A 144,179-nucleotide genomic window follows, 5' to 3' on the forward strand; every position below is an offset into this window, starting at 1 on the left:
TTTCTTCCCTGTAAATTAGGATGTAAGGATATGTATTCATGTTTACCCCATTTTTCTTTTAAATGGCTTGTTATCTTTAATAATCTTTTGCAATTTTATAGTTTTTCGAAAATAATCTATAAAAAAATTAATCCTAAATAAATCAACTGTGAAATTACATTACATGTCTTTTAATGTAATCTTAAGGTTTTGACTGTATTTTAGAAAGACATAAAAATGAGTAAAAAATTACAGAACATTTTTGTAAAATTACAGGTCATTTTACTGTGTTGATTTATTTTTTGTGTTTTTCATACAAATTAAATTGCTGTTCATCTTGAAGCAGCTGTCTTATATATATTATATATTAAAATCTAGCTTTTTCTATATAGTTTAGGTCTCTAATCTGGAAATCAATATAATTCAAGATTTCCAATCGATGCGTCAAGAGGTTAGAAAGATTATATATCGAATGGCCAAAATTGATATTTTCCAGTAGAAGGTGCTTCTTCAAACAAGTGTGTGTTTCATATTCCCCTCAGGTTTTATTGTGCTATCGTGGCTCTTCTGAAATAATGCAGAATGATTACATTAGAAATAGATTATAAAACGTGGTGTGATTTCATTTAAATATGGATTGAGCGCCAATGACCGATGAAGAGGTGCAGAATGTAGGAAATGTATATTGTGTTACCATGAATCTTGGCCTCTGTGAAGTGCGCAATTGCATGATCAGACAAATTGATAACAAGACCTCATGACCGCCTGATCGCATTTACATAGAACTTTATCGCTCCTGCTGTTTCTTGGTTAGTTCTTTACATTCAAATATTTCTTTTAGATTTGTATTTATTTATTTAATTCAGAAAAGAGGACTTGTCTTGAGGCATCTTACTATCATTGAAAATTTAACTGATTTAAAGTGCAACATTTCCAGGCTCCAAGGTCAAAGCCATGTTTTCCCCTCATTTTATTTCCTTTTGCCCTTCTATCCAATCGATTGTTTCTGCAGAGCTCAAACGACTACATGCATCCCAGGGTCCTCCAGCAACACGAGCGAAAGAAAAGCTCGGAAAAACACTCTCCTACTTTTTCTCATATCTGAATGCTAGCACCATGACCTCAGAGTCAGAGCAAGCGGGTGTATTGGCACAAGTACAGGACTGCTAAGCCCTTGTGCAAAACTGCCTCGGCTGGCATTATGCACTGACCCCCTTCTTGTGCGTTTGCCAACCGCCGAAAGAGATGCATATAAATGTCTTGCTCTCTGTTTATTAAAGCCTGATTACAAGATCGACTGTGGTCTAACCGACTCTTTCATGTTCTGACAATACAGTATGTTTTCTAAACACACGAGGCCACGCAACAGGTCAAATGACTGCCGAGTCTCTGCAACCTCATAAGTATAACAAGGCATGCAGCAGTCAACATGCATAATGCAAGGGAAGACAACAAACGCAGGGTTAAACAGGAAGTTAAATGTGAGTGGCCATTAAGCAATGCTTCAGCAACCCTTCCCTTTGATAACTCGTGCTAGAACAGCCCCTTATCCACATACTTGGCCTTGACCCTTAAAAGCCATTTGGGAGGAAGAAACGGAAACAATTACGCATGCCATCATGGCATGATATTGCATATGTTATGCCTTATACCATGGTCAGTCTAAATACTCAATTCTGATTGGCTGGAATGTGTGCATTAAAACTGTTCAATGCATTTACATTTACGTTCCAGCCCAGATTTAAAAGAGGACTAACAGGAAAAGTTCCGACATGCCAGATGGATAGTTTGCGACATCCATTCATAATGTCATTACTTGGGGAGTAACAGATAACTTGTGACGGTAATGTGATCAGGATAAAGAAATCTAGTAAATGTCATTTGTTACAATTACAGCCGAACGCACATGCCTTGCAAAGTATACATCCTTCGACTCATACGCGTACACATGCGACGCATGCGCATTACGACATATTGCAATACCTCTCCGTGCCTAGAGGTTTTCTTCCACTACCTTGAATCGATGCTCCCAGGACACATTGGCACCTGGAGGTTAAACTAATTACTGCAAGAAATGGCATGCGCGACCTGTGCGGACTTTGATACGCGAGGTAACAAAATTCCGGCGGTACGCTGTCCCTCGCGTGCGTGTAAAAAGGGAAATATACTTCAGCCTTTAGATGAGACGACGCCGCCCACGAAAAAACTATTTCAATTTAAGGACATTTAGCATCTCTTTTAATTTCCACTAAGAAAATGCAAACAATCAAAGGTTGCAACTACATGACATTTTCTTAAATACCTTATATTTTGTATCAAATTTTTATTTGTAATTCGTTTTTTATATTGACTGTATTTATACGTGACCTTGAAGGAATCCAAAAGTAGTCTGATTACTTTACTTTTATATTTGGGTGCCAGGATTCAGTTACGGAGCACTTTTTTATGAAGTCATTTGAACGGAATACATTTTTAAGTATACCCTCCCAAGTCTGGTTTTAACTTGCTGTCTGTTATATCCGATGTAGCTTATTACGTGGAAAGTTTTCCAAATATTGTAGTTGTGGAATAGCCTACTATTATAAGATGGACAATTGTGCACTGCACTCAATGTGATTTCATGTGCTTTAAGGTCTAGTTTCTGTTAAGGTTTCTGTTTCCACTTCAAATAGCAGATTGAAGCACAGGAAAAACACCTGCTGAGCAGCTAAAGAACTTTTGCTCTGCGACCCACAAAAGCGGCTGGGTCTTGCTCGGTGTCTCTCTTCTATACGTCAACTTGTGCTCCGCTACTGTCCTTGCTTCTTCAGCCCCACAGGGGGTCAGCTGTGTAAGGAACATAAAAGGCCAATTTAATTTAGCACGTCCACAGCTCCAAAGTATTTTAATTCAGACAGCTATGACTGAGGAGTTAATATTTCACTTGTCAGAAGGCAGGTCGAGGCCACTGAATCATTGTAATTCTCATTAAGAGGCTCTCCCCCAGCAGCACCCTAATTCAAAATAATGAAAGTAAAGACTGAGAGCAATTCTAATGCCAGTTGAGTCCTATCTTTTAATATTTCCCCCTTGATGGATTAGGGAACCAGGAAATTCATCCTGGATCATGGGACCAAATTCAATAAGGGATCATTCCAGGAGTATTGCATTTTATAATAATGTCATTTAAAGTGTCGTCTTCCATTCCGGTTGTCCCATATGTATGCTTATATAATGGTGCCAGAGGGATAAACTTTTACAGCAAAGAACCACACTATGTTCTCCCATTGTGCACTTTCAATCTCTCTCTATTGCTCTCTTTCATTCACTCATTCTCTCTTCCTGTGTCTTTTCTTTCTTTTGACCACATTTTAGTAACAATTTAAATCAAACGACACAGTTCATTAATTTATTATTTGTATTGAATGAACATTTAATCCTCGTTTACGCGCTAATGTTCAATCCATTACAGCAAGTGAGGTTAAATAAGAACTAAACTGTTAAATATCTCACCATAAAAATCAATATTTCTTGGGCCATGGCAGAAAACATGTACATAAGAGAAAACACAAAAGCCCTGGTGCATTGTTTGAGACCTGTTACCTTCCCATTGGCTTTGCTGTGCTGCTTTTAAACGTACGAAAAGTCAATCAAGTTCTGCTGATTATAATGTGGCATATTTACAAGGTAAACGTAAAGACGATCCATCAGGAATAAGTTGGAATGTAAAAGGCAAGTGTTACATACTGCAATGGCGACTGAACATCTTATTTGTCTAAAAAACATCATAAATGACAAATAAGAAAGGTTGACATCAAGCAGGGTGGTATCTCACGTATGACCTGTTAAAAGGATTTTCTGTACCCATTAAGATAGAACCCTGCCGAATCTCTTCTCCACATGGCAAAGGACTGCTCATCCCAGGACAGTGAGATTCTTCTTCTGCTATCTCCTCTTGTTTTATCGCTACTGTTCTCCGCCAGTGGAATCAACACACACATTCCTCTGTCACTTGGTGAGTGCACATGCCTTTTTGGTGCTGGGGTTTTATGCACTCAGGGGCTGAGCCCTTTTGACTCTAGTGTTTTATCTTAGTACTCGGGTCAGCAAATTTATGGAAAGAGCCTTTGCGTCAGCCCTTCAAACATTGACATTGTAAGAACACATTGTTCATTTTAAAGCACGGGTTTAAGGATTCAACTGACATCACAGATCGTTGGCCACAGTGCTAGATTGCTACTGTAAGTGTCTTAAAGGAATACTTCACCCAAAAATTATGTCATCTTTTACTCATCTGTGTAAATGTGATTGTTCTGATGAACACAGAGAAAGATATTGGGAAGAATGCTTATAGCCAGACAGATCTCATCCCAACTTCTTGGGCACTTTTGACTACCGTTGTATGTTCCTGCTATGGGAGTCAAAGGGGGAGGGGGGGGCAATCTGTCAATGCTGTTATAAGCATTCTTCCAAATATCATTCTCTGTGTTCATCAGAAAAAATACATTTTTACAGATTTGGAACAACTCGAAGGCGAGTAAATGATGACAGAATGTTTACTTTAAAGTAAACACAAATATCATACCTTTTAAAAGCATGTGATTTTATTTGTACGTGTTTTTTCATTCTATTTAATTACGAAGTACCCAATGACGTCACCCATCACATTTAATGGAGAAAAAGAAATGCAATTTAGGCAAACTTCCAAGATTCATTTTTCTGTTCAGTTCAAGATCAATCTCTGACACACAGCCCACCATCCATGTGCACATGGAGGCTACGGCTATTTAATTAAGCATCGCTGGATCGCTGGGCCAAATAAAATCACACTGTGGAAGCCGTGTTAAGTCCTGTTCTGTCAAATTCCTGCTTGCCCCTGACAGCCACCTCGACCATCATGTCAATTTTGTCCGTCCTCCTTAAAGACTGCGCCATCGTTTTAAACCGAGGGACATTAAATTCATCTGCATTATCCTCCACACTACATCTCAAAGCTGACATTGGTCCCAGCCATTATGCAGTTTTGACTGCTCGGGTCCTGTAATCTCATAACTCATGAGAGCGGGTCCATCAAATCCACTAGGTTCACTTAAACATTAATCAAGTCAGACCCTCACTTAACCAGATTTGTACAGTAATACTCCGCTAATACCGCAGAGTAGGTAACCTTCGCTTGACAAATCGAATCAAAATATACCATCTTAAAATCAGAGAATGAACGTGTGAGATCAATCTTGGCATTTTGATTTTGTTCCTCCAAAGCATCACTTCTACATTCTCATTCTCTGCTTGAAGTGAAATGGCACTTAAAAACACTCAAGTTTCTCAACTATTTTTAATTATAAGACGAGACGAACTTTTACAGGCACAAATATGTCAAAACACAGATATTTGAATGATAATCATGTGGCGATGGAAAGAGTGAGAGAATGAGAATTTAATTGTGCTGTGTGTTATTTTTGTGCGTTTGGAAAATCTGGAAATAATCTGCAGGTTTGGGGGAAATTCTTGACATTGGTTCTTAATTAGCACTTGTTGTATATAACGTTACAGATGTTTGTTCCTTCGCTTAGCACAACGGCACAACGAATCTGCTTTAAAACGCTGGTTTATGATTTTGGTCCGGTTAAAGAGTTACGTTTAGAAAAACAACATGTGGTTCTGTATAGAGAAAGTGCGTAAGTAGAGCTGCTTTATGAAGAACCAGACTTACCCAAGGTGTTTTGAGCCTCAGTCTTTGTGTGCACTGACATCTGTGTAATTCAAGACTCGTAGTATAAATTTCAATGACATGACATGAGGGCATGGTTATCATCAGAGTACATTGTTTTACACTTTTCCTTGTTCTTGATGAAAATATATTACGGCAAAGTAAACGATATTGTTAAGCTAGAACATCAAATTGTCAGCATAAACGCATGGTGTTTAGACATAAATATTCTTGTGTTTGTGACTTATTACATGCGTGTGTTTGCTTTGCAATGGTGACCCACACTGTTCTCATTTCAGGTCAAGTTGACGTCTCACGGTTCACAAAGACGTTACTGGTTTGTTTGCACGACCTAAACAGGGTGCTAAACAACAACGACTCGCTTTGTTTCACTTCATTTTATGTTGTTAAGGTTTTTCCCAACAGATAAATGAATGAACTGACATTGTCGCCATCCTTCGCTGGCCCAAACATTGCTTTAGTTTGATTTAGTCCAATTGTAGTTCTTCTCACCGAAAACGTTGTTCATAGACACTCGCTCTTCAAGGCCTGTTGACTGTTTATAGGATAAATGTGAGCAGTAGTCTGTTCTAATTGGTCTGTTTGAGCAAGTTTTCTGTCTCACTTTAACTCCGTTTCTTCGCTTTGAAGTCATTCTTTCATCTTCTTGCTCCCCTGATGTTGCTTGTCTTTTGTGTGATGGCAAGTGCACGTTTCTTTTTCGCAGCACTTAATACACAACAAAGGAAAACCTTTAGAGAGCTGCCTTATCTTTCTTTTCTCTTGCTCTCTTCACCTTCTTTCATGACTGCTTCGTGAGTTTGATTCGACGTTCATTGACATTTTCTCGAGCGCACGGCCTCTCTGTGTGTTTTTATGGGCTTGGAGACATGTTGAATATGCTATCTTCAATGGAGACAGCAATCTCACCGTGAATATCTACTCATGAGTACAGTACACTGGACGGACTCATTCTCTGCTCTGCTGGACTGTATGATCTGTTCACAAAAGACAATTTACCACTATTACATCTCCAGTTTTCATTATAATGTTTTGCAATAATGATCATCTTATTGTACTTGTCACGCACCTCACATGGCTAAGTAACTTTGCCAATGTGCCATGAAGCTTGCATAAGATACGAGCCTGACCCTGGATATGATTCATTATGGCATAAACCGCTCAATATTTACATGTGTTTTATTGACTCTCGGTGTCATTTCTAGGCCATAATGAATAATTGTTCAACCTCCCTCTCTGGTGAGTCACTCTTAAAGAGCATTGCGGAAATAGAGAGCGCTAGAGACAAAGGAAAGGGAGTCTGAGAACACAAGAAGGGGGAGCGTGGAGCCAACATTAAGAAAGACATAGAGGCTCCGGTGTGAGGCCTGTTGTCTGAAGAGAGTGTGGAAAGAAAGTCTGAGGAGGATGGTTCTCTCCATCATTAATCTGGAGAGTACTTCAGTGTCCCCATCCTCTTGTCTCCCAGCACTTACTAACTGTATTTCCACTGATATGGCTTAACACTGACAAAATGAAAACAGAGCACTTATATGTATAGGTTACAAATGTCGCAGAACATTCGTTTTGACATTATGGATCACGTTCTTATTTGAAAATGCATCAAATAAAATAATTATTTGATCTCTAGTTCAATGACATATTTGCAGGTTGACTCCAAAGTGAATGGAGCATCTCCTTCTGGTGCTTTAATGCGGGGAGGCATATACGTTTTAATACCCACCACCTTCTTTTGTCCTCTGCACAACAATCCACATTCACAAGTTTGTCTCCACTAAACAGCAGCATGAATCAATAATTCAATAACGCTGGCGTCCGAGGCACAACTCCAAAGCAGGATACTTAAGCCTTCTTTATTCCACTCATTGGTTAAAGCAGTATTAATTAATAGCCCGAGACATTACTGTGTATCAGGGAGTTCCTTTACCGAAGGGAATGTTCACAGTGAAATCTGTTATTTTTTATTTTAGAAGTCCAAAAGTTTCAATCTAGAAGACAACACTTTACCATACAATGTCCATATGTAAATATATGTCTAACAGCAGTAACGATGTTATATAATAATCATTCAAAAAATAATTTGTGTCAAATCGTTTATCGTTGTATTTATCTATCGCCACGACACTGCACGATGATTGTACTCTGGATAATTGTCTGCATTTATTTAACTAACTATAGGCGCACAAAGCTATTCATTAAAACTTCAAAGTAACTTTTAACATTTAAATAGCCGTATACTGTAAGAAATAGATCAAATGTCACGAAAGCTTTCATTTATGTATTTATTATATTCAATATAGCTATAACATACAAGTTAGCCTATATGTCATGACGTAGAAAATGAAGTGCTACAGTTTCCATGTTTACGTTTTGCTTTTGTTTACGAATTCCCTTGCACGGTAAAAAAATATTCTTGCGTCTATGAGATGTATGTTTAAAAATTTGCCAAATTAATATTAAACTGTTTCTGTTTAAAATTGAAATCAGACGCAATAATGGAAGCAAAAATATTTTCATGTCAAATCTATAGTCTGTTCATTATTCACATTACTGTAACTTCAGAGATCAAAGTAATAAACAAAATTCTAGAGGACCGAACTGCACATATAGAATATAGTGATTCTGATTTGAAAAGCTTTCGAAATGAAACACAAATACGGATGTTAAAGAAAAAACATTTTCATTTATTTTATAAATCGAAAACATTGTGTTAAGGTGAGCTCACGTTTCACAGTCATGATAAAATCATAGATTTTATAAAAAATGGCTTCCAATGGTTTCTCTCAGAGACCCATCCTCGCACGTTTATTCTATACTCCTTATAAAAACATAAACATTACACTTAATGATTCACATGGTTTTACACATCGAGATGAAGAAGGATAGGTAAGAGAATCCAGAGTGTTCCCACAAGGTCTTGATGAAGCACAAAATAAATATAAAACATTTGTTGGCATTACCACAGGCCTATTTTACAAGTGTCCGTAACATATACGGTAGGATTTATTGCCTGACTTTGATTTATACACCGAGCGTAAAGGCCTGGTTTCTTTAAAAGTGAATTGGGCACCTTTGGAAGGGGCTGTGTCGGACACTTTATAAATAATAACCGATCAGACCTCTTCACTCAGTGATCAGATCCTACTGACTCGTGTGTCATCATCCATGAGGACAGAAGCGCATGTGTGGAGCTTTCATGTTCATATAACAAAAGTGAGAACCCTCGATCGTAACATCAATGTAGCTAGTAGTTATGTAATAGTTCACAAATATCCACAGAGAAAATCTGTTGCAAATAAAACGAGGCCAGCCTCTTTATTTTCATTAAAGTATTAAAGTCGCTTTGTCACGCAAACAGTCGAACAATCGTCCCAGCTGCCTTATATCAGTATATTCAGATTCAGCACGTCTCTTGCTTTTCCATTCTGCAAAAGTTCAACTTTCTGTATTGCAGATCAGCATTTCATAGCTGCTCGCGTCCCTCTGCCGCGCAAAGGAATCCACGCAGAGGTTGCGCACTAAACAGTTCGTGTCATCTTAAATAGCTCGCCGTTTATTGCGTCCTTCACAAGAAACATACTGATGTTTTCCACCCAAAAGCCACCACCGCCGGAGATGCGATGCGCCGTGACGTCACAGGCCCAAAGCCGCCGCGTGTTTTTTTGCTTTCAGTCTCAGGTCCGCGATGCTCGAGTTCTTGTTGGTTTTCGCGGCGGCAGCTGCTGCCACCACCGAAGCTGCGGATGCTGATTCCGCCGCCAGCGTCGCCAGGGGCAACCCGAATGGCGGGGCTGGGAACATCATATACGGTGCGTGGGCCGCCAGGTGCGAGTGCAGGTGATGGTGCGCGTGGGCTACGGCGCTGTCCAGCTGCAGCTGCGCCTGCACCTGAAAGGAGAAGGGCGGCACGTTGCAATGACTATCCTATGGACGCACGAGTGGGGAGAAAGGGGAGAAACACGTTAACTTAAGAGAGACTAAGCAGAGCTGTTACTGGACACTGGATCAATTGCATTCATCATCATGACTGACACCTGTACTCTATAGGCTATGCTTTGGCGTTGAAAACTTTGCTCCCCATAATATGAAGACAAACTGGCAAAACGTACCAAATAGCATTTAGTTGGCGATGAGAAAATCTATGTGCTACGGTGACATTGATGAGTGAATTTGAAGATTTAACTATTTGCCTCCGCAGGGACACCTCGGCTTTGTCTTTTCAAAGTCACTTGCCTGTTGGAATGGCATGCGCAAAGCTCCCACGTTGACGTAAGGCGCGACCCGACACGCTTCGAACTGACTCGCTGCTCCGATGAGAACCCCTAAAAAGACAAGACATTGAGTTTTCGTTGAGTTCAGCTATATGCACGAATTTATTAAATGAATTACACTGCATGTCAAAAGAACACGTCATTTACTCCAGCAATGCAGAATCCATTTGCAACACACTCGGGATTCTCATTCTTTATGTTGTACCCTTCGAGATAGATCCAGTAATTTAGATTACTACAAAAATAATAAAATACGTGTATGTAACACGTTTTGGCATTGGGAAAAGTGTGAACGCACCTTTATGTAATTGATTTTCTTGCTTTCTGCACTTGGCCCGTCGGTTCTGAAACCAAACCTGAAAGAAGAAAAACTGATTGACAGCTGCTGTCGAGGGCACGTGTAAATCCTCCCCAAATAACAACAATCCCAGCAAAACTGTGTCTCCCTGAGGACTTGTGAAATATTCATGAAGCTTAAGCGCATATTTTAATGATCGCGCTTTAAGAACGAAAGAGCAATGAACCGACATAAGAGGGGCAACGCAACAAAAACACACGAGCTCGATCTAAAAATGCTTCTGAAATCGAGCCATGATATTTCTTCTCTATAGGGATTAGAGTATCTCAATCCCAAACGGACTCTGATAACACTTACATATATCATTACAGGCTTGCACATAATGAAATTGAGATATTAATTGCATGTGGAAGTTTGTGTCACTGATTGCTTTCCGTTTAATGACTGTCAAAACAAAAACGTTTGATATAAACGGTTATTATACGTGTTATTTATGTTATGGATATAACGTTAAAATGTAAAGAAATGATTCCAATACGACATGTATGTATTTAATTCATCCTAGCATTGATTTGATACATTTGCTTTCACAGGAAAACGAAGAAAAATAAATATACAATTTCTTTAACGGGAGGTATGACCGGGCAATATTGTCATTGAGCCGGCAGTGTGGCCTTGGAAAGAGCATCAGATCTTTATTTGAGTAAAAATGATAGATAATTTATGTAAATCCGCAGGCCTTGCTTGGGACAATGCGCTTTATAAAATCTCCAAAAGGGACGCTGCGTTAACTTTTTCAGGGGAGGTCTTTTGAGCCCATTTTAAAAGGACCGGTATATTCAAAAGAGCGAATTATAGATCCCCACCCAAGGAATGAATAGATAAAAAGACCGAAATAAGATATTGTTTTTTCCTGATCAATCACATCAGAGCCAATGTCTACGTTGAATGTCATTATTCGGCTCAGTTGCCCGTCTCTCGTTACACATAGATTGAGCCTTATTATGTTTCTGTGCAGATGGTCTTCCCCATGCTAAAAACACACTACAGATGTTGCCTGCAGGGCCAACACGTACGAATCAGAGAAGTTTTTCTTTTTATAATACTTCATCGGCTTTTTAAATTACTAAAGCCATCACTGTCCGTGTTTCAAAACCAACAAAGTGCGTATAACAATAGTATATATATATATATATATATTTAGAATATGCAATTGTTATATAATTAGCCTATTTATTTTATTTGAAGTGCATTTATATCACTATTATTTTTCCAGTGTTTATATTGTAAATATATCGATGTATTTAATCTCCTAAATACCTTATATATTTAATTAATCTCGTCGAGGTTCTGTTAAATAAACGAATGTTAATGTAGTCTAGTCATTATAATGATCAGTGCCTAAGCAATGCCACTTAAAGTATCTATTGCCCATTCAATATGGCTATTTTATATTCATCAATACACTTTCGTGCAACAAATACTGTACAGTAATACATTTAAATATGAAAATAACAAATATGTCATCCTACATTTTGATCTGAATATATTCTGTGGTGCTTTTAATAAATACAATAACATGTAAATAGCCTTATGTAGATGTGTTTTGGCTCAAATTTTCTTTCGTAGCAGAAACCGCAGAAATATGAAATACAGAATTACACCGCACACACGCAGAATGGGATTGTGACCCTGACCTGTACTCTGGCCTCGGACAGCCCAAGTCTTTGGCTTAGCTCCTCTCTCATAAAAGCATCCGGATAGTGCGTCTCGTCGAACAGTCTCTCCAGCTCGTTCAGCTGCTCCAGTGTAAAGTTAGTCCGACTCCGTCTCTGCTTGATTTTAGTCTGCGTCTCATCTTCCAGAGGCTTACAATCCTCTTTGCGCTCCTTCATCTCTGTATTTGCTGAAAACACAAGAAGAATGGAAATGAACAATATGTCTACTTTAAAAGCAGAGCTGTATGGTCACTGATGTCGGTCGGGGAGATGGAGGTCCCACACAGAGCTCTTTAATTATTTATGAATTATCCATATGCATGTTTTTTCTCTTTCCACAGGATGACGAGATTATTATCCTCGGCAAAAGAAAAGCTTTAATGCAAATAGTTTTCAACAACAATAATTACACTGCTCAAATTAAAATTCACTTTATTTAGGCTTTATTTAATAGGCAGCATTTGTTAAAATTTGTTTATAGTATAAAGATAGAAAAAATGACCATGTCACAAATATGATCATTACTATGTCTGTTATTTTGCTCGTTTTATATGTTATCTACATCAAACCACTGTCGCTTAATAATGCATCGGCCCGTGCTTGTTTTATTTTTCATGTTATTAAATTCTATGGTAAGCAGTACAGTTTAATAGATATTTACGAATCTTACCAGTTCGCACTTTTCTTCTCTCACGCGCATCAAACATCAAACTAAACAAACTAAGCCTATAATAATTCTTATAAACAATAACAAATAATATTGATTCTGCAGATAATGTGATCGTATCAATACTATAACAGCGATGACAAGTAATAAGTAGCCCGCTAGCTGTTCATTTATAATAATAATAATTTTATCGTGTATTGATTTTATCACCAAACTTTCTTTTGTTTAGGTTAAGTTTCCAAACATTATGGCAGTGAGTAGTGTATTATCAAATTGTCTAGCCTATATTTTTCTGTGTTGTAGGCTACCTATAGCCAAAATATGATATATATATATATAGATAGATAGATATATATTACGAAAGATACAGTAATACAGAATATATAGAACAGAGGGAGCGAAAACATACAAGGGGTAAATAGCTTAAATTCAGGTTAATTTATGACGAATGACCAAACTATGTAGAAAAGCCTGAAACACATTGAAGTAAGGCAACACTCACCCTCTATAAGTTTGGGACTCATCGCGTCCCTGCTTTTCTCTGACACTGTCAGGTCCGCTTCCCTGACCGGCGATTGTCGCCCGGTGCCCCGCGTCATACCGTTCACCTCCTCGCGAACCTGTTCCGCTGACAGGCTCTCCCTACTTCTCACCGAACCGGCCTCCAGCACCTCCCGGTACGTGATTACCTCCTTCTTTTCCTTCACCTTCTGATCAAATGATTTGGACACAAACGCGGTAAGTTCTTCCATCACTGCCCACAAGAAAGAGAAAAGCACACAATCTTCCTGTTAGATCCTTAGCAGTCTACCATAGGACATCAACTCTGCGTCTCTCTGCCGGCCTAAAACGCGAGATGTTGTGATCTCTCACAATCCCTCGAGTTGCAGAGCGTACAGACTTGCTGCCGATCCGTTATTGAAGTCGCACTATTTATACTTTCAAAGGTTCTGCTCGTACATCGCCTCCCCTCGCCACAAGTCTCTTCCTGTAGAGGCGGGGGAAACCTTATCTGCCCTTCAGATCCACGTTACCCTTTCACTGCTGCTATTGGCCATTAATCCAAGATTGACAAGAGGAGCAAATTAATGTCATTAAACGCGGACCGGTTCGAGTTTGGAAACAGCGGATGATGATGTTGGGGAGCTCTGCCGAGGTGGGGCTGAAAAGGATGAGGGCACACATGCACATGAGCTCTTCCTTCTCAAATCTTTGATCCGAGCTGGAAAAAAGACACCATGACAGAGACAGGAGAGAAATAAACGTGTGCTGTGATCATGCAAGCGACGTGGTCAACATCAATGACATTTGATCCACACTTCACATGTCAAGGGGAAATAAACATTTATTCCTCCCTGAAAATAACTACTCGATTGGCATTATCACATATCTCGAGAAATGCTTTTTATTGTGTCTTCATTTGGTAAGCACCGTCACGGATTATTCATTTATTTATGATCGACACACTACAATGAATGGTATTATAACAAATTTAAATGTAAATAGACCAGTTTAGAAATTGTTTATTAAATTCGATAGTTCTTAGTTGAAGCTTAAATGTGTGTGTTTTTAAAACGGCATTGCATCCTTAAACGATATGTTGGAAATAGGTGTTTATTAATAACAAAATAAACATGATACAAAAACAAGTGCGAAGAAGCCTGATAAAGAAAAAAACTGAAAAGGAATATGTTCACCATTTACCGAGTTTAAAGCCGTTTTAGAGGACAGCTGTCCCCAACATCTGTTCAATATTTTTGGACGTGTAAATTGTTTAAAATGTTAATTGTAGACACTTACTTTGGACCTAATGGTTAATTATCTGCGAACGCAAATAAATATCTTTCGGGCATAAAGAGCTAATTGAAAGTAAAATAGTCCAACTAGGACATGCAAATAAAAACTACATCGCTTTTATTGGAAATACTTTCAATTTGGCCTATAATAGCCCAACTACCACATAACGTATGCAATATCTTGCCTTATTTCCGTGCCCCGTTAATTCACGCATTTAAATATCCTACTCGAATAGCCTTTTTCGGATTTCCAATAAATAAAGTGTAATAAAAATATCAATCTTTAATAATAATAATAATATCAATAACAATAATAATAACCACCACGCCATCAATGTACTGTCGTTTAAATCCTTAATAATAAAATTGAATTTAGCCCTTAAAAGGTGAGAAAAACATATTCAATAAGCAGTCATAATATTAATTCCAGGGTAGCTGTAACCTTTCCAGATCATAGTCTGCATTTGCACATGCATTTGTCATATTTAATCATATAGTTTGCTTAAAGGTTAAAATAACTAATTGATCTTCAAGAAAAACAGTTTTCAGTCAAGATCGCATCTCTGTACAAAAGAAGAAAACGTCACTTCTCTTAAATCATTAAACCAGATGATTTTACACGATTCGTTGCGCACTGTCGGCAAAACCAAATCCATGAAACATGTTGATTTTAATTCATTCATATTCACGGTGATTCGGTCCAAATGATCGAAATTAAACGTGAAGAAATGTCTTTAAAGCCACCGTGGATTAAATTACTCAACAGCCTTCAGTTTTTCACCACAGCCACAGGTGAGCATACATATATTATTTGACTTAAAGAATAAAATGCGCATTTCACACTTATCTTGCGCGACGCAAACACCGATCTGGGTTTGATTATAAGGTCTGCAGCGCTCCCTCATCACGTGCTCCGGATCGACTAGTAGAGTCTGTTTGGCGACTTATGGCGGTGTTCTCGGATTTGTGACAAGATAGGAGCGTGTGGTAACTCGGTAAGACTGTGTAGTCTAATGTAGATGTGAATTTATACATATACATATACTCTAACATCGACTACATACATTAGAGATGAGAGATTGAGTTTATGCAGGCAAGCTGGTACAGAGATAGGGTGGGCGGCAGAGTTTTGTTATTGTGTTATTGTATTGTTAAAGGATGTAACTCCCACCGTCTCATCATTCTTTCAGTTCATTTCTGTGATGGACAAAATGAAGCACAATGACCAGAAATTGTAATGGAATATTTATTCATCCTGACAACTACACAAATCTATAAGAGACATAAACAATGAGTGCAGCTAAACTTCAATACTTTAATCACAAACGTGATTTCTCAGAGCATTCTTTTGTTTTCTACAGTTTTCTACTCCTTTCATCCATCCATCCAGAAGTGAGGATGGGTCGTCACTCTTCAGACAGTGATGACAACAGTCGGAGCAGGAGGAAGAGAAGGCACAGGCAGAGATCTTCCTCCTCCAGCAGCTCATCGGGCAGCAGAGTGACCAGCCGCAGCAAACACTCCAGAGAGGGAACCAGAGATACAAACAGGAGGTAGATTAAGACACCTAGTTGATAGTAGTATTTTTGTCTTTTTTATATTGTATTATTGCGTGGCACTCTGTGTTTTCTGTATTCAGGTGGGTGTAAACCTCAGCGACAACTGGTGTAAATTCTTATTGTTATGTCTTCTTTTTTTTGTTCAGGAGTGTCTTTCAGAAGCTATTAAAAGACATATATGTTTCTGAGGAAATGAAACCTAAACAATTTACACCCAAAATAATTTTCAGAGGTTTACACTCATGACTATATTAGGGATGTGCCGGTATTTACATTATATAACCGATATATTGGCCGATATACAATATCTTAATATTAATATAAAATTCCTTAAGACTGAATCAAAAGGCAAAAAGTGGACGACTGCTTTTATATGAAAATATCGACTGGCGTTAGTTAACCGTTAGTTCTCTTTTTCCCCTGAAAATCATGTACCAAGCCTACTTTACACTAGTTAACAAACTTTTCTGGAATACATTTTATTTAATAAAAAAATTATTGATGTTCTTCCAGAGCAACCCAGAAACATTTTCTTTATAGTCACATGTCTAACAGGTCTCTAAACAGACAACAGTTTGATACCGATATGGCCTATAATTTATCGTGCATCCCTACTTTAAATGAATGGTGTTGCCTTCATGAGCATCACTGAATGTTTCTATCTATTCTCTATGAGTCTCTTTATTGTCCTCAGCAGGGGCGCAAATGGGATTTTTTAACCGGGAGACCATGCTGTCGGCAAAAGATTTCAACTCTGTTATTTTGTGTAATTTGGGCTTAAACTAGTGCTCAAGTAGTTATTTTGCGTAATTTGGGCTGATGGTTGACACTTAAAAGCCACTGGAGGATTTTTATTTGAATTCATGGATAAACAACAATGAACAAAGGCCTACCTGATCAACACTAGCCATGCATGAACAAACGGTTATTTGTCTAATATGTCAATCACCCACCAAAACTTCATGCCTTCTGCAAAATATGTTTTATTAAACAGTAATCAGTAAATGAACATCAGTCAATTTATACAGTACATTGGGTAAAATGACAATTTATGCCAGGACACTAATTCAGCCTTGCAAGTCCAGATAAATAATTATTTCCTGACGATAAATTGTTTGATTTATCCAACCATTCTTTTTGTGTTCATTCGCTATTTGACTCATCTAATAGCATAGTGCTCTCCACATTTTGCTGTGTTTGCTAAGTGCAAAACACAAGCTATAAAAATAATTGACAAAACTAATCTGCCACATCTGGGAAAAGTCAACAGGCTTAGGACACTTACTTTTTTGGTTTTTGAAAAAACGAGGTGATTGAAAAAATGGACTACATAAAGGCAACGAAGAGACAAAAACAGTCCAGAAAAATCACCAGCTCAGTCATCGACGATTGGCATTTGATCACTATGGCTACCGCTTCTGCGGGGACAACAGATGCAGCCAACAGCTCCTCATAGGACCCCGGGGGTCAGGAGTCGTAGCAGCCTAGCAGAACAAGAGAACGTAAACGTCGGCGACCGACCCGATTCTGAAGCAGTGACGACAAAATAATGTACATAGCGTAAACCCTGATTAATCCTCAGATTTACAGACGTTTGTCGCCATTCATAGGTACAGTGAGGGGGACGGATCGGGACACTATGAATCTGAGTGTGTCATGTCCCCCCCGTCTCTAGTGCCATCTGCGAGCCTGGTCCTCCATGCAAACAGATGAATCCCAACATCATACAGTTACTGCTGGACATGAGTGAAATTTACAGAAATGCTGAAAAAGCAAAGATTCTGGAGGACATGGATGATTTTTCTGTAGATCAGTGGACAGTTTAATGACTCACGACAAACAAGAAACCCTTAAACAACGATGAAAAAACATAGAAACTGTCATTGATGGTGTTGATAACATCATACAGTATTAATAATCAGGGGATGTCAACTTTTGACCTGGGCTATTTTTAGTAATTTTGTTGTTTTCTTGGGTGTGAACTTTATGTTAACATTTCTTCGTGAAATAACTTGCTCGGGCCGGAATACATTAAAAATAAACATCAATTCCTCTTCTTTTTCCCTAAATTTCCGCCTTTTCCAGATTATACAAGGATGATGCACAGCGGGAGTAATATAAGGTTTGCCCTAAAGTGCTTTGACAGTTCTGCAAAGAGAATACTGATGCACAAGCTTTAGATTTATGCCACTGAATTAGGCAGCATCTAATGCAGAAATGCATAATAAATTGAATTAGGATTTTAAGATAAACATTTTATTTATTCATGGTGCAGGAATGGGCTTCCCATTTTGATTTGCCTTTTGAAAGTGTCTCTAACGGACGCTTCCATTTCCATGAATTCAGCCTGATTTTGGAGAAATTCTCGTGTCGTGGGGTGTTGTAGTATTTTCGTAAATGACGTGAGGCGTTGGTGCGCAAGATCGTTTTGTCCACTATAGTTTCTGGTTCAACAGGTTCTGTCACAGCTAATAGGAGTACAAATGCTCTTTTGTAAAGGGAGATTCTGTAATCTCTACATTATTTCTGATAACAAGCAAAAGAAAAAAGTAAACTATAGCTGCAATGATTGGCTCAAAATGAGGCAGAGCTGGTGCAATCTGATCTTGTTCACACACGTGTAGACCTACTGTGCCTTTAAGAGTTTAATCAAGCACTTTACAAACAACATATAAAAGTTACAAACATTAGTTAAAAATGACAATTAATAAGTTATATAAAACATTACTTCAACCAGTACCCACATATATTATGGAAAGAACTTTTATTCTGCAAATGATTAGTTGCGATTAATCGTTAGGCAGTTGAATACAAGCTTTTTATCCTTTCCAACTAACAATTAAGCCCAAATAGCCAACTGAATGAACCAGTCTTACTAAATGAGCAAAGCTCATTCACAACCTTTGAATGTTACACTTATCTCGTATGTACGGTTTAAACAAATCTGTTCAAATGAGTCTTTCGTTTGCGAGTCGTTCTGGTCATTATGTGCATTCACACTGGCGAACTAGCTGTGTACAGTATAATGCTAAAATACAGCTAATACACTTCCTAATATAACCCTTTAGGAGGAAATTCAGCTGTAGTAGTAATGCAAACACTTATGTGTTTAATGGACCCTTGTTCCTGATATTGCAGGCGCAGGCATCGCTCTAGCAGTAGCTCCTCCAAAGACGTGAGCCACAGGAGGCGGAGCCATAGCAGAGACAGGGGGCGGAGCAATAGGTCCCATAGATCTTGCAGTCGAAAAAGAAGGTAAGAACGAGCAAACTGACAACATGTTTTAATTAAAATGTAATTGTTCCTTAGCACTGGTTGTCTGAATACAAAAGGCCTAATCCACACACGTACACGGGTATTTTTATAAACATGAATATAAGTGTGAAAAAAGGTTCCGGTAGGATAAAACAATTCTCCAACCAGAGTTTCCAAAAATGTTCGGCTTCAGTGACCTGAAACTACGTTTGAGTGTGGACAAACGGCCAAAACCACATAGAAACAGCAGCCATTTTGAAAATACCTGTGTTCGTGTGGACATGGCCTTAATGTAATCTTGATTCTTGGAATTATCAAGTATTTTTACACCGTACATGGTTTATGTACAATCCATATACATTCCACACTAGTGTTGTAACAATACAAAAATGACTTTGTGAAACCATTACTGAATTTACACCATGGCAAAACTTAAACAACAGCATAAGTTCAAAATCAGACCATTTCCATGACGCCACTAAGCATAGTTATTACTACTGCTCATACTTAGTATAGTGTATGTTCTAAACCTTAAACATTTAGCCCTGACAAATAATTAGTCTCAAGATTTGTGCTCCAGTCATGAATGAAACGTCTTGCTAAGAAGCGTGCTATTACTTTTCTAAGTGATCGGTCTAATGATTTTCATCTGTTGGACAATAAATAAGACAAAAATCCTACATTGAAGAGAATCAGACAAGTCTAGGTTTCTAGAATATCATGGGACTCTGGAGGTGTTCTCGGCTTAATAAATGCCCATTCATGTCACATGTTCTTTTGCACACAAAATGTCCTTGTTTTATATGTAGACACTGCAAGCGCATTCACAGTCATAGAGAGCGAGACACTCTTTTTTCCAAAAGTAGCTGCAGCAGGATAAAAATATTGTCGTTTGGTTAAAAACATTGGATTAATCACACATTTTTAAATATACTTTTAAACAGAGAGCTGCAGAGATGACACATTTTTGTATGCAAATCCCAGAAGGGAGTTAGTATTTTAAGACTTCCGGATCCACTACCCCAAAGTCTGTGGCTAACAAAACCTCAACTTAATTTTATATGTGTAAAATTGTTGGGGATTCATTCACGGAGTAATCACTTACCTGGAAACAAGTTTGAGAAAGTTGTCGGAGGCTTGGTGGTGATGACTTTGATATCGAGCGACCGTATTGTAGTCTGTTTATATTTTATATATGAAAATATATATTTGAACAACATTTGCATGTTTATTTAAATGTTTTTTTTATTTATCCGTTTGAAGGTTTCATTGCAATTTAACTTTTTGTTAACTAATGGAAACAACACTGGTAGAGATACAGTGTACTGTATCAACACACAAACCCCCTGCGGTTCCTTCACGAACCCCAGTTTGGGAAACCCTGATCCATAGGGTCGCTTTTGTAGGACATTCTCAAATAACTAGAAAATATTAACTTTTTCTCTCACAAACATACAATTTAGCGTCAGAACAATTTTTTTGCCCCACTAGTCATTTGGATTCGACTGCAGTGACAGCCGAATGTGCTTCTTAAAGCAACACTATAGAAATTGTGCTCACGGTTCCCTGTGTGGTTGATAAGCACGATTGTCTGTTACCGGTGTAGTAACTAATGTCGCTGAAGAAGCTTCCCCGTGGGCATCGCATTACACGTGAATTTGAAACTACGAAGTGTTGCTTTAAATCAGTTTTGAGCCCCATGTAAGAAGATGCACGACAGCATTAAAATACGAATTTATTCATTTGTGTTTCAACTCAAGAAAGGTAGTCATATACATGTACGTCCAGGCTGGTATGAAGGAGAGTAAATTATGGTATTTTTAAAATTGATGAATGATTATTTTAAGGGTCTTAGATGGGCAAGCATCACTTACTCAGTCAGGACGAACTAAATATGTGGTATCTGTTCAATTATTTTCAAAGAAACTGTGACTCTAATTTGTCATTTATAAAACAAACACTTAACATGTTGGCCACATCATCGGCAACAGAATAATTTTCCTCTATAATTGGACTCAAATGATAATGAGTGCTCAGCTAATTAGCGTATGACAGGTCACCGTTTAAGACCTTCTGTTCACAGAGCCACTCAATCTCACAGCTGCTTGTCCTGTGCATATGCACACTTATGCTCATTACAGGGGTTATTTGTTGGGATTATTGATATTTTTGTATGTTTTAATTAAATACTGGCATATACACCCTTGGGTCAATCCACATTATATCTGTCCTCGATCCTGTTTGGTGCTTGGAAGAAAAATGTTAGGTTGGTGAATTAATTCAATTAAAATAAGAACTAGTAGAATTTTTGTACCTGTAAGACATGATGCTATAAACATCGTGAATCAGGAAGATGAACTTGAGGACTTTTCTTTTAAAGGGCTGTTTGATTACCATTGCAAATGTGTGTTAATGAGTGTGTTAAATGCTTCAGAAGTGTCGAGACGGTTTTTATAATATATGCATGCTAAAGACTCTATTTACTTGAGTTTCACAGTAGGAGATCACTCAAATATGGGTGGAAGTCATTCATTTAAATCGGCACTGAATCGACGCAGATAAACAAGGCTAATAGCATCTCTCCCACACTGTGTTATTAGTATTCTTGTGTTTTTCTTCGGCAAGTGTGTTGTGCATCCTTCCCCATAGTAATGCTATAATTCATTTCTGCTGGTTCATTGAGGTTTGGCTTAAAAATAAACTTTAGAGTCTGTTTGATTTCAGCTTTTCATTTTGTGTTGGTGTTGTGAAACTGCAGTGTTGTTTTCTGAATATATATATCAGAACCAGCATTCATTTCTTCAGTGTTCTGAGGCTCATCACCACAGAGGCCAGCACTCGCTTCCCACGTGTATCAATGATATACCTGTCGCCGGATCACTAATGTTCCTTCCTTGGACCACTAGATACTGACCGCTGCAAACTGGAAACACCCCACAAGAGCTGCAGTTTTGGAGATGCTCATAATTTGGGCCTTGTCAAACTCGCTCTAATCCTGACTCTTGACTATTTGTCATGCTTCTAACACATGAAGTTCTGGGTTTTTATAAGGTGCCTAATAACAGCCACATCCTAATGACAGCGACAAGTTAATACTATAAAGAGGATCCATGATGTTGTCGATTTAAAGAAAAAATCTCTTTCTTACCTTTTTATATTCTGAAGAACCTTTTTTCACCACAAAGAACCTTTTGAGAAACAGAAAGATGCTTCAGATGCTAAAGGTTCTTTATGGAACCAAAAGGTTCTTCTATGGCAGCCCTTCCCCAAGTCCGGACTCCGGGGAAGACCCCTTCCGGACCCGCCAAGGTCCAAACTAACACGCCTGCAGGCACGCCACGCGCACAAACCAGTGTAAGGGACCGATCAAGTGAAAAACGTTTATTGCTGTTAGACGCGCCTGTTTTGAATTGTTCTCAGTTGGCAGAGAGCGTTTTGCGCTTTGCTCATGCGCGCCGGGCGTCTGTAGTAGTGTTTACCAACCTCTTCAGATAAAGCGCGTAGATAAAATGTCGCCTTTCTCTTGGTCCATCTGTGCAGCGACCGGCAGAAAATAGAAGCACATTCAACTGACAGAACAAAATGGCGTTTCCAATACTCTCTCATGAAAATATGAAAATGGAAGTAGTTTGTATGTAAATATTTGCATAGTTCGTTGCCCAGATGGACATTTGTGCTGCATGATTCACTAAACATTACATTAAAGTACTATTTCATAAACAGAAAAGATGTAAATGAGAGCGGATTTTTGCATTTTGTTGTATAAAAATGCAGCACTGTAACAGTTGAGACCGTAAACGCAAGTACGACTAGATGACGCCATGAATATGATGATTAGCATATGAAGTGTGATTTGCAAAAAATGACTTGGAAACAAGATGTTCAAAAACTATGTTTTTAGTGTGCATTCAAATTAATATCAAAATATATTTTTCAAAATAAACACTTCACATAGAGTTGATTTGTTTCTTTAATTTATTTAAAGGCTTATTAAAGGTTTGTAAATGTAAACTTTGAGAACCACTGAACTATGGCATCCAAGAACCTTTTTTTTGAGAGTGTATTAAGACCATTTTAAATGTGATTATCTGTGCATGTGAAAAAATGCTAAATAAGAAATAATTATGTAATAATGCAAAATATTCTCTGTGATCACAAAAGTTTTCAGATACTGTATATGCTTGGGGAAATTCAGAAGTTTTCCAAAAGAACGTAATGTTTCTCTGAGAACGTCTCAAGCCTTAAGTCTTTCCCTTTTCATATTATTTCATGTGTTGACCAGTTATTTCTTAACGTGTTATTTATAAATGTGGTTAACTTAATCCAGAGTCACCCTTATTAGTGACGATAGGCTTATTTGAACTATGTGACTGTGGGCTAAACAGAGTGAAACCGGTTGCCTGTCTTGGACCTACTATCTGTCACTGTCGTGTTAAAAAGGTTTGGGTCCAGTAATGGCGCTTGGGATGAGGCAGACTGATAAATCAGGTGTGCATTGAGTGGACAGCTCTGTTTGATTGATACGCTGACAGGATTTGAGCAAGTGCCATGCCAGAATACAAGAATGGGAAAAGAGAATAAACAAACAAAAAAAAGCTATGGAAGATATTATTTACAGGGATGAGAAGAATAACTGCCGAATGGAAATATTCCAGGGAAAAAGATTAGGTCAGTTCAACAGGGAATATTACTCTCATTGGCCCTGATAAATATATAAACAAATAATACAACAGGAAAGAAATGGAATTTGAATGTTGTTGATTCTAGTGTGCTGTTTACCACTCCACTTTTCTCTTTTGTTTTTATAGCAGTCAGAAAATAAGAAGAAAAAAACAGGCTCTCTTCAGAAAGTCAACCTAAAGGACTTCTGTGTGATCCTGGCTTTATTCCTCAATTGCAGAACTTGTGTTATAAAAATATGGAATGTACATAAAAACATTTTTAGCGTGAACAACAGTGTACACTTTCATATGTGGACCTGTGCGATCCAGCGGTGGAGCGGTCCATTGGTTCATATCTTCCACATGTCTCGTAGCTGTAAGACTGTGATGACACGTAGCTCAGTCAAATGTTTACAAGGGTGACCATACACAACTCCATTGGCTCTTCCTCTTCTCTAAGGAAGGCCTCGCCCCCTTTTTTGTGTATTCCTGTGGGAGGAGATTATTCAAAAATTTGGAATAGTGACATCACGTACCCGGGAAGTAGAGAGTTGTAGTCCAGCCGTTCTCTGTAGTCCTTGAAAAGCGATTTCTGGTAAAGACAATATCTCGCTTGGCATTGATCTTTATCATTTTGCAGGTATCATTTATGCTCTAAGAGCAAACATTACAAACTAACCTAAACTAAAGTTTGAAATAAAGAAAAAAAGGGAATAATGCGCAGGTTTTATAAATCTGAAAACTTTTGTGCTTGCGCAAAGTCTTCGCTTCCTTTTGCACGTGCGCACACTTTAAGGATATAAATGAGGCCCCTGGTCATTAAAATCTTTACTGTAAGGTTTATTGCTGGAGTTTAGTACTTGGCTGGGAGTTTTATATTAGATATCATATAAGGAAATACTGAAATAGCCGTTAGTTTTTCATCAGCATCATGACTTTGTTTTTATTTACCACCTCAGCCAATGCAAGCAGGTTGTTTGAGATCTCTCATGTGCTTTTATTGTTAAAGCTCACAGTAGGGAAGCCTTAACATCTCTCCTTAACCCCTCCAAAATATACCAGCTAAGCTTCATAAAGCGACTGGACCATTCTGTGTGTGTGTGTATTAACTGACTTAATTCAAACTCCAAGCTTGACCTGCTTTTGGCATGTGTTTTCTGCTGTGGTTCAGGTGTGTGTTCTGTGTTTCATCAAACCGACATGCTTCAGTATTCTCGATCTGAGAGACAGCTCTCCTCTCCTTCGTCTTTCTTCTCTCCTCACATCTCGAGTGTGTATTGCTCTTTATTTATTATCTTCTCTTAAGACTCGTCAAACACTGCTGGTCTTTGTTGTCAGAAAATGTTATTTACCAGAGAGGCAAGTTAGTGAGTGACATGGCAGGGGTCTTTTATCCCCAGCTAGCCTCAAGCGCAGCTTCTCCTTGCTGCCAAAAGCAGCCCAGCCCCCTCACATCCACCGGTCCAACTCTTTTAGGGCATCCAGGAGTAGCAATCTCCTTTGGATAGGAAGAACCAGAAAACTGCCTGTCAATACTATACCTGGACACAACATTCAGGACACCAGTTCAAACCTGTGCATTTAAAGTCACCATGAAGTGTTTTACACAGTGTTGCAGTGACAACTATAAATGATTTATCCGTGTACACCATTATTGATTGTTTAATTCATTTATCAAAAACCTTATGGTCCTCTCCTCCACTCAACAACAACTCATCAAATGACGTAAGCAACAAAAAAGAGGTGGGACTACACTGACTGTCCAATGGCCAGGCATTTTTGCCCCCTCCACCAGGCCCAACTTGCAACAGACCAATCAAAATGGGAAGGGCAAAATAAAGCCCCGCCCTACATTTTGTCTAATTTCAGAAGCTGTTTCACTCGGATATACGTCACGATACGGTACAATCGCAACTTCCGTTTCATGGGGACTTTAAGCAATTGGGACTTGTATTCACATATACTCACAAGACTGAAATAAAAAAAACATTTTAAAAGCAAAATTAAAACATGAATTGTGATAATTGTTTCTACTCAGTGTTTAAAAATAATGTTTGAAATGATTGTTAAAACCGTTTTTTTTATTAGTATTAGTACTGTATTTGAATATTAGAGCTCATAAAAACCAACATTTGTTTTTTAAACATTTATATGTTTTTAAGCATCATTTTGTCAGCACGTCTGTGCAAACGTAAGATAAGCGACACAGATAATAATGTGCTCATCATGTTTGTTTTAGCACTTTGTATTTTCTTAAATAAATAGCACAGGATAGTTAATAATGCGCTTCACCTGCAGAAAGCAAAAACGTTAGTTATTTTAATGCGCTATAAGGGCGCTTACAATATAGCAATGGCATATTTTTAGCAGGTGCATCTATGCCACAGGGAGATAAAAAAGTCCCACATTTTCACAATGCGCAAACGCATTGCAATCGCGAGCTCTCCGGGGCTTTAAAATGTTAATTGAGTTTTCCATATTACACTCAAACTCTTAAAGTTCCAGTGTGTTGTTTTTTGAAGGATCTATTGAAAGACATGCAATATAATATCTATGCATAACTATGTCTTCAGAGATGTATAAGGATTGATTTTGACAGCAAATTTTGATTTAGTTATTTAGTTATTGATTTAGTAACAATTTTTTTTAAACTTTATATTAAGTCTACAAAAATCGAACTGCGTTAACTAATTAACTTAGTGTAATTAAACATTTCAAACAAAGATTTAACTGTTTTGACGTAATTCACTTAAAATAAGATTCAATTAAATTAAAATAAGACCAAATAATAAGCTTTGTAAAGCACGTGAAGACACACTCAAATCCAAAACAGGCTAGATATGTCTGCGCCCAAGCTGATGTCTGCCGGGTTGAACACAAATATTTTATGTCCTTTTTATAAGCTGCTGAATATGTGAGTATATATTTAGTCATGAATACATTTTAATATAGTTATCTTCTCGTTTTTGAATTATTTTCATCATAGTTTTCGTCAATGAAATGAACATGGGCTACAGTATCCCTAAACGGACAAACTGCTCTACAGGGTGTGTTTTCTAAATATGTTATCTCCATCAGCAAAAAAGCAAAAACCAGACGACATCTTAGCCCCCTTAGTCCTCCACCCCTCCCTTTCGAAGCACTTTTCGAAGGTTGCAATTTTTTTGACCTCGCGTCACCGCTAGATGCCGCTGAAATCTCCACATATTTATTTGGTTGATGACCATTTTATATATTTGTCACCATATTAGTCAGTTCACAAGAGGATGAACTTCTAAAACTATTGCGTCTTAGCCCCTCCCGGTCATTTTGTGCCCTTGGCAAGCGTATTTCATTGTTTTTTTGGGAATGTCTCATACTATTTGTTTTAACAGATGGGTTTAAAATAATTGTATTTTTTGTACACTTATTTGTACGTATTATTTTGCAGATGTTAAGAAGACATTGAATGTGATTTTGCCGTTTCTTTCATTAGATTAATTGTTTTTAATTTGTCGGCTAAACTTATCCTTGTACAATAACTTAACAAACACTTGGTTCTGTTTACTCACTCCTGTATGGTAAGACCTTGCAATTTCACATGGCATTGGGCCTCCCCATATCCCAGCTCTAGTGACATCAGCTTTTGTCTATATACTTTGTGCCAGCACTTTGAGCCCCATTAAGAGCATTGTGACGCGGCCGGTCACTAATTCATTGTAAGCTCTGTTTAGTTGAGTCCTTTTTACAGTTATTTAGTGGTTGTCTCTTTTCAAACATCCATTATTGGAAAACAAATATAAAATGAATCTGTATCTTTCCAAACCTCCATTTAATTCCTTGAAGTTCTTCCAAATTAGTTTTTAAATGCCAATTAGGAGGTTGAATGTAGTCAAATAAAAGCCAGTACTAGCAGAATAGCCTCACCTTCTGGCTGACCAGGCTTCTGAGAGCACATGCCGAAACTTTGGCTCTAGGCACCGCTTTGAGAGAAAATATCCTGCCTAATGAACACATTAATTAAAAGCATAACTATTTATAAGATGATAATTAGAAACGAAGCGAGGTAAACTGGGCTCTTCCTGCAATTAATGGTGGATTAATTACAGCCCATAATGAAGTGGAGTTTTGAAATGCATTAAGGTGAAGTACAGAGGCGCACGGCAGCTTTGTGATCACTGGCATAATTATTTGCTGGCCGTTTGAGCCACTGCTCACTCTGAGCCCACTAATCAGCATCACTGCGTTGTTATATATGCACTTAAAAAGACTTGCCACTGCAATGACTGCCTAATTATTTCTAATTGGCAGGCTCAAGCATGGTGTCTGCACTGAAGGCATGAGCCGTGCTTAGCGGATATACAGGGGACTTTAAAAGGAGAGGAGACTGGGGATATTGCTTGATCAAGCGTTCGCCTCCACACAAATGTACAAAATACAATCACTGACCTCTGCCGAGCCCAATCTCCTTACCTTGAAGGCCCAGAAATTCTTCCACGTTCTTCATCTGAAGAATATTTGAGCCAAGAACCGGAGAAGGAAAGCGGATGAAAAACCAAATACTAACATTGAAAAATGGTAAAATGATGTTGAATTCCATCACCACAAGAACAGTAACCCAATGAAACAAAGAATTAAATGCCCTCTGTGGGGAAAATCAAGTTTTTAATGCTGGTTACACAAAAAAAATGTGCTTCAAAAGGTTCTTCGGTGCCATAGAAACTTTAACATCTTGAATTATAAAAAACTGAGAAAGAGATGATTCTTTAAAGAACGGTTCTTCTATGGCATCACAGTGAACAACATTTGAGGCACCTTTATTTTTAAGAGTGTATGTGTATGTGGTGTTTTTAATATGCTTTAACACAAACCATGTGCACATTATTTGTTCAAAACTATTTTTGAACCTCGTAAACTAGTAGCTAAATGAATTTGACTGCGTGGATCTGTATTCTGAGTCATGGATATGTATAGATGGCGCATAGACTCGGTGTGAAATGATGGTGGCACTGTTGTTTTAGCTGTGCTTCTCTAACGCGAGCAAGCTGTTGCGAATAAGTGGAGTTGGGGACTAACTCGCATATTCCTGTAAATGGTTTGAACGTGTGCAATTGAGCGGTTTATACTAATCGAGCTATGGGTGTTTAAGGCATTTTAAGAAATTATTGTCACAGGAAAAAAAACATGCTATTTTGTTGCTCAAATATTAGTTGTAAAGTGGCCGGATAGGAAGACAGTTTCTGCAAATCGCATGTTAGTCTTGAGTACTTACAGAAGAGTATTGCGTCTTTAGTTTGATCATATTTTTAAAAGATGGATACAGCAGTACGATTATTCCCAAAAACATCCTGCAAGCACATGCGCACCCTTTGCCAACCAAACACAGACATATGACTCAGTTTCCCTTACCGTGTGAACTTCCTGTCTGGCATCTTGTAGCGCTGGGACCATATCTAGCCTATTCTGCATCACTGAAATGCAGTGAATAAACAAACACAGCTGAACACAGCTGTGCTCTCTCTCTCTCTTGCTCCAGCTGGTTGATGTGTGCGCGTGCTCCGGGAGAATTGTCCAAAATGGTTGTTACGAAACCAATTTTCATGTTCAATTTTTGCCTTGCGAAACCTATACAACGCTGGTGGAGTGAATCGAGCACAGAAACACTATGTCTTGCGTCCAATTGGTTTTTTGACAAGTTGACCGATGTCAAGCACGAGAAGACAGCAAGTTTTACTTTGTAAAGAAGCCAGAATGCATGAAACACCATTGCATCCTCTTTAGGTGCTAAAATGATCAAATGCAGTGGGACCTTTTTGCCCCATATACTTTTAAAGGGATTTAGTGAACTATTCATGGTACTATATAGAATTGCTGGAGCTATAGAGGGTTATGTGGGGTTCAAAGGGCTGCCATTGACTTCCAGCAATAATAATTAGTAATAATAAATTAAACTCACCTGCAGGGGAGCTGTTTAGCTGGATACTTCGATAATTAGCAAGTGGTACAAATCTAACGTTGGGACACATAAAGGTCAAAGTATTCAGCTGCATGTTTAAGCTTGTTACAGGAAGAGGAGGTGGGGGAGGTCAAGAGTCCATAGACCTGTAAAGGTTCTCATGCAGTGTAGCCGTGTCTCTGCCATCACCATCTTTTTCTACAATGCACTTTAGCAAATTGTTCTTTGAGTAAGTCCACAGCGGACCTTGGTGTTTTTTTCCTGCACCCCCTGACGAAAGCCTGACTATGGATACAGTTACAGGCTCCATATTCCAGTGAAAGGGATAATGGGAATACTAATAAAAGTCAGGGCTGAATTATGTGTTTTTTGACTCAAATTGTGACGCCCCTCTGAAAATAATGAAACACTTTCCTCTGTCCTGATATTGGAAGTCATTTTTCAAAGGCTGTGTATTGCTTTGTAACAGAGGTGCACTGGGCCAAGACTATGGCCGTTTCCCAATATACGTACTTCAGAGGTCTTGTGTCCTCGCTCTACTACATCAATAACCGTCAACGTCTGGTTCCAATACTCAAGAACAGAGAACGCATGAAAGTATGCAGATGTGTTCTCGATTTCAAGGACGCATCGAATGCAGCCTTGCGCACCTACTGCTTGAAGTCCCAAAGTCCAAGTTCGTTCTTCCAAGGCTTCCTTGCAAGAACAGTCTCCACGCGAACACAAGTCCGTTCTTTGCGTTCTTGGAAACGGCCTGTGACTCCAAATGTGATAATTGATTACTGTACATCGTACGATTGGTATATTAAGAGGACTTAACCGGCCGGATTTAAGATAATGAATGTGCCAGTAAACATGAATTGTTTTGGCTTTGTCAGAAAGAGAGTGGTGATTTTAAACACCTCTGTCTTAATGCTTTTTCGTATTTGGAAACTTATTTCTTGACCCTTTCTGTTGCTCTAAAAGACACGTATGTTTGTAGGCATGGCACGCTATCGACCCCATGGAACTTCACGTGCCCGTTTAGTGTTTAATTAAGTGTAGTTTTATGTTTAGTAGCGGAGTGAATGTCTGCTCTCTGTCACAGATTCTGTGCTGTAGTTTAACCGTTTGCCCACATGCTTTCTCTCAACTTTTATGATTTTTCTTGTGCAAGTTCTTAAATCAGGACATAACCCTCCACTCTGTAGGGACCAGCCTTCAGATCTCCCATCACTTCATAAATACACTGTCATAAAAAGCACAGGAAAACTTCATCTTACTCTTCTAGAGAACACCTACTAATTAAAAACACATGCCTTAAACATTACATTTGAATTCTGAGGTTTACCTACAGGTTTATCTATGAAATGCTGTTCTAAAAATAGTAAAAGACTTTCCCTCACCGTCATGCAGTCATCAGACGTTCTTCAGCTCAATCAAAAAGAATTGTTTTTTAATAAGTGTGCATATTAATGCTCATTAAAGATAATCTAATGTAATAAAGCTGCTGTATATTTTAGCAAGGAAACATGTGTATTTCAGAGTGTAAAAAACGACCAACAGCATCAATGGTGTAGTAAGAATGACGCGTGACCAGTACTTTTGACACTATCGCGATGTTGGTTCGAATCCCCCCTTCCTTTATCTACATTTTCACAACACGTGTTAGATCAAACAGGAAACTATTTAAAAAACGTGTAACAGCTGTTTAATGATAAAGTGTTTGGTAAGTTAAAGGGTAGTAGGGAGTTCTTTGTTGTTGACATATGCCAATACATTGGCAATTATATTTTTTTATTTTTAACAGTCACACTACAATCTCATCTGCCCAAGCCAGATCTATATGGGTCAAAGACGTTAAGATGTTCCTATCAAAAGAAAATGTACAAAAGGGATTTTGTGTCCATAGAAAGAACATGAAATGTACCGCAATATTTATGTACAAATTCAAATGATATGCTTATTCTGACTTCTAGTCAAAACCTAGAATATTGGCAAATGTAAAAAACTATTAGCATTTGTAGTGAAAGTAGTTAGTCTTTGAATATGTCATAATTGATTTTTGTTGTAAATATGGCTGAAAAGATTGTTAAACTGGATCACATTTCAGTGGGCGTCTTCTGTAAATCAGGGGAAATGTATAATGTTCACTTTTTGCTCACAAAAACAAAAATGCAATTAAATTAAACACAAAACTTGTCATTTTTTCTAACATTGAACAACAACAATTGAAAGGGTCCAGTGTTTCATTTTTGGGATGATCTATTGATAGAAATGCAATATAATATAATATAATATACAAAACCATGTCTTCAGAGGTGTATAAAGAGCTTACACAATGAAGCGTTATGTTTTTATTACCTTAGAATGAGCTATTTCTATCTATCTACACCGCGGGCCCCGTACATAATTCGTCATGTTCTGTCAGCCGTCGTAGTGTTTGGAAAGGGAGGGGTGGAGTTAGCTGTTTCACCGCTAGATTTCACTGACTGGACCTTTAACGCAGTATTACACTGATTGCTTTTATGCTTAAACCCTTTCTCGTCTTTGACTCATGCGTATTGCAAGATGAATAATATTTGTAACATTATATGTGAATAATAAAAAAATGTACTACATGTGCTGGTGTTGCACAGTCGCAGTTTATTGCACTAAGTATCCGCGCTTCTTTTGGATTAGCTGTGTTTTAATTTGGATGAACCCATTTTAGATTTTGCAATGGTTGATCCTCGGCACTACATATGCAATAAACTGCACTGCGACAAGGTAAAACAGGTTTTATATTTAATCCTGTTTGCTGTTCATTTAATTTCATTTTTGGCCTATATTTTAGCCTGCCGATTCCGATTGACGTAGTCGTTGGTGGTTGCTACGACAACATCTGGCTGTGGTTCGAAGCGTTTGTCTCTCACAGTATAAATGGCAGATGGTTTAGTAGATATTTAGTTGGAGTCGCCCTTTTGCTGCAGACATGAGAGTCAATGGGGGGCGAGATCTGTTTGGTTATAAGCATTCTTCCAAATATCTTTCTCTGTGTTCAACAGAACACTTTTCATTTTTAGGTAAAGCATCCCTTTAATCTTTCATTGACTTCTGTGTTGGCTGTGTGACAGCGGTTACATGCTTCAGGCAAAACAAGTCTTCATGTATATATGTATAAGTAACCACACTTAATATGCGATCAAATGCAATATGTATTGTCCCCGAACTTTAAAAACACAGCTTTTCTAGATCAGAGCACTTTCAGAGGTCTTTGAACTTAATAACACAAGCTTTTCAGGTGGGTGGGCCGAGTGTAAGCTGATGTCTTTTCACCTTTGACTGAGAGGCACAGGGATTTACATTTGATCCCAAAAAAAGCTTTTTGACGCAAACTCATGCACCCAACATACAGAGTTGCACTTATTTATAACTGTAATAAAAAACAAGAGTTGCCCCACATTTGCGCTTATTTACATTCAATTGTTGCGATGTGTCATTTCCTTTTTAACTTTGTAATAATGTGATGTGTGTAGTTCACACGTGCAGAAAGCAGCAGCCTGGGAAATGTTCTCTTCAGCTCTGGTGATTAGTGGAATGTCGTAAATGAAATGGATTGCACATCATTTGAAGAGCGCTGTAAATAAGACGTGCTGAGCGGTGAATATTTTTTAATAAGTGGACCAGCAGTTTCTATATCAAGCCTCCATCACTCATTTAAGATCCTGAGTGCTGTGGAATGATATAAAGGGAACGATCCAGTCGGCTGTAATTAAGTGCTTGTTGTTTGGTGTTTTTCTCTTTAGGTGACTAGAAGTACATCATTTAATTCCTTGCTTTGTTTTCACCTGGGACACATTTTGTAGTAAACGGCAATCGAAGAAACAAAACAACTGTAGGAGTGGTCAATGTGATCTCATGAGAATTCGTATGCATTTCGTGTAAAATGTGGCTCTACAAAACGCACATTTACTTACGTTTGCACAAACACTAAAACGCTAAATACTGACATATTAGCAGCATCTAAACGCACAATACTGACATATTGACGACACATAAAATGTTCATTATTTACATATGAACAACTTACATTTACATTTAGTCATTTAGCAGACGCTTTTATTCGAAGCGACTTACAAAGAGTTCAGGGAGCAATAAGCGATATGTCATAAAAGAGCAATTGGTGCTAATACAAAGTTACTACAAAGTTAAATTAATCCTTATGAATACCGCGATAGAGGCATTAACATTTTATTTAATTGTATTCATTATTTGTCATATCAATCCCATTAAGTTTTCAATTGCATTTCTTAAAGTTTACTTGTTATGAAATAATATTCAATTCTGTGTGAATTCAGCTGTTAACTCGTTTACAAGAAACAAGACTTTAAAGTTCCGGTGAAATTAAAAACGACAATCATTATTTTTTTAGTAAAATATTGCAGCGTTTATTGTACATTGCTTATCAATGTGGGTCATTTTCTTTTTCAAATTATGTGTGCCCTCATAATCGTCAATAAAAATCTGCAAATGCACTTCCGTCCAGTAATGAATATCCATCTCAAATGACGTAAATTATACGTGAAAATACACAAGTAAAAACAATAGTATACTTGTATATTATGTTAAATGTGTCAATTGTATTCTGCTGTCCACTTACCACGGCTCATAGTGATGTGACAATAAAAGTGATTTGATTTGACATTTCTGTGATCGTTTAACGTTTACTTATCATGTCATATTTGCTTTGTTTGTCGTGGTACACAAAAGCGTTTTCTCTGACAGGCTGTGACAAAATATTTTCAAAAGCAATACATTTTATTCGTACAATATCTTCAAAATCCATTTGACTGCGAGGAACCGAACGCTCATTGGCTCTCGCTTGCTTCGTCACAGATTGCGACATGCTGTGTGTTTGAATGAGAAATGTGCTCTTTCACAGAGTGTATCAGGATAATAATATGGATAATAAACACAAAACTGTTGAAGAGTCGTCATTTGGACTTCTTTTTTGCTTTATTTGAAACATGCCATATCGGCATGGGCTATAACCCCCAAGCCAAGAGTCTTTAATTCTCATCATCTAATTTTGAATCCAGTTATCAATGTTTCATTTATTTAACTTCTTGGAAGCTGGTGGTTGAAGAAAAGAACAGGGACAAGATTTTGTATTTTTCCCTTTAAGACGGGCTGTGGTTGTAATACGTAGATGACCATATGCCGTGTAGCCGTGCTACATCATGGACTTGGTGTGTTTGGCAATGATATGAGGTTGCAGGAGAGAGAGGAAGGGTCACAGCAGGAATAAATAATCATTTTGCCGGGTTAGGATTCCAGTGGAGTAAATTGTGTTTGTTAGCTACACTGGTGCTGTCATTTGCCACCATTAATGTACAATTTTCCATGTAGCGAAAAAGCTTGTTTAGTATGGTCCGATAACAGCAGGGCACCGTCCCACTCACATAATTACCCAAATGGGATGCGGGGAGGGATCTGTTTCACAGTCGGGCAGGGGCATTGGTGATAAGCGCCCGGCTTGCTCCCACACGCTGGTAATTACTTTATTGATAATTCGCAGGAAAATTGCCTGCGCCAGTAGCTGGGCTGCTAGATTGAATGGATTGGAGGAAAGACAGAAACAGTGAGGCTCCTTTCAAAAGAAATGAAAATGTGTTTAGGCCATTGGACTTTACCTTCTGAGATAATAACTGAAAGTCATGTAAAATAGCAACTCTTGGCATGGGGCTTCTGGATGTGTGTTTGTTGTGGGGGATGTTTATCTGGTGGCTCTGCATTAATGCTTTTACCCCTCACCTCAACTCGGCTAATAATTCTCTAAGGGTAAGGCCTTGGTAATGAAATTGACATTTAGCAGCCGTACCACAGTCTATTAACTACAATAAATTTAATTTGCAACAGGCCCAGAAGTGAGCTGGGCTAGAGAGAGAGAGAATAACATGAAAACTAAGCTGTGGCATTTATTACATGCGCTGCCCACAAATGCATTTGTTAAAATAAGACCAAAAAGCCAAACAGATTAGCCATCTACCTACGACTAACTTTGCAAGGCTTCATTTGACATCATTGTTAACATTGTCTTTGTTTTGGCTGGACAATCGGCTGGTGCTTATTCTAACGGTTCCTCGCCAGAGTAGTATTTGCCCACGAATACTTCAGGTTACAATAGTATTCACTTATAAACTATGTTAAAAAAAAACTAGCGTGGATACTTTGAGCCACGCAGGAAAATAATCTGTCAAAATAAGGTATGATAAGGGCTGTACGAAATTTGCACATAGCAATGGTGCGTCAGAGGTTTAACATTATGTAGTACAGTCCAAACTGTTGTAGCACAAATCAAATATTTTGTTTTAGTTTATCACATAAATAGGCAGGTAACAGACGAAGGACATTCATGTCGCAGTTGGGTAAATTAGGGCCATAAAATTAAGGTTTTCCACAAGTTCCCTTTTCGATTTCTGTGTTTTCAATTCTTTCACTTTACAATAATTATTTATTCGTCCACATACTGCAGAATACTATTATAAAATTTCTCCTTTTGCAGATACAATCGTGTTTTTGATATATTATTTTATATATGTATATTTAATATTAGTTGAGTAAATACAAGTATACTGTAGTGTTTGTAGTTTATCAATTTACTGCTCGAATACTACGGTTTACTATAGTAAAAACTATAATACAATACACGTTTTTAATCTGGATGAACTACACAAGATAAAGAAATCCTCAATGATGAAATATATAGTGGAACATTTTATTTAATTCACCTTAACACAAATTTAAAAAATGTAGGCCTTATAAAATCAACTTCTACTTTATGAAACAAATTACAAATTAAACTTCCATTTTATTGAATTATATCATGTAGTAAAAAAATATGTAAACACTGCAAAATCACAAACTCAAATGAAAGGCGATAATTGCACAAAACCCTCATAGTTAATCCCTTGGATTGAAACCGTGACCTTGGCGTTGCTAACACCATGCTCTAACCACTGATCTATAGGAAAGCTAGCAGGAAAGCATCTTGTTGTGCGTCGGCGTCTTCAGTCTTAAGTGATCACGTTGGAAAGGTGACCCGTGACATAGGCAGAAGTACCGACCCCATGTTCACAAATGTGAAGGAGGATGACCGTTTAATATTTCGTAGATGTTCAATGACACATATTAGATACTGTATCTTTGTTCAAGATTATTGTTTAAATGGTCTGTTCATCCAGTGTGGACAAAATGTAAAACTCGAATGGGTTCTGTTGTCGTGCCAAGTTGTGTCCGTTGTAGACACGGTGTATGTGCTACATCACTATTTCTAACAGTGTTTATTTGACCTAACATGACTGTAAAATATGACAGATACCTACCTATTCGCCATTAAAATCATATGCACGTGGGCCTTAGCAGGTTAGCGTTGTTTAAATCTTAAGAAGTTTGATATCTCTTTATAACCCGGTTTCACAGAAAAGGCTTAAAGCTAATACCAGACTAAAATGAATGATCCGTCTTATCTTAGAGCCGAACGCACAGCCGTGCAAGTATACTTCTTTCGACGCATATGCGCTCACACTGGTTTACATTTATGTTAAACTGCTTTAAAGTATTTTACATTGTGGATGAAGCCATGAGAACTTAATGGTCTCGGTTGTCTTTTTATTAGTTTTTAAAATGAGATTTAACATGTGTATTTTTGTGTTTGTCTTTTAAAGGTCTCGCTCCCGTCACCGGAGGTCTCGGAGTCACAGCAGAGACAGGGACCACAGCCAGCGCAAAACTAGAGAAAAAGACAGGACACGTGACAAAAATAGGGACAAAGTCCGGGAAACCGAAAAAGGCAAAGAAAAAGAGAAACAAAGGTAATTGTGTGTGCGTGTTGTCATTTGAATTTCTATTTACCAGACTCTGTCAATCTATCATTCCATCGGGCTCATGTTTGACTATGAAGTTTATGTTGTTTATGAGACATTCGGTCAGCTCCATCAATCCAACCTTCAAATTGCGTGTCCACACCATCCAGCTAAGAGTGTAATGCATTTTCTTTCTTTCTTACTGTTGAAACAGCTTTATCTGTTGTCTTGATGTGATTTAGCCTCTCTTCCTTGATTCCTGTGCAGGTGTAATATGTGTGAGCACGAGCTAACTGCATTTTCATGCTCTCTCCATCCTCCGTGCCCCTCGAGAGGCACTGTCTTAACTCCGCCCTCATGTGACATAGACTAATCTGATTGGGGGAGCTTCTGTATGGTTCTGTGCTGTCAGTTTTATTGAGTGGCTTGTCCCAATGACATGCAAGTGCTTACAGAAGTCTGAACAGACTAAAAGTGTGTCTGTGTGTGTGTTTGTGTACACGTCTCTCGTTTCTAGATTCCAAAACCAAATGTTCAACCTGTTCAGTCCGTGTTATTGAGATATTGAGTTTGAGATATGCTTAAAATCCGTAACCCCCTGTATTTTCGTGTATGTGTCGGTATACTTTGCCTAGGGCACATCATTATACCCAGACATTATTTTGGTGTGGTAAACGGTAGGCTATCAACTGGTTACATAAGCTATAGTCACATTTTTAAATGGTTGAGGACTCACACCATCATAACAATATAGATTCACACCATCATAACAAAGTACTGGTAACAGTTGAAAATATGTTGTAGCACAAGTACAAAACATCTGTTGTCATTTAAAAAAAAAAATGCAGTTCATTGCATGAATAGGCAGGTAACAGAAAAATCCATCTGCATGTAAGTTGTTGTTTTTTACTATACAATAATGGTATATTTGTCCACATAAAATACTGTAGTAGCTATTTACTATAGTAAACTGCAGAAAAATTACTGGATACTAAAGGTGTTTTTAAACCTTACTAGAATAACTAAAATGTGTTCTATAGTTTATCAATTTATTACAAGAGGACTGCATTTTTCTATAGCAAATACTAAAGTACAGTTCATTTACATTAAGGCATTTGGCAGACGCTTTTATCCAAAGCGACTTATATTGCATTGTCCTTTACGTTTTACATAGGTATCTGCAATCCTCTGGGATCCAACACCTTGAGTTGTTAACACAATGCTCATACCACTGAGATACAGGAAAGCAGTTCAGTATTTCGAGTGTTTTGACAGGTCGTCGGGAAGACGCTTGAGGTTTAGTGTGTGTTTGACAATTGCTTTATTCAAACAGTAAAATGCTCGTGAAATAAAATCTCAGAGCAACTCTGGAGAGGAAGTTCATGTGTTTATATCCTCAGACAGTGCAGACGCAGACAAATCCACCAGCGTGCGTATAGCACGTTAAACTGTGCTGCTCATTCACTCAGACATGCAGACAAGCCAGATGAGGTATTTAAATAACAGGATTCTGCATCCGCGAGTCCTCATCTAGTTGTTATGGACTCAATGCAGCTCGGAAACGACAAAGTAATATAGAGCTGCGCCATTGATTGATGTCACGGACAAACAAGCACGACGACAAACACACTTCACACAAACACCCAGCTCTGTTTAATGCACTTGCTAAACTGTATCGCACGCGTGCTCCACTCGCTAATTTACTCTTAAGCACAGACCGATTTTTTTGGAGCATTGTACAGCCCTGTGTATATAAGGCAGGCACTGATGAAATGGATCTACAAGATCCCAGTTAATTAGTTTTTGTTAAAAACGCCCTGTAAAAATAAGTAGATAAAATATTGATGCAGACTAAAACAATAAGGCAACCTGTCACAAACGCAAAGTTGTCTTGAGAGATGGAGTGTCTATTAAACACATTATTATTATACACAATTATTATTATTATTAACGATGAGTCAAATCGTGCATGTCCTTGTTACTACCTTTGTATGTGCTTGTCTTTTTTCTCTACACACTCTTTGCTTTTAAAATCTTAAGGGAGCGTAAAGAAAACCCTTAAGCCCACACACTCAATATTTTCTTGCTGATTGTTTGGACAAAACTGATGCAGAACATTGGTGGGTAAAGAGAATGACCCCGATTACCAGAGGCAATACGCACACACACTTTGCCTAAGGAAGATTTCTCCTGTGTTCTTATTAAAACATTTGGGACTTCAGGATCCTCGGCTCAACCTCAGGTTATCCGGTGAATCTGCTGTTCTCTAACAAAGGACTAGTGTTGAATCAGTGTAAACCATTTTTATCATCAGATTACTGGCTGCTTTTTTATTTTATTATTTCCACCAAGTAGCAGGTTCTTCTATTGGAACACCGTTTTCCACCGTGCAAAACGCTCCTGGTCGTGACCAAACAACAATCTTACATTTACGTTAAGTAATTTAGCAAACGCTAAGTATGCATGTACGTATGCAAATACCCCATTGCCCCTCATTCACTCTTTTCCTACTTTATTTGTCCACTAGAAGGAGCGAATGAAAATGGTGAAAGTATTGTGCATGCCATCTTCTGTCGAGATGCTACAATTCATGTTATAGATGGCTAACGGTTGGCCCCGAGTGTACATCGATTATACACTCGTTATTGCGGTGCATCATGGGATTGTATAAGTGCACTTAATAATTTACACTATGAATTCGGACACCACTAAAAATGGATGTCCCCTCAAATAGTGCACTGTTTTAGGGTATAGGGGGGCTGTTTCAGCCTCTGACTCTATTCATCACTGATATTAAAAGCTGAATTGTTTAGGATTCTACAACATTGGCCGGGTGCATAGGTAACAACTTACTGTTGCCGAGTTTTGGCGTAAATGTGCACTACGTATTTATTACAGTTACATTTAGGCATTTAGCAGATGCTTTTATCCAAAGCGACTTACATTGCATTATCCTATACATTTATACACAGGTATCTGCAATCCCCTGAGATCAAACACACAACCTTGAGTTGTTAACGCAATGCTCTTAACACTGAGATACAGGAAAGCTTTTTAAACAAAATATTTATAACTGATCTTAATAAATTAATTGATGAAGCTCTTGTTTCATTTGACATACTTCAATACTTTACACGTATGATAATGCTGACATTTACACTTAGTGACCTTAAATAAAAACATTGTAATTCAATTTCTTTTCAATAAGAACCCGTCCTAAACAGCACACCTCCGTATGCATCCTGTAAAAACAGTATTTTTTTGTTCCGAGACCCTTTTATCCTTCCCTGTTCTGAAACCTGGGCTCAGGGTATCGGCCGATACATACTTATTTTATAGTGTGCTTCAGACTTTTGCTTAATAAAACATAAACAAATACACACAGTAAACTAGAGTATTTTAGTACTAGTATGTTTTATCCAAAGCGACTTGCATTGCATTATACACGTTTGATTCTAAGTATGTGCAGTCCCCTGGGATAGACCCCACGACCTTTGCGTTGCTGGTGCAATGCTCGAACCACTGAGCTACTGGAAAGGTTTCGGATCGGTACATGGATTCAAGTACTCGCTGCTACCAACGCTAGAATTTTATGTGGTATCGGTGTCATTTCCGATAATAGTATCAGTATCGGAACAACCCTATAGTCGTATTACATGTTTTATCGTTTTTTCAGTATTTATTTATTAATCTGCGTTAATATATAATACAGTTGAATAAAACAGCTATAATCTTATTTATGATTGTAGTTTATGTAGTAATATATTTAATAGTTATTATGTGAGGTAAATTAGTTTAAAACTAATTGAAATACATGATCTTTGCTCATGAATTTGAATGATAAAGGATTGTATTGTCAAAGGTAAACGTACAAGAACAAGCTATACGTTCGACTAAATTGTGCAAATGAATTGTCGTAGTTACAACCTAGCAAGTTACTAAGCCTTTAGTGTGGACTTTACTCACTTCATTTGGCAGACTACTCTTAAATGTATTCCTCCCATTAGTAGATTAATTAGTTACTAGATTAACGTTTATTTTTATTCCCTTAAAGAGACATAAATTACAGTTTAATGACAATAGAGAAAGCAGTGAGGATTATGATAATGCGGTTGAATCATCCCTAGGTATTTTTACACATATGTCAGTCACTCTTTCAGTTTAAACCCTGCCGTGCTACACTCAGGGGTATACACGCATTCAAAAGCTCTTCCTTGATACCTCCTGTTGGATTTCTGCTCAGATATTCTCTCTTTCCTTTTTTTGCCAGTGGTTTGTTAAACCGCTGCATGCACTCTATCACACTTGTACACTTTTGAAGCCATTTATGAGTTATTTGCATCCAGGTTGCAAAGTGAGTGTTTGTGTGAGGATTAAAGGGGCAGCGGGCGTAGCGGGGGGTGACACTGCTACGTGCGGTGTTGTTTTCATGAAAGATTAATTGCACCTCTAGGATGACAGCAGGATTCTCGACACCCAGCACAACATGTTTTCATGCAACATTTATTTTTAAAACGAGACGTTGTAAAGTGATCTTGTCCCCTTTCACTAGTGCCAAAGGCTAAACTGGTTAAGATGGCGTGTGGATATTGGTGTGATGAAAAAGGAATTGAATTAACGTTGTGGTTTTCAGGATTGAGATCGATTTAAGAGATTCTGGTCCTTCTCCTTCTAGTTGCTTGTTAGTTAAATATTAGGTTTGGCTGTGGAGTAGAAGCTCGATTTTAAAAGCAACACGTTACAGTTTCGCTTTATACTTTGTGCGCCTACTACAAATGTCTATTATGTTACACCATTTTCACTAAACCTTTAAAATCTTGAACTAATTCATCATGATAATTAATATTAGAATTTATCCCCTAAAAAACAATTAACCCTGCGAAAAGCGTTGTGGTTGTCGGGAAAAGAAAAGAACAGGTGAGAGGAAGGTGGAGTCGGATTTGGGAGCGTGTGTATTAGGTTCGTTTGGATTGACATGATGGAATTGCTTTGAACTCAAGTTAACCTTGTGGATATTACTTCCCGAATTCATTGGATTTATATATTCAGCGCAAGGAGAGTTAAAGAACAACACACGACACTCCCAGGAAACGGTGGCACGCAAAACGGTTTGACGACTTACTTCCCGTCAGTTTCTAGAAAGAATTCTGCACGTTCCCATGCTCTTAAAGTCCCAGTGAAATAAAAAATGACAAAAATTATTGCAGCGTTTATTGTAAATATTTCATTGTGAGCCATTCATAATCTTCAGTTCAAATCTGAAAATGCATTCTGTATTGACGGTCTATTTTAAATGATGCGTGTTAGACGGCTCATCCGTTAACTCCTCCCCTTCGACTGTCTGCCTGCTGCCGACTCCATTTTAAGATGCAACAGCTGCTTTTATACATCCAATTAAATCGCAGAGAAAGAGGAAAGCCACACTCACTATATATTTGAAATCACATTTCACTTTGAAATGCTTCAAAATATGGAATTTTTCCATACAGTTAACAGGGACTTTAAACTTCCCTGAATTTTCCCATCTCCTTTACTACATTTCAAACCACTCCAGCCAAACGCAAAGAACCACAATTGCCATACTGCCCTATAAATCCCTAGCAATCATTCTTTTTGGTTTCTATTACTGTTTGGGTTGTTATTCCCTCTGTTTGCTTGCATATTATTTTTATTGAAGTCATTCGTTTGTTACTCTCCTAAGCACTCTCCAAAGTTTGTCTTATTACAAAGTGAATAATACTTTAGCCTTTACATTTCTGAGCTTTGGAGTATTTGGTTGTTTAATTGCTGAGTGGGGTCAAAGTTCATAGTTTATTCAAACTTTTCCAGTGTTTCCGCCGGGACTTTGTGAAACTGTGGTGCTTTGACTTCAACGCAGTACAAAAATGACGTGATGATGTCACAAATATGTGAATTAGCACGTGACGGCATCACTTAATTTTAATACTGCGTTCAAGACACCTCGGAAGTGGGATATTGCCCACCACAAACACGAAAGTAACATCTGGATTTACTAACTGTTAAACATTAATGTTTCTAATGATTTAGCGTTTAAGCATTACAAGTATGTTTTAACATTAAATGAGCACCGTTCATGATGAAAGAATGGATTTTTTTTCTGCCCGCCACGGTAAAATGAATTTAGTGGAAACACTGTAGTCCAGAGTGACCACACTACACACTCCTATTAAAAATATGTTTTCAGTAGTTATTCAGTTACTTTGTATCAAAATGTTTTGTATGTTTTATCTTGTTTAAAGAATTGGAGTTTAGAGAAGGGTATTGAGTTTGGGGATGTTCCTTGGATCATCTTCTGTGATACGACCTGAGAGGATTTATTATATGAGACTGATTAGCCAAGTCCTCATCTAACGCTATTATCAAATGTTCATTTTAATAACAAATGTCCACACACCTGCGAGAATAACATTTGCATTATGGCAAAATGTGGTCATGTTCTACATTGAGGCAGCATTTGCACAATTTCGTTTTTCTCCAAAAAAGTGCAGTTGTGAGGTTTTTTTGAGCCAAGTGCGTCAGTGACTTTATTTCAGAATGTTTATTTGTTTTTGCTGTTGGTAAATAAGTGAATTCATAGAATGCAGTGCTGTTGGATAAATGAATTCATACAGTGTTCCTGAAGGCGTATTACAGAAAGTCTACATCTACCTGACATACATGGAAAGGCAACATATGCTTCCTATCTTTAATAAAACTCTTTGGATCACAAGCGTGTCATACCTTATTTTAACCCAAGAGCTTTGTTATCCTCAGTGTGAATGTTTTTTTTTTAACGTAGGCTAATGCAGCAAAAAGAATCATTAAAACTCCATTTTATGTATTTCAATCATAGTTTATTGCTAAAGTGTGTTATTTGCGCATGGACACATTGTCTTTGTATGTGTCTGAGAAGCAATCTGGCCACTGCTAATCGCAATAGAAACACCCCATGTGAGGGATAGAAAGCTGGAACAATCCAATTACAGGCCTCTGTAATCTGGTTAACCATTAGGTGGTAGTTAAATCATGTTTACACACACGGCTGGAGTTTCTTATGGACAGAGCTTGGACTCGCTTGTGTCCAGGGCTTTAACTTGAGCATTTTATCATTGCAGTCAGAAGTGTTGTTTTACGGCCTTGTTAAGTTTTATTAGTTTATTGGTGTGTGTGACTTACCTTGTCATAACCACAATCACCCATGCACACCCATATCTAGCCCCGAAGCGTGATGATGGAGCTCAGGAAAAATCAAATGAAATCCTGCAATCCAATTAGAATGATCTGCCCCTCACGCTGAGCTGTGTAGTCGCCACCCAAAACAAACTCATATCTAATCACCGCCGCCTCGATATAGCCCACTTTACAACTTATTCACAGGAGGGCATGCACACGCAGAGCTGCGCCTGATGGGCTTGAAATGTGTCTGCGCTTTTTATGGTCCAGACAAGCAAAGGAAACACTGATTGGAACCGGATCTTCTTTCTGGATTTAGGAGCGTTATGGAAATGTGCTTGTCGAAATGTTCACATCCCCTTTTGGCCAATCTATCTTGCGAACACTCAACGGATGCTAAACAGGTTTTTAGGGAGGGTAGGTAAGAATTAAAGAAAAAAATGAATAACAGAAGTTAAATTTACTCAATTAAATTAAAGTGATCGTTCACCAAAATATTAGAACTCTTCATTTACCCAACCTCGTGCCGGTCCAAACATGCATTACTTTCTTCTGCAAAATACAAAAGAAGATGAAGAAGGTTTCGACTTAAAAACAAGCGTTACTGCTCATGCACACTTTCGTGACCCCGACTGAACTTCCAGTACACATTCAGAAACTATAAATCGCCTGTAGATTATTTCTGATAACAAGCAAAAGAAAACCAGAAGAAGCGTTACTTGGCTAAACTTGTCTCTCCAATATTTTGAATTTAGACTCTGCGATACCGAGCTCGACCATTAGATGTCAATGTGACATACGTTTCTTTTTAAACCGACGAACTACAGGACTCACTCAACAAATTGTTTATTTAATAAAATGAACACACAGCAAATTTCAACAAATCTTTTATTTAATACAATTATTATACAGTAAAAGAATAATAGATATTAAGAGAAATAAATTAAATATAAATAGTTATATTATTAGAGACTAGCCACACAACAACGGGAAGTAAACTAGGCGTTTGGTGTCTATGATTTTATATTTCATGATGACAAAAGACTAACTCTTCCTATAAATCATGTTTATCTTTAAATATTGCCCAGACATCCTTCTTATGATAATTATTGATTACCAATTTATTTTCATTCACACATTCATGTTTAGTGCTTACATTAAAGGTTTTTATTAAAAAACAGTGATCTCTTGATCTCGTATTCTTTCTCTTTAATCTGCACATTTGTGCTCTAATACAGACTTTCGTTGCTTGAAAAAAAAGACATCGACATGATGCTTTGACATCAAACAATTCTGTTTTTGTGAAATCAGGTAGATTTTTCAACACACTAGTACTTGCATAAATCGCAGTTATGTACATTCAGTCATAAAGTTAAATTTTCCTTCATGCCTGTTTTTCTTCCAATCGTGCAAGAATCCATTCCTCGATCAGCCATTGTGTAAACGTCTTGCATGCACACAGGCAATTTTTAAACTTACACACAAATGGTTGACACAGACAGATTGTTGATATCACTCACTGTATAAAATGTTTTTCACATAGACGATGCCAAGTTTACCATTCAGACTGAGGTCAATCAATTATGAAGGAGTTTCACAGCACTCACCAAACTGCAGTGTTGATGTTAACTTTTGAAAGACCTATTCTAAATAATTCAAATAGTATGTTTGTATGATTCCAATAGATATATTATGTTCAGTTTGTTATTGTTCATTAATAAGAATATAAATATGCTTGGACCAAATAATTGTATTACATACAACAAATGTGTTTAGACAAAAGAGAACTTGAATGATGATGTTTTCTAAAGCATCAAAATATGTTATATAACATGTTTAATATGAATAATAATTATACATGATGATACATTATACATAATAAAGTTATGTATCACTTACATTTTCAGTAACGTACAATTGGTGTTTTACTAACAAGCTTCTTTAGGTCTTAACCTGGGATACTTTTAATGTTTTTTTTCTGTATCATTTCTGTATCAAACGGATCTTCAATGACACAAACAGACGTAAACCATTGAAAGCATGATGGACATTTCAGATGCTTATGCCAAGTTCTGCTCCCTACCAATTTTCCCCCAATTTCCTCTGGTCCAAATACAGCTTAAGTAAATCAGATGAAATGACTTTCACGTCCATTTTAGGTACCTTGACATGAAACTAGCAAAAGAAACACTTGCGTCGTGCCTGGTGCCGCATTGCCTTGGTGTATAATAGCGCATTCAGTCTTAAAGGGACAGTTCACCCAAAAATGAAAGTTCGGACATGATTTACTCGCCCTCACGTTGTTCCAAACCTGAATAAATGTATTTGTTCTGTTAAGCACAAAGAAAGATGTTAGAATATTAGAAACTGCGATTTTTGGGCATCATTGACTGCCATAGTAGAAAAAAACATTGTACAATTATTTTGTTCTGTTGAATACAGAATGAGATATTTTGAAGAATTTAGGAAAACCAACTGTTCTGGAGCACATTTGACTACTATGGTAGTCAAAACATTTTTGAATACAACTTTTGTAAAGGTTAAGAACAACTTTAGGGTGAGTAATAAGTATTATCTTTTGGTGAACTGTCCCTTTAAGGGGACACATGACGTTAAACATGTTTAGAGAACTTCCGGCGTCTTTGGAGCACAAATGAAGATATTTCGGTGACATTCACGATTGCACTTCTTCTTTGTCTTCTTCTTGGACTAGAGCACTTTGATGAATGCTTATTAGGTTTATGCCCCTATTGAAAGCCGGTGCTCTGACTCACTACGTGGAAAAGTGCTCTCGTCCAAGAAGAAGACGAAGAAGAAGTGCTCTTGTGAGCGCGCGCCATACATTGACAAGAACGAGGGGAATATATTGATTAAAGTCAGTATTCGCACATAAATCATTCTCATCGCTTCAAAACCATTCAACTGATCCACTATGAGCAGATGGACCAATGTAACCATGTCTTTAGTGCTTCTCTGGACGCTGACAACAACTGACACCATGATGTCTATGAGGAGGCCTTGAAATCTCTCGGCTGTCACCTAAATATCTTCATTTGTGCTTCATTTGTGCTCCGAAGACGCCAGGAGTTCTCCAAACATGTTAAGCATCATGTGAGTGAGTAAAAACACACACCAAGTAGATCTTTAGGTGAACTTCCCCTTTAAATGTCACTAAATGTAATCTAATGAGTTTAACAAAAGCCTTTTACAGTATATTTGCACATCCTGACCTCATATGTGAGAAGTCAGAATCCATATGAAAGCGTCTGGCGTGGTTACAGATAGGGATGGATGTTTGATCTCTGCTCTTTGTAAAGATTACGACTGTTTTTTACTTGGTGCACTGTCGAAAAGTTGCAATGTTGTTCTGAATCTCAAATAAGTTAAAAAACTCTGATCTGAAGTTTTATATAGTGAGGAACGACCAGAGCGGTGTAGTCCTGTGATCGTGTCCCAGCACCGCATCCCAGAGACTTTCTATAACGTTTATCGTGTAAAACATGTATTCATTCAGTTATTCTGGGATCTGGTCAATTGTTCCCCGAGTTTAGGATAGTTTGTGTGACTGATCTTACACACTTTCATGAGTTACACTGGTTCTGTAGTTATTTTATCATAGATTATTTATATAATATAGTAAAATATTAACGCTTATATGGCCCTTAATTGCAATACTGAACCGTTATTAGATTATTTGACTGACATTACAGAAACACACATAACTGTGTTCTAAGCATAGAGGACATTCTCTTGTTAAATAAAACCATCAGTGCAATGTGTTTAGTTGTCATACATTCACTGTATTTACAGAAATTAAAATTGAAAAACTATTTTTGAATAATTGTATATTGCTTACTTAAGTAGTGACCTGCACCTGTTTACAGGCGTTATATACAGCTGGTGTGAGCGCAGGGAAAGAGCCTATCTCTCTGTTCTTTCTTCACGCTGACAGCACTCAAGCTAGGATTGTATAGTAGAGTAAGTTGTGGTATAAACAGGGTATTTTGAGGCAAATTCAAAAAGAGCGACTTCAGTAATGCACCTTATAAACTATACGTGTAAGTCAGACAAACAGAGACTTTCTCACCCTAGCAAATGCAAAGCAGCCCAGAAAACATAACTCATTGGACATAAACAGAAGTCAGGTTGTGTGGACAGAAGTACAGTCAAAATATTTTCAAGTCGGATCACGTGACCGTCTTACTTTTCAATCAACTGAAAGCCTTAAAAATGCACAAATGTTTTGTCATCTGAACGGCCGAAAGCCAGGCCTATTTTCATCATGCAACTCAACCTTTTAAATATCGTATCTACTGTGATATATGGGTCAAAGACAAAGTGTAATACTGCTTTAAATTGTTGATGTACAAAAAAAATTTTTTATTGCACTTTTGTTTTTCCGAGCAAAGAAATTAATATCGTCCATTTTTCCATGATTTATAGAAGTCAATACAGTTGTTCATGATAGTTCAAGGTGCATCAACTAATGTTAACCGTGATGCCGCTTGATTTGAATGAATGTAATAATAAATGCTGTATTAGTAATGCTGTTCATTGTTAATTCATTTTAGCTAATGTATAACTTATTGTTAATAAATAGCAGCTTATTGTAAAGTGTTACCGAATTTATTACTCATTTAAAGCCCAAGATAAATGTATGCTCCCTTATTCCTTTATATGAAGAGTTTGTTTCCAAAATGAGATAACTGCGTTTTAGAAATAGATCATGTTTTTATTGTTTTATTGTGTGTGTTAGCTGTATTTAGTTTTGTTATTATGGCTTAAATCAAAACAAACCAACTGCAGTTTGATTGATATTAATTGGAATGCACAATAAATAAAACCATGATTTTTGTTATCTCATTTTGGGACCATATATTTCATATATTCATATATTTAAGTTAGAATAAGCATGTTGTTTGAATTTGTACATGCATATTGTGTTATATACAATGTAACATTATTTCAACCAAGTTTTGACATTTTATTCTCCAAAACTTTGTTGAAACCACAAAGTAGACATTTGACTGACATTTAAAGTGCTTTCTTTGGACATAAAATCACTTTTGTTCGTTTATTTTGATGTGGTCATCTTTACCCGTATACATTTACACATGACTTTCTGAATGCAGAATTTAAACCTGACTATTTCATCTGTTTATGGTCAAGCGTGCCATCATGTATAAACCCCCTAGAACAGATGACACATGGCTGCCCAGTTAGTTTCTCCTGTGGAAAGAGAGTGAGGGTCTTACTGTTCCTTCAAGCAGTGGACCGGGAGAGATGTTTATAAAGACAGGTTTAGATATGAATAAGAATCACACGTCCAGCCTTGATAACCCACAGGCGGCCAAGCTCCCCTCGGCCCAGTGTTCGGCTTCTGACAAAGACGGCTTTGTGACCACTTATCCTGTCTGTACAGCGGTGGGCGTGTGGGAAGATAATCGTTCTAATCTAGTTAAGGTTAAAGAGGGCCATGACTGAGAGCTGGCCTTACACACACACAGACTCTCTCTGCACACAGATCCCTTTTAGGCCCAGACAAGCAAGGTGTCATATTGATTATTCAAATGAGAAGCTGGCAGGCCTGTCTACTTCTAGTCAGCTTCGTCGGACTGACAGGAAGAGAGAGACACAGAGACATAATGAGGGGAAAGACATTGATAGACACGTGATGTACGTTTTAAGATTCATTTCTATATCTATACATTTACATTCACTACATAGCAGAGGCTTTTATAAAAAAAGCATCTTATATCTCATTTAAACAAACACAGGCTTTAAGGTTTGGAAAATTCTAAAGTTGTAATACACTGAAAATAATGATTTGATCGCATGCTGATTTTGTTAGTTTGCCCGATTACAAAGACATGAAGTGTCTATCATTTCTATAAGAGACAGAACAACCACCCGGAGAAATAAAACATTAGGCCTATATAGACGTGTCATCTTAAGAACATAAACAAACGTTACACTTTTGTGACCCCGACTGAACTTTGCACATTGACTCTATTGACAAACAATAAAGCGCCTGTAGATTATTTCTGATAACAAGCAAAATAAACCCAGAAGAAGCGTTATTTGGCTAAACTTGTCTCTCCAATATTTTGAATTTAGACTGCGATACCAGGATCAACCACTAGATGTCAATGTACCGTACGCTTTCTTTAAGTGCGTCCAAACCATAGGACCAATTCAACAAATTGTTTATTTAATAAAATAAATCGTTTATTTAATACAATTATTAAACAATAAAATAATAATACAAAAGAATACTAACATAAATTTAATAAAATATAAATGCTTATATTAGTAGCAAAACACAAACCAGAAGTTAACTGGAGGCCAGACGCGCACGCATCCGATGAAACGGTATAAAAATTTTATAAATTGATTTGCATTTCAGTCAGTGAAATAAATATTTGATCCCCAAGCAACCAACAGGAATTCATGCTCCACAGATTGGTTTTGTGCCTACATGAAACATGTGCCTCCTGTCACTTTAAGAAAGTACTCCTGAGTCAGCTTGTTATGTATATAAAACCATGTACCATGTCAACAAACTTTGATTCAAAGACCCAGTGAAATAAAAAATGACAACGCCTATTTGTTCATGAAGTATTGCAGCGTTTATTTCAAATGTCAGTGTTGGTCGTTCTCTTTTAAAATTAGTGTTCCCTTATATTCTTCAATTATAATCTGAAAATGTACTTCCGTCCTGTAATGCTAATCTTAGATGATGACAGTTAGGCGGCTTGGGCGGAGCATCTGTTAACTCCTCCCCTTCAACTGTATGTCTGCTGCTAGTTCCATTTCAAACTGCAACGGCTGTTTTAATACATCCATCCCATCAAATCACAGAGAAAGACAAAAGCCACGCCCTCAATTTTTCTAATTGTTAACTCAGAATTGTGTCAAAATACGCCAGTAGAAACGATTGCAACTTCCGGTTCATGGGGACTTTAAAATATTCAAATTATGAAAATGAATTAAATTTTGTTTATCATAAAAACTGATTCTGCCGGAAAATAAGTAAAGTGGGAAAACAATATGTACGTAAGATTTTGATGACTTTTGGATTTTTTTTTGTCCTCTTTGAACCTAAGTGTGAGTGTTTTAAATTGATGCTGGGTTAAATACGTGTTGGTGACAGAGATGTGTGTTTTGTATTTTGCAATACAAAAATGGTTTTCAATTACAAAAAATATTGTTTGAAATAAACTTTTGTTAAAGTGCCCGCTCACTTTTGCCACAGGCCCAGCCAAAACTAAAATGATGCCTTCTGTACGCCACTGTTTGTGGTTCTTTGGCTATTAACTTGACAGAACCGACATGCTTCGTACGTGCATTTGCTTTCCCCTCCTTTCTAAACACTTTAACAGTCACATCGAAAAGGCCAACACCGCTATACACACACTGGAACACAATTTCAATTCTCTGCTAGTGTGAATGCGTGATATGCAGATGACAATCAACTTCCTTGTCCTCCGTTTCATTGCGCGGCCGAGTCTACTTCTCTGCTGTGCTCCTTATAGCTCTCCAGTCATCTCTCTGTCGGAGAGAAAGGAAGAGACATTGACGAGTGGATCAAATGGTTGAAAGACGTTTCATTATCATCTTCTGTTTTCATAAACCCATCCTCGTTTTTAATCAAGCACCAGACAATATTTCAGCACTTCCCTACTACAAAACAACAACTTTTATAACCAGTCTAACGCCCCATTCACATTTAGCATCTAAAACCATGTGGAGAACCTGAGCTTTCTCTCTTCAATTGACCATCGCGATGCACACGACACTCTGAAAAGTTGAACTATTTCCATCTCGATGCGGCGCCGACGTGCCTAGATGCGACCGCGTCGCCCCCTATTTGTGTGCGCTTGCCATGCATTCATTTAAAATAACTAATATGCGTGTGGAAAAGACGCTAAATGTGGTCAGGCTGAAACACACCAGCTAAAACTAGCTGAACACTTGGCCGGACTGGTCACACTGGTTGGCTGGTTTTAGATGGATGTAGCTGGTTTGAGCTGGTCAGGCTGGAACCTAGGTTGGTTTTAGCTGTGCTTTTCAGTAGGGTTGCCAAACGCCAAAACTGATCACTTTTGTTTGTATAGCACTTTGTGCATTAGTCAATATTTGCAAAGCAACATCATTAAAAAAGTTCACATTGTTGAATAGTGTTTAAACTTGCCATGCATACTGACATACAAATGTGTGTACATTATTCTGGTTGAGCTGGAAAATGCTTTAGATTCTTAGCTGTAGAGTTTTTTTGCACATTTTGTTGGATGCAGTGAAATCTTTGCTGATATTCTTTAGATGTGGTACAAATCAGTGCTTCCCTCACGTGATATGACTTACTGATTATTGATATTTTCTTAATACAACAATAAATACAATGAAAGTCCACCGAAGTATAATTTTCAACGGATTTGTGCAATTTTTATCCCTAGAATCAGTGCTTTTGTGTCCTTTCTCCCTCCTAACGAATTGAGAGCGTTCTCTGAGTTCATTGTGTCCGTGTCCTCTTGCCTTTAGTTCACTCTGTGTGTGCGTCAGGTGAATGGTGTCGGCCTATTCTCACACATTTCTAAACCTGGAACGATGTGATAAAACTACAACATTTCAAATCAGAAAAAGCGTGTGCGACTTGTAATTGTTATCAGTCAGAAGCGAGCTGAAAGAGAGAAGCACCAGTGACGTTTATAAGTCGCTCTCTAGAGACCTGTTTGTAATACAGCGCTGCGTGTTTATGCATATAGCCTATTCATACTTATTCTTTATGCATATTGTCTATCTTTAATGGATATTTTACACATGATTATCTTCAGTCTAGCCATGTAGCCTTATTTACAAGTGTTATGTTAATAAACCCCCTGAAACGAATGAATCCCTCCTAACCGTTTACAGTGCATTAGGTTTATAGTTAGCAAATTGATTCACTTTGTTAAGGTACGTCAGATATTGACAGTGACTGAGATATTAATTACCCTGGTTATTGATATTGTGTTAGTACCACACTTTTGTTAAGATGGTAAATAATCCAGTGTCAGCATCTCAGACAGTATTCTAACATTTTAACTCTCGCTTCCTCCCTACAATTGTATTTTGAATGTGGAAAAAGTAAAAGATGAATTTGATTAATGGTATTATTATCATTTTTCCAGATTTCATACACACAAAAAAGTTGTTGAATGAACTTAATTAGATTAAGGAAAACTTTTCCACAAAATTGAATTACGTGTCTCCAACAAAATCTGATTTGTTTGAGACCATTCTTTATAATCTTGTTGTATGAACTACATTTTTTTAGTAGTCTTGCTTAAATTCATTTGTGTCGTATACATGCATATTTGACATAAAATCTGTTTTTTATATTGGTTTTATCGATTAGATTATTTAATGAAAGCACATTTTTAACATTAATTCAACATGACTTCATTTAACATCAATAAGAAGATATTACTATAATAGGGATCAACAGAATAGCAAATAAAGGATGTTAACCGCCCTCGACCTAACCAAAGGCAACGCTTTTCTGAACAATGGTACCACACAACTAAAAAGTATAATGAACTATTCAAAACCATAAAGATAAATGAACATTCAACACTGAAAAGTGTTTCTTTTTACTGAATAGTGCATAAAATAACACTTATTGAATTACTCTCAAAAAAGCATGCTGGGAAATATAAGTCCTCTGCCCAATTGTAACTTTATGTTAACGCAACACAACTGTCGTGACCAAATCTCCCAAAAGTTGTGTTGATTTAAGTAAATTGACGAAGCCGCAGAAATCTTTTCTTCGAGTGAGAAACTGTATTGCAATAATATCAAAACTGTTGTGGATGCATGTAGTGAAAATCTGATATTCTGACACCATAACTCTGTTGTATTTTCAGAGCTTTGGTGCGTCTTTTGTATACTTTGGTGTTTTAATAATTTTATGGTCGAGCAAGATTTTGAACATCATGTGCACGCGCTTGTGTTTTGTTATTCCTGTTGCACAGGATAAAATCACTTTCTACAGATATTGAAAAGCTCTAATTCATTTGCCAAAGATATAAATGTTGACAATCATGGATATATATATATAACATGAGCACATCCGTATTCATCAGTTCATTTGTCGTACATGTTGCAGAGAACAAGATGAAGGAGAGAAGGAGAACGGGATCGCACGCATCAGTCAGGGCTTCCTTCAATTGACAGATTAGTCGGACATTTCCAATTTGCTACTATTGACTAGTAAGCAAATGGCTCCCATTGCATCAGACTCTTTTAACACTTTGACTTGTTTGTCCTCTTTTACTTAATTAAGTACAGATAAATAATGACCTCCTTACGGGAAGCCAGGGAGAAGGAAATCTTTTTTCCCGTCCTCCGTGCTGACCCCATCCATTAACTGATTTATTTCTTCATTTGCTTTGTTAGTTTGAAAGATGTTTTTCTCTTAATTATTTGAATAATAAAAGCATTGTTCAGCCAAAACTGATTATTTTGTCATTTACAGTATTCAAGGAAGTAATACAAAATCCAAAGTATTGATACTAATTATTATCATTATCATCATCGTAACATTTAAATAAACGACTTTATGTCTAATGCACAGCATTCTACTACAAACTGCAATATTGATCTTTTTCCTCGTACCATGATATATTTTGGTCTGTTCAAAGGTGTCTGGCTGTCTGTTGTTTTTGCTCCTTTACAGGGATGTGATAAACAAAACTAAAATAAATAAAAGCAGGATCACAATCCACATTGTTTCCCACTGATTAAGAAAGTAGAATGACAGAGCATTTAAGCCCAAGCAAGGCTGGCGTTGGGATTCAATTTCATTTTTTCTCTTAATTAAAAACAATACGACAAATACATTATGAGAAAGATTCAAATGAATAAAATTGAAATGAGCATTTTAAGAGAGGAAATGAATCAGGTAAAAATCAATCACTCTCTTTACTGTACGAATTAAATATGCACTTATGAGAAAATGAAGGATGGTCTATGAGGATATAATGCACTGATACACGTTCTGTTTACATTCACTTAAGATGTAAACAACTGTATTTATGTGAACCATATTGAGTTTGGTTCCAAATTGAAATCTCAAAATCATGTTTTTTTACTGCAGTTTGTTTTCATTTAAAGCCATAATAACTAAAAAAATACAGCTAAATAACGCATGATTTTTGAAGAAAAGGAAATGAAGTTCAAGAGAAGTCAGTTGCAGCTCCTGCTGTACATTTGTGATTTACTGCTGCGACACGCATCCTGAACAGTCACAGAAAATCACTCGCTATACTTGAACGCCAAACCCAGGAGAATTCTTTTTGTATTTGAACCATTCTTCCCCCGTCCATTAAAACAATATACAGCCAAGACATCCATCTCTCTGACTTTCTCTCTCTCTGTCTCTCACTCTCTATAGTGTCACCATTATCTGCACTGACAGAACTGTAAACTGTAAAACAGCCCAACAACCGCAACACATTTTCAATATTATTACATTAAACCAGAGTTGATTGATAATCTAATATTGGGCTCATGCAAAACATCAATCATGGCGAGTATATTAATTATTTCATATTGCGGCATAATTCAGAAATCGTTTTGGTGTTCAGGGAGAACCAATAGACGGAGGGGATGGGGGGGGGAGGAAATCTGTGATCCACCTCATTCTTACTAAGCATTTTTGTCCATCTATATTATATCTAAACTTCTGAAATCAATATACAATTACTTGACGAGAAAAGTGACACAAGATATTGATTCTTGTTTTATGAAAAATAATTTAAGAATTAAGTAAGTTTGGTAAAAATCTGCCAATAGGGTGAGAATAATAATACATTTACCTAATTCAAGTTTCATTTTCTCACCCCATTGGGAGGTTTTTTGCTTCTTCTTTTACCATGAAGTTGTTGTATTTTTATATTTGTATCCTTAAAAAGAACCTAAATATCTTTGGGCACTTTGTTTTTTTTATAATTCTTAATTATTTGTAGTACAAAACAACACAAAAACACTTAGTAAGTGTTTCCCAGAAAAGGATAGCGTCAGTAAAGAAAAAACAAGAAAGGATGGAGTGTGAACCAAATGAAGATGTGAACATGTACTCGCTGATGTCAGTTCAATGCAGTTTTATATTGATTTGTCAAAACTGTTGTCCTGTTTCTACATTCAGCAGCGTTGTGATACGGTTTGAAAGATCGGATTAAATCGGACCATTTTCAGCCCAGAAATGTGCCACAGAGACACCAACACAATTAGAAAATACAATCATGTACAAATAGACAGTAGTAGCGAGAGGGGATTGAAGTTATGAGGTGAAGAGAGAGAGAAACCTCACCACTTGTGAGTAATTCCTTCCTGCTAACTGTTCTTCATTAAAGGATTAAGAAGCTTAACTCCTCAGAGTCAGAGACTCGTCCCAGTTTGGGTTTCTGGATACCTGTCCTGTTTGTGTTCAACATTATACGTAATATGTTAAGATGCTTACAAACGTCTCTCTGTTTTCAAGCGCACAAGCGATCATCATCTTTATTATCAGTATATTTACAGTTATGCATTTGGCAGGTGCTTTTCTTCAAACTTACAGTACAGAGGTTTAGAGGAGAACAAACTATAATGTGAACAAATATGATAAATCTGATAAATGATGGCTCGCACTTTAGAATAGGGACCAATTCTCACTCTTTATATTGGCATTGATATGTGCTTTATACATACTAACATACGACCAATATGCATTGTAATAAGCACGTTCATGATGAATTTGTGAACCTTAATATAAAAGGAAACCAAATGATCATTCGGATGCGGCAGACTAACTATATTCTGTATTCAAACATATGTATTGTTTCTTTTGTTTTATCTGCTCTGCCACCTTTTATTTGACATGAATCCAGCTCGGTGGTTGTTTTTGTACAGTGACCATTTTATAATTTTTTACTTGGCCTTTATGCTCTTCCAAAAAAGACACTGTTAAAAAGAAAACTTGAAAAACAGAAATATACCATAAAAACAAATTTCCCCTGAAAAATGAAAGGATATATGGATATATATTAATTTTTTTAATTTTATACCTGTTGACCGCATTTTTAAAACATTAAAAAAAAAAATCTTGTTGAAAAAATCTTTCTTGTAAATTTGCTATCTTTTTCTGTAATTTTACGATTTTTTACTGTATTAAATTTTTTTTGTAAACAAAAAAGTACAATTCAGGGCTTTTTCACCAGGAAAAAAATAACCACAAAATTCTGTAAATGCAGGAAATTGTTCCTGTTTCCATGTTTGCGGTATACATTTTTAGATTTACACACAAAGCAAAAACCAACAAACATAAATAAAAAAGAAAGGTTTGATGTGACAGTTAGTGAATGTGTTTACCAGTATTTCAATAATAATAATTGTGTTCTTTATTTGCAGGGGAAAAGGAAGCAAATCTGGATCAGATCATCTGGTACGTCTGCTTCTTTCTCCTTTCAGTTTTTGCTTAATTCTTTTCTATTTGTATCCAAGTTGGTTGTTAAGTAATTTAACCTGTTACTCTTTTGATTCAATATTATAACGTCGTGGGAATGAAATGTGTGTAAAATATACCAACGAGTAGTGCAGTTGACAAATAAGCCAGTGTATTTTCAAACAGTTTAATATCCAGCACACATTACCTCCAGACACATGTAGAAAGATCACTGTGTCTTCAATACGCTTCCTTCCTGTAATATCTCTGGATGTAAGGTGCGCCTGTGGCGCTTGAAATGAGCCCAAGGGAGTGTTTAAAAATGGACCGTCCGACATTCCCTCGGTCTTTTTAATATGAGGTCAGAGTGCCATGCACTGGAATTAAAGGGTGCTTTTTTCCTCCTGTCGTGGAAGGGTGGTTTCCACTTTTTTTCTTTGGGATGAATAATGGAGAGGGGTCACAGTGGGGTCCTGACTTTTTGAATGTACACCGACCTTCCTGAGCCATTACCGCTTCAAACTGTGAATATTAAAGACATGTCCAGCACTTTCCAGACCACTCTACACGCCTGACCTCGATCCAGACCTCCATAATCAACTATATCATGCTTATATTCTGATATCAGATCATTATCACAGAGTTCTTCTCATTTATTTCCAACAATGTTTGAAACTTTTCAAATGTTCCATCATGACTATATAACCGATCAACATTTTGCCCCCAAATTCTGACCATGTCTAGTAAGTAATGTCTGGTAGTTTATTTCTAATGTGACTTGTAATAAATCACAAAGTTTACAAAGAAATACAAAGAAAAATGTAAATCAAAACATGTTTTATCTAACTTTCAGAAATGTAATGTACAGTTTGTCTCTAATATACATTTACACTTATGCATTTGGCAGATGCTTTTATCCCATGCGACGTACGTTGCATTATCTTTTACATTTATTTCTAAGTATGTGCAATCTCTGAGATCAAACCCACGACCTTGGCATTGTTAGCATCATGCTCTTACCACTGAGCTACAGGAAATCTTTAATATGTCCTTCTTCTTCTGCGTCTTGATATATTTGTACACTTTTGCACATTATCTTGAACAAACCTATCTAATTTTGGCGCTTATCTTATCTCTGTACAGCGTACATTCTGTACCTGTACCAACGTGATCTCATGAGAATTATTTTGTGTAAAATGTGGCTCTACAAAACGCACATTTACCTGCATTTGCACAAACTGTTAAACGCACAATACTGACGTATTGACGACACATAAACTTGATTTACGTATGAACAACTTACTGACTTACAAATGAATCCTTATGAATATCGTGATCGCGGCATTAACATTTTATTCTATTGTACTTATTTGTCATATCAATGGCATTATGTTTTCAGGTGCATTTCTTTAAGTTTGCTTGATATGAAATAACATTTAGTTCTGTGTGAATTCAGCTGCCAACTCATTTAGAAGAAACAAGAAAATAAATGACATCTCTGCGATCGTTTAACATTTACTTATTATTTAACATTTGCTTTGTTTGTCGTGGGACAAGAAGTAGAACCATTAAATAAGCACCAAAAATGCTAAATAATTACAAATATAATAAATTTTATACGTCAGATGTAATCCATATCTTCAGAATCCATTCGACTGTGAGGAACAGAACCAAATCGAAACCTTCATTCTGGGATCTCCATCTCCATCCTGCGCACGCAGTCACCTTTAGCAGCAACACCGACGCTGATGCGCTCCTTAAACACTCAAAATATACACTTCACAACAGGTTTTTAAAATAAATAATTGATACAAAGTTTACAAAATAAAATAACTCAGTTTTTAACATTTTATCATTATATTTTTATTGTGTTAGTAAGCTGTATTTTTTATTTATTATGGCTTAGATCAAAACAAACCAACTGTAGTTTGATTGATATTAATTGGAATGCACAATAAAAAAACATGATTTCATCTCATTTTGGAATTAAAATTTCACTTACGACTTCATGTTTTTATACTGTACATATTTTAAAGAAATTGTCATGGTTAGGTTTAGAGGCAGGAGTGGATTTGAGACCATAAAATATATATTTAATACTATATTACTTCAAAAAATGTCTACACACATTGGTTTTCATCAATTGAGATGAGGGCAGTAGCTCCAGTAAAATATGCAGGTGTGTGATATGTTTGCCTATGATCAACTCCAAATTGCCAGAAAAATTTCCATATGCGAATATTGAGCCTAGAATTTATTGTTGATTTGATAAAAGGCGTTAGATTACATGCCACTTGTCAGACACCAGGTGATGAAATATTTTATTAGAATTCAAGCTGATGAACTGTAAATAAAAGCAGTCTCTTTTTTAGGCGTTTGTGCCCCCTAGTTTCCCTTAAATATTCACCCGTTCCCTAGTAAACATGAGCCATAAACGCCTTCAAATTACAAGCTGTCTGGATGTTCGGAAATAGTTTTTAGCCTGTAAAAGCAGCATGCTGTTTTTCTTCTGTTCTTCTTTATCTGTCTTTTTCTCAGAAAGATCTAAATCCCAGTTGAGGTGTAACAGGCTGCAGTACGACGGTGTGAAAAAAACACACGATACAAAAGACAATCATCAGGGCGGCGATAAGACTTCATATTAGTGCAGATTTGTGCCATCACACCAGTTGATCTTTACGCATGTTTTACCCTCTCAAAGGATAGTTCAGGTATTTCAAGTTAAAAAAATAATTTGCCGGTAGGGATGTAAAAACATGATATTCCTGGGTATACTGTTTATTGCAGTATTAAAAATGATGATTGGGAAACGTGCCTCTTTTCTTGATCCTCGAAATTTTGCTTAGAGGTTTGAGTTACAGTACGAGACGGGTCAAATGGCCTAAAATCCTTATTTTTATAAAATAAAATAGATGAACCAGATCTATTCTTTTTTCTAATTTAATCAATGTTAGGCCCGGAAGACCTATCGTCATGTGACCACGGTAATATCGAGACAATTTTGCTATTGGGCAATTCCAACCTTATTGACGTGACATTTTGCATTATGGACTTGACATAAAAAGGTTTTTTTTAGGAAGGATTTCTGTGAAATAAAACGCACAATACTGAAGCAATAATACCCGATGAATGGAGAAGAGATGCCTCTTTAGAGAACATCAAATAGTGACTTTATTTTAATTTTTATGTGTCTCTTTATGAGGATCTTGAAAATGGCTCTTTCCTTACTATGAAAAATCATGCACTAAAATAAAACAAATGCTTTCAAAATGTAAGGAGAGATCTCAAATGGATATTTGAACCACCGCATGTTAATATCTGTGCTGTTACCGTAGTAAAAACCGTTGGAAAACCTTTATTTTAAAGAAATGGAATTGCCCTATTGCGATAACACGATATCGATCATATAGTTACATCCCTATTTTCAGGACGTTTTCTTTTTTTTGCTTTGTCAGTTTCATTTATTATTTATTGTTGATATTAGTAAACTGTTGTTGAGAGTAAACGCTCTGGTGAAAGATATTTTGGTGTTAAATTATAGATATCTTATCACGTCATCAAGTTGTTTGGCAGAACACGTGAATATCAGGGGTTTAGAAATCAATAGAGTCTAGGCATCGCCTTCAGCGTTCATCTGAAGCTCCTGTTTTACGCTCTCACTCCTCCCTCCCTCTCTCCGGATCTTTTGCCGATAACGGTTTGCAGTCTGTCAGCTAAATGAAAGCAGAGGAGCTATGCGAATATCATTTGAGAACTGATTAACATGCTTATTACGCTAATGATTTCTTCAGATTGGACATGTCTTGGGGTGCAGGGGATGTTTGCCATGGGCCTTTGTCTTCCTCGGTTTATTGATGGTAAAATCACACCCCAAATCTGCTCAGACATTGTGTTATTGCATGAAAAAACAAATGCCTGCTTTTGAGATCCCGGCCTTTTATCTCTTCGATTATCTCCTTTTTGCATAGGTCACGCAACTGGAATGTACAAAAAATTAAAAACAACATTATTTAGTTATTACATTTAGTCCGAGAGCCTTGTACATCGAGTCGAGTGAAATGGTCCTTTACTGCATATACGCATAATCTAAATGGTATCTCCAAATGTCAAGGGCATAAAGGAAATTAAATCGGAAAGTGCAGATAGAGCAAAGGCGATTGTATCTCCTGATGATTGCAGTTTTGATAGGTATTTCAGTGAATTTCATTTTCTCGGGATGGCGAGGAGATGAGTTAGCTGGCACATTTTCTCATTTTTCTTCTATATGATTTATGTGTGTTGAGTGCAACCCAACCCTCAGTCCCCCCCCACGAAACACACACACATTTACGAGTACATAAACGTGTGTGTCAGACCGTTCAATTAATGCAACCGCTTTCCATTCTAGCCTCGCTCGTATGTGGGTTTCTTTCTGTGGATTGTGTGTTTGAAGGAGAGTGTGGCGGCGGTTAATCCTCTGCTGTCATCACTCAAGCTTGTTTACATTTTAAATACATAATGAAATCTCGTTGGCAATAATGAAGGAAATAAAAGTTTTGGAAATTGTAAAACCGGTGAAGTTTGAGAAATGAGCGTTAGACAGCTAAATAACATTTTGGAGCAGGAAAGCTTATTATTATGCAGCGGCAATGCCTGCTGGAGACACGAAGATGAACAGCCTTCGCTTTCCCAAATGCTGTTAGCGCCATCTTGAAGTATGGCACATTGTAAAAGGCCTCAGATTTCGTATTGAGATTATATATAAAAAAGTATATCCATACACAACATTATGTTTTATAGACGCTCAACCCAGGCCTCCTGATATGCAGGATTTGTTATAAATATATAAATAAACTTATTGCACTGGAGCCCATCTCTGCCCTGATCTTATAGACCCAGATATTAAAAACAGAATATTGCATTTTCTAAAAGGAAATATTTATTTATTTACTTATTTTGGTTAAAGAGAAGGGCAGTGGTTGAAATAAAAAATGTAACAAATGAAAAATTGTTATTGAGGTTGAAGAAGTCCAATGAGATGTGAAATGCGCTTGTAATGCATGCACTCTGCTGTGAGTTTATTGTTGCTTTATTTAGATGAAAAAATAACTTACAACTTTTCTCGTTTCCACCATACCTCCTTAGGAAAAAGCAATATATAAAAGATATTGATAAAGGGGTTGGCTGGAAGAATAACCTGTCACTGTGAAAATCCAAGTGATATTTGGTAATGTGATAATTTTACATACCAATATTGCCGTTGTACTGTGTTATTTAAAAATTATTCCTTGTTTTAAGTATTGCTTTGTATCTTGTCGTTTTGCAGACACTATAACTAAGTCCACACTATCCATGCAGTTTATAATGCGCTCAAATGCTTAAAAATAACCCTTTGCAACCTGGCATTCGGAGTTATAATATCATGTACCATTTGACTTCCAAGGATAGAATGGGAGTGAATGGGCATCGACTTTTTGAAGCTCCAAAAAGTGCCTCCAATGATCAAATAACTGCTCGACGAGGCTCTGTGGTCTTAACAAAGGTCTTCTGAAGTGAATCGATGCATTTGTTAAAGAGAAATTATCCTTCAGATCAAGGTGAACGAATGGCTTGTTTTTCCGGCAAATGACGCAGGCGTAAGTTCCCAAGACGAACACAGCATTTTTCCTTTTCATCCAATAGGACACTGCCTCCTCTGGGTGGGAGCTTTCGTCACCGTGATTTGCTGAAAAACAAGCCTCTCGTTCACCTGGATCTGTCTAACTGGTAGGAAATATGCAGAAAACAAATAAAGTTTTCAAACATTTTACAGTCTTTACTGCTAAATACACAAAATACAGAAGAATCCTCATTAGAGCTACTTTTCTTTTGTTCGGTGATTTACATCAGTGACAGCAGCACGTTTGAGCCGTGTTCCACAGCAAGAAGCTGTCAATCTATACTAGACGTGTCAATCTATACAACATGTCAATATTGCTCTTTAGTTGCACAAATTGCTTCTATTGTTTTCCCCTACTTAATAAGTCGCTTTGGATAATAGCGTCTGCTATTATAGCGCCTAAATAGTTTAAAGTAGGGGTGCACCGATATGTCATTTTTGTCCGATAACAGTAATTCTGAAACTTTGGAAGCCGATAACCGATATATTGGGACGATATACAGTGTCTAAATATTAATATAACATTTTCTGAGACTGAAAATGTATTATTTTCCTTGAAAATCATGTACCGAGCTTACTTTACACTAATTAAAGATTCTTTAACTTTTAAAATGTCTACTCTGCTGTGCGAAGACAAAAACAATATAACTTGCATATACAAATACTTCAAAAAACAACTACAACTCTAAAATCAATTCAAGATTTCAATTCTTTTGTATCATCATATTCATATTTTTCCTTGCCGTGGGGCCCCATCGTGGGCGGGGCCTGGTGCAGTCGCCTGTCCCAGTTTTCGGACTGGGAAGTTTGGCCGCCAAGAGGCCATATGACTTCCAGGTAAAGCAACCAATCATGTTTAGTTTTGTGCCACGTCTAGTTTAAAGGCGTGGAAATGACCCCAAAGTAACAGACCGTGTACATTTACGAACGTGTCAAAAGTTAACAGCAACAACATTTATGAGTTTATGCTGTGAATCTCGCGAAATTTTTTGAATTTAGCGTTTAGTCGATCATGATGAATACTTATTGCAAAATATGTAGACACGACATCTTACTTCTTCGATCAGACGGCTTCGTGTTCCAGGCGGACCATTAATGAATGTGACAAGCACGTCTCCTGAAAAATGCTTTGGAATTTAACCAATCAGATGATGACTTTGAAAAGTGCGACTTATGCATCAACGCATCCTAAGACACAGCAGAGTGTCAGTTTTCCTTTAAAACAATCATTATATTTCTCCACTGTCACCCGAGATTACATTTTTACAAAGTGATATCTTTCAAGTTTGATCGAAGAACTGTAAAGTTCTGTCCTCATGCGTGGTTTACACTCATGCTGATCGTTGTGTGACTGAAGATGTGATTGTGTCATAAAAGTGCTCAAACCTTTTTTACCCTCCATCTTATGTTCAAACGATTAAATGTTAAGCAGTTTGTGAATACTTTTACTCTCATTTCAGACACCTGCGGAACATGCCAAAACGCGACTCCAGCAAGTGCTTCAAGCGGCAGGTAAGGGTCACATTTTGTTATAATGCGTTCAAAATCACCATGTTACCGAAGAGCTTAAAGTCCCCGTGAACCGGAAGTTGCAATTGTTTTTACTTCCGTACTTTGATGCATTTCTGAGTGAAATGGAATTTTGTGTGAGAAAAATAGTGGGCGTGACTTTCAGCTTACAACGGATGCTCCACCCATCCCACCTAACATACGTCATTTAAGATGAATAGTCATTACAGGACGGATGTAGATTTTCAGATTTTAAATAAAGATAAAGTGTACATTAATTTTAAAAAGATAATGACCCACACTGGTAAACTATTTACAATAAATGCCGCAATATTTCATTAAAAAAATAGATGTTGTCATTTTTCATTTCACTGGGACTTTAAAGTGGCCGTAACCCAGAAAGTTTCTGCATATCTCATGATAATCTTTAGTACTTACAGAACAGTATTGTACCCTTCAAATATCAGTAGACTCTTTAGTTTGATCACATTTATAAAAGACAGACATATGACTCAGTTTCACCTACTGAGAATTGTCCAATAAGGGACTAAGAAAATTTGTCACAAAACGGAATCGAGCACAGAAATACTACGTCACACGTCCAACTCGTTTTTTGACAAGTTGACCATGTTATACTAGCTAATGTAATTGACTTTTGTTTATGATGTTGCTTTGAAACCATAATAAACCGTATAGTAATGATCTGTGTTTGTGTTCCTGGCCATCGACATTTTCTCGGCATAGCTCGGCCTTTGCTATTATTTCTACTATCACATTTAATGTTTCAAAATCAAACACATCAACTTAAATAATTTAAAGATAATAAATGGGCTGGAGGAGCACTGACCTCCACGCTATATCTCAGTTTTTCTCACCCTTTGTGTCTGTAATAGAACAGATGTTGGTCGTTTTGGAATGGTAATGTTCTCTGACTGAGATCTGTGCTATGCTGTAAGCCCCCGTTCCTCTGTACGCCCGCCAATCGCTTCTTTCCAGCTTTTTCTATTCCCCGCTTTCCTTTCTCGTCAAAATCTCCTGAGATCTCTAAATCCTGCCCCAGCGCTCCGTGCTAAGCTGCCCCCACCTCCTGTCCATGTGTGGGAGTGTATGTGTGGGGAACAGATCATCCTCACGTAAGCTGCTCAAACTCAATAGTAGAGGGGACATGGGAGACCTGTAATGAGGTCCCTTCTCTCACTCTTTTCCTTTTATACGGTTGCCTTGTCCTCCAGGGTCCCTGACCCCCCGCAGACAGACCCTCTAAGCGCTTACATCATTGTATTGATTTGCTTCCCTCTCTACCTAAATCCACTCTCAGTAATATCATTTTTACCACATTAAGGGGCGATTCACATTTCGTGTGTTTGGTGTGGGCTAGTTCATTATTTTAAATGTAAAAACACGGCAGAAGTGCGCAAATAGGGAGCGATCTGGACACACATACGGTCACAGAAATCTAGATGGAAATATTTCTACTTTTCAGAGTGAGACGGCAGCGTGGCTCTCGTTTCCCGCACGGTTTTATCTGAATCGCCACTAATGCTGGGTTCACACCAAACGCAGAGTCAATAACATGCAGTCAATGCAAAGACGCAACTAGATGCAAACTCGAGCGTCAATCTCATCTTCCGTGCTAGTTGAAAATATTTGTCAGTTTGGGTCACTCACGCGAAAAAAACGAACTTTCCCCACGAGTTATAAAAAGTGTGGAACATGATTGTACGCGTTTGGTGTGAACCCAGCATCAGGCATTTTCTGGTTTTCAGAAATGTGTTGGATTTAGGTCTTTAAGCATTCACATTCTTCTTAAAAAAAGATTTAAAATATCCATGTAGCCACACGCATATATCACAAAAGTTTTGTCTGTAATATTTGCATACGTAGACAAGAGTAAATTCAAATGACTTTTTAGGTCCTAAATTGCCCAACATTCCAGATTTGGTTTTATTCGGTTGAAAACAAACTGGAAATCCACAATGCATTTGTTTCTTGTACATACAAGGTTATGCTATTTATCTAAACTGGAACACTTTGATTGAATTTCCTTTTTAATCAAAAACACACGTTAACTTCAACTGAGAATAATTAATAAAGAGTTTGTTTCCAAAATGAGAGAACTTTTCAGAAATCATGTGTTTTATTATGTTATCATGTTTTTATTGTGTAAGTTCGCTGTATTTTTGGATTTGTTATGGCTTAAATCAAAACACACCAGCTGCAGTTTGATTAACATTCATTGAAATGCACAATATTTTTCCGTGAAAATGTCAACCTTACCATGACAAAATTAGATTTTACTAACGGTTTTTACTACGGTAACAGCACAGATATTAACATTTGATGTTTCAAATCCCCATGTGAGATCTCTCTTCACATTTGTAAAGGATTTGTTTTATTTTTAGAGCATGATTTTTCACAGTCAGGTAAGAGCCATTTTCAGGATTGTCACATCCGTAACGCCTCATATTCCTCATAAATGGACACATGAAAATTTTAACAAAGGCACGTTTTGATGTTCTATAAAGAGGCATCACTTCTCCAATCATCGGGTATTATTGCTTCAGGATTGTGCATTTGATTTCCAATAAAAAGGCGTCCTTTTTTGTCACATGTTTATTTCCCTTTTTAACATAGCAGATTTGTTCACAGACTGACATTTTCCTGACGTTTAGACTCCACCAACAAGAGTTTAGTCAAATATAAACAGATGGTTCAATATATTCGTAACAAATTCGTTCTCTGAGCATGTTTATGTCACGTCCATAACGTTGGAATTGCCCATCTCGGCACTTTTCTCCCATTTTGAAATATCAGGCTGTCAAACAATGTTCTTAATTTTGTCGTCGAGCAGATGCTGGTATGTTCAAAGTACATTAAAACCTAATTACCAACATCTGTTTGTGTTCCTCATTGAATAGTCCTGTTGGTCACTTCGAATGACACACGGTCATGCTGGGGAAGCATCAAATCTTTCAATTGGTCTTTTTTTGCTCCTCTTTGATTTGTTGGTGGGTTTTTTATTGGTACTCGACAGGCCCCTGGTGAGAGAGACCAGAACATGAACACTGAAAGCTCGGCAGTTTAGCGTCACTAAAGGGAGTCGCTCATACAGCTTGTGAATTCACTGAAGTTTGCTGTTAGGAAGTAACAGAAGTTTAGACTGTTGAAGCAGATGTGAGGCCAGCAGACCACATACACACCGCGGGTATCACCTTTCCTTACACACACACTTTAGCTGGAATTTATAGGCTGAAGTTGAGTCTGTTGTTTTGAACACATTTATTCTCTCTTTTTTTGACATTTGTTCCCATGATCTGCTTTATTTCACATTGTCTCTCTCATTGGACACCCACTCAATCTGGAGAAGAATACATGGCCTTGATGTGTTCTCCAACATCTGTTCTAATGTTAGTGCGAGGGGCGTGGCAATTTAATAATGTTTTGCTTTATTACATCACACATGTTGTTCCGAGTGAATCCCTATAAATCTTAATCCAGTGAGTTGTGTGTGAGGAATCGGACACAACTGCAGTTTGCGGGTTCAAGAGGAGAGGGCTTTCTCTTGGCTGTTGGCAGATTTCAAACAGCATCTGGTGGGCTTTTGAAACGAAACCTTGTACACTGGTACCCAAATGGAATAATTTCTTCTCCTGCTCCCGTCTCTCTCCTCCTCAGTGGTCTTGGGTTTTAAAACCACCTGGTGATCTGCCGTTTAAATCTCTCTATCTTGCTTTCTCCTTCCACAGCCTTAACGTGCACATTTGCATAACAGATAAAGGAGAATATTTTCACCGTGCGGTTTCCGTCGTTTCTTCAACATATGGTGTAAATGATTTTGATGCAAATATATGCACTAATTATTTGCAGACGAATTTCAAACAGGCCTGTCACTGTAGCGAAATGAAAGAAAATGTGCAGGCACCTTACGTTTTGCTTACCAGTTAAGTAAACTTTGCGAAGTAATTTAATTAGCCCGGTGTCTACTTTCTGGGGTTTGTGAGGTAGTGTGCGAATATGAAACGGAATTCTGCAGCGAGAAATCTTGATTTCTGTGACATCAGCTGTGTTTATTTACTCATGACCTACCAGTTGCAGTCAATGGTTTAACTTGGACTGTATCAAGTTAACCATAAAGGGACACTTCACCCCAAAATTAAAGTTTTGTCAACATTTTCTCTCCTTCGAGTTGTTCCAAATCTGTATAAATGTCTTTGTTGTGTTGAAAGCAAAAGAAGATATTTAGAAGAATGTTGGACAGCAAACAGTTCTGGGGCACCATTGACCGCCATTGTATCTGTTCCTACTATGGGAGTCAACGGGGGGCAAAATCTGTCTGGATACAAGCATTTTTTCCAAATATATTTCTCTGTGTTCATCAGAACAAAGACATTTAAACAGATTTGGAAGAACTCGAAGGCGATGAAATGATGACAGAATTGTCATTTTCAGGTGAAGTGTCCCTTTAAGTAAAGTGTTACCCATTTTTCTGTTAGCTTATTAGGTTGGAAGCTTTTGTTTTGGTGTCATGCTCTGCACATTTTAACATGTAATCTTCTCCGCCCATTTAAGAAATATGTTTCTGATTAAACGGCCAGACTCTGAGCGTGTACTGTATCTGTTATGATGGGGGGCAGGACACGCTGATGGCGAGTCGCGAATGATGAAACCAGACTATTCGCTCAAGCCACTTTGGGGTTGTTGACAGTTTCACTGACAGCCCTAACTAGCACACCCACTGACTTGGGTTTAAAACAAGTCCGTAAGTTTGAGTGTAATGTGAGACGAGAGTGAAAAACAACTTTGACATTGGCATGCATTATCACATTATCTCTCTCTTGCCCCTGGCTCATTTAGTAAACATTTTAAAATACACTTTCACACCCACATCATTATTTACACTGGGATCAGAGATTGAAGGGGAGAGTTCAAATTGAAGTAATAAAAATGTCTTTGTTTTAGTTTTTATTGGCTCATTCATCATTGCTTAATTTAATACGAGGAAATAATTGTGCCGTCCGCGGCCACTGCTAATGGCAGTGCGCGCTTGTATTTTCTTTGTTGATCGCAATGAATGAAATTAGGATAAACAACCTTCCTCGTCGTCTATAATCAAGAGCTGATTAATGGATGTGTCGTTTCAGCACCGCTCCCTATTCCAGAACACCTGATATCTTTCCCATAAACAAGTGCCGTTTGTCTAAATACATAGATGAAATGACGCATTTGATGAGTTTCTGATTGACCCTGTCCCACAGGCAGCTCATTCCTCTCTGTCTGTTAAGGAACACTTTGCCGTGACTGATGCTCTGTCAGAGAAGCGGCATGAGGATTTATTTGACGTGCTGATTAATGAAGAAGCCACCCCACCCTTTCAACTAGGCCCAAACTACATTTTCATAATGACATGAGCTGGCGTCAACCAACAGCCAGAGAAAGTGAGCCAACGCGGACCAAAGGGACAAAGAAGAGGGCTAAACGAAGAAAACGTTTGAGGTCGGGTGGGCACAAAGTTTCATAGCCATCAATTGTTTTGGGGTCATCATTTAAATTTTTGGACACCTATTCACTTTTGACTGGCTTACGTTGTAAAAAAAACTTTTATTTTACTGTTATTTTTACATATTTTCCTGTTAAGTAAAAAGTGAATTTTAAAGTTTTCTTTACAGATTCTAGGTGTCTTTTTGAACTATAGTCAAAAACTGTAAAATGATAGAAAAAGACAACAAGAAAATGGGGAAAACAATTGACTATATATCTTTATATAGGTTTATATCTGTTTTTCCAGTTTACAGAAAAATCAAGTTTCTTTAGGTCTGTTTTTGTCTTACTGACTTGCGGCTTCATTTGGTTTTTATCCCATATAAACATATATCCCATTCCCATTCTCTCTTTCTGGATTTGTTAGGCTAGGGCGTTGGGGTTAAAGAAAAATAAACATTTGGTTTATTTCTCCTTATTACTGTAGTTGCTTATTTCTGTCTAATCAGAAAAGTTCCTTACTTTAAAGGCCCTCTAATATAGCCCTTTTACAACATGTGATATAAATCCACAGAATGTGTCTGTGAAGTTTCAGCTCAAAATACACCACAGATCTTTTACTATACTGCGCCCTACAAGTCCATTTTTGCCTGTGAGGAAAAACAGGCTGTTTTGGTGTGTGTGTCTCTTTAAATGCAAATGCGCCGCTGGCCTTCGCCCCTTTCAAGCAGAAAGCACAGGGCTGTGAGACCCCCTGCGTCCAGTAACAACAAAATAAGAAAAAAGAGAATGTTCATTTAGCCAATGAGAAACACTGAATCATCTTTAAATACCAAACACATTATTTTGTATAAGAGAGAGTACATAAGACAAACATATCATTTGTTTAAAAGTTTTTAAGTGAATGCATTACGTCTTAAATCCGGCACATTTCCCTTTTTTAAATGAAAGTTATAAACGCATCATATCTATGAAAACTGAAAACATGCTCCATAAGTGAATGAACTTTCGTTATGTCTTTACAACGTGCACATTGTTTTTATATGTGACAATACATGGGACAAACGCTTCATATGTTTAAAAGCTGAAAACATGACCCATTATGAATTCAGCATTTTACTAACGTTCCTTCGTGAAGCATCCCGGTGTAAAGTGACTGGTGCCTGGATTTGCTTTGCATCAGCACTCAAATCTTATCCGTGTAAGTTCAAATGCGGCCGGTCTATAAAATATCTGAAAGCAATCCCATTGATAGGCGTACTAACTTAAGCAATAACTATATTACCCTATATTACACACTGACGGATGAGAATGGTATGTTTCTTCTCAAGTGCTGTAGTTTTACATTTTATTCGTTTAAGCCTTTTTACATTAGAATGGATTTTGCTTGACCGTCAAAGTTTTATCATTCGTTAGCTGGAAAAAGAGCTAATGAGTTATTTAATATATATTTAATTATCATACACTTATATGTATTAGTACATTTGAAGTTTGCAAGCGTGTGGATTTTCTTCTCTCCCGTAAACACAACAGTTACACCTTCTTGAATCCTTCAGTGCAGGTGCACAAATCACAAACTATTGCTGGGTTCACACCAAACACGAATTAAGCGATTTGTGCAAGTTAATTACATTAAAAGTCAATGCAAAGTCGCGGGTGATGTGAATGACGTGAATCGGCTGGCGTTATTGCCGCGGACGGGCGTTAATCTCGTCTTCTGCGCAAAATGAAAATATTTGTCAGCTCGCGTCACTCACGTGAAAATAACTAACTTTGCCTGCGAGTATTACAGATTGTGGAAAGTGACTGTTCGCTTTTGGAGTCTGTTTAAAGGGGTCTTTATTGTTGACCATTATGTCAACTAAGATTCCACAATAACATGACTTTAAGATGGGATCATGTTCATACAGCGTGACGGCCAGCAACAATGGTAAAGGACTTCTTAAAACCACATAATGCACAGCCGGATAAACTCTACGGTTTGATTGTCGGACGAAATGGCGAAAAGCAACAGGGGGCTCGTAATATTGGCGGTAAATATGGTGTAAAACTCCTGAACCAAAAGCCGTGAGTTCACAGACGAGTTTTGCACATCTGCAAGTCAGTAGGATGTTTCTTTGCTGTCTATGGGTGGGAGTCAGAAAGCTCCCGGATCTCATTCATTAGGTCCTTGAGTTCTCGTACAACTTCTTGAAGATTTATTTATGACAGATTTTCCTTTTGCGGTGGAGTATCCTTTAAACTTATGAAAGTATCATTTCAAATACGGTAGAACTTCTAAATACCGCTGCTGTGTTTCAGTGAACAGCATCTGCTTAATGTGTCTCTTTCCTCAGTTTCCCATTTCTCTGCTTTAAGTATCGCCAACCGGAAGCTGAAGAGGGTTATTATATACGTCTTGTGGTGCCATCCCTAAAAAATCCCTCTCACGTACCTTCTCTGGGACGGTTCCACGTTTGTGGGATGATCTGCCCGCTACTACAAGATCAGCAGATTGTGTGGCCATCTTTAAGAATCGGCTCTTCCGTCAACTTCTGACTTTTATCTCCTTTTTGTAAAAAAAAGCTTGGCTCTGTATACTGTGGTTGGCTTTATGAGATCGGTTTTACTGCACTTGTGTTTTTTGTTGTCCTTGTGTTGTTTCAATTTCTTTACATTGTTTACCTCATTTGTAAGTGGCTTTGGATAAAAGCATCTGCTAAATGTAAATATTCAAGCCCTATAGGTTTGTAAAAGTTATATTTTACATACATGTAAGTATCTGTATTTTTTATATTTGTATGCACCATGGGTCTGACAGTATCGCATTTCAATCCTCCATATATATCCATATTTTGTATTCCATAAAAAAGGCGGCTTTTCCTTGGTTCACCCTTTGATGTGACTTTTTGTACTGGCAATAGTATTCACGTTTCCGATTCTTTATTTACATTTACGCATTTGGCAGATGCTTTTATCCAAAGCGACTTGCATTGCATTATCCTATACAATTTTTCTCATTTATTAATAGTATTTTATTATCCATTTATTAATAGTATTTTATTATCCATTTATTAATAGTATTTTATTATCCATTTATTAATAGTATTTTATTATCCATTTATTAATAGTATTTATCAATAACACCCCATAGGAAAAGCAGCATTATGGTCTGAGGAGGAGGAGGAGGGAGCAACAAAGCTTCATACTGTACATCGTTCTAACGCAATGGGAAATCTTTAAGAATTCATCAATCAATAGTTTATATATACATGTTTACCTGCTATTCATTATTTTGACTCATTTACTTCTCAGATTCTGTCATTTTATCAGCTTTTCCTTCATTCACTCTGCAACCAGTAGATGAGCATCTTAAAGATAAATGGTATCATCTCTATAAAAATGTACCCATAATCCCCCTGGATTACAGCCCAAAGGGAATTACCAGTGGATTTGAACGCCTTCCTTTTCTTTCCCGCCTTGTCTGCCTGCCCTCACCTTGTAAACAACTGCACTTGGCCCTGCTTCCCAATACCCAGTTTTGATAAGACTGTATTAGCTGCTTCCTTTGGCTGCCCAAAACGGATTACTCAATACAGGGTGAAGGCCATTATTGAATACGCGGAGGAGAAACTATTTATGATTGTGTAAGTAATCTGTAATCCATCCCTGGGTCTCCTTATTATCTTGTCTGCCTCGCTCTCCTCTGCTGTGCTTTATCTTCTACCCACAGACATCTTTAGCTTGAGCTGCACCTAATTTTTGATGCAATCGCTTATTTTGAGATCATCCGATAGCATTTTCTAGCGCAAGACTCGAAAATTCATCAATTCTGGGCGCTCAGACAATATGCATTAAAACCCATTGGAACGTTTAAAGCCACATTTAGTCTGCTCTGTTTGATGTTATATTTGGAGGTTAAGTGATTTTGTATGTTTGTTTAATTGCTAGGAAGTGAAATATCGAATCATTGTAATGCAGGCAACTAACTGATGCATTAAATAGGGATGTTACAATACGATCGTATCGTGTTATCGCAATAGCAATATTGTCTCGATATTATCATGGTCACATGACTGTATGAAGCGATCTGTCTGCCGGCCTAACATAGAGATAGTTCGATTAAAAAATAGTAGATCTGGTTCCTTTTATTTTATAGTAATTATTTTAGGCCATTTGACCCATCTCGTACTATAACTCGTACCTCTAAGCAACAGTTATGATGAGAGGATCAAGAATAGAGGACTCTTATGGTACGTTTTCAAGTCATTATGGACGGTATACAGAGGTATTTCCGTACAGTGAGATTTTGATATTGTTAAATCCCTAGCATTACCTAGCATAGACACAATCATAAATTCAGAGATACAGGTGCTTGTCTGTTTAGGATGAGTCTCTATGCACAGAACCTTATATTTGGATGGAGATTTAACTTTTGATTCATATGTTCTTTCTTTTTCTGAGCCATTGAAGAACTGCTGATGACTTTTATTATTTATCTCACCACACGTTCACTAAGGGATAACGCCATTGACACTGTTAAAAGTGAGCACTTGTGTTATTTTATTAAGATTTCTGTAAAACACTCATTACGTGCTTCACGATGCCATAGAACATAGAACAGTTAACATCCAAAGCGCCTTTCTGTTTCACAACAGGTTATTTGTGGCAAAAAAGGTTCTTCAGGTTATAAAAACGTAAGAAAGAGATGATTCATTAAAGAACATTTGGCTAAATGGTTTTTCTATGGCATCACCATGAACAACCTTCTAAGCACCTTTATTTTTAAGAGTGAAAGGGAACAACTTCAGAGAGTTTAGCTGTTTCCTATTTAAGTGTCCAAGAGTGATAATTGTGCCTTCCAATTAAAATCATTCATACTGCAGTTGGTTGGTTTTGATTTTAGACAAAATTAAAAAAAACCCACCTAATAATCACAATAAAAACATGATTTTTGACAGTCATCTCATTTTGGAACAACACTCTTCATATGTAACCATGATGTTTCCCATGTTTACCTGAAGTGATTTGTAACCCGGAGTGTTTTTCATCAGCTGAGACAATTGTGTGATCATACTGTCAGTGACATTCTCACAGCCACTTGCTTAACAAAACTCTTGTTAAATAGCTTCATTATTATCTATTAGCTATTACACTATTGTGTGTCTCTGATGTGTGTAACAAAAAGGAACGTTAGATTAAGAACAGTTTCACACTTTGAATGCACTTATGCAGACACTTGTATTCTTGTAGTGAGATCTCAGGGGATGAGGAGGAAGTGATCCCCATCTATAGTGAGAATCGTGTACCAACTTAAGAAAACAAAACGATCTGTACATTTGTTGGCTTCATACCTCTCCTCTCACCCGTTTAACACCAAGACAAAAGAAAGCAGTAATGGGGGTTTTTAAGCAGGGCACTGTTCAGGTTAACAATTGTGTAACGTACTGTGTGGGCGTCTAGAGAGGGAAGCTCAGCCGAGATCGAGTGGGCGAACTCATGCAACAACAGCCCTGCGATTGGGCACATGGAGACACTTAGCACATAGCTGGGAAACAAACCACAGTGCTAATTGCTTTCATGCATTGTGAAAAGAGAGGAAATGTAACAAATGGGGATAAAGATTTATTTTATACTTCGTCCTCCTCACTTGGGTGAGATACAGTGAAAGATCTGAGAGCAGGAGTATTACATGCCTGAACTTAAAGTCTTTATTATGTAGGCGTCACCTTTCAGATAGACTGCCCTATATAAAGTGTTGGCTCAATACAGTTTTGTTTATCGTACAAATGTCCGTCAAAAACCTTGAATGTACTTGTATTACTATGCACTGCAACATGCAAAAAAATCATCACGCGTGCCTGACCCCCATTTAACTTCCTGTGTTTGGATAATGTCTAATAATATAAGTATTTATATTTGATTTAACTTATGTTGATATCAATTTGCATGATTATTTTATTGTATAATAATTGTATTAAATAAACGATTTGTTGAATTTAGTTGTGTGTTAATTTTATTAAATAAATGATTTGTTGAATTGGTTCTGTAGTCTGGGCACATTTAAAGAAAGCGTATTGTACATTGACGTCCAGTGGTTGATCTTGGTATCGCAGTCTACATTCTAAATATTGGAGAGACAAGTTTAGCCAAGTAACGTCTCTTCTGGGTTTCTATTGATAGTTATCAGAAATCATCTACAGGCGCTTTATTGTTTGTGAATGTGCACCGGAAGTTCAGTCGGGGTCACAAAAGTGCGTAACGTTTGTTTATGTCATAAGATGAAACTTTGTACTTTGTGTGTACAGCCATCATCAGCAGAAGTCAACCAGCCAGATTGTATTTTTCTTTTTTCCCTTTCTCAATAAACCCGGTTCAGAAGTCTGGACTGTGCTTGATGTGCTCTCTCCTGTAGGAGAGACAGTTCTGTTCTCAGCAGCACACTGTTTGCTTCTCACTTATGAGTCAGGATGAGGGGAGGTTAAAATAATAGCCCTCAGCCAGAGACAAACAGAGATGTTCTGATTCTGAGTGGGATGGAGTGGAGTGATAAGAAGGAGGAGGGCGCAAGGAGGACACGGAGAAGAGGCAGTGTTATTGTTGTTGTTGTTTTTCTTTGTTTTCTGATAGCTTATCTAACGTCTTCTGACACGTTACCTTTGCATCCAGCTTGTCGATGGCACTGTGTTTACAGAGATTTCTCCTTAAATTTACTTTTTGTATTTTGACGAACATCTGTCATACATGAGTATCTTTCCCTTTTTTCGCAAAATATATGGTTTCTTTTTTCCTGAAGAGACACTCAGAGTTTGGTAGATAAAAGGCCTGGAATCGAGCAGAATCTCTGCTCTGCCATTGAAAATCCTCCAACGCACTGACAAAGCTGTCAGGCATCATTTAGCTTTTAACGGCTATGGTAAACTTCGCCCGCCACTGTCAATTAAGAAGGGCCTTAGTCCAGTGCTTTCAGGTGCTGTCAAAAACCTTTCCCCTGTAAGATAAACTACACCATTCAGCTCATTTGCCACATGATAACAGTAGATGAACGGAAGACAAACACAAAGCAAACTGGTGATCTTCTGAACTCAGCATCGTTTTTAAAGGGCAATACTCACAAAATGTAGATGAAAAACAGAAGCCCTTTTTGACTACATTATATATATTCATATAAGCCATAGATTTATATTCAATGGCTTAATTTTAGTCCATGTGAACTAGAAGTTTCTGTTGTTTTTACTTGCGTATTTTGACGCATTTCCAAATGAAATGGAATTTCAAATGAGAACAATAGTGAGCTTGGCTTTCGTCTCTGCAAATTTATTGGATATCAAAAACAGCCATTCCATTTAGAAACGGAAGTGGCAGCAGACTGACAATTGAAGGGGAGGAGTTAACGGATGCTCCTCCCAAGCCGTCTAACATACGTCATTTAAAAGTGCATTTTCATATTTTAACTGATGAAGATTATATGGGCACGTGAACTTTAAAAAGAGAATGACCCACATGGATAAACTATTTACAATAAACACTGCAATATTTCATGAAAGAATAAACATTGTCATTTTTTATTTCACTGGGACTTTAAATAGCCTATGAGGAGCAGAGAAGTTACCGCTGTTGTTCCAGAAGGCAACATTTATTTGAGCTCTATATAACATCTAAATAAAGCTGTGAATGCATGATAGATCCTGAACACCAACATTTAAAGGTGTAGCGACAGACCATCATGTCATTTCAGTGTTAGCCTTTATATCCAGTCCTGGGTTTTGAAAACACCATTATAGCAAAATGTGTCATTACCAAATATAAAGTCCTGTGCAGTGTTGACAAAGTTACTTTGGACATTTCTTGAATGTTGTTTTTTTAAATATAAAGTTATATTCCACCTAAAATATTGTTTAGACTTAATAACCTTTTGTTGTGTTTTAGTAGTTAAAGAGCTATTTTGCAAATTCAAAATGTGATAAACAACAAACTGATATTATAATTTGTACGGTGGCAGCCAGTTGACGGTGAAACTTTGGAATGTCACGTTTTCCATGACTTTGCACTCAAGGTCCCCCCCAACAAAAAACAACAATATGCGCCACATATGTTTAAGCTTACTAAAAATTATAATCTTATTTAGATTGAAGTATTGTATTTATATAATGTCTAGTTGAATCGCTATATTGCCAAATCTCATTATAACTACTCATAATAAAAACTCATTGTTAATGGTACTTTAGAAAAGAGCGTTCATAAACTCTATATCTTCATCTATTCGTGATCCCAACATTTTTATGGTCACCATTTTGTGCATTGATTCCAGTGGCAGCATGCCACTTGGTAGAGAATATTCACCATGCTGCAGATGTTCATGAATAATGTCCATCTCCATCCCCTGCCGCACCCAGTGAAAAGCCGCCTGGAGAATTGGGATTGCTGGGGGTGTGGTGGGGAGGACACAGGCTAGATGAATTACACTTAGGGGGGATCTGACAGCCTGTGCTGAGCTTTGTGATCATTCCAAACTTCTAATAATCTCCCTTACCTACCTCATCTCAGCTGTAATGAAAGAGAATTGGTGATTTCACCCCGGGCTATGTTTCCCGCCTAATGACTTCTCCAAAGGCAAAGCACACCGCAGATAAAATCAACTTTGAAAAAGCTGTGAATTGGGTTTGACAATGCGATAGACTGTGACACCGGTTCTGTAGCAAAACAGACGCGCTGCTAATTGATGATCAATATTTTAAGCAATGTGATGAGCATAAGGAGATGAGAAGGCAGGCAGAAGTGAGCTCTTCCGTGGTGTGGGGTCTCTTATCTCTGTTGCCATTCTTTATAGCAACCTGCAGCTTATGTTTCCCCTTCTCAGCACATCTCCTGTTCTTCTGATTTGCATCTCTCAGTGTAGGTACAGCTCTCTGGCCTCAATAGCCCGGATTGACAGCTTACCCAGGAACTTGACACTGCAATTAGGATGCAATATAACATAAAAAGAAAAAGACCTTCACCCGGTCCCTCTCCCACCCCAGCTTAGTTGCTGAAGCTTGGCTGAGCACAATATCATGAACCAGTCCCTTTGTGTGGGGTGTTGGGTAAGTTTCAGGCCCGGTCCCGCTGTGACCCACTGAGCCATACAAGGCTTATACCTTCAAGTGAGAATAGAATACATCATTCACGGTTTTCTTTCACTTCTCTTTGACGTGCATCCTTCTCTCTTTCTCTCCTAAGTGCAGAGGTTAAATTGGGCCGGGGCCGTCCGGGGCAGAGCCCCGGCACTTAGGCTGACCGTCTCCCAGCATGTGTGCGCCTCTTTTGGTGGTATAGAGCGGCACTCCGTCGTCCCCAGAATAAATCTGCTTTGCCCCAGTATAAATCTGAAGTTTAAGTAACAATTTACCTTTCTGTCATTGTATAACCTTAAAAACTGGACTACATGCAACGTAGTAACCCAAGTTGCAGTCGTGCATTAACGGCGTGCGCGCAGAAATCATTCACTGCGTTCATTCCAAAGTGATCATCCCTATGCCCTACGCTCTTCCTAGAGTAAAGCTCTTGATGTGTAAGCTCTGAAGGGAAAAACTCAGTTGTCCATTTAAAATTCACTTGGCAAGAGCAATAAAAACAACGTCATTTTCTCTTTATTTGGGCTAAGTGACGTTTTCTATGGTGTCCCATTCCCGAAGGGCCCTTCAGATGGAGATATATTCTGTTTGGAATGCACCGCTTCTCCGCACGCTTGTGTTTCCTTTCTGCAGCGCTGATCTTGTCTGGTGCGCACTGTTGTTTTGACGTAGGATCGACTCCCAAAGGATGTCATTTTATTCAAATTCAAGCATTTAAAGCGGTTTGTTCATGGTGCCTGCGACGGCAACGGTGCACAAGTTAATGGCTCATCTGAAACATTGTGAACTACTGGAAATACACAGGTCATACACACAATTCTGCGGACGTTAATGATGAAAATATTTGATATTGACACAAGGAAACGGCACAAGCCTACAGAATGATTTTATTCTTATCACATGTAGCTTTGTAAACTGCTGGCATCTAGAATGAGTTTGATCAGCGTGTTATTGTTCATAGCAAAGGACTCTCTCAACTTATATTTTACAGTTTGTCAATGAATAAGATTATATGCTTCATATACGCACCCCTCAAAATCCCACACAGAGACCCCCCACCCGGCACATACTGTAACAATGCCCATTTAACCCCCGCTTAAGAGCATTTGTTCAGGATATGATCATGAGGTGTCAAAAAAACTGCGCTTCGAGTAAGGACATACTGACATGAAGAGCTTTGCTTTGACTTTCCTTGTTGCAACTCTGCCAAAAAGTATTTGTTTCTGGGTACAAATATTTGTTTCTCTTCAACAAAGTATATCTTTCAGTTAGACTTGCGAAACTGCTGCGCTCATTCAGCTGTTAGAGGCTTTAAGCGACATTGACTTAGAGTTTGAACTCGCAGCAGATGCAGTGAAGAAAGAGACAGACAGGCCTACGCACATATCTCTAAACCGCTCATGAATAAAACAGCCCCGTTCAACCAAAGTCTCATTTGGACATGATGAAAACCCAAACTCTCTGACTGCTTTGTTTCTGCGTCGATATATCATTATTTCTCTGTGTAAATTAAAGAAACCTTTTTAAATGATTCCCAGATTGAGGCTGTCGGATTTTAGGCAAAGCCCTGTTACTAGACCGCAGTGGTGCGTGTGTTAAAGTGAAATATTTCATCTTTGTTCGGGGTTTATCGCAAACGCTCTTTCCCTCTCCGCTCCCGGGTCCCTCGGGTCTAATTCCCAAATAACACAACCTTCTACACATGTTATTAATTAATGACTCCTCGTGATTGTACTTTTCATATCTTGGTCGAGCCTGTCGTTCATATATTTATGTATTTATTTTTGTCAGTGGATTTCAACGCAGCAGAAGATCTGATTATATGAAGCCATTGATCTCTAACACTGGCCCCACAGTCAGCATCTAAAACAGAAATGCAACGAGACAACTTTTAGTGAATAATTGATCATATTGATACGGTATATCTCCGTTTCTAATTGTTTGGGTTGTTCATATTTTATGAATATCATTTAAATCGTGTGTGAAGGTTTTTTTTCCTCTATTTGGCAAGAAGTGTATGTAAAGTCATATGTAAAGTGTGGTTTATTTGTGAATTCTGTTTGTATACTGTTTGTCCATGCGAAGTTACTTTGTACATAGAATCGATGGTTTAAAGATCATTTAAGCGTATCTAAGGATTATTTTCTCCAGTATGATTTGAAGCTATTTGCAGCTTGCTTAATTTCGCTGCTGTTCCCGTTTCTCATTGTACAAATTAAATTCATGCCAGGGTCTAATTTCCCTCATGCAAATTATGCCTAACAAGATGTACACAGACTGGTTTTAATCGTGCTGCTCGCTGTCACTGGAGTTTCTGCATAAAGTGATGGAGAAATGCTACCTGCCATCTAGTGGGTATGTGAGGTACTGCCCCTTGCCAGTACCATGTGACCTATTGCCCTCATTAGTCCAATCCCCTGTGACAGAGAGCATCTGTGTTACATTTCTTTAAATACGTTATTGTATTCTCCTTTTTTCTTTTCTATTCAGATCAGCATGTGACGGATACAAACAAATATTCGGATTATTATGCAATCATTTGTTGTACATTTCCGTACATTATTGTTTGTAGTCTACATCTAACACACATAATTGAGTAAGTAATAGGGGGGCTTGTAGATCCTTAGCGGACTAGTTAAGTTTTTAAACTACCGCTACATGGTGAATCTCAGAACACAATGCACTGTGGGAAAGCGCATTTAAGTGCTCAAGCCACTAAACTTGTGCTGCAGATACGAGACACTTCCTGCTTCGTTTTTTTGCCGTAAAATGATTGCATCACCATGGCAACATCATTTGAGATTTCGGAAAAGTGTTTTGCAATTTAGGATCTTCGCCTCTTTTTTCATCCCCTCTCTGTCCATGCCTCTGCCTCTCAACTGAACTGTTGTGTGAACCACATTTCATGACGTTTTAAGAATACTGAGAGCCTCAAATAAATCAAAATATAGTCATAGAATTTTACACATTCACATAGCAACACTATTCATGCTATTACAAAGTATTTCACAATTGTATATCAGCTATGTTTCTCCGTTATTCTGACCAAGACTGAAGTGACTGGGGTAAATATTTGTGGACTATTTTAATGCCTGTTGTGAGTAGGGATGTAGCGATACCACATTTCTTTTACCGATTGGATTCTGACACCTTAATTCTGCCGATATTAATCCCAATCTGATACCAGCACTGTTTTGACTTTATCAATCTAGAATTGCATATATTTGTATATTTTATTAAGAAGTGGATAGTGGCGTTTGTCTTTACTCATCAAGGTTGCGATGTCTGATCTCTATAACACACAACAAACTGTAGACTTGAAATGGGTCAGATCCGATTTGTGCATGGGATCTGCGCATATGATCTGATTTTTTCTGTCGTGTCTCTAAACACGTGCATCCGCTCGCGTGACATTAAAGTTCAATTAGACTTCATTTGTCCCAATGGACAACATGTTTACACTGTCTGAATCATACCCTAACCTAGCGTAGTGCTCTACGCGTCATTCACCATGAAGGACATAATAAATATGTGAACAAGAGACTCATATGACGCGCCGCTTTAGTCTTTAGTAGCACTGGGAAATTTGTGGCAAAAGCCAACAAAACTTTGTATGGGTCAAAATGATACATTTTTATTAAATGCCAGAACTCATTAGAATATTAAGTAAAGATCATGTTCAATGAAGATATTTTGTTAGCAAAATCCCTAACAAAAATGACCAGAAACACGCCTACAAACTTCACCCCGCCTGTAAAGATTAGACGGCTTGGGCGGAGAAACCGTTAACTCCTCCCCCAAATAAAAATGATCAGCTGTTTTTACACAACCAATCAGTTCGCAGTAAAAATACAGGCCACGCCCACTACTAAGAATACGGAAGTAAAAACAATCGCAACTTTCATTTCACAGGGACTTTAATGTGAAGCCCTGCATTAACGGAAAGTGTATTTATTCAGCTTTCAGATTATGTATGAATAAAAATTTCCCCAAATTGGCCCCTTTGGGTTTCGTTGTCCAGTATCACATACAGTATGTGGTCCTAAATCGGATACAGTTTGCAACGCGACCTCGGCCTGGAAGATCATATCGTAATTTATGCGACTTTTGACTCGCCTCGTAAAAATTGTACGTATTAGATTGAACGTGTGGACATGAATCAGAACATCCGCTTTACTTTACACCTATTTTTACATCACAGCATTTATCGGAGCATGAGTTTGGTTATTCATGATCCATTATGTGAATTCATGGAGCATTTTCGTGCATCATTTTTTAATATACTCTTTCCGACTTTTTTTGAACAGCCAAGACAAACACAAACAAATAGGATCACATTCTTCAACGCCTCTCCCTTTCTGATTTTGCACGGTATCACTTACACTCTCACGGACGAATTTGTATTTTGCAAGCACACGCTTGCATTCAATAACCTCTCACATGTCTGCTTAATATAATTTGGGGGGCCGGTAACTTCCTTCAGCCTGCAGTATTACAAAAATGAATTGCTGCTGTCGAGCAGAAAAGGAAGTGGGTGAAGGTTGAGTAGGTGTTGCATGCAGCTCTGCTGTAGTGCTTTAATCAGATTGGGCTAAAGTGCTTTATTCAATCTAAATTGTGAGTCCCTCTGTGCTCGTGTTTGTGTGACACACTACCACTCCATCAATCATGTAATATTAATGGGTCTCACTGATTTCTTTCTGATTGTTTGCGCTATTGCGTTCAAATCTAACAAACCGCCGCTGCTAATTGACCCAGGAGGAAGGAGGGGCATGCATTTGTGTGAGCGCATACACATCCATATTTATCTGTGAAAGACTCATAAACAGACGAAGATCGTTTCATGAAACGTAGACATGCATGCCTACATGACTCCAGGGGCCCGAAGCTGCAATTACACACATAATCGCAATTGGATTTCAACGAAGGCTCCTTTATCGGTCCTGCCAGCCAAACTGGAATGAAGTGCAGATGAAGTGAGTCTTGAGCTTACTGCTGCAAGTAAGGGCTGTGCTATCTAATGCCATTAGGCTCAACTTCATGCCGTGAAATATATATCTTTAATAAGTCTTGGTATATCCAATGACATTACAGGGCATTTGTTTAAACATACTGCATGCACGCAAATCAAAGCCCTACACACCGTAACCGTTTGAATAAGGCTTTAGCCTGCACATGTCACGTTTGTTTGGGGAGAAAAACGTCATTCATTTGTAATCCAACTCGGATTAGCTTTTCGTCTCTGTCCTTTCAAAACCTCGGATCTCCGCAGTTTTTCAGGAATGGATTTTAAAAAAAATATTAAATATTGTGACGTCAAAGTGGACAAGCCCTTTTCAATACTTTTTATTGGTTAGATATTTGCAAAACCCAATGACCAACATAAGGGGTAACAAAGAGTACGTCTACGCGATGACAGCGCTATCAAAACGATCTGCATTTACACGGATCTTGGAAAACAAATAAAAATGCTGTATCATGCATGCCAGACCAGTGGATGGTGCTGTTGCGCGATAAAGAAACTATACGTGCCCGCGCACATACTGTTTTATGGTAAACGCTCTTTTAATACACTATGTCGGTGTGTACGGATGTTGGTGCAGTTAATCTACTTTTTGCTGGAGAAATGATAGTAAGTCAGTCACGCGTCACAAACATGCAGCATTGACGCCGCCATTAATGTTTGGGGAATACTCACGCATGCCTACAGACTGAAGGCGTAATACGCACGCGTATGACTTCATCGTTTTTGAAAACAGCGCCTTCAAAGTTTACACGGAGACGATAAAGCCTTCGTTTTCAAAAACCTGCACGTTGAGACGACGTTTGCGATTTCAATGCTCATAAATGCAGTTGTCGTGTAAATGAACAGCCAAAACGTTTTTGGTTGAAAACGGTCTCGTGTAAACAGCCTCCTATAGTAATGATTTATGGCAAAAGGTTTTAGAAGTTCAACAGCAATAGGGATGAAGAGACGGGGGGGACTGTCGTAGATATGTTAAGACACTCACGTAACCATGTGTAGAGAATTTCATTGAAACTAAATATCCTGTTAAATGTAAACATAAACTTCCGAGATGCTTGTTATTTATTCTTTTATGGTAACGCACACTGCTTCTACGGTTCCAGCTGCTTCTACGGGTCTCTTTGGCCGCATGTCTACACTAATCAAACTTAAACAATAGTGTTATTTACTCATTTCTTCTGTCAAACCGCCGTTTTACCTCTACGTGCATTTGTAACGGTTTACGTCTATGATCAAGCCCCACAACCAGCATTTAATGTTATTAAGGACTCAGTTTTGCGTGACTTCCTTCATCAGCGAGTAAAAACAGCAATAAAGCTAAATTGCTCCTGGGAGACATGAACGCTTTAGAATAAATGGTGTGCGGGAACAGAGGTGTAATTAATTTACCGGCTGTATTGATAGTTCCCCTCACCGCTCACTATATTTCTTCTTCTCTGCTAACATCTTCATTGTTTGGAGGGCAGGAAAGAGAAAAAATCAACAGACTAAATGAATTGCCGTAATACGCGCACACAAGCTGCTTCCACACTATACAAATGTATCTTAAGCTTTTAATTAAAGTGCAGAAAGATGTTCTGTTTTATATGCTGATAAAGATAAAGATGTATATTCTTGACTGGTTCTTGATTGTTAAATGAACTGCTCGTAACTTTGAACTACTGTTTTTCTGTTCTGTCTTTATTGCAGCAAAAGCTGATGAAGTACTGAAAGCAAAGGAAAAGGTGGACGAGCAAAAGAAAATAAAAGAGGAAGGTGAGTGCAGTGTTCCCGTAGACCAATTGAAGCACTGTTGCCTAAACACATTAAGATGCTGACACGTGAATTTTTTTTCACTTTTTTGGGTTTCTCAGCAGCGCAAAAAGTCATAGTTGAGTTTACAAATATATTTTTTTGCATTCTAATTTTTTTCACAAATAGCAAAAGAAACATTCAACAAAAGTGTTTTCACTACTTTAAACAGAACGACGAAACTAAAGTCTGATAACGGCGGTCAAAAGAGACAATGATGTCAAATTTACCATGACCTCCATAGAAACTCCCTCACATACAAAGTATAGTGTTATTCGTACATACATAAATAAAGAAAATATAAAATCAGCATTTACGATGCAGATGACCGTTGAACGCGTCATCTCAGTCTTGTGAAAAAGGCAGATATAATGATAATATTGAATACATAATATATACTAATAATAGAATACTAGAAAATACTTAATATATCATTTTTTTCAACTTTTTACTGGGGATGCAGAAAAGGATCATATTGTATTATTGACTTGTCATTGAGTTGTCTAAACAACTATTCAGAATAAAGCGAGCTGTGTCTGGTCCAGCAAACAAGATTCTCAAGGATGAGCTAAACGCAGTGTTTTAAAAGCAAATGTAGCCTAATGTACAGTAAATATTATTGTTTTATTGTTCACAACTGGGGCGGCACAGAGGCTCGGTGGTTAGCACACTGTTGTCTCGCAGCAAGAAGGTTCCCGGTTGGAGCCCCGGCTGGGATGGGAAGCCTTTCTGTGTTTGAATGTTCTCTCTGTGTCAGTGTGGGTTTACTCCGGGTGCTCCGGTTTCCTCCCACAGCCCAAAAACATGCAGGTTAGGTTGATTGAGAATTCTGATTTGTGCCTCCCCCAACTTGTGTATAGAACAGACTTGTGTATTGACTCGTTCTTGACATGAATACAGCCTTAGATGCTGAATTGGTGTTAAAGTCCCGGTTGAACGTAAGTTGCGATAATTTTTACGCATTTCCAAGTGAAATGCAATTTCGAATGAGACAAATTAGAAGCATGGCTATTGTCTTTCTCTGCGATTTGATGTATAACATCAGCCATTGCATTTTTAAATGGACTTGACATTTGAAGGGGAGGAGTTAGCGGATGCTCCGCCCAAGCCCTCTGAGATACGTCATTTGAGATGGATGGTCATTACAGGACGGAAGTTTATTTTCAGGTGTTATCAGAAGATTATGAGAGCACACGATTTTTTAAAAGAGAATGACCCAAATTGATAAACGATTTACAATAAACGCTGATATATTTCATGGAAAAATAGGCATTGAAACAATAAATACATTTGAATTATTCACAACCGGTTCAGAAGCGTAAAGTTACGGAGAAAATCAGAATTGGCTTTATTTGCCAAGTGTCATGGAAATGCCAAATGAAATGTTGTCCACAATCCTTTGTTTTGAGATGGACATAAACTGCTGCTCCAACAACCTGACCTGTTAAGTGTAAATGCATAATTCATAGACCAGCCATAGCATGTGAAGAAAAAGAATGCTTGCAGGTAGAGTGCCTTTGATTGTTTGTATTGCTTTTTACAATCACAGTGTAATGCTTTGTTGGTGAGTTATGGTAGTTGTGTTTCAGATTTTTGTAACATATGGCAGTTATAAAGACTTTCTGGTGAACCAGTGCAGGGTCCGTCTGCGTGTCCATGGGATGCCGCCGAAGACGTGCACACTATGATTGGCAGAAACTAATTACCATTAGATCCCGATTATTTAACACGATCACTCATTAACCTTTAAAACAACATAGAAAATAAAACAAACTTGGCTTTTAAACTCTGAATTCAACTGAAAACTAAACGTAAAGACATAACACTGCTGAACCGCTGTAAAGAATGATGCTCAGTCGCTCGAGTATATTCAAAACAATATGGCGACTGCCCGTACTGTGAGCTCTCGCTGCTCGACTACGTATTTACATTTACATTTGACTATGTATTAACATTCCCCCAGGAAAATGTGGATTTGCTGCACCAATAAAACCAGCGGAGATACTATTTACATTCGCCAGACGCTAAATTCAATTAAATAAAATATTATTTCACATAGCGCTTTTCACAATGTGCATTGTTCCAAAGCAGCTTGAAACACACTACATGGTGTTTTATATAATAAATTAAATAAATCTAGTAAATAATATCTAATAAATGCAGTCTCCCGCTCGTTTATTTAGCATATTTTATAACTGTGCATGTGTATTTCCCAAGGCACATCCTGTTTCTTCACACAACAACATCACCATCCATTGGCCCGGTCTGCATACTTCAGCTGTATTTTGCCTTTTCCTTGATCCGTCATGTGTACGTGAAACTTTTGAAAGACGGAAAAGAAAAACTTTTTTGTACACTCATTCTCATCAGTTAATAGACCAGTTCACACAACGTTCTGGTCCCTGAAGCACACACACAAAAGAGAAGAGTGTTGGGTTTGTTTTTTGTAACTCTTTCTCCTTCACACCAGATAACAACTCCAAACGTCATTGTATTCTCTGACACAGAACCCTTCTGTCTGTCTTCATATGTTCTGCTCTGTGTGTGAATATAAAGCAAACGTGTACCCTTCAGCGGCCAGATCATATATTTTAATGAGGCGTATAATAGCATTTAACCCGTATCATTAGAGCAGCCTGCTCTTTCACCGTGGAAAAGAGGGAAACTTTTCATAATTATACTGTGTGGAACTGGTCTTGGTTGAGGGGTGTATTCTTTCTGTGGAATGATATGACCATTAAACATTCGGATGAAATTAACCCCCTACGCACACACATAAACCCAAACAGCCTCCTAATCCATTAACTTCTGATCTGACGCTAACAAGCTGTGTTGTCAATCACACGAGCTGTCTGTTGTTAGTGCTTCGAGTACGATAGTTATTTTTAGAAACAGAAAGGTTTGATTTCAGCTCAACAAAAGTAGCTCCTGTTGTTAAATATTTAGTGCTGATCTATCATGAATATAAATGCTCCATAAATGAAGGTCTATAGGTGGCTGACACCGAGACTAATGCGTACTAATGCTGAGGGGGGCTCACACTGACCGCAATGATTTAATTGCACTGACACCCACCAGAACTTAAGGGACACTTGAGAAAAACACCCTGAGCTAAATATTTATTTTTCCAGACTGTCTTATTGTTTTTTGGGATGGAGATTTGCGCAGGCCCTTGTTTAGGGTAATGTTTGTAAACCGCGCACACACATTCTATTATATGGTAAGACAAAAGAAGAATGAAATATAATCATATGTGACCCTGAATCACAAACCAGTCCAAAAATACATTGTACGGGACAAAATTATTCATTTATGATATAAAGTAAAGATAATGTTCCATGAAGATATTTAGTACATTTTCTACCCTAAATATATCAAAACTTTATTTTTGTGAGTGGATGTCCTGCTACTGCGATCAACAACTTCAAAGGCAATTTTCTCAATATTTCGATTTTTGGCACTCTCAGATTCCAGAGTTTTAATCGGTTGTATCTCCACCATTTATTGTCATATTCTAACAACCCAAACATCAGTAGAAAGCTCAGATTTCAGATTATGTAAAAATGTCCATTTCAAAACATTGACTCATAAGACTGGGTTTTGTTGTCCAGGGTCACATATTGATGTCGTATACATCCTGAACAAATTATTTATGCACAGATTTGTGCATCTACGTCATACAGTATACAGCTGTATAAATATGCATACTGTATGTATTTGGGTCAATGACGTGACATTGTTTGTGTCCCTGTGGTTTAATTGTATTAGCAACTATTGTATTATTGCTCTTTGAACTCTTTGTAAGTCTCTTTGGATAAAAGCATCTGCTAAATGACAAAATGTAAATGTAATTAGATTTAAAAGGGTTAATATTTCAAAATAATTAGCATATTTCTTGCCTTCATTCTCTTTTCTGAGGACCAATTCTAGTTTTACTTCATTTTGAGAGAATATTCGAGGAATGATTGCAGAAATGTCTATGGGGTGTAACCGTAAAAACTTGAAATTCTCACTAAAACAACATATACGCTATCTTGGTATAATCTTACATTCATTTATTGAATTGGAAATATCTGATGCACGCTTTTGAAACATATTTTTAAAAGATTTTAGATTTTCTCTTCTTGCAAGCGTTTTGTCACTGACACATTTACATACTAACTCATTGAACTGTGGTTTACTGTGGCAGAGACCTTTTCCCTTAACAAGCCAACTGAACTTAAAAACCCAAATCCACCAGCTTTCTCTTCTCTAAACCAACACCATGAGAGCTTGTAGGTCATCGCTCCCTCATTTTCTCTAAGGTAAATTAGTCCTAATGATAACTTGACATTAAAGGAGTAGTTCACTCACCCACATGTCATACAAGCCGTCCGTGTGTTTATTTCTTTTGTCTCAAACAAATCGAGGCTTATGAGGAAGCTTTTCAGTATAATGAAGAAGCGCTTGTGGTTAAAGTCCAAATTTCAGTTTCATCTCTGCTTCAAAAGTCTCTATATGACACCGGCTGAAAAAAACTCATTTTCATTCAAACAAAGTTTGCACATTCAAAAGGTTTCAAGAAGAATGAGAAACATTATAGTCAAGTGACCCTGAACCTATTTTCAAGTAGAATGTAGTGTCATACAGGGTGTGCTGAACACATTTAAGATCCACAGGTTATACGTCCCATGATACAAGCTGCAGTGGATTCTACATTAGTAAGCTGCGTTTGAGATTGATTTAGTTGAATAGAAATACTACACTGCACATTACGATTGTTCTCTCAGGAGGCTCTTTGTTTCTGAGTGTCTGGACAGGGGCCTGACCACACCGTACAGGGTAAGGGTATCCTAACCACACACACACACACTGTTTTTTTAGAGTAACTTCAATAAAGTGTTCAGCGAAACCTTTAGATTGTCATACACTGTTATGTGAGACGTGTGTATTTGTTTATGGTCTAGAAAAGAGAGATCCTGAGAGTAGAGTGTGTGTGGTTGGGTCATTCACACCTCATAAACCCAGGCCTGGTGGTCTCTCACACACGCACACACATGGCCATAGCGTAGAGCCTCTCTGGTGGGGTGTGTGGAGGGTCACTTTGGGGCCAGTGAGGGCCATTGTATGTTTAGGAATCATCAAAATCTCCTTATTTAACAGATTTTGTTCTGTTGTTGTGAGTCGGGATCGTGGAAATTGGACAGGTTATCACGCTTTCCCCATCATCTTCTTCCAAACCCTGATGCTGTTATAAAGAAGTATTTATGCAGGTCTTTCTCTCTCAAAGTGATCGTGATGGTCATTGCAAGACCCCAAACACCACTGATTCTCCAGTGTAGAGCATTCCCCTTAGAAAGTCACTAAACGAAAATAAAACATTTTGATTTGACTATTTATCTTCTTGTGGGCTTATGCTGCCTTTTTCCTCAATAAAGTACACAAACTAAGTTGAAACAAGTTGTGAGACGGAGGGAACGGTCGGGCACTGTTCATCATCTTAATCATCTACACGAGTCAGCCCACATCATCACTGTCTATTATGTGAAAACATCCCGAGACCAGATAAACTGCAGCTCTGTGAGATTATGCTGATACACATATCTGTGAGTGAAATGCCTAGCAGAATAAATAAGAGACGCATTCAATCTTCAACCTGAAAAAAGACATCCCTCGGTCAGTAAATCTTCATGTTTTAAGCCGGATTACATCATTTCACTTTTAAAGTCTAACTCCAATTAGGTAATGACTTGATTTTGTGTTGAGAACTACTGCAAATATTGATTGAATCTTGTACGTGCAGGTCGCCACACTTTATATGCAGCTTTACACAACAGTTGAGCCATGCGGTATTCCAACAAACACACTCACACAAACACGTTTATCCTGTCCAGAATATTTACTTCTGTTATGCTTTCTCATTTATTTTTAAATTGACATACAATAAAGTATTTATGAAATGACTTACTGCACATTCATTCGTTTTGGTATACATTAAAACACGTACACTGCCATCTACACAGGGGTCTACATGTGATGCGTTAGGACTTTGATTATCATGTTATATCGATCACAGTTTAACTTCTAAGAATCAATATTATGGTGACACAGTCAGAAATACATTTACAGGCATCTCTTTATGAAAGTGAAACTGAACATTGTCGGTTTCTCTTTTATTCACATGGTTCATGGATAAAACATGACAGTGTGGGACACCAGGGTCTCGATTGCACGTTTGATAATAGAAATTGCTGTGTCAACAAACCTGTGTTTACATTAAAAAACTGTGGAAGGTGCCGCAGTGCAATGGGCTTTACATATTCTCTGTGAGTTGTCTTTTACAGTCTCTCTCTCTCTTATTCACATGCACGCCCTGCCTCGTTGTTTCTCACTTATAACTTCACTGAAAAAGCACAGAGCAAATTAAAATGGGTCCTATGATACGGCTAATATGAATACTATTGTTTGTTTTATATGTAATGTAATGTGTAAACACGATATAAGGTTCACAAACGCTGTATTTTCCACATACCGTGCATGTTTGTTTCTCCTCCTTGCTCCGCCTCTTTGAAACGACCTGATTTTTTACAAATCTCATGGCTCTGAACAGCGAGGTGTGCTGTGATTGGCCAGTTCACTAGTGCGTAGTGATTGGATGAATACTGCAAGCGTGTGATGTAATTGTAAACGCCTCTGACCATATTTGGAACATCAGGTTCCTCTTCAATTGTACTGACAGATACGCCCATCTTACTTGTGTTTACATGTGGGCGGTCTTAGTCAAATCATAGCACGAGCTGATGTAGATTTGTGGGGGTGTGGCTACACGAGGCGTTTCAGGCAGGTCTGGGTGAGCTTTCGCTTTAAGATAGAACGCATCTTTTGTTCCCACACTTACATTTTTGCAATTGTATGTGTCTAATACATGCATGTGCAATTTATAACAGAAAAACACGTATTCACGCCGTATCAAAACAGCCGTTGCATTTTTAAATGAAACTGGCAGCAGACTGACAGTTAAAGGGGAGGAGTTCATGGATGCTCCGCCCAAGCCGTCCAACATACGTCTTTTTAAGATGGATAGACATTACAGGAGGGAAGTGCATTTCCAGATTTGAACTGAAGATTATGAGGGCACACACATTTTAGAAAGATAATGACCCACACTGATAAAGTATTTACAATGAACGCTGCAATATTTCATGAAAAAATAGGCGTTGTCATTTTTCATTTCACTGGGACTTTAATGAGGATCACGTATTCCTGTCTGTCGTCTGTATTGGTTCCTGAAGTTTCTCTACTGCTGTCAAAACATGATTGGTTGACGAGAGACCCTTCTACGATCATTAAGACATGCTTTGGGGATGAGCCGACGGTTGCATAAACTGCTTAGACTAGTCTTAGAACTGGTAACAACTTCTTCTGCATAAAAAGGTATATTAGGCTCATTGACATCCGGAAAGTTAAACGGATGTGTCCAAACTAACTGCTATTCAGTGAGACTAAGTTTAACTGGGCCCCGGTGTGGCGTCTGCTAAGGACGCAAACTTTAATTCTCACAGCATAGTTCTGGAGATCTCTGTAGAGAATATGCAGTTTGGGAATTCAGATAATTAAAACCTTTGGTCATGTTCCTAATATTATTCCTAAACAAGAACCATTTTGGCACCACTGCACACCGAGAACATCCCAACAGACATGCATTTTGGAGATGCTCTGACCTTTTCATCTAGTCGTCACCTTGTGAAAATCACTCTGATGTTTTTTCCTGCACTGTAAACCCGGAGAAGTTGCCAAAAAATGAATCTTCTTTATTCTTTTGAGCACTTGGGTTTACAGTGGACTGGTCCTATTGTGACAATATAACACAGACGACGTGTGTATGTTCACGTTTACATGACTCGTATCAAGTCCTTCAATCACATTGCTGGTGAAGCTTTATTCGGTCTGTTTCTGGGTGCATTGATGTACGCCGTTTCCTCATCCAAATGTGCTTTTACACACTTGGCTAAACGTTGCTAGAGGAAGAGTTTGGCCGTGACGGCGGACACTCCACACCTCTCTCTTCATTGAGATCTCATTTGTCAAGGCTGAGAGCAGGGAGGTATTAGTTATGCAACTATTGACATGCCGTTTTGGCCTGGTAGCTATCAATTGAAGTCAGGAAATCGATGACCCTAATAGCTGCTTGTTACGCAATTGATGCATTTTCAGGGTTAGCATCAGCTTCTCCAATCAATGCCGTCAAAAACTATTATCTGACTGTCAGCCAGGAACCTTTTTTCTTCGCTGCTGCTTCGTTTATAGAATCCAACGATATCCTTTAACATTCTACGTCTGTGTCTTTCACGTTATCTGATATGGAAATACAGGTCAAGCTTTTTCATTGTGATGGCTGTTGGATGTTCTCTGGTGTAAACAAGATGTGACTGTCTCTTAACAATTGAGCTAAAAGAAAACGGATTCACTTGGCCTACATATACTGTCTGTAAAAATCCCTTCACACACTCGGCTTAGATTCATCAAGAGAGGATCTTCATTTAGACACCAGATCTCCGCAGATAAATAAGGGCATTGCTAATGGATGTGGGACGAGCCGGGTGGGTGTCAGAGGTTTGCCGTGATAAATCATTAGATGGAAGGTTATTGGAAATGCAGGGAGATAAAAGACTGAAGAAGCCAGTAATTGCCTTAAAGATCAGACTACAAAGCATTAGCCTGGCTTTTACAAGGCCAGTCGGCAACAAAAGAGCTGTAATTTATGAGCTCAGCGTAAAAGAATAGCATAATTGCATTAAAAATTAATGCTAATGAGGCCTTAAATGGGGAAGGTGGTTATTATGAAAGTTTGTATTCATCTTCTTTGGCCTGAATGATGGCTAGCGGCTTGATTAATGGCTTGTATTCGATCAATTAGCAGTGCCCAAAATAAATAAATCTATCTGCAGAGACGAGACTAAATTGAGTATTGAATGACTCGTCTTGTCCTGATACTAAGGCCTGTGTATCTACCCTTCAGTTAAACGTGCTGTGTCTGTTTATCCAATGCATTTGATGGGTTTCTTCACATGTGATGATGTGTTTGTTTATCGCGAGCTCTCCCAGATGTCATCGGGGGTCGTTTGGTTATCGGTCAGTGTCGTCGTTACGTCTTGTTTTGTGAGCTCTTTATATTCCCGTTTAATTTGTGGCCGTTTGTGACCGGATGGCTGATGATAACCAATTGCTTCTTTTTTGGGGTGTTTGTTTGCGTCAGTGATGAGAACGGTTGTTTTTCGTAGTTGATGGAAGTAAGGCATTCAATTATGGGAATTGGTTTCCCATCACTTGCTTTTGCTCGACGGATCACGAAACTGGTCTTGAGCAGTGCAATAATGCCCTCTTCTGGTTTTCTCTTCCCTGCCTGCTGAAAAGGGACAGTTTGTTGGATTTCACGAGGAATTCATTATTTCAATTGTTCTGTAGTTCAAACAAATTCTCAATTCCTTGCTTATGTACAAACATACACAGGCGCAGTCGTCAAGTGCCTGTTTAAGAACAATGGACACACAGTTCAGTCTACTTGCGTATAAATAGAGCGTGTCTCTGTGTGGTCAGAGATTGTTGTTAGTCTTGTGTAATGTGGCGACAATAGACTCTAAATTAATTTTGTGGATAATGTGCCAATATTAAATATCAACTTTGACCTGGCCTTGTGCTGTCTGCCCCGCAGGACTATTGATTTTCCACTATCTGCTTCGCTTGGGCTCCTCTTGCGAAGTCCATTATTTTTATTTTCCTATGAAATACATCTTCCCTCACTGACATCTGACAAACAGCATATGGAAGGCATTTTATCTACCAGTAACGTGTTTGTCAACGTATATAAGGTATAATGGAATCACGGGCTAAGGATAGTTATCACGGATACATCTGGGTTGGTTGGATGTCTGTGTATCAGTCATTGAGATGTCCAGTTTATATTACAGAGGAGTAATATGTGGGCGATTGGTGACCAGTTGACTCCTGTCGTGTAATGGAAAGGCGTGCCAGTGTTATTCAACTCCATACACGATAATGACAACAAATAATATGTGTGACAACTATATCTGTTTTTATGAAATATTTCAATTTGCAGGGACTGAAGTTCACCCGACTTAAAAAATGATGTTTAAATCATTAATTGTCACAACACAGTCAAGTTTACCAAGGAACAATAGAGCAGAATGTTTTTTGTTGGCTGAACATAAATGGGGAATATAGATAAAGGTTATTTATAAATAAACTAATGCATTTGTCTTTTACTAAAATGATACGTGTTTTGTGCCTCAAACAACTGTTTAAACAGTTTGTGTTGTTGCATTATTACCCTATGCACTTACACCTCAACACTGAACACACAAATCTCATCCACGGTATCACTCAAAAACCATCATCCAGCAAGAACTAAAACACTAATCTTTAAAAGAAAAACAAATAAGAATCACAGAATTGAACATAATGCAATGCATCTTGGGAACTTTAAAGCTATTGCAATATTGTTTGTTCAAAATACTCTGTTACTTACTCTGTAAGTTGGGCATGTTTGTAAGTTGTTGATGTTTCTACACGTCAACTGAAGTTGACCTGTGGCTAATTTATTTTTAAAATAAATTTTTCTTCCAAAAGTCTATGAGGTTTCGGTTGAGGCAACCACTGCAGCACTAACTTCAGGGTCGGCCTACAAAAACACGTCATCCCTGCGCCTCCATATTTGGCCTACTTTATATTTTTTCAAGATTTCTATAACTTATTTTATTTACTTGGTGTTTTTTTTAATGACATTCATAGTTTCAGATAGAAACACACACAGACTTTCTGCAACAAGTCCAGACTGAAAATCTGAGCAAAAGTCTTGTAGTGTATTTTAGACATAAGCTATAACTTTTATGACATATCGCTTATTACTCCCCGAACTCTTTGTAAGTCGCTTTGGATAAAAGCATCTGCTAAATGAGGTAATGTAAATGTTTATAAATCATTCTCGATGAAGGAGAATAGAGGAGTTCACATCACAACTATACAAATACAGATACGAGACACAATATTTTTGGAATCATTAATGTATGAAATACACACGGAAGCGTTCGGGAAGTGGTGTTTTAAGACTTATTGATATATAACGTACAGACACGTAGAGAAAGCTGGTAAGATCCCTGTGATGAGCGCACCTTCAGAGAGCAGAAACCTATCCGCAGTGACATTTCAATGGGAAGACATTTTCACTTGTAAAGCAACAGCTGTTTTTGTTGTATGTAACACAAATAAATATTAAGACATTGACGGACTGTTATTCTTTTCTGTACTAAACTAATATTTGAAGTTCACTTCCAGAAAGAAGGATCACGGCAGACCAAAACTCTGCCTGAAGTAACTCTCTCTAAAATTGTCATTACCACATATTTGGGAGTAGGTTAGCTATACATTGACTTGTGTGACAGTAACGTTAGCATACTGCATCGCGCGAGTTTAGCATTAGTCATTTTTGCAGATATTCTTCACTATTTCCAGAGGGAGCGCACACATTTACACCGGGAGCGCATGGCTGACGCCGACATAGCAACAAGAGAGAAGGGGGCGGGGTTAATTGACAGAAATGAACTTTGAGTGTCTTTAGTCACAGCTTATTCGTCCTGTTTCTATTATAAAAGACTTACTTCTTTTAGCATTTGTGGTATGCTCATGTATTCTGTTTTTATTCTTAAAGTATACTGACACTCAATGTGCGTGTCACTCGCTGCGGCACGGCTCTCGCTTGACCCTCGGTGGTCTCATACTGTTCATTTGCTTTATTCTGTAACTTGCGACCCCCCAGCTGACCTCTCATCCGTCCACTCCTTTCTCTTTTTCCAGTAGAGGAAGTCACTCTGGCGGAGCAGGTGAGGAGAATAAAGAACATCGAGGCCATCGAGAGTGACTCTTTTGTTCCTCAGGCTTTCAAATCATCTCGGGATACCAGCAAGGTGCGTCTCGCTCTCCATCTTTATTCTTCTGGAATCTTGGCCTTCCTTATCGTTTTCTTGATTTGATTTCTCGCCCCTGGGTTACGTTGGGTTTGTCTGCGAATTAAATGATTCCTATTCATTGTTGTTTGCTCCGTGCACCTGTCCATAAGAAGGCTTTTAAGAAGCATTTGCCCAGCGGTGCATGGGCCTGCGATGGTCCCTGTCCACTCTCCCCACCGGGAGCATTAGTGAATCTGGTCCAGGGCCAGCGTTCGCATCCACTGTCCAAATTGGATTACTAACAAATGCTCACTGATCTCTGCGGCCTGAGACAAAAGTGACAGTTGATATGGGCCCGTGTGATAGATTATAGCGCAGCAGGACCGGGCGGCTGTCCTGTGCTGATCTTAGATCTGTTATTAACAGTGGCCTAACTGTAGCTGGACCAGCATTTAAGCTTCACCTATAGACCCCCGAATCTGTCGATGGAGAAACAAAAGCATGCGTGGAGAATAACTACAAATACAACGTATGCATGTGTGTGATCTCCGCCAATGCTCTGAAAAACAGGTTACACACAAACAATTTACGTTTAACAACATACCTTACCTTTAACAAGTATTAACAAGTTTAAAAAACGTTTTATATAATAAAATAAATAATAAACGTTATATAAATAATATACATGATATATATATATATATATATATATATATATATATATATATATATATATGCATATTTGACGGTTTCTGAAAATACAACATAGCATTTATTTAATTAAAAATATAATAATATTTATAATTAGTTCAGTTTCATCTGTGTATATTTTATAGAGAAAGGCTTGCAGTAATATCATATCCCTCGTTTTTTATAACATATTAAAGTGTGTAAATCTGCTTTGCAACAATGGAAATTGTATATAAATAAAATTGAATTTAAATCTAGTAAGTCCTTATAAAATGAATTGACTGATGTCTGCTCAAGCCAGAAATGCCCCATTCTAAACCCAAGACCTAATTCAGCTCTTTTCCATCATCTTCAGACGGTGCTGTAGCATTTCAGAGAGGACAAAAAAATCAAAGATCAGCTTATCTGCCAAAAGCGAGTAATGTTTATACTGTCACAGCCATCATGTGTTTATATATAGAATGGCACCCGGCATCTATTTACAAGGACAACCCCCCTGAACGAGCAAACCCTGAGATAAGTGTGATTTCTGTAGATGTGATGGTGAGGGCTCAAGAATCCATCCATAAGTTTGTATCGCAAGCTACTTTTAAAGCAACGAAGAGAAGTTATGAAGTCATTAATATTTCTGGCTGTTATAAGATTTGTAAAATCTGATTTATTTGACAGACAGAAATAAATGTTTCCAGAACGAACTCTGGAAGCACGTTTTTGTACACAAGGGTCTACGGGTGTTGTATCTTAAATTCATCTGTGTTTTACAATAACGATCAATGTTCTGGTGTAAACCTTTATTTGATAATACCGTCACATTATCTACATATGTTCTGTATGAAGAAATGTGCACCACCCGGTCAAATCATGTTATTATTAAACATGAAGAACAAACAAAAAAACCACAATTTACTCCGAGTATGAATATATAGTGCATTAATATAAAAGGTGTATTTTTGAATCCCTTGTCTTACACACAGAGAGAGTATTTCTCAGTTAAATACACACACACCTCAAATATGTTTCTCACTTTGGCAAAGTTTTAGACACTAAAATGTACATTTATGCCAGTGTGCTGTTATTTCATTCATTCTTGATTTCTTCAAATGAATCAAAGTAAATATAAACAATGAAAACTGGCAATGACTTAGTAAGAGTGAGGCAACATCGGTCCTGGAGAGGGCCGGACTGACATTGCAGACCACTGGATTTGGTAATAAAAAAAACACTACTTGAAATGCAGACGTGGCTCAGGTCCTGTCAAATAAAAGAATATCTAGAATGGGTTTAGGGAAGGAACTTTGCTTCCATAACAAGGCGACTTCTGGAAAAACTATTTTATATAGTTTACAAAATATAAAGATAACTGTTATGTTTTTTTATTGTGCATTCCAATTCATATCAATCAAACTGCAGTTGGTTTGTTTTGATTTAACTCAGCTAACAGAATAAAACTAAATAAAAACATGATTACATAAATATTTTCATACATATATATATATATATATATATATATATATATATGCCGGCGTAATGATTTTTCCCTGCAAATTGAGGTGGATTTGAATGTGATGGATATAATATGTTTGATGACTGCTGTGTGATTTCTTTCGTATGGATGTGTTTCATCTTAGGCGGCTGAGACGTCTGAGATTAAGAGCGAGTCAGAGACCGTCGCTGTGACAGAAATGACCTCTCTGCCCACTGCCATCACATACAATGACAGCAACACCCTGGCTCACCCCAGTGTAAGTATTGTGATGCAAGACTCTCATTAATCCGTCCAACCTAATGAAAAATGCTTCACTTGATTTATTTCTTTGCAGTTTAGCAAATGGTAACACGTAACATGAATGTTCTCTTTAACTAAATGATGGTGAATAACAGCTTGTGTACTGTACTTTCTTTTAACTACATTCGTGGCATCCATGTTTAAGAGTACATTTCAGCACCCCGTCGACCCGCTCCAAGCTTCTGAAGGGTATGATATTGTCCGGTCTTTACCATTCCTCATTTTCTTAAAACCTGCGTGTCTGCGGCTGCAGGGATTGGCAGGACGGGTCCGGAGACAGGTTCAGGGCTGGGAATAAGTGGGTGTGGGAATTCTTCATTGGAGATTTGTGAGAAATAGACGCCCTGAGGGTCCCTGGTGGTCCTTGATGTGCATCACCTGGCTAAGGACTTGCGAGGCGGTAGATCTTGTTCACTCCTTCTAGTGTATCTGGTCATGGATTCGATCATGTTCTTCTCCGTACACGAGGTTGTTGCTGCAAGCAGAGCGGGACGTCTTTGGGGTGAAGGAATAAACTCGACATAGAGCAGTAGCCTCAGGTCTCAGAAGGCCGTGAGATGAGGGGGTCGCTTCATCTATTTCATATAATCACAACTGAATGAATGACTTGTATCATGAGACAGCCAGTCTAGATACTACAGGCAAAATAAAAGGTACCGTGTTTACACGCGTGTACTTTCAATTCTCTTGTTTAATGACATTGATGGCGTTCACATTAAAGATGATACCTTAAAGGGACAGTTCACCCCGAAACGAAAGTTCTGTCATCGTTTATTCACCTTCGAGTTGTTACAAATGTGTATAAATGTCTTTGTTCTGATCAACGCAGAGAAAGATATTTGGAAGAATGCTTGTAACCAAACAGATCTCGTCTCACATTGACTCCCATAGTAGGAAAAAATACAACGGTAGTCAATGGTGCCCCAGACGTCGTCTTTTGTGTTTAACAGAACAACAGAAAAATGATCAAGTATTTTTCCTACTATGTTACTCAATGGGGGCGAGATCTGTTTGGTGTACACTGTTTTATGATTAGGTCATAAATCAATCAAACATAATGATTGTCTAATATGCATTTACGACTGTTCTTAGTTCTTTACGAGCGTATATGGGTTTTGAGAAATCCAACACTCGCCGTGGCTGAACAGAGGACTGTAAAACACTCACAGACAAATATAATAATGACAAACACAAATGCAACATGTTTTGATCTACACACTATCGTGCATTTAAATATGAATATGTGTTTTTATAGCATCAATAACGTGCAAATTTAAAAACCACAAGCATCGTGTTAAAGCGATAATACATTTGTCAATTAGTTCATCGCGTGTTTTGTCTCTTCACTACTTTGGCTCTCCAGAAGGCCTGCGATCACTAGTTCTTATTGTCTAACCCCAATCCAAAGATGGTGAATTTTTACAGATCCACTACTTGACAACCCACTCAGGGTCCTTCCTGTGCACCCTCAGTAATATCGGCAGACAGAATTTCCTATGAAAGCGTGCTCCATCTCGCTCGCTCCGCAAACTGGGTTATGTGTGACGAATGCAGATGAGCTTGACAGGCTGATCTATGGCAGCAATATGCCCGAGGCGAGAAAGCTCTGATCACCAGTAATGATTCAATCATTTAGCCACTACTGTATCTACTGTAATTTCAAACTCGTTAGCCGCACGTCACCGGGCGCAATAAGAGTCAGAGGAGGCTCATTGTTTCATGTCGTGGAATCACCTACATACAAGGAACCCGGCGACAAACATATGCAGGCCATTAAAGCTACATGTGCATGCGTTTCCCATTCAAACAAAGACCCCGCAACACGCGCTACGGGGGGATCTTAACCTGATGTAAATGATACGCTTCTCCCCGTAAGATGCACACGCATGCACAGAAGCGTGCGGCGGGATGGAAGTGATCAGTCTTTCCAAAGTGCAGATTTGATTTTATGCCTCTTGTGTTGTTTGGATGAAGGAGATGAGTGATGAGTGTTGGAGAAGAATCCGTAACTTCCAAACTTAAGGAACTCATAAGCACAACTAATGTGGGAATCACTCAAATTCTTCCTTCACGCTGACATCCAAATCAGCCTCATGCATTTTCCTGTCTGATGTGTTTATGATGCAATACCATTTACACTTTCTCTCAATCGAATCACGGCCGTGATTGTCTTATATTAAGCTAACAATTAGAGACCGGGGTTGAAATCAATGGGAAAGATTTGTTTCAATGGGGTCGCTCGTTTCTGAAAGATAACCTCGGACTGGCCAAGATATGTAAATACGGAGTTCGTTTTAAATGGCATCCAGCAGATCGTCACACAAAAAGAAATAAAACCGCTCTAAATATAATACGTTGTACATCAGATATACTGTACATATCAACTGAAGCATGTTGGACTACTTCATTTCTTAAAGTATTATGTGAGTGCTTATAGTACGGTAGTTTACATACTTAATATAAACTTTTGTAAATTCATTGTAATGAAATGGCTCTTAACTTGCAGTTATTCTTGGACAAAGAGCAGGCGGAGAAGATGTGGGTAAGCAGACTGATTTCTCTTCGTCACGAGAGACTCATGGGAAGTCCGGTACCCTGATGACGCCCGACATCTCCTACAACCCCAAAACCGCTGTTGGCATAAATAGCATATTTGTGTCTATTGTAATGCTATCAGACTTCAGTCTTTTTTTCTGACAAACACTTTTTGGAGGCCGGCTGTTGCTTTCTAACTTTACATTGTTTGTAGGATTTGGTTTCTCTTCTGTCCCAATTCACATTTGGAGTGTGCTGGAATATAGCTAAAGAATAAAGTGCAACGACGCCACCTGCTGGTTTAAATGGGATATATGTACAGAAACTGTTCATGGATATACATCGAGAAGTCCTGTCCGGTTTCCAGATATTTTCTTTTTTTATATATTAAAATACGGTAGTATTATTCATAAGTAATTTTTAATTCACGTTTACTTTGCTTTTTAACTCTTTGGTTGATAAAAAGCTACAAATAATAATAAACCAATCGAAGGCAACTCTCCTTCCCATCAGCATGATTTTATGACAATTATGTGCACTTTTTTTCTTTAAAATCTCTTTAAAATTCTATTATCATTTTTGCAAAGAGTTTTTCCTGCTGTCCGTGGGCTCAGAATGTGACTAGTTCAGAGTGCTTTGTGGTGCTCAGTAGCTAAATATTTTTCTTTTTTGATATATATCTGTACAGTGTCTGACCATGAACTCTCCTTTAAAGTGATACTTGCCCCAAAAATGAAAATTCTGTCATCGTTTCCTCTCCTTTCCAAATGTGTATAAATGCGTTTGTCCTGATGAACACAGAAAGATATTAGAAGAATGCTTATGACAAGACAGATTTTGCCCCCCGTTGACTCCCATAGTAGGAAAATATCATTCATCTTTTTGGTTTTGTTGAACGCCAATGAAGACATTTTGATGAATGTTGGACGGCAAGCAGTTCTGGGGCACTTCTGACTACCATTGTATTTCTTTCCTACTATGGCATTTATCTTTCTCTATGTTCATCAGGACAAACACATTTATACACATTTGGAAGAACTCACAGGTGAGGAAGTGATGACAGAACTTTCATTTTGTGTTGAAGTATCACTTTTCATCCTTTAACTAATAAACATGCCGGTTGAGAAAGTGATTTTCTTGTCTGCATACTTCTTGTTGTTATATTTGTTTCACATGCACTTTAAATGTAAGGTGACCCCGTTTTCCAGGGACAGTCCCAGATATTGATGTGTCCCCGTTTTACAGCACATCCAAAACAACCAAAAAATACACAGATAAAGCCCGATCAACAGATCCTGCGGAGCAACCATGTCATGATTATTCACACCAGCAGAGTAAACTACACCCTTTACTTGATCTCGCGCCACTTATCAGTGAAACATGTATGAAGAGATGAGAAAGCGTCATTAAACTATTATTAATTATAGTCAAAGTTATCGGCTTCAAGGTGCTAACTACTCATGTTCAACTAAAGTAAAACTGTTTGTATGTGTTAAATAACAGAGTCAGGTCTGATGATCCTAAAATGCAAATAAAAAGCTTAATGTAAAGGTCCATTTCCAAAAGCACAAACAGAAAGTTATTTTAAATTTAAATGACAGGTTGTAATGACTGAATACAATTTTTAAGAATGAAAATAATAAAAACGATTAGAGAGTGTTAAAAATATTAACTATACAGTATTATTTGTCATGTATTTGTTATATATATACTTTATCATTTGCAATGGTTGGTAGTATTTACTATTTTCACAGTTACTATTTCTCTATAGAGTTTTGGTAAACTTTCTTAAACCAGTTATGGTCACAATATTACCATTTTACTTAATTGCAATAGTACAAAAACTCTTTAATAATTACGTGCAACAAAAAAACACGTGCTCGTTCTTTTAACATATTTAAGTGTCATCATTACTTACATGCGTACAGTTAGTTATGTCTATATATATAAAGTGGGAGGAGTCTGATCTGGATTAGATGGGATGGGAGAAGGGTTTCTTTCTTCTTTTCTTTATTAATAACATTAATGCCATAGTACAATACAATTTTTAACAGATGTATTTGTGTTTATATAGCATTTCTAAATCACAATAGAAAAGTAAAAGAGGACCAAATATATATATATATATATATATAAAAATAGCACTAAATAAAAAGAGTGAGGGTCCTAATCTAATTCAAACATATCCAACATAGACACAAAATTAAGGGCATTTTTATTTAAGCCTAAGAGAAGTTACCAGTGTTCGCAAATAATTAAACCAAACATTGAAATGTGGTCGGGAGAAGATACTGTTGTGTCAGAAAGGATTTATTGTTTTTCATGCAAAAGCTCCATTGCCTTGTCTTGTTGTTAAATTACTTCATTTATGAATAACCATTTAAAAACATACTGTATGTTTTATACAATACATTGTTTTTCACCAATATTCCAGAATTGTCAGCATGCAATTTTCCTACGACAAACGCAAACATGAATCTGGCGTCCTCCATTCTTTCCAACAACAAAGCACCTGAACACAAGCAGCTCAGAACCATGACATCAGAAGTGGGAACTATCACATTTCTACGAGCACATGAAGGCGGCGTTATTCTTCTTCATGGATGCAAAGGATTTGTCCATTTTTGGTAGAATTAATTGAACTAAAATGGAAAGTTTAGCTAGGTGTAGTTATCCTGCATCTTCTCTTTCCAATAGAGCTCAACTAAATTATTTTGAACTTCGTTTAGAGAAAACGTCTCCATTATATTACGAGAGCAAAACTTGTGCAAGATTATGAAAATGGTGGTTTGCTAAGCTTTTTTTTGTATAAATGTCATGTTGAAGGTTAGATGGCTCAAACATTTTATAACAAATGAAAATAGTTTTTGGTTTTGTATTCCCAGAGCTGTTTAGTTTATTTCCTATTAAGGGGCGACTTTACTATTTCCAGATTACCAATCAAATGATCTTTCTTCCATCCACAGGTTTTGTTGTATTGGAAATCATTATAAAATCACAATTGTACTCCACACAGAATCCCAATATGGAACAACAGATTTATTTTATTTAGATATAATTCATATGTTTTCTTAATTGGCTTGAACAGGATGTTTGGTCAGTTCTCCATTTAATGAATGAGGATGGGAGTTCTTTATCCTTCAGGGACTTTTGTTCGAAATACAATATACATTGTGAACGTAAACAATTTGAGCGTGTTTTAAATGCCATTACAAAAACATTTGCAAATTTAGTTAGAAACACTTTCTTTAACATGACAGATGGTTCACATGAACTCCCATCACTTCTAACGAACTCAAAACAATACTTATCTACACATTGATTCGCTCTTGTTTTAATTCTGTACTAGATCCAACATCTTTGTACTATAACAAGATTTTGCAGGTTTATGCAAAATTCCAAATGCAGTATACTTGCTTTCCAGCAGCATTTAAAGCAAAGGAAACTCTTTTGAAAGTTTTTAATGGTAAATTTCCTTCATCTGAGTTTTTGAGACATCAGTTTAATTTTGAAGAAAATACCTGTATTTTCTGTCAAGTTGACAGAGACAACTGATCATCTTTTTCTTAATTCCAGAATTTTCTGGGAAAATGTGTTTTATTGGTTGTAGAAAAGAACGGACACCCAGCCCAGCTTTCCTAGAGAACACACTACAGTCAGAATAGAACTGGAGGATAAAAGGAATGATTATTTCATAAATGCAAATGTATGAAGACGAAAACTTATTTTTCTGTTTTTAAAAGACATTTTTATATAAACGTTTCCATCAGTGGAATATATGAAATCTAAAAAGGCTCTGAAACTTGTTAAAATAATAAAAGAATTAGATTTATTGGAAGAGAATGTATAGACCCCTACTAAATCTTTTTTGTCTTTTTCCTTATATGCCTTGCGTAATAATTCTTTATGTACATTTATCTATAGATGTATATTAATATAAAAGCATTATTCTTCTTGTTTTACAGTGATTGGCATCCAATGTCTCTGCGCGTTACCGCCACCCTCTGCTCCGGAGTGGCGTTGTGACAACAGCTCCCTCATCAAGGAAAATCCGTCCTGAATGGTGCTGGTTAAATGAGCAATGTTTGTGTTTATCTGCTGCATGTTGTCGGAGTTTCGTCTAGCCGAGTCCTCCATCAACTCCAACATCCTCCTCTTTATGTGAAGGTCCTCCACTGCCGGGTCAGTCAGAATCTTCCTCTTTGGCCGGTCCCCTCTGTGGCTGTTCAACTTCGCCTTGAATAAAGAAGGAGAATGACATTATTATCACGCAAAACAAGCGATGGTGTGAATTACGCACCGAACTGTCTGAACTTGTCCGACATCACACGGCTAACTCGCTAAGCCTGAAAACATTAGCCTAGCGTCAACTTACCCGGAGCCAATCCCGGCGCTGCTTTACTGTGGCGGGGGGAAGACAGTCGAGGGATTCGGTGGAGTGTGGAGAATCGGCGGCCAGCTCTACGGTCGATGTCGACGACTCTTCCAGGTCAGTCGTCTCGATGCCTGCGTCGATGCAGCGCGTAGCCGGTGACCCACCCCAGATCTCCTCGCAAAGCGCATAGAATATGAGCACGACCCGTCCTTGGCCACTGCGACGCCCTTTGCCGACCGTCTGTCTGTATTTGCAGCGAATGCTTTTTAACTTGGTGGTGACTTGGGCTTTCGACAACATGTTAGCGCCGTGAGGAAAATCCTTCTCGGTCGGCTCCCTCGGATACTGCGCTTGAAACGCGTCCATTATGTCCGAATATTTCGAGTGACACGACTCCCAGTCAACGTTGTCTTGGAGTTTAGTCGTCTTGTAATCGAGTGTAACTCTGAGTAGAAGTTCAACTTCGTCGTCGGTCCATACGAACGACTCCACTCTTGCTCTTGTAGCGCTCGCCATCTTCTTCTTCTTCTTCTTGTTGTTATTGCGCATGCACCAACTCTTCTTCTCCGTTTCAATGCAGCGGCATTACAGCGCCGCATACCGGCCTGGCGTGTATACGACATCGTTTCGTGTGTGCGAAGATATTTCTTAAGACGCATGAGAAGAAGTCAATTCAATGGCACATATATTTGGAAACGAAAAAGAAAAATTGAGCAAAAATAAAATTGCAAACAAGTACAATGAATCGCAAAAGAAAAGTTAGGTATTGAGGGAAAAAATACGTTTTGCAAACTAAAATTAAGTACTGAGAGATCTTTTAATTTGCATTACCTGACATGGAGAGAAGAACATGTAATGCAAATTCTTTTGCGTTTCTTGACCTTTAACGCCATGTTCCCAATAGGCTTCACAGATTGCTGAGATTGTTGATAAATCACAAGCATGGAATAAATGAATATAGATCCCTTAAAGGTAATATGAAATAGAGAGATGTAAAGAATATCAAATACATTGACTAGATCGATTCCTAATTCCATGAATCGATTCCTTGCTGTTGACTCCGTTTTGATTCCCCTTTTTATTAAATGTTTTTGTTGTCATTACATTTACATTCATGCATTTGGCAGACACTTTGATCCAAAGCGACTTGCATTGCATTCTGTTATACACTAAGTGTGGACAATCCGTGGGGTCGAACGCATGACCTTGGCATTGATTAAAACACATTTTGATTGGATACAATGATCTTAGTATGGAAGCCGTTTCTGCCAGGGTTGGGAATTTATATTTAAATTAGTATCTCATAATAATGAAAAAAAGAAGTCGAATTTCGAGTATCTCATAATAATTGTTTAGTATCTCATAATTAATAATTTAGTATCTCATAATAATTATTTACTAAATCGAAATTTTGACTTAGTTTCTCATTACTTTGAGATACTTAAATCCCAACCCTGGCTGAAACAGGCTTCCAAATCTAAGCGTTCACTTTTCTGACATACATATTTTATCATTTTAAAAAACAATTTTTCAAGTTACTGTGCAGTTGTGCGATTGCTTGGTTTACATGCAGTTCTCTTCGAGCGCACAATTTTCCAGTCTATCTAAAAATATATGTTTTATATGTGTGAATTTATTTGTGTGAATTAGAAACACTGCATTTACTCATGTTTCTTAACTTTCAGATGAGGATTCATAATATTATCAGACTGAGCTCTTTAAACTCTATTCCTGCTTAAACACAGTTTACAAAACTGAAGACTGACAATCACCGCTGTAATAATACAAATGTCCGGCAGATGACAGTAGAGTTGAAGTGATCATAAACAAATTGATTTGTTTAAGCAATTGATGTGAGTCATTCTTCAGTTGAACACAAAAGAAGATATTTTGAGAAATGTCTGAGTGGTTTTGTGTTCATAAGTGAAAGTCAATGGGGTTCAGTGTTGTTTGATTATCAACATTCTTCAAAATATCTACTTCTGTTTTTTTCTAAAAGAAAGAAACTGATACAGGTTTGATATGACATGAGGATGATTACATTTTGTGTGTTGTGATTGTGTAGTCATATTGTTAAGCATCAGATGAGTGTGTGGACGGATCAGATTCACTGTGAAAGAAATCATCAGAACAGATTTTCTTATCTGAGCTGCATCCGAGAGCTGTAGATGAAGCTTTACAGAGTCAGAATTTTAATGTTTTATTTAATCAACATTTTGTTTCTCTCTTCTTATCTTGGGTGTGTGGTATATGGCTTAGAAAAGCCTATGGTACATTAACATGTAGTCATTTAGCAGACGCTTTTATCCAAAGCGACTTAAAAAGAGTTCAGGGAGAAATAAAGGATTTGTCATAAAACATGTCATGGTAACGGCAAGATGCACATAACAAATGTGCATTAAAATCTTATGAGCTCAATTGGGTGGGAAAATATTTGATCCGTTTAGACAAAATGCCAAAAGCTACAAGATCTCATTCACCGAATAAATTCCTTGATGCACATCACAGAAGTCACGTGGACTACAGCATCCGGAATGTTGTTCTGAAATGCTTTAGCTAAAGTCTGTCGTGAAAGTGTTTCCCAATTAACTGACTTATATATATAACTGATTTCCTAAAGAGCAGGTCAAGCTATTTCTATTATAAAAAACAACCTTCAGTTCTGCTGCTATTGGAGTGACATTGGTCTGAGTTATATTTGGCGCCTGTTTATCAGGAAATTAGGATTTTGTTCTTTTTGACACACTGGATGGTATCAAGTGTTTAAAGTATACAAGTGCAAATTTACATTTACTGTTCTATTCCGAGGTCGGTGAGACGTCTATTAGATTAGAATAAATGTTTTTATTTCTTTTGAACAAAAACGAAAGTGAAACAGTGAGCATGACGTCCATTTTACACACGTCTACAAAACAGATGAAATTATTTTCAGTATTGAAGTGTAACTTCTATCAGTGGATTTGATCTAGAAGATGTAGTTTTTCAGATGAACGGAGGAGGGCAGCAACACGCATTAGAAGCATCCAAACTGCCGCAAATCCCACAAGAAGAAGAAGAAAAGTATTTAAGCGTCTTACTATAACGCGTAAAGTCTCTTTTTTAACTCTGATGGGATCTTTTTAGGATCTAATAACCGAGGTAAGTGTCGAGTTCATGATGTTTTATTGCTTTTAAAACCTTGAGCTAAAGCTATAGTCTTAAGCAGGCCTCTCCAGTCACGCCACACTTTGCATGTCTGTCCCGCTTTTAATCTGAGACGAGGCAGATAAAATGTGAAGATGAACGAATGTGTTCGTTACAGCATTAATACGTTCAGGTCTGAGCGTTGCGACCGTTTTAATATTCGTGTCTTTGAACAACAGAAGGAACACTGAGAGCGCGATGTATGCTGAGGCTTTGATCACGTGACTGAAAACTATGGCAAGCCCCTCAATGCCGGATAAATAATTGAATATAAATTAGGAAAATGAATTTGCCTATCAAAAGTTATTTGTTTTATTAAATCTTATTTTATAAGCTTTATATAATCATTTTTGTTGATTTACAAACAATTTCCTAATAAACCGTAATAACAATAATGTTGTGTAACTAAGTGATTTATCAGATCCATTCAGAGTCAGTGGAGGTGATCAGATTCATTCATGAAGATCAGACCGATGTGACTGAAGGATTCATGGATGAGTCACAAACACTCAGAGATGGAGATTATTCTCCAGGATTCAGGTATTCTTATTAAAGTCTGTGTTTAAAAACATTTAGTTTGCATTTACATATGAATATGATCAATTAAATCAAAAGTACAAAAAAATCTAAATATTAATATAATGATTCATCATCAGCATGCTTTTTTTTGACAAATAATGAATGAATGAATAATTTACTTTGTTACACAGATCAGATCATCAGAAGAGATCAGACTCACCTGAGATCAGTTGTGTGTCTACGAAGAGTGATGACTGTCAGTCTATGACTGAACCAATGACATTTAAAGACACATCACCTGATCACAGGTACAACAGTTCTGTAAAACTGCCAAAATATGGGCTTGAAAACAATGTAGTCCATTAATATCGGACAGTCTGATTGTGTCTGATTCAGAGCATGTGAGCGGAGCGAGAGAGCACCTTTCAGAAATTCCCACTCAATGTGCATCACTCGCTCAACCCAGAGTTCCCCTTGTTGGTTTGCTAGTTCGAGAATCTTCAAAATAGTCTTAGCAATAGTGGTGCAAAATGGAGTTCAAATGTTTCTTTGAAGTTTCAAGTCTTATATAAAAATGTAAGATAAAGATTAAAGTGACGAACGAGCAGGGAGATGAAACTGAAAGGGAATGTGGAGAGACTGTCCAAGTTTGCAAAGATTCGTACTGTAATCTAAAGTGGCACATTGCCAGAAAGCAGTAGGATGTGCTATGCAAACTTGGTGCAGCAAAGGTGAGCTAGCCTAGTGCACAACTGTTTGATAAATTAATGAATACATAAAGAGGCCAGCTAAGGTAACATATGGTGTTATAGCAGAGCCCTGCTCATGTAGACAAACTCATAGCCACAAATCACAAATTGAGATTTCGTTCTCTCGTTTAGGCCATATCATGGCCACAAATAAAAAATGTGCTCCCACACATCCTTTCTTTTCCTGGTTTTACTAAATTCTTTGACAAACTATAAAATTATTATAATTAACTTTTTTAAACTATATTAAACCAAATTGGCATTGTTCAAATGTTCCCATGTTCAGGGCTCTGTAGTTTAATTATTATTATAAAATTATATCTATCTGTAAGCCTAAACTAAAGCCAGTGCACAACTGAATTATACCACTTGTTTTTAGAATAAAATTATGAAATCAAATCATTTGGTAGACTTTATTTAATTTATTAAAAATCTTTGAATGCCACGTTTGCCACACATTAGTTATTTTCAGAAAAACACAACAAAACAAAGCATTTTTTAAATGATTTACTTAATGAGGATTATGAACATCTCACCAGAGGTCTGCGAGAGGGTATGCTTCACTTTGTAAGCGTTGCCCAGCCCCGGTATGCCACACCATGCTACAGTACAGTACGTGATTCTCTGTTGCCAAATGCTCTTAGCGAGATGGATGGCAGACTTAGAGAGCTGTTGCAGTGAGGAGATGGCTTTGCGCTTACTTTAGACATGTGGACAAACAGAAGAGGACACAGCTTTCTGGGTGTTGTGGCAAGTTTCGTCGATGATGTGTTATGGTCACACTGTGGGCCACACAGCAGAGAATAGTTACGATAAATACGAAAGTGTCTTGCAACAGTGGAATTTACAACGACGAGTCATCAGGGTGGTGACCGACAGTGCTAGTAACATGATAAAGGCCTTCGACCTCCCAGGGTTTGACGAAAAAGCAGGTGAAGAAGAGTAAGAGGTCGTTGAAGAATACGGCACAGAGGAAACTCCAATCTCACCATTCCAGACAGATTTTGCACAGATCATAGAGAACATAATTGCCACATACAGTACATCACTGGGCTAATCTCCATTCGTAACGCCCTATCCATTTACAGCAACTCGCTATAAAGATTGCAATAAACAGTCATGCGGATGTAGACAGAGTAATCACACCAACAGAAAAATTAGTAAAAAGTGTTCGGGAAAGCACATTAAACACTGTGGAGGCTGATAAACTAGGTGTGTATCAGCCGGTGGAGCGGTCAGCTGTGCATGTCTTAATGTTTGATAAAGATCCGCAAGTGTAAAACAAACTGACCATTCCTGAGAAAAGAAAGCTGATGATAAATGATGTAATTCAACTCAAAGACCTGTCTGTGCCGGACTTTTAACAATTACTATTATACTCACATTATAAGAGAACATTAACATTTGGCCAAATCTTTCATCTTAAGTGACTTACTTGGGTATAAACATGTTGTTTGTCCATGTTGTTTTATAAATTTTGAGAATTTACCAGATATCATTTATACTATTTCATTTACAGCAGATTATTAGATTTAATGACATTCATCTATTATTGATTTAAACTGACAATACAATCTCATGGCAGTTCATAATTATTTTATGATGTGGCTAATAGGAATTAATTTGTATCTCATTTGTTAATATGATCTGCTCATAGAGAATGCTTATTGGTTTAAAAAAATATGTAACTTTGTTTTCGCACCTATCGTGCTATTGCTCTTTATGACCTATCGCTTATTGCTCCCTGAACTCTTTGTAAATCGCTTTGCATTTACATTTAGCCGACGCTAAATGTAATTTGTTCACAGTTCTTATCCTGAAGTCCTCAACACATTCAGATCAAATCTGAGGAAGAAGTTTGAGTGTTTGTATGAAGGAACATCACATGAGAGAAACCCAACACTGCTGAATGAGATCTACACAGAGCTCTACATCACAGAGAGTGAAAGTGGAGAGATCAGTAATGAACATGAGGTGAGACGGATTGAGACACAATCCAGGAGAACAGCAACAGAGGACACACCAATCCAATGCAATGACATCTTTAAAGCTTTACCTGCACAAGACAAACCCATCAGAAGTGTGCTGACAAAGGGAGTCGCTGGCATTGGAAAAACAGTCTCTGTGCAGAAGTTCATTCTGGACTGGGCTGAAGGGAAAGAGAATCAGGACGTCCACCTCATATTTCCACTTCCTTTCAGAGAGATCAATCTGATGAAGAACCAAACACTCAGTCTTCTGGAGCTTCTTCATCTGTTCTTCCCAGAGACTAAAGAAATGGAAATCTCCAGCGGTGAATATAAAGTGTTGTTCATCTTTGATGGTTTGGATGAGTGTCGTGTGTCTCTGGACTTTCACAGCAGTGTGAGGTTGTGTGATGTCAGTGAATCGGCCTCAGTGGACGTGATGCTGACAAACCTAATGAAGGGGAATCGGCTTCCCTCCGCTCTCATCTGGATCACCTCCAGACCAGCAGCAGCTGATCTCATCCCCTCTGAGTGTGTTGATCGAGTCACAGAGGTACGAGGCTTCACTGACAAACAGAAGGAGGAATACTTCAGCAAGAGAATCAGTGATGAGAGTCTGAACAACAGAATCATCTCACACCTGAAGTCATCCAGGAGCCTCTACATCATGTGTCACATCCCAGTGTTCTGCTGGATTTCAGCCACTGTTCTAGAGAGAATATTGAGTGAAGCAGAGAGTGAAGGAGAGATCCCCAAGACTCTCACTCAGATGTACACACACTTCCTGATCATTCAGACAAACATCAAACATCAGAAGGACTATGAGAAGAATGATGAAGACATGATCTTCAAACTGGCCAAACTGGCTTTTGAGCAGCTTGTGAAAGGGAATGTGATCTTCTATGATGAGGACCTGAGAGAGTGTGGCATTGATGTAGCAGAAGCATCAGTGTACTCAGGATTGTGCTCTCAGATCTTCATAGAGGAGTTTGGCTTGTATCAGGGGAAAGTTTACTGCTTTATTCATCTGAGCGTTCAGGAACATCTCGCAGCTCTTTATGCTCACATCTCCCTCACAAACAACAAGAGAAATGTGTTCAATAAAGCTAGAAAATCACCTCAAGTAGAGACGTCAATATCTGAGTTTCATGAGAGAGCTGTAGATGAGTCTCTAAAGAGTCAGAATGGACATCTGGATCTTTTCCTGCGTTTTCTTCTGGGTCTCTCACTGGAGTCCAATCAGATTCTCTTACAGCATCAACTGACACACATGAGAAGATGCTCCTACAAGAAAGAGGAAACTATTGAGTACATTAAACAGAAGATCAGTGAGAATCTGTCTCCAGAGAAATCCATCAATCTGATTCACTGTCTGAATGAACTGGATGATGATTCACTGCTGCAGGAGATTCAACATTATGTGAAATCTGGATCAGTCGGACGCTCCAAACTCTCTTCTTCACAGTGGTCAGCTTTAGTTTTTGTGTTGCTGATGTCTGATCAGTATTTGGATGAACTTGATCTGAATACATTTATTGGATCTCAATATAGAGCAGATGAAGTTCTTGTGAAACTGCAGCCTGTGATAAAAGAATCCAGAAAACTAAAGTAAGTAAAACTGTAGTATTCACACATTTAACCATTACTTGGTTCCCTTTTGAGGGAACTCAACGCTGCATAGCCGTAACTTTGCTATGGGAATGCTGTGATTGCGTCTGAAGCACGTGTGTAAAAAATTAATCTCGTCGGGCTACTAACGTATACTTTTGGGTTGTTAGGGAAACAGCCAGGGCTGTGAGCAGGTCTATGGCGGTGTTGGTGGCCACAGAGCGGCATCTGTGACTCAACCTGTCTGACATAAAGTCCTCTGTCTCTTCCATGTTCGAGCCCATTGAGACTCTTCCAGTTGAGTTTTAGGCACTTTAAATGGATTTCTTTTGGTAATCACTTCTATGAGGAGAGTGGGTAACCTTAAGGGCCTGTCGGTTTCCCCAACGTGCCTGGAATTTGCACCTGGGATGGTTAAAGCTTTTTTGGTTGTGGGTTTGATCCCAGGGGATTGCAGATACCTATGTATAGGATAACAATAAAACCATCACTCGTGTTATAAATGATTTTTTTTATTTTAAATGCAACACCACACTGATGAGAAAAGCAACGTCAGTAAATGCTGTGCGCTACTTGAAACAAACAGGTGGGCCAATAGAGTCACAATCGCCCCATAATGTATATTCGCTCTTTAATGTAAATGTATGGTGATTTTTGTCAGACGATGTTTAGGATTTTAGCAGCAGTTTCACTAACAGCTGGCTGGATTAAACACAAGATGTCATTGGGCCCTGTTTGATCACTGTTTTATACTCGTTTTATGTGAAAATAGCGTTAGGTTGTGTAGTTTTGTACATTTGTAGTGAGTTAGGCGGGACCAGAGAGCCGGGGTGCGAGGTCTCATATCACGGAGGAGATTGGGGAGCATTAGAGGACGAGCGACCAGACCGTCAGTGAGAGAGGACCGGGCCCGGACATTTGTTATGGTTTGTGTGTTTTGCCAGCAGTCGCCCATGAGGGGCGGCCGGCTGTTTATTTACGTTTTATTTTTTTATTTTTATTAAAAGTTATTTTATGTTCGCCGGTTCCCGTCTCCTTCCTTCCCTTTTATGGATCATGTTAAAACAATTTTATGTTATCAAAGAGTAGAAGTCAAGCATATTAAAGGTGCAAAAACTGGGCCAAACACTACTTTATGACCTCACAGATATGCAAATTAGTGTATGATGTCATCAAAGCCATTGTTTCTCAAAATCCTACGGGAAACAGTGAACCATGGTTCCCTGAGTAGGGAACGAGATGCCGCGTCACCCTACCATACTCCCTGCATTCCTATCATGTCTTGCTTCGGCACAATTTAGGCTGAGGCTGGCTATTTGGAATGAGCCTTCTGGTGCCTACCCACCTGATTTTACACACATGCTTCAGACGCAAACAAACAAACAGAGGCGTTCAATAAAAAAAGTTGCATTGTTTGTCATTTATCTCTACAGGTTGAGGCGATGTACGATCACAGATGAAGGTTGTGTTGCTCTGGCTTCAGCTCTGAGATCAAACTCCTCACACCTGAGACATCTGGATTTGTTTAATATTAATCTGAGAGATTCAGGAGTGAAGCTGATCTCTACTGGACTGGTAGATCCTCACTGTAAACTGGAGAAACTGTGGTAAGATTTCATAAAACATTCCCTTTCATCCTTATGACAACAAATGACTAATAAATATTACAAATATTTCTCATCTCGGTCCCGAACCACGCCTAGTCAGTGTTGTCAATTTAGTGACTTTCTTTCTAGATTTAGTGTCTTATTTTTTAAAAAGCATGTAGTGATAAATCTGCTGAGGTTTTGTTTGTTGTTTGACCAAATGTTACGCTTTGAGTCATATCAGTCAGACTGTTAAAGCATATCAGTCAGACTGTTAAAGCATGTTTCTTTTAACTGAGTAATATTGCTTGTATCCCTCTGTCTTCATGATGCTGAAACTGTAGTCCACGCTTTTATTACCTCCTGACTGGATTACAGCAACTCTTTATTATGTGGTTTACAAGCCAAAGTTATCGTCTTATAATGGTACAAAACTCTGCTGCTGGACTACTTACATTTAACAAAAAATCGTCATATATCACTCCCATCCTTCAACTTCACTGGCTTCCTGTGGCAAATTGCATTCAGTTTAAAGTATACATTTTATTGTACAAGGCCTGACATAGCCTTTCACCTCAGTACCTTGCTGAGTTATTGCCACCATATGCTCCTGCCAGAAATCTCAGATCTAGTAATGACATCTTGTTTGTTGTGCCTTTGCACAGGCTCTCTACAGTGGGCAGTGGGGAGTTCTATATTTCAGGTCCGAAATTATGGAACAGGCTTTCCAGACATTATTATGGGCAAATGAAATACAGTCCCAGTTAATATTTCGAATAATATATGAATTGGTATATTTTGTGCATGTGCATACATTTGTGAATACAGTAGTGAAATACAAAGCAATATTAATATATGATTTGACAGTTTATTGTAATAAATATCAAAAATCTAAAAGGTTTGCATTCTAGCCGACACCCATTGTGAACCCTGTACAGCTGGTTTTGTGACCTCACATTAATATACACGTTTCTAACTTTAATAACATTTAAAGGGAATGACTATGTAACTTTGGAGATGGTCCGTAAATTTAGACTATTGAACGTCCAACTTCAAACCAACCTTTTCCCAGTTGATCAATACTGAATATATAAATCTGCACATGCATAATTTAACAAAACCAAATAAGACGATAGTGCAAAGACACATGTCTCCTTGTTCTTTTGGTTCACGTTTTTTTACGCTACAGAGGCAGACTGGTAGCTCCGTTTTAAAGCCAAGGCCATAAATGTAAATATGCGCATGTCATTACCTGCTGCGCACTACACGATGTCAGAGACCGAGTCAAGTAATCACATAAGTACATTTCTAAATGATTCCTGTAAAGTTAAATACGCAAGTTATAAAAATAGCATCTTGTTAAATTGTACGTACACTAGTCAGATATTAATTAAAATTTAAAATGTCAGAAATTGACCATGAGCCTTCAACCTACACCTACAATAGCCAATGAAAACATGTAACGATGTATTGATCAACTTGACTTGCTGCTAAATATTTTCCACTTTTCTCCAGTCATGACACATCTCATATTGCTCTCTTCTTCTTTTTTAAGCACACATGAAAAGCACTACAGCCAAAGTGTGATTCATCTTGTGTTTGTTTATAACCTTGTGTTGTAGTCTATGATTCAGTAGGAGTCATCATCATCATACATGTCTCACGTACAAATATCTCACGTACAAATATATTACAAATATAATATAAGTTAATAAAAAACTATGGGACATTTTCTCAGACATGGAAAAGATTAAACAAGAGCTTGAGCCGGGTTAAATAAAGCATAAAGCATATCAACACTACATTTGTGCTCAAACATATTTAAACTGCCCGCATCCTCCACCAATATATGTAGTGCATCTTAAGGAAATCATTTACTTTTAACTCAAAAGGCAAATATGCACAGATGATGCTATCAACTATGTGTATTCAGTTGAATTTACCCGATGCAGCAGAATCCACAATACCAGAAGTGACGTGTTCGTGAGCAGTCACACAGAATCAAACCCATGTGAATACAGGTGAATGTTTATTATCTAAGTTCTTCCGTGGTAAGTGGAGTTTGACGAAGTTTGCTGAAGCAATGCTCTACACCACTGTCCATTAGTCATAACCTACAGGACTATATTACGTCCACCTCTGTGAGAGCTGTTTCGTTACCCGCCGGCCCTGACGATCGAACTTGCAACTTTCTGGTCACTAGTATGACTCTCTAACCATTAGGCCACGACTGCCGCTTCTTTATAGTTATACGTCTCTCTCACCATAAACACCTGTGTGTCTAAAGAGAGAGACTGAATTGTGTTCTATTGTTCTCTACAGGTTGATTTTGTGTAAGATCACAGATGAAGGTTGTGTTGCTCTGACTTCAGCTCTGAGATCAAACCCCTCACACCTGAGAGAACTGAATCTGTCTTATAATAATGTAGGAGATTCAGGAGTGAAGCTGATCTCTACTTTACTGGAGAATCCTCACTGTAAACTGGAGACACTGAGGTACGATTATGATCTGATACTCAGACATAAATCACATGCAGTCATGCCCAAAATGTCTTGTTAATGATTTATCCTTAATATTTAACATACATTCAATGGGCAAGTGGGCAAAAAACATTTGGGGAACAAATGTTTTTCTCTTCATACACACTAGACTGTGTCCTTAGATTAAACTATATTATTTGCAAATATTTCGAACTCCTCAATTAATTTTTGTTCTTTAATTCTCTTTCTATATTATTTGAACTATTTTTAATAAACAAAATGTCTGTAGCTGCACAAAAAGTCAAACCACTCCAAAACTCAAATGCTCTTGAAAGATTGATTTTATTTTAATCTGGAAATATCTGAATAATAATATCAGTTGCCCATGTATTTACTCATCACTGATAAACTTAAAAAGACAGACAGGGTTTTAGCTATTGTTATCTAATTTGCACTCCAATTGTTCTAAAATGCACTTGCGTATGTAGCTATAGAAAATCTTTTTTTTGTTTGGGACAGCTTTTGGACCTCTGTATTTCTAAAATCCTGAGACACGGTGTTATAATCTGCACAAAATCAAGATTTTGCCATGATCCTAATCCCCTGAATGATCTCAGATCAGTTATCATGTGTTATCAAACATCACCAGAAATTACAAGAGAAGACTCCGTGCTGAGATTGATTCAATAGTATTAAATAAAAAAGTGTCAATAATTGTGACTAATGTGTACTGAAGAAAAGCATTTATTTCATAATGTGATTTTTCTCCTCACTTTCAATTGTCTTCAATTAAATGTTGGATTTTTGTTACGTCTGTAATGGATATATAATATTTTAGTAAATCTCAGTAATGGATTTAATAAGAGAAGGTTCAAGATTCATCACAACACTTTAAAAGTCATTAAAGAGAGAAACAAAAGAGAAGAAGTTATGATGTCTGATAAGAGGAGTCTGATTGTATAAAATAATTGTTCATATAACTGATGAAGTTCAATTACTGTTAAATCTTACTGATGTGTTTCAGTAAAACAATCAATTAAACATAAACACTAAAGAAACACAAGAAGAAAAACAAATTCATCTCACTGTAGATTTGATATGTGTGTCTGTTCTCTACAGGTTGATTCAGTGTAAGATCACAGATGAAGGTTGTGTTGCTCTGACTTCAGCTCTGAGATCAAACCCCTCACACCTGAGACGTCTGGATCTGTCTCATAATAATGTAGGAGATTCAGGACTGAAGCTGATCTCTACTGTACTGGAGAATCCTCACTGTAAACTGGACACAGTGTGGTAAGAATTTTTCATTAATGACTAATAAATCTTACAGCGACAAACAAACAAACAACAAAAATAAATACAAAATAATACACTACAAGAAGTAGCACAAAGGGAAAAGTATGTGAAAATGTCGGATGATGTGTTTTTAAATAGCAGACTTAAAGTAAATGTTTAAACACAATTGATTATAACTTTTGACCACTTTGTCATCAATGGGTCAGACAAGATATTTAATATAACACATAACAAATTTCATGCATTAAACAAATGTTTGATGAAGATTAAACCTCATGTTCTCATGCTCGCTGTAGTATATGAGAGCCGTTTGATCAATGACAAATCATTTAATAACTTTAAGTCCTGGGTGTCTTTGGATGTTATGAACACAGTTTCATTTAGATCAGATGGAAGACCTGTTTGCAAACATTTGGAGAGAATTTATCTCACCTCCATTCCCTTCATCTTGTTTTGTTCTCCGTTAGAATGATTGGTTCAGTTAATTGCAATTCTTTATTTTAACAAGTTAATGTAATTAAAAGCCTGTTTTTCTTTTTTATATGTACGTTTTTATTGCAAAGGGGTACATTGAACCACATCTGTTTATGACATCATTAAATTTACAGATAAAGTCTGCATTACACAATTTAAATACTGAATAATTTGTCAATACTACAAAAATTATGACATTAATAACCTTAGACCCCTTTAAAACATCAATCCAATCCTGCCTTTGTGGAGGGTTAGGTTTATACCAACATCCAGTTATTGCTTTTTTGGCTGATGCAATAATTATTTTAAACATGTATTTCTTACTTTTTATCCAATACCTCATAGTGACATTACTCAAATAAAGTACCTCAAAACTAAAATCAAGTGTCATACCTAGAATATTTCCTAGGACCTTGTGTATCTCTTTCCAAAAACTTTTTAAGGCAATCCCAGAAAATGTGAAAGTGATCAGCTTTTTGAATGCCGCATTGCCTCCAGCAATTTCAGTTACTCAAAGACATTTGTTTCTGGTTTGGGGAAGGAAAAAGCGGAGAGTATTTTTCCGGCAAAATTTCCTCCAGTGAGGACAGCGAGATGCTATCCAGTTAAGTTTTCATATGTTCCTCCAATAGACCACTACCTGTTGAGAGAAGAGAAAGGGTTTGTTTTTTCTCATTAGTCTGTCAAGTATTCACAGAAGAGATGCATTTGAAGTAGTTTTCTGAAGGTTGTGAGAGATGTGGTTGACCGGACCGAGTTAAGGATAATGTGAAGTTGTGAAGGATGATGAACAGGAAAGAGATTTAACAAGGCAGAGCAACTCCCTCTTTCTCCTTGCTCAACTTTAAATTTGAAATCTCACCCTTGGTCTTCGACCTTGACAAATAAATCTAGAAATCAATCTATTCCACTTTGTAAATAGTTTTTGGGCAAGATTATAGGTAGTCTTGTGAGTATATTTTGTTTAATAAAGACTGTTAGATTGCATACTGGGAAAAGGTATATATATCTGTTTGAATTTTTTTGTTAATAGAATCATAATTCAGGGTTTGTAATTCTTTAACCTCTTTGAGGATATTTATTCCTAGATATTTCATATAACTAAGATTCTATTTTATGCCATATTCCTTTTCTTTCGAGGGGTTATAATTAACTTGCGTTTTAGAAATAGGATCCAAAAAAGTTTAATGTTTCCATTAGTTCAACTAATGACATGGATGGGTCTTTTAAAAACAATAATACGCCATCAGCGAATAGCGCAAATTTGTGTTCATCATCTTTAATATGCGGCTAAAACGAATATTATTGTTTGCTTTAGATGTAATACAATTTGTAAACACGATTTATAGTTTTAAAACGCTGTATTTTCCACATATCGTGCATGTTTGTATCTCCTCTTTGCTCCGCCTCTCTGAAACGTGCTGCTATTTGACAAAGCTTATCGCTCTGAAAAGCGAGGTGTGCTATGATTGGCCAGTTCACTAGTGCGTGTGATTGGTCGAATACCGCACGGAAATGTAACGTCTCTTACCATATTCAGAACATCAGGTTCCAAAACAACTGACAGATGATAAAATGGCATCGATCCTTGCGCCAGACAGTCCTTGCAGAGTTTTAATAGTTGGAATTGCCCCACTTTTTAACCAAAGCTTCCGTGCATAGCCAGTCTTGATCTCTCCCATATTCGTGAAGCAATCGTCTGTGAAATGTGCTGCACAAACCGGAACAGTATTGTACATAAACTGTAACCATTTGTTTTAAGTTGCCTCGTCCTTTGGAAGGGCAAACAAAGAGGCTTTCGTTTCGCAATGAAACACACAGCTTCTCCGCGACATGGCTGCACCGGCGACGGTACAATGAGATTTTCAAGACCGCCCACCTTACTTGCGTATACATTTGGCCGGTCTTAGTCAAGTCGTGCTACGAGCTGACGTCAATTTAACGGGGTGTGGTTACACGAGGCGTTTCAGGCAGGTCTGGGTGAGCACTCGCTTCTAAATAAAATACATCTTTTGTTCCGACACTTACATTTTTGCTATTGTACATGTCTAATACATGCATAGGCAACTTATAACACACCAAAGACAAAGAAAAACAAGATTTTCCAGCGAATCACCCCTTTAAACATTTCGAAGAAGAGAGGGGACAGAGGGTACCCCTTGTCTTGTTTCCCTCTCTAGTGTAAAGGGCCTTGATAAATTCCCATTCATATTAATTCTTGCAGAGGGGTTAGTGTGTATATATATATATATATATATATATATATATATATATATATTTTTTTTTAATCACCTTAATAAAATAACATTCGTAAGAAAATGCCAATTTACTGAGTCAAAAGCCTTTGCGGCATCCAAACTTAAAAGGTCATTTTCCTCAATATGATGTATACACTCACCTAAAGGATTATTAGGAACACCATACTTCTACTGCGTTTGACCCCCTTTCGCCTTCAGAACTGCCTTAATTCTACGTTCTGGTAGGTTCTGAAAGGTTCTGAAAGCATTCTTTAGAAATGTTGGCCCATATTGATAGGATAGCATCTTGCAGTTGATGGAGATTTCTGGAATGCACATCCAGGGCTTTGTCTATGGCTAAACTTCTGTTTTGTCCGAGTTAAGTAATAAAAAGTTCTTACTCATCCAGTTTTTTATATCAACTATGCATTCCATTATTCTGTTAAACTGCTGTTTCGTGAGGCTTCGAGGAATTTGTGTCATCAGCATAGCACTGAAAGATAACTCTGTGTCGTTTTATTATATCTCCTAGTTGTAGCATGTGCAGTGCGAAGATTAGAGGCCCTAAAACTGAGCCCTGTGCTACACCGTACTGAGCTTGTGAATTGCGTGACACCTCATTGTTTATTGCTACAAATTGAAAACGATCAGATAAGTAAGAATTAAACCATTGCAAAGCTATACCATTAATGCTGACACAAACAGTAAAACACAAACACACATCAATGAAAATAAAATGAACATTTATATGATCACAAGTAGAGAAACAAATTAATCTCACTGTAGATTTGATCTGTGTGTGTCTGTTCTCTACAGGTTGTGGAGGTGTAAGATCACAGATGAAGGTTGTGTTGCTCTGACTTCAGCTCTGAGATCAAACCCCTCACACCTGAGAGATCTGGATCTGTCTGATAATAATGTAGGAGATTCAGGACTGAAGCTGATCTCTACTGTACTGGAGAATCCTCACTGTAAACTGGAGACTCTCAGGTAAAATCATCTCCTATATTAAAATGTCCGGCAACGCTTTAGATTACAGCCCGCAATGTAGCACATAATAAAACAGGATTTGCAGTGTAGATGGGTTTAGGGGTAAGATTAAAGAAAATAAGGATAAACATTTATGAGGGAGTAGCCTGCCAGTTAAACAACCATATCAACACGCTCTTAAAATACTAGATTATTGTCTCAAAAGATTACCATTGATTTTTGCTCATTTTACACCTTAAATCTGATCTTATTTATGGTTACATTGGATAAAAATATAAAGTATGTAAATGCTTAGATTGTTGTATAGCATACTGCAGGTCATTTATACCACGTTATATTTAAATAGTTACCCCTTAGTTTTAAAATATATTTAATTTTTGGTAATACATTTTCTTCCCCCAAACTTTGCATTTTTGTTATTGTTATAATTGATTACGTATTAAATTCAGTTTAATTATGTGGTTCATTGCGGGCCGTAAACTAAAGCGTTATCAAATGTTAATTTAGTTTTCGACAGTGTCAGAGATTTGTCTAAATGTTCATTTATATGGTGTCCTAGCAAATTAATGATGCGAATGACACGTTTTCATGAGTGACAGACATTTTATTTATCTCTACAGGTTGAGTGGGTGTAGGATCACAGATGAAGGTTGTGTTGCTCTGACTTCAGCTCTGAGATCAAACCCCTCACACCTGAAACATCTGGATCTGTCTGTTAATAATAATGTAGGAGATTCAGGAGTGAAGCTGATCTCTACTGTACTGGAGAATCCTCACTGTAAACTGGACACACTGAAGTAAGATCATCTCTCTGATAGTCACACATGTACTGATTCTTACATGATCATCTTCTATATTCATGTTCATGGGTTGGTTGGTGTGGGTTTTGGATTTAGGAATGTCATAAACACAAACACAAAAACCTTGCGTTATAAGTGCCATAATTGTATTATTTTTAAATTTAGGTGAACTGTCCCTTTAAATGTTGAACCCAGATCAGACATGGACTTTTCATACAATGGTTTAGAGATCTTGCCATAAAGAAAAAACTACAGAAATCAAGAAACGGACAAATAACGAAAAATGCATTGTTAATGATGCATTTAAGTATTTCTAAATACAAGTTTTATTTTAATTAATTATAAACAAACTTTAAAGTGGAGGAAAGGAGGTCTGAGGGTTCACTGGGTTCGTCATTTAGGCATCCTTTGTATTTCTATAATCATTTATCCCCCAAACACAAAGCATACTTGCCTTTCCTTGCCATTTCCAGAGAGTCATTTCATGAGTTGTGTGTCCCACTTTCATCACATCCATTATCCTGGGTGAAAGATGCTTTTGGTGAGGGACCGATAATGCCCTTTTTATGGTTCCCATCAATGCGACACATCATCAATTGTGCACCTTAGCCCCATTGGGTGCTTCGGCCCTTTATGACAAGACACCCTCTGCCAAGGGAGGCCCATCGCAGGTTGATCAGACCTGAGTGTGTGTCGCACTGTTACAAGGTCATCTGCCATGCTGTGTCATCCCCCTAAATCATAGCCATTGGCTTCTTTATATACCACTGGCCAGTAATTGATAATCCTCCAGTATTTGTGAGCTATGGTTACATCTGCATTTAACCCGTCCAGTGAGTAGTGAACTCACGGACTGCAAGTCGTGAACATGCACCAGAAGTTAGTTGAATCTAATCTAATCTAAAGAAGCAGTGGGCAGCTATCACTGCAGCTCCAAGGCACCTCAGTCGTTACCCGCTGGCCCTGAGAATAGAACCAGCAAACTCCTGGTCATTAGTCCGACTCTCGAACCATTAGGCCATGGCCATAACAAAATCAATGGAACCATATGTGCCAACCCGTTGGCTAAGGCTGTTATAGCCCCACTGGCTCCGTTAATGTCAGTGCCCCGGTCCCGTATAGCATGTGTCACAGAGAGCTACCCTCTGTTCTTGGTGACCCCTTGTTAGCCCTTTCACAAAACACATCAACACATACTTGGTTTTTAAAACTCTTTATTTACCTTGAGGTATCAACGACGGGAGAGATGGATTAACCACACAAACATATTGCTACAATTAAACTGTTGTGGCTCAGACTGGCCACCTGAGCACTTACTCAGTTAACATTTGGTGAAAACTTAATGTCCTCTATCACCTGACATCAGCAGACATGGCGGCAGCCATCTTGACTGGAGTAAAAGATTGGAATGGACTTTTCTCATGTTTTATACCTGCGCTGGGTTGCATCATGGGTAATGGGAGATACCAAGTATAGTGGGAAAGGAGGGGGAATTGTTTGAAGTTCTCCAAATTATGTTTACTGACTGAAGTTTATATTGTAATAATTAAAACTACCTGAAGAGGTAAATGGGGTTACTTGATTTTGTAATAACTTTTCTTGCTTTTTATCACATGTTCATGATTTTTATGATTTCCCCTGTGATTATTGCTAAGAAATGGTTGAACCCAGGGGTATAAATTCTTACAAAGGGGAGGGTTAAGATGGGTGGTAGTGAATGCAGTATTTGCCAAGTACTCGGATTGAAGTGTTAGACCTTATCCAAGGTTATTGGGTGGCTTTTGCTTATGCTTATGAAGTGTTCCTTTTTTTATTTTTATGTTTTGGCACCTGTGTGCACCTTGCTGGCTTGGGGAGAACTTGAATAAATATAAAAATGCCATTGAAACATCCTCCATGTGTTGTTTGACATGACATTACAACACATTACCCTTGTCGCAACCAAACATGCCACAACATTGGCTGAGGCTGTTCTAGTCCCACTAGCACCGTTAATGCACACTCAGTGCCCCCAGTCCCGTATGGCATAACATTGGAACACATTACCAAAATGTGGATCTTGTGATAAAACTCAGCCTGTTTGTTTCCATACTGAACAGCTCACTCTAAGTAATTTTGGCCCGTTCAATGGCTTTGTTGGGCTTGAGAGACCGCTCTGGCACATCTCCACTACCAGGTGACACTGTTCCTTTGGTGTGTGTGGTTGATGCCAAACCAAGTCCCCCTCTGCTCACGTTGAACTTGTCCCACGATGTCCTTATGTCTGACAGCTGCCTTTGCATCTACTACCGCTGTTGTTGGGTTCCTCCCTGTCGCTACTGTTTCCCTAAAGCCCTATGTTGCTAAGGCATCTTGGTAGCCCAAGCCATTTCCTCACTTGTGTACTCACCAATCTCTCCAAGTTATTGGCGTGAGACACAATGAGCTCATACATTGAAATTGGCCACATCAGGTGTGGCGCCAATCCAAGAGACTGAAGTTTGTTCTATTGTTCTCTACAGGTTGAGTCACTGTAATATCACAGATGAAGGTTGTGTTGCTCTGACTTTAGCTCTGAGATCAAACCCCTCACACCTGAGACATCTGGATCTGTTGGGTAATAATGTAGGAGATTCAGAAGTGAAGCTTCTCTGTGAGCTGAGAGATGATCCACATTATAAACTAGAGACAGTGATGTGAGTAGAGCTCATTTAAATAAATGTTTCAACAGATCAACAACTGTAAAACCTTTTGCAAAATATTTTCTCAAGCACATATGAGTTATGAATAATAAACCACAAGAGTAAATGTGAAGTGTACAGATGAACACACTTGATGTTTTAAAAGTGCAGCACAATAAGAATTCAGTTCAATGAGTGTGATGAAGAGTCTGTTCACTGTCATCTTCCTCTTCTTAAACATATTATTATTATTATTTATGTGGAGGTTTATAGTTTTATTTCCTGCTGTTTGTTTGATGGATGTTCACCTCAGTGTTTGTGCACACATGGCTAGATGTTTTTATTTGATGCTCTTCATCATTATTATTGATCAAATCTTCATCATCATCATCATCACACGTGTGCAGTGAGTGAAAGTCTTGAGTGCTTCAGACACTGCAGAATACTGACAGACTGTAGAAATAACAACACACAACATTTACACAATAAAGTGACAGATGACACATATAATACAGGTTATGAGTTAAACAGATGAAGATCAAACTGACTTTATTATTGTTGACATGTGTAGTGATGATACATTAGTTCTGTCTTTGTGTTTCTCTTTTAGGATTCACTGGTGATGTCAGTAAGGTGTGTTTACATCTGTCTGTGTGATCTTCAGTATCATCTGATGGAGAATAACAAGACGACACTATAGTGACATTACAGACACACTGAAAACAATCATTCACACATTCAGTTTCATAATCCTGTGATTGTCTTGATGACGAGACTGAAAAACTTCTTCAACAAAAGAAACTGATGTTCCACAATATTGTCAGGACAGTTAACACAGACAAATGTTGTATAAAATACTACTGCCAGTTCCTACCATTTAAAGTATTATTCTGTCCAAACACTGCCCTGCATTTATGTTTTGTTTAATTTGTTAAAAGACAACAAACCTGGAATGAGATCAAAGATTTTTAATGCTTCTTCTGAGGTCGTTTTTATATGAAGTATATTAATATAATGTTCGATTCTGTTTCTAATTATTCTGTCTATTTACTTGATTATTATTAGTTTGTTTCTTTTCTCGTTAAGTTTATAAAATAACTAAATATATGAAATAAATAGAAAATATAATACTATATAGTATACTATAAGTATAATAATATACATGCTAATGCATATTCAATGAGTTACTTTAATCACACAATTAGTTGCGATATAAATGTAATGTTGTGTTGATTTACTATGTTCAAAAATGTACTAACTAATATAAATATATGATGTGCCAAATCATCACCCGCAGTTACTGACAGTATTAAACAATGGAAACAAATTAGTCATCAGCATCTGTTGAACTTTTTGTTTTTTTGTCTCTTGTAAAGAAATTGAGCTTTTTTCCTCTTATTATTCTTCTAAACAGAACCTACAATGTGATTTTAACTCTGCACATCTAAATACATGTGCCTGTAGCTCACCGGCGGCGCCAGGGGGGTCTTGGGGGGTCTCAAGACCCTTCCAAAAAACGGCTTGACCCCTCACCCCTTCCTGATTAAAAAATATTTGATATATATTAAAATATATATATCCGGGATAGAGATGATGCAGCGTACATTTAAGCCATGTATATGTGGAAAAAAAAACGTCCGACCAATCCCACACCACCACCCGCCCATGTACGGTCCGCGCAATATAGTTAGAAGCGGCACTGGGTGTGGATATGGCAATTAAAGTTCGAGCATATTGTTTGCAAACTACAATTGATTAATTCATTCAAAACAAAGTAGTTGATATGCTGTGTTGTTTTATTTGTTTAGTAGCATTAATATGCAGTTATTAGCCGTGTCCACTGTATTTTTTGTTGGTTTTCATGAGACCCCCTTGAAATGACCAAGACCCCCAATTGACCCCCAATCAAAATTGTCTGGAGCCGCCACTGCTCTAGCTCAGGATCCAAGTTCACACATACTGATAAATGACAAACTGATATAAAGTGTCTGCCGAATGCATAAATGAAAAAGAATTTCAAATCTTGCTGTAATGTTGTATTTCTTAGCTTCGAGTGAATTTGTCTGTGGATCGTAAGATGCAGAATCTATGTAGAAGGTCAGATTTGTCAGATCTCCATTTTGAGAAATCTCTCTCTATTATACAGAATCCAGCTACTCTCACTGAAGTCTCTGAAAATATGAGAAAAAGTGCTTATTCTAGGTGATAGATATTTTACTCATGAGAAACTCTTGGACAAGATATTCCTTTAGACTTGATGTTTTGCATTAATTCATTACAGGATGAATCCTCATGTTCACTGGTGATGGGTGTTGTTTTATAGTGTCTACATGACCTGAGAAAAATAAACAAAAATGTTAAAGGTGTACAGGTTTAAAGTAAGTCGAATCAGACCTAAACCATAAGCATTTAAATAATACTTACAATTCGGACAAAAGACTCCTCCGTGGTACATTCTCACCTTAATTTTTATCAAACACACAAGATATGGGCACAATTCTTAGCAAGTATTATAATTTTATTTATTAAATTAAATATCTTGTAAATAAAAGCAAAATTAACTCAGTAATTTGTTTTATTTAAGTTTCGAGCAAAGGTAACCTGCTGGATTTCACACATCACTGCATGGTCAAATAGTATGACATGACATGACATAAGATTTTTATTTCGGTCCTCAGACTCCTCACAGATAATCACTCATAAAAATAAACATATACATAATAACCGAAAAAGGTGCAGGCTGAAGCCGCTGCTTATTAAGCCTACCCTTTATACATCATTATCAATCAATTTAGCATAATTTTCCCACAGGTACAAGACAAGAATTTTTTTTTTTTAAATAATAAAACTACATGGTACACATTTCGGATACTGTATTAAGTACATAAAGAAAAAACGTTATGCACATTGAGTTAAATAATTATTAACCACCTTATTTTTAAACATTTTCTTGAATTCATAAAGTGAATTACACAATTTTAGATCCTTATGCAAATTATTCCATAGATTCACACCTTTGACAGTTATGCATCTATTTTTTGTATTAGTTCTTGCCCTTATTTTTTTAAACATATGCATTCCTCTTAGTTTATACTGGCTTTCTCTTCTTTCAAACAGCCTCTGGATACAGTTTGGAAGCAAATTATAATAAACCTTATACATTGTCTGTACAGTATAGAAATTTACTAAATCATCAAATTTTAAAGCTTTTAAATTACTAAACAATTGATTTGTTGGTTCGTGATAACGTGTTTTATAATCCTTATTGCTCTTTTTTGTAGTATATATATTGGATTTATATTGGTTTTATATGTATGTCCCCAAACCTCCACACAATAGGTCATGTATGGAACTATGAGGGCACAATACAAAATATATAATGAATTTTCATTTAGAATATGTTTAGTTTTATGTAATAGTGCAATGGATTGTGACATTTTTCTTTTTACATGAATAATATGTGGTTTCCAACATAATTTATGATCTATTATAACGCCTAGAAATTTATTTTCATATACTCTATCTATTTCCTCATTGTTAATCCTAATTTTAATTTTATTATTACTTTTTCGATTACCAAATAATATGAACTTTGTTTTACTTAAATTCAGTGACAATTTATTATCATCCAACCATTTTTTTAAGATCATCAATTCAAGTTCCACTGTATTCAGAAGCTGTTCCAAATTTTTCCCTGAACAATATAAGTTTGTGTCATCAGCAAACAAAACCATTTTTAAAAATGTCGACACTTTACAAATATCATTTATATACAGTACAAACATTAAGGGACCTAACACCGAACCCTGTGGAACTCCACAAGTGACTTTCATTAGATCTGATCTAACATCATTTATTTGTACAAATTGATCTCATCAAGGTAACTTTTTAACCAAGAATAGGCTTTGCCTCTTATTGCATATCTTTCCAGTTTCCTCATTAATAGGCCATGGTCAATAGTGTCCAAAGCTTTTTTTAAATCCAGGAACACCCCCACAATATATTCATTATCATCCATTGAAGTGGAAATCTCTTCCACCATTTCCATCACTGCCATTGAGGTTGACCTATTTGCTCTAAAGCCATACTGATGTTCACTTAATAGTTTATGTTTGTCTATGAAGTTATCAAGCCTACGCACAAATAGTTTCTCTAAAATTTTAGAGAACTGGGAAAGCAGAGAAATTGGTCTGTAATTGGAGAAAAGATGTCTATCACCACTTTAAAGATACGAATAATTGTAGCTGTTTTCATATTATTTGGAAATATACCTGTTAAAAATTATTGATTACAAATATGTGTAAATGGTTTTACTATATATTCTATAATATTTTTTACTAAAGACATGTCATTACAATCAGTTGAATTTTTATTCTTACAATTATTAACAATATCAAGTATTTCCATTTCATGAGTTCCCCTAATAAATATTAAATGTTTATTACTAGAGATATTTACTTCATCTGACTTATCCTCATTTTTTTGCTCCACCATCTCTTGTGCTAACTTATAACCAACATTTACAAAATACTCATTAAATGTATTGACAATGTCATTCACTTTATTTATAATTCCTGAATCTTCATTTACAAAATAATTTGGGTAATCTACTTTTCCTCTATTCTTTTTAATTATACTGTTAACTACTTCCCATGTTTTTTTAGTATTACTCTTGTACTTGTTCAATAATGTGTGATAATAGTCCTTTTTACTAAATCTTATAATACTTACTAATTTATTTTTGTATATTTTATAATTATTTTCAGCTTGTTTAGTCCTTGTTGCAATAAATTTCCTATATAATGCATTCTTCCTTTTACACGCCTTCTCTATTCCATTTGTAATCAATGGTTTATCCAGATTTTTGCGCTTCCTTACAAACTTCTTGAAAAAACAATGTTTTTTATATTCTTCAATCAGTATGGATAAGAAAGCATCATAGACTCTATTAGGATCTTCATTTACATAAACCTCACTCCAATTATGTTTCTTTAAATCCTCCCCAAGGGCGGCAATGGCTTCTGGTGTTCTATGTCGAATCATTTTAACATTGTTTGTCCTATTTACCTTTGGTTTTGTAAAAAATCTTTGAAAGATCGCAAAAACTGGAAGATGATCAGTCATATCATTTATAAATAATCCTCCTACAATTTTCCCTCCAATTTCATTTGTATATACATTATCAATTAGTGTAGCAGTGTGGGATGTTATTCTACTTGGTTTTGTAATCACCGGAAATATACCTTTACTATACATTGTGTCTATAAAGTCTGATGTTCTCTTATGTCCATTTGGATTTAACAAATCAATGTTAAAATCTCCACATATAATTTGTAACTTGTTCTCATTCCATTTATTTAACACACCTACTAATTTATTCATAAATGTGTCAACACATGTTCCTGGTGTTCTGTACACACAACTAATAATTATATTTTTAGATCTTTCAATGTCAATCTCTATGGTTAAGCATTCCAAAATGTTTTCTATAGTCCATGACATACTTTTAATCAAACTACATTTTAGCGCTGTATCAACATATAAAGCAACTCTTTTGTTAACTCTATTAATCGTAAACAAATTATATCCATCCAATTCCACATCTTGTGGTTTCTCATTATCAAGCCAAGTCTCTGACACCGCAATCACATCAAATGTATTAAACTGGCACAAAAAATCCTTAATTTGTACAAAGTTTTTGGAGAGACTTCTACTATTAAAATGTATTATTGATAATGCCCCTTCCATTTCCACATTTCTCTTAAATTGTTCTTCTGTATTGTACTCACAACAATTATTATTTACATTATTGAAAAGGTGGTTTTCTGGGTCAATGTCATTATCAATCTCATACATTTTGTGGTCTGTGTGATTGAAAGTCTTAAAGTTCAAATGATCATACTTACAGTGACTTTGTAAATGTCCAGACACACAGACCTTATGAATATTATCAAACTCCCCGTCGTCAATGTCTCTAAATGGGGACAAAAAATCCTGATCAAGGTCCATCATTAATGTTGATGATCCGTATGAACAGTCCAGATAGTCCTCCCTTGTAGCCACGATATACTCTTGTCAATTTACATGGATAATCCTCCACGCAGTCCTCACTTATCCGTATTGGTCCAATTCTTTAAGTTCTCTTATTGTGATCACTTTGGCTTCTTCAGGTGTTCCATTTAGCCGTATCATCACTTTGCAATTCCTTGTCCATGTAGCTTGTATCTTGTTCTGTTTCCTCAGAGTGCGTGCATGTCTTGCGATCTCGGCGTTCTTTTTTGTAAGATGTTCGTTCAGGTATAGGCTACCCCTGTTCCCTTCAGCTTCTTTGCCTGCTTCAGTAACTCGGTTTTATGCTTGCGATTCATAAACCGAACAACAAAGTATCTGGTAAGCATCTCGCTCTTCCCTTTTTAATAGCCAACAAGTGTGGTTGCAATTAACTTCTCTTCTTATGTCATCAGTCGGAACTCTTCCAAAGCATCCACAGTCTTTTAAGGTCGTCTTCGATGCGATCTGCATCTCCTTTTGGCTCTTTGCGTGTCTCAGCTCCCCTTTTTTTTGTCTGAAATATTTCATTTGCTACACCACATTTTACAATGAAACATTGCTAACCTAATACACCATTGTTTTACTACTTCCGTTTACTTAATAAAACTTACAAACAGGTTACCATCCATAACAACTTTCATCAACTTCAGGTAAGTACACACATATTAATAATTGGTAACTTAAAAACATTGTTACATTCCAACCGTAAAACTGAAAATAATGATATAACTTAACCCCAATTGTTAAAGGCAATACATATGTTAAAACAAGGAACAATCAATATTTTTGTCAATGCTAAATAAACATAAAAGCATAAAAATAATCATGATGATTAGGCTTGTCTACATGGACTATAATGGACAGTCAACAGTCTCTGACACAAGTGAAGTTCAGTCGTGTATCTGGTCTATCACATCACTTGTTCACGTCATTAAAGTGACACAGATCACAGCATTATTGCAATGCTTTGCAGTCCTTTTACAAATTCCCATGAGTTTTTTATGTTGGATCACAGCGTCTGTAGAGTTTGGTCAGCTGAAGTTGACAGATTTGACAAAGTTACTAGCTCTTTTTTACATTGTTGCAAAGCAGCTGCACATAAAACATTTAAAGTAAGTAAAGTAAGTCAAATTTATTTATAAAGCGCTTTTCACAGATAGAATCACAAAGTGCTGTACAACAGAATAGGTAAAACAAACAGTATAAAATGCATATACATATATCAAAAGAAAGGGATGCTAGTGTGAACCCATCAACCAAAAGCTTTCCTAAATAAACAAGTTTTCAGATCCTTTTTAAAAGAGACAACAGAGTCAGCCAGACGCATGGACAGGGGCAGGGCGTTCCACAGTCTGGGAGCAACAGACTGGAAAGACCGGTCCCCTCGGGTCTTATAACGAGTCTTAGGGACTGCAAGCAAATACTGGTCAGAGGACCGAAGAGTCCGGCTAGGGAAATACGGCTTCAAAAGGTCTCGGATATACTGTGGGGCCTGACCATTTAAGGCCCTGAAAGTCAGCACTAAAATCTTAAAGTCAATCCTGAATTTTACAGGGAGCCAATGGAGAGCCGACAAGACTGGAGTAATATGAGACCTTTGAGGGGCACCTGTTAAAAGTCTAGCAGCAGAATTTTGAACAATTTGCAGTTTGTTCAAAGCCGACATATTCAGACAGGTAAATAGAGAGTTACAGTAGTCAAGTCTTGTTGATATGAAAGCATGAATTATCATTTCCAGGTCATTCTTTGACAACAATTTGCGAATTTTAGAGATGTTCCTAAGATGATAAAAGCAGTTTCGGACGAGCTGTTTTGAGTGTGTCTCCAAAGACATGGCCTGGTCAAACATAACCCCCAGGTTTCTGAGGCTGGGTTTGACAGAGGGGCCCAGGGAGCCAAGGTGCTGTTTGATCAACGTGATCTTATGGTCTGGAGCAAAGATCAGCGTTTCAGTCTTGCTTGAATTTATCTGCAGATAGTTATTGGCAAGCCAGTCTTTGATGGAGGACACACACTCTAGGACCAGAGACAACCGATGAAACTCAGTATCATTAAAGGAGCAATACAACTGGACATCGTCTGCATAGAAATGATACGATACATCCTTGAAACAACCAATAATTTGACCAAGTGGCAAAATGTACAGTAAAAACAAGATAGGACCCAAAACGGACCCTTGTGCCACTCCGCAGGACAAATTGGTTACATCAGACTGTACATTGTTTACAGCAACGTTAAAGGTTCTGTCATGTATATAGGACGAGAACCACTGAAGGACAGATCCTGATAGTCCCATCTCATTATGAAGCCGATTGATCAGTATACTGTGATCTACAGTGTCAAAAGCAGAAGACAAATCAAGTAGTACAAGTACAGTGTAGCGGCCAGAGTCTACTGCCATCATCACATCACTAGAGACTTTAATAAGGGCTGTTTCAGTGGAGTGTAATTTTCGGAAACCAGACTGAAAAGTATCAAACAAGTCATGCTGCTCCATAAAGGAGGTCAGCTGGCATGCCACGATTTTTTCCAAAATTTTGGAGATAAATGGAAGTTTTGATATGGGCCTGTAGTTTTTTGGTTCTGAAGGGTCAAGATTGGGCTTTTTAAGGATCGGGTTTACCACAGCATGTTTGAAGTAGCTGGGAACTGAGCCAGATCTAAGTGACAGATTAATTATTTTTTCCACACAGGGGCCGACAGTATCAAACGTTTTCAACAATAGAGTTGTTGGGACAATGTCGGCGGGGCTCGAAGACGGTTTCATATTTCCTGTTATAGTCTTTATATCCTGTAGGCTGACAGGAGTGAAGGACGACCAAGATGACACAGGTGAAAACTCAGTAGAACAAACACTAATGAGTGGTGAATTAACACTGGCCCTAATGTCATGTACTTTGTTCACAAAGAACGACAAAAAGTTGTTACAATCCTCTTGTGTGTACACCGGCACAGGAGGAGCTGAAGGTGCAGTAAGCTTCTCAACGGTGTCAAACAAGACTTTAGGATTTTTCTTATTTCCTGACACAAGGTTGGAAAAATAAGATGAGCGAGCCTGCTTCATCAATTCATTCAGATCCAGCATCATGTCTAAAGCACACATTCAAATATTAAACAGACTATAAATTGCTATATTTAACTTTGAGATTAAAACTTTAATTTAGAGGCGATCTGAGATTAAAAGTGCAAATGTGAGAAAAACATCTTTTGAGAATCCCTGCACGCTGAAGTGTGTAGAAACAAGAGCACAGATATATCAACATGAACACATCCACACACCTTCATTCAAGCTTTACAAACACACTTCAACATGAAGCTCTTAAAGCCAAACACATCATCTGCCAGCTGTCTCTGAAACTCCACAAACTTCAGTTTCACAGCAGAATAAAGCAAATCCTGTACAACAGTCAAATCACATTTGGACCATTAAAGTCAAAACCAAAGTGAAGTGAAATGTTTTTGGGCCCTAAACTGAAAATCTAATGTGTCAGAATATTTCTTCACTGTTTTAGACATAAAGTAGAGACGGATCCTCAAGAAAAACACATTTAATGATCACAGTCTGACAATATAGAGAAAGACAGACACAGACAGACATGAAGAATGAGTTTATCGTTGGGTTCTCTGTTGGCTGTGCTCTTCTTCTCCTCTGGACTCCTCTACTTGAGCATCTCTCGCTCTCTCTGTCTCTCTCTCTCCGTCTCCCTCTCTCTGTCTCTCTCTCTCTCTCTGTCTCTCTCTCTCTCTCTGTCTCTGTCTCTCTCTCTCTCTCTCTCTCTGTCTCTCTCTCTCTCTCTCTCTGTCTCTCATGTGATATCTCAAACGTTTCATTATACATGCAACACAATTCTACATTATTTACTGTTTTTTATTTACATTATTTCATGTATTTATATTCCAAACATAAACTCTCCCACATATTTACATTTTGAAAATTGTATATGAGATAATCTGATGATATAAAATGACAGTGTATAATACACACAAATGAGTTTACTATACATACACAATATACACAATCAATAGAAATGTTCAATTTAACCGTAGACTATATAATCTGTGTAATCTGTAAATATACTTCTGTTTCAAGTGGTGATCCATCTCTGATAAAGTCAGTTTGATGGTTTGGACAGAAAATCTGTTAAAGGGAAAGTCTGTCATAAACTCGCCTTGAAAACCTGTAAAAATGTCTTTGTTCTGTCGAACACAAAGAAAGATGTTTGGAAGAATGTTAGCAACGATCAGTTCTGGGGCACCATTGACTACTATTGTAGGAAAAATAACAACGGTGGTCAAAGGTTCCCCCAGAACTGTTCTCTTCCCTAAATTCTTCAAAATATCTTCTAGTGTTCAACAGAACAAAGAAATGTTCACAATCATTTTCCTACTATGGTAGTCAATGGTGTTTCAGAACTGTCAGTTGCTCACATTCTTCCAGATATCTTTATGTTACAAAGACATTTACAGGTTTTGATCAACCCGAGGGTCAGTAATTCATTCTTGGGTGAAGTTTCCCTTTAAGAACATGTTCGTGTGTCTATCAGAGAGATGATCTTACTCTTGGAAGTAAATGTGAAGCTCATAGATTCTGTTTACATTTGTTTCCTTCTTGTAAAAGTCAAATAAAATAATAATAATGTAAATATGAAGTCATTACTTCAATGCTTTCAGGATTCAGACTCAAAGTTTCAATCTCTTTCTATTTCTGATCCTTCTTCAGATGTTGTGACGTTAAATTCATTTGTTTTATTGGTTGATAAAGTGAGTCACACACATGATGATCTCTGAACACACACACACACACACACACACTATATTTGCTGTATTATACATTCAACATAATTCTACATTATTTACTGTTTCATGTATTTATATTCCAACCATAAACTCTCCCACATATTTACATTTTGAAATTTGTATATGAGATAATCTGATGATATAAAATGACAGTGTATAATACTATTTAACTATATAATCTGTGTAATCTGTATCACACACACACACTATATTTGCTGTATTTGATTGAAATCTACTGTAGTTAATACAACATTTGTCTGTGTTTACTGTCCTGACAATATTGTGGAACATCAGTTTCTTTTGTTGAAGAAGTTTTTCAGTCACTTCATCAAGACTATCACAGGATTATGAAACTGAATGTGTGAATGATTGTTTTCAGTGTGTCTGTAATGTCACTATAGTGTCGTCTTGTTATTCTCCATCAGATGATACTGAAGATCACACAGACAGATGTAAACACACCTTACTGTCATCACCAGTGAGGCCTAAAAGAGAAACACAAAGACAGAACTAATGTATCATCACTACACATGTCAACAATAATAAAGTCAGTTTGATCTTCATCTGTTTAACTCATAACCTGTATTATATGTGTCATCTGTCACTTTATTGTGTATATATTGTGTGTTGTTATTTCTACAGTCTGTCAGTATTCTGCAGTGTCTGAAGCACTCAAGACTTTCACTCACTGCAGACGTGTGATGATGATGATGAAGATTTGATCAATAATAATGATGAAGAGCATCAAATAAAAACATCTAGCTATGTGTGCACAAACACTGAGGTGAACATCCATCAAACAAACAGCAGGAAATAAAACTATAAACCTCCACATAAATAATAATAATAATATGTTTAAGAAGAGGAAGATGACAGTGAACAGACTCTTCATCACACTCATTGAACTGAATTCTTATTGTGCTGCACTTATAAAACATCAAGTGTGTTCATCTGTATTCAATATTTTGCAAAAGGTTTTACAGTTGTTAAACATGTATTAAAAATGAGCTCTACTCACCTCACTGTCTCTAGTTTATAATGTGGATCATCTCTCAGCTCACAGAGAAGCTTCACTTCTGAATCTCCTACATTATTATAAGACAGATCCAGATGTCTCAGGTGTGAGGGGTTTGATCTCAGAGCTGAAGTCAGAGCAACACAACCTTCATCTGTGATCTCACACAAACTCAACCTGTAGAGAACAATAACACACACTTCAGTCTCTCAGTTCAGCAGGAATGTCATGAATGAAACACATATTACACTGAATAACATTCATCATCATGTTAAATCTTGATCATTAAAATGCTGTTCTCACGCTCTCACACCACACATCTGTTTTCTTACACAGGACCGTACGCTCCATTGTTTCTATAGTGTGAAATCTAATGTGTGTAATAATTGTGTAAAAGCTGAAGTGTATTTTAATGCTGCAAACATTTGATAACGTCTCAGTGGTCTAACAGCCCCTCAATGTCAAAATAAGTGAGGTGACCAATCAAATGAAAGAAGACGAGAGTTAGTGTTTACAGAGCCGAGCGGTTCTTTAAATAAAGTTTTTCATGTGCAGATGATCTGATGAGCTCAGGATATAAATACAACAAGTAAAGTTTCATGTTAAGCGTGTGTGAATGTCCCACATTAAACTGTTTCCTTATAATGGACTTCAATGGAGGAGAAAACACTTAACGTGACATTATTGACTTTATCTGTGGAATAAGATCTCCTTCTTTTGACAGCAGCTTGTGTTTATTACAACAAACATTTGACAGAAATGTTGTTTTTTCAGGTCGTTGTTTGGGTAGTGAAGCGCTTTTCACATTAAGTGTTTTAGAAAGTCTCAGTAAACTGTGTGTCTTTGAAAGTTTCTTTATTGTTTGTGTTAATCTATTAAAATGTTAATTGTATTTGCAAATACTTTAATGCATCATTAACAATAAATTCCAGAAGAGAAACTCTTTCTTTATTTCTGTCGTTCTTTTCTTTATGGCAAGATCTCTCATGTCTGATCTGTGCTCATCATTTAAAGGGACAGTTCACCTCAAATTAAAACTAATAAAATTGTTGAATTTTGTTAACAAATTCTTTGTCTTGTCACTTATAACGCAAGATTTTTGTGTTTTTATGACATTCCTACATCCCAAACACCCCCCACCAACCCATGAACATGAATATAGAAGATGATCATGTAAGAATCAGCACATGTGTGACTATAAGAGAGATGATCTTACTTCAGTGTGTCCAGTTTACAGTGAGGATTCTCCAGTACAGTAGAGATCAGCTTCACTCCTGAATCTCCTACATTATTACCAGACAGATCCAGATGTCTCAGGTGTGAGGGGTTTGATCTCAGAGCTGAAGTCAGAGCAACACAACCTTCATCTGTGATCTTACACCAACTCAACCTGTAGAGAACAACAACACACACTTCAGTCTCTCAGTTCAGCAGGAATGTCATGAATGAAACACATATTACACTGAATAACATTCATCATCATGTTAAATCTTGATCATTAAAATGCTGTTCTCACGCTCTCACACCACACATCTGTTTTCTTACACAGGACCATACGCTCCATTGTTTCTATAGTGTGAAATCTAATGTGTGTAATAATTGTGTAAAAGCTGAAGTGTATTTTAATGCTGCAAACATTTGATAACGTCTCAGTGGTCTAACAGCCCCTCAATGTCAAAAGAAGTGAGGTGACCAATCAAATGAAAGAAGACGAGAGTTAGTGTTTACAGAGCCGAGCGGTTCTTTAAATAAAGTTTTTCATGTGCAGATGATCTGATGAGCTCAGAATATAAATACAACAAGTAAAGTTTCATGTTAAGCGTGTGTGAATGTCCCACATTAAACTGTTTCCTTATAATGGACTTCAATGGAGGAGAAAACACTTAACGTGACATTATTGACTTTATCTGTGGAATAAGATCTCCTTCTTTTGACAGCAGCTTGTGTTTATTTCAACAAACATTTGACAGAAATGTTGTTTTTTCTGGTGGTTGTTTGGGTAGTGAAGCGGTTTTCACATTAAGTGTTTTAGAAAGTCTCAGTAAACTGTGTGGCTTTGAAAGTTTCTTTATTGTTTGTGTTAATCTATTAAAATGTTAATTGTATTTGCAAATACTTTAATGCATCATTAACAATAAATTCTAGAAGAGAAACTCTTTCTTTATTTCTGTCGTTCTTTTCTTTATGGCAAGATCTCTCATGTCTGATCTGTGCTCATCATTTAAAGGGACAGTTCACCTCAAATTAAAACTAATACAATTATGTTGAATTTTGTTAACAAATTCTTTGTCTTGTCACTTATAACGCAAGGTTTTTGTGTTTTTTATGACATTCCTACATCCCAAATATCCCCCACCAACCCCTGAACATGAATATAGAAGATGATGATGTAAGAATCAGTACATGTGTGACTATCAGAGAGATGATCTTACTTCAGTGTGTCCAGTTTACAGTGAGGATTCTCCAGTACAGTAGAGATCAGCTTCACTCCTGAATCTCCTACATTATTATGAGACAGATCCAGATGTCTCAGGTGTGAGGGGTTTGATCTCAGAGCTGAAGTCAGAGCAACACAACCTTCATCTGTGATCTTACACTTCCTCAACCTGTAGAGAACAACAACACACACTTCAGTCTCTCAGTTCAGCAGGAATGTCATGAATGAAACACATATTACACTGAATAACATTCATCATCATGTTAAATCTTGATCATTAAAATGCTGTTCTCACGCTCTCACACCACACATCTGTTTTCTTACATAGGACCGTACGCTCCATTGTTTCTATAGTGTGAAATCTAATGTGTGTAATAATTGTGTAAAAGCTGAAGTGTATTTTAATGCTGCAAACATTTGATAACGTCTCAGTGGTCTAACAGCCCCTCAATGTCAAAAGAAGTGAGGTGACCAATCAAATGAAAGAAGACGAGAGTTAGTGTTTACAGAGCCGAGCGGTTCTTTAAATAAAGTTTTTCATGTGCAGATGATCTGATGAGCTCAGAATATAAATACAACAAGTAAAGTTTCATGTTAAGTGTGTGTGAATGTCCCACATTAAACTGTTTCCTTATAATGGACTTCAATGGAGGAGAAAACACTTAACGTGACATTATTGACTTTATCTGTGGAATAAAAACTCCTTCTTTTGACAGCAGCTTGTGTTTATTTCAACAAACATTTGACAGAAATGTTGTTTTTTCTGGTGGTTGTTTGGGTAGTGAAGCGCTTTTCACATTAAGTGTTTTAGAAAGTCTCAGTAAACTGTGTGGCTTTGAAAGTTTCTTTATTGTTTGTGTTAATCTATTAAAATGTTAATTGTATTTGCAAATACTTTAATGCATCATTAACAATAAATTCTAGAAGAGAAACTCTTTCTTTATTTCTGTCGTTCTTTTCTTTATGGCAAGATCTCTCATGTCTGATCTGTGCTCATCATTTAAAGGGTTCCTATTGGACGGCTAAAATGAACATTATTGTGTATTTGGTGTTATATTGTGTGTTTACGTGGTTTACTGTTAAAAAAAATCACATTAGTTTTCACATTTAATTGCATTACTGTCGCTTCTCTGTGTCTTTCTGAAACGCCTCGA

General features: G+C 37.5%; 5 protein-coding genes across 10 annotated transcripts in view; 2 read left to right on the forward strand and 3 right to left on the reverse strand.

Annotated features, from left to right (window-relative positions):
* Window positions 1-9,322: 9,322 nt before the first annotated feature.
* On the reverse strand, window positions 9,323-13,395 carry shox2 (shox homeobox 2; the record flags this gene model as incomplete). The annotated part of the gene is made up of 5 exons (XM_079482337.1): window positions 9,323-9,577; window positions 9,923-10,011; window positions 10,259-10,316; window positions 11,956-12,164; window positions 13,146-13,395. The coding sequence occupies 5 exons, from the start codon at window positions 13,393-13,395 to the stop codon at window positions 9,323-9,325; spliced, it is 861 nt and encodes a 286-aa protein (XP_079338463.1).
* Window positions 13,396-15,309: 1,914 nt separating this feature from the next.
* rsrc1 (arginine/serine-rich coiled-coil 1) lies at window positions 15,310-104,945 on the forward strand. 4 transcript variants are annotated; one of them, XM_079480944.1, is made up of 10 exons: window positions 15,310-15,434; window positions 15,801-15,992; window positions 19,137-19,253; window positions 37,538-37,684; window positions 58,280-58,313; window positions 65,412-65,463; window positions 86,746-86,811; window positions 98,698-98,807; window positions 101,108-101,221; window positions 103,772-104,945. In XM_079480944.1, the coding sequence occupies exons 2-10, from the start codon at window positions 15,838-15,840 to the stop codon at window positions 103,862-103,864; spliced, it is 888 nt and encodes a 295-aa protein (XP_079337070.1). In that variant the 5' UTR covers window positions 15,310-15,434; window positions 15,801-15,837; the 3' UTR covers window positions 103,865-104,945. The 4 variants fall into 4 exon arrangements, with proteins under 4 accessions (XP_079337070.1, XP_079337069.1, XP_079337071.1 ...); XM_079480943.1 differs by lacking the exon at window positions 15,310-15,434 and adding an exon at window positions 15,437-15,673; XM_079480945.1 differs by lacking the exon at window positions 15,310-15,434 and adding an exon at window positions 15,437-15,553.
* Window positions 104,946-105,815: 870 nt separating this feature from the next.
* LOC306908905 (uncharacterized protein) lies at window positions 105,816-108,793 on the reverse strand. Its single transcript, XM_079482184.1, has 2 exons — window positions 108,176-108,793; window positions 105,816-108,036 (listed from the first exon to the last, which is right to left on the reverse strand). Exons 1-2 carry the CDS (start codon window positions 108,722-108,724, stop codon window positions 107,746-107,748), a joined length of 840 nt encoding a protein of 279 aa, XP_079338310.1. The 5' UTR covers window positions 108,725-108,793; the 3' UTR covers window positions 105,816-107,745.
* Window positions 108,794-111,219: 2,426 nt separating this feature from the next.
* LOC306908485 (uncharacterized protein) overlaps window positions 111,220-144,179 on the forward strand; it is a 236,329-nt gene continuing 203,369 nt past the window's right edge. Inside the window, exons 1-7 of the mRNA XM_079481383.1 lie at window positions 111,220-111,313; window positions 111,780-111,898; window positions 112,069-112,185; window positions 114,435-116,201; window positions 117,635-117,808; window positions 120,110-120,283; window positions 125,092-125,265. Coding sequence (XP_079337509.1) covers window positions 111,849-111,898; window positions 112,069-112,185; window positions 114,435-116,201; window positions 117,635-117,808; window positions 120,110-120,283; window positions 125,092-125,265 — 2,456 coding nt within the window. The 5' untranslated portion in view covers window positions 111,220-111,313; window positions 111,780-111,848. The remainder of the gene's footprint in view (window positions 111,314-111,779; window positions 111,899-112,068; window positions 112,186-114,434; window positions 116,202-117,634; window positions 117,809-120,109; window positions 120,284-125,091; window positions 125,266-144,179) is intronic.
* LOC306908490 (NACHT, LRR and PYD domains-containing protein 3-like) overlaps window positions 138,626-144,179 on the reverse strand; it is a 92,462-nt gene continuing 86,908 nt past the window's right edge. For all 3 annotated transcript variants that reach the window (XM_079481409.1, XM_079481410.1, XM_079481408.1), the window contains 4 exons: window positions 143,021-143,194; window positions 141,805-141,978; window positions 140,592-140,765; window positions 138,626-140,058 (listed from right to left, as the gene is read on the reverse strand). In XM_079481409.1, the coding sequence (XP_079337535.1) occupies window positions 140,046-140,058; window positions 140,592-140,765; window positions 141,805-141,978; window positions 143,021-143,194 (535 nt within the window). In that variant the 3' untranslated portion in view covers window positions 138,626-140,045. The remainder of the gene's footprint in view (window positions 140,059-140,591; window positions 140,766-141,804; window positions 141,979-143,020; window positions 143,195-144,179) is intronic.

This window comes from Barbatula barbatula, assembly GCF_947034865.1.
Source record: "Barbatula barbatula genome assembly, chromosome: 19".
Lineage (NCBI taxonomy): Eukaryota > Metazoa > Chordata > Actinopteri > Cypriniformes > Nemacheilidae > Barbatula > Barbatula barbatula.

Coding starts and splice junctions, on each gene's coding strand:
- LOC306908905 (XM_079482184.1), bottom strand. CDS start 108,724: ATGCGCAATAACAACAAGAAGAAGAAGAAGAAGATGGCGAGCGCTACA. Junction 108,037..108,175: donor AGCGCCGGGATTGGCTCCGG/GTAAGTTGACGC, acceptor TCTTTATTCAAG/GCGAAGTTGAACAGCCACAG.
- rsrc1 (XM_079480943.1), top strand. CDS start 15,642: ATGGACAAAATGAAGCACAATGACCAGAAATT. Junction 15,674..15,800: donor AAGCACAATGACCAGAAATT/GTAATGGAATAT, acceptor TGTTTTCTACAG/TTTTCTACTCCTTTCATCCA. Junction 58,314..65,411: donor AATCTGGATCAGATCATCTG/GTACGTCTGCTT, acceptor CTCTCATTTCAG/ACACCTGCGGAACATGCCAA.